The sequence below is a fragment of the Chionomys nivalis genome, chromosome 25 (genome assembly GCF_950005125.1).
Source record: "Chionomys nivalis chromosome 25, mChiNiv1.1, whole genome shotgun sequence".
In the NCBI taxonomy this organism is placed as follows: domain Eukaryota; kingdom Metazoa; phylum Chordata; class Mammalia; order Rodentia; family Cricetidae; genus Chionomys; species Chionomys nivalis.
In genome coordinates, this window is record NC_080110.1 from 10,931,500 (window position 1) to 11,075,678 (window position 144,179).

A 144,179-nucleotide genomic window follows, 5' to 3' on the forward strand; every position below is an offset into this window, starting at 1 on the left:
TATTTTTAAATTGCATTGTGTGTGTGTGTGTGTGCATAATATCATGTGTGGGAGTTTGAGCACAGCCTGTAAGAGCTGATTCTTTCCTTTAGCTATGCATTCCAGGGAATGGGACTTAGGTCATAAGGCTTGGCAGCAAGCACTTTTATCCACTGTCCCATCTGCCCAACCCTCTATATCTAATGTAACACTTAAAATGATACATAATTCATTTAATTTTGCAAGTCCATGCTGTTTAGGACATTAAAATAATAGCAGAGAGGTTAGGAAAATGGCTAAGGTCTTTTTTTTTTTTTTTGAGTATTAATGTTATTCAAAGACAGTAAAGTGTGCTCCCAATAGACTGGGTGATGATTCTACTTGTTGGTATTTGGGGGCGGGGCAGCGGGCTTCCATGGACTCAAGCATTTCCGTTTAGTGTTTTGAATACTTTGAAAGATGGTGGTTTAAATACAAAGGGAAGACTAGCTGAACGGAAATGAAGTGAATCCTCAAGGGAAAGAGAAGCAGAGAGGTCTTGAGAAGAAAGAATCTCGAGAACGTGTTTGAAAGGTAAATCCTGGTGTATGCAAGGAGACATATGCGCACTAGACAAGAGCTTTGGTGTCTAGTTTCACTTCCTGATTCCTTTGTTACAGGGTCTCTCGCTGCAGCTAGGTTGAAAGTCTGTGAGCCCAACGGTCCTTCCTCGTGGCCCGGTGGTCCTTCTGTCTCTGCCATTCAGAATTGGGCTTACAGATGTGCACAGTCAGGCTTGGCTTTTTATGTTAGTGTTATATCATGTTTATGTTATATTATATTGGGATCTAGACTTAGGCATTTTCGCTTATACAGCAAATGGTCTTATTCACTGAGCCATCTCTCCAGCCCTGAAAGATAATTTTCTTCTGTAGGAGTAAAATTTTAGGCTACTATTTTATCTTCAAACAACCAATTTAGCCAAGGTAATGTACTGGGAAAATAGATGCTCTCCTATTCTGTAACAAAAGATGTGTTTACAGGCATTGAGGGAGGTGGCTGATAGTTTTAAGGAAAACATTCTTTGACCTTCATGGCATTTTTTACCTATCCACCTATTTATTCTGTGGGTGGGGTAGGGTCTTGGGGTGGGTGTGCAGGCCTGCGGAAGTCGGGGAACAGCCTGTGAGAGTTGCTGCCCTCCGTTTACTACCTGCATTCCAGGGATTCGACTCCGGTTGTTGCGCTTGGCAGCAAATTCGTTTACCTGTGAAGCTGCTCTATTTCCTCATCCGCAAAATTTACTGATTTTTGTTTAAAGTTTGGCCACCTGAGCTTCACAACAAAATGACTGCCACCATGCACCGGCAAGGTCAGCAAGTGACAGCTCCTGTGGTGATGAGCTGCGTCACAGCTTTAGGGATGTTTGCCTCTAACTTTCCCTTGGAAGGATGACTGTCACCCTGCACTGGGAAGGCTGGAGCGCATTTCCTGGTTAGCCACTTGCTTCATTTCCTCTCTGAGAGGCGTCCCCTCTCTTCTGTAGATCCAGACGTCACAGAACCAGTTTGTCCACCATCACAAGCTCCCTCGCCCCTTCTGTGACAAACTGTTCAACTAATCCCCTCCCTCTGCCCCAGCTGTGGATGAGGCACAAGCCCTAGCAGAAGCCAAGAGTTGACTTCAGGGATGATAGTCTGTCTGAGCTGCAGCTAGGGCACTCCCTGTTCACAGAGCCCACAGGCATCTCACACTTGGTTCTGAAGTTCCCCAGACCCCCATTTCCCAGCACAACATAAGGATGGAATGCATATCGCAGAGACATGTCAACCCCTCTCTCTCTCCAGAACCTACATCTTCTCGGGCCTCAGTCTTAATGTTCACAGAGTACTTGCCTCCTCTCGGCTGTCTTTTCTTCATCTGGCTTCTCCTTGCACTGAAAGACCAGACCCGATACCATTGCTTTTCCCCAGGAGAGGGCTTCGTGTGTCTCTAACATCTTCACGAATGGATTTATTATGTTATTTTTTCATTCACTTTGGTTTTAAAGCAAACCATGTGAAACTGTAAACCTTCCTTCAGTTGTCACAGCTCTCTGATTGCCTTGCTCTCTCTTCCCAGGCTCCGGGGACAGCTCCTTAGGCTTTCAGATTTTGTTCTTTTGAAGTGAGCTAGCACCCTCTGTAGGCCAACCTTTACAGAACACCTCCAAAAAAGTTGGGGTGGCGTTTCTCACGCCAAGAGTCTACAACCTACGGATCCCATTTGTCAGACAACTCCAGGCGAATCCATTCAATGACTGAGGGACATCAAAGCCGAGAATTAGCCCTTTTGGTTCAGTTGTTGCATCCTTCTTGGGACAGTGGACCATTAGTGGGAAAGAAGATTGAACAAAGGCGCAGCCCCCGCCCCCACTCTATCTCTGTCCACACCCACGTGTTCTTCATTCCACATTCAAATTCATTCATTCGGCAGCACCAGCCTCCACCATGAACTCCACCGTGGAGAAACAGGTCCTGTTTCATTCTAAGAGGAACATTAGATTTTAGATTTTAAAAAGCAATCCTTGGTTGGAGACAGTGTCGCCATAAAACTCTTCCTTAGCATGCATGCGCGGGGGCCTAGATTTGATCTGTAGTTACACACACACACACACACACAAATTAAAAATAAAATTAATAAGTTCTCTGGAAATATGAAACAGGTGATGTGGAGATTACAAGTCGTCAGGGTTGTCACGGTGGGACTCTAGAGGGCGATGCTGAACAGAGATCTGACAAAGCTATCAGCAGCCTGCAGTCTTGTGACCCTGAGTTCAACCACTGCCAACTCCTAACCTCTGTGCTTACTCAGCTGCATCCCACAAGTTGTGTGTTGAGCTAGCCCGCAAGGACTCTAAAGGAGGAGTAAGCTGTTGCAGCTGCCCAACCCTAGCCTTTTTAGGACTTTGGAGATGGCAGACTGGAAATCCCATCAACCGGAGGCCATGTGGTATCGCACGGAGGCACGGTGGTGGGGTGTTGTGTTGTTTCCTTATTGTGTGGAACTGTTCCTGCTGTTCACCAATGACTAAAGAAGCAAGGAAATGGATTTGCTGTGTGAACAGTTCTGGGGGATTGAACCCAGGGCTTTGCATATGCTCAGAGACTGTAGCCCTTACCTATCACAGCAGAACGACTGATGCTGGATTTAGTCCCTGTATTGTGGTTATATATTTATATATAGACACCTTTAAACTTATTTGTTTTTTCCATTGTTTATTTTATCTTTTGTTTAGTTCTGAAACAGTATTTTTTTTTTTTTTTTTTTTTTTGGAGCTCAGTCTGGCCTGAAACTCTCTATGCAGGTTGATCTTGAATTAAAAATGTAACCCTCCTACTTCAGCCTCTCAAGGGTTGGGATGATAGACATCAACCATTATGTATATCTATCATCTGTCTACCTTTCTGTTCATCTGTTCATGCATCTACCCATTGATCTGTCTACCCATCACCTTTCTACTCATTATCTATCTATCTATCTATCTATCTATCTATCTATCTATCTATCTATCCATCCATCCATCTATCCTCTATCTATCTATCTATCCTCCCTAATAGCTCAGGCTGACCTCAATCATGATCTTCTATCCTTAGCCTCCCAAATGCTGGGAGTAGGTATATGTACTGCCATGCCTGGCTTGGTTAAATTTGGAATAAACGGAACTGCTTTGATTATTAGGGGAGAGACTCAGAATACCATTCCCTACAGTCTCATTCTGCTTGAACCGCTGTTTGAAAGGTGATAGGAAACCCCTGAACAACGAAAGGGGCTGCGTGGTGTGGAGAACACGCCAAACCTTGTTCCTCCAAGATATTGCTAGTCCCAGGGCAGTAGATGGGGGCAGTGTTCCAAAGAGACATTGCTATCGGTTGGATGTGGAATGTCCGCCAGTATCTACATGTTAAAGATTTGATCCCCACAGTGGCATTAGTAGGAGGTGGGATGTGGTAGGAAATTCTTAGGTCAAGGTGAGCTTGAAGGGGATTGTGGAACCCCAGGTCCTTCCTGACTTTCTAGCTTCCAGTGAGAAAATTTGCTGTTCCAAGTCTTCTCTACACATACCATCCATCAAGCCCAGTGGATCTACCAGATTTTGTACCAGAACCTTAACGTGAACTTTATCAGTTAATTATTTCCTTCTTCTCAAGTTATTTATTACAGCAATGGAAAGCTGGGTAACACTGGGGTCATCATTTGGGCATAAGGGGTACAGAGATAGAAAAGAGAGAAAACACTTGGTAGATCAAACGGGGTCTTTGAGAGCTTATTTCCATGCTCAGACTTGCTCATTGCTATTATACGATAAAATTCATGCAGTCCCAAAAGACAGAGTGATAGAGCAATGCTAGATACATCATAGCTGACTAACAAATGACGAACGAAGATGACGGAAGCAAAGGGAGCTGGAAATAGTCTCTGAGTCATTTTAGGCCATGCGTCCCAATTTCCATGCTTTAATGTTCATCAAAGTAAGAGCATAGTAGTGGTTTGAAACTGTGTTACTAGGGGGCAGAGAGCTACTTCTGAGGCCCAGAGAGCATCTTCAAAGCAGCATCTATTCCTGGAAGGTGTTTTGGTATTTTTCCATACTTCGCAACACATTTTTGAGATTATTTTTATCTGAGGATTTCTTCAACTTCTGGTGATGAAATTCTAAATTCACCCCTGACCTCATGTGAATCAGTATAATAACTGATTAATTCTAATGACTAATAAATTCTATGCTTTAGAATAAACTATATCATAATACTTAACTACAGTACCAAAATTATCTATCTATCTATCTATCTATCTATCTATCTATCTATCTATCTATCTATCATCTATCATCTATCTATGCATCTATCTTTTATCTATCTACCCTTCTTTCTAGTCCTTGACTTCACTGATCAGCTATGCTTCCCTGATTTGATTATTCTGCTTTTGTACAATCTTTTCCTGAGCATATTTGATCTGTATTTGGATTTTTCCAGCAGCTGAACTGAACCCTGGTTGTTCAGAGTATTAATATTCATTTGGAGACCATATTATTGCTGACTGTATGAAAAATATAGGTAGGATTGTCACCATGGCAAATTGGCATATCTTAAAATTGGTTATCCCTTATGGACTAAACAGAGGCTTTGATCGTATTTATTTATTTTGTTTGTTATTGTTTATTGCTTCTGGAGATTGAATTTAGGGCCTTCCCTGTGTTTAGGCAAGCTGTCTATCAGAGTTACAACCCTAACTATTCAGTGGTAATTTAATAGTAAAGAGAACAAACCATGCCATTGAGTCATCTAAAAATGTTCTTACTTGTCATTTTTTAATTTACAATTTGCTCAAAACTGAATTTCTAGATACAATAAAATACTAGATACCCAGTTGAATTTGAATTTCCAAAGAAAAATATATGATATATATTCATGCAAAACATTTACTTATTGTTCACTAAATTAAATGTTATCCAGTTGAGCGTAGGCTGTCCATGATTTCTAACCTAGCAATTCTACCTTAAAAACAATCGGTTATTGAAGTCAGTGAGGTGTCAGTGGGTAAAGACCCTTGCCACCATGTCCAATGACCTGAGTTGGCCAACAAGTTGTCTTCTTACTTCTGCATACACCATGGCACACCTGTGCCCTTCTCTCCACATACACAAAATAAGCAAATTAATTCATAATGCCAGCATTAAAGACAAAACCCAGACATGGCCCTCTGCAACAGTCCCAGAATGGATAACACTATGGCCCCAGGTGACAGTGGAGGCATTCAGATCTGCTTGGTCTTGGTGGAGGCATGGCTCTCAGGCACCAACATAGCTATTGGTTGTGGCCGACATCCCTGGCATCCATGTGGCCTTTGGTAGCAACATAGGCCACAGACATCATTACAAACCCCCACTGCGGTAGGACTACGGACCCAACATGGTCCTAGGAAGCAACCTGGGCTCGGGTGTCACCGTGGCTCCAGGTGACAGTGCTGGCTATTCAAATCGACATGGTACCAGCAGCACAGCCCCCTGACACCACCACGTCACAGGTTGAGGCCTGGATCCTGGGCTTCCATGGGGCCTTCGGTGGCAACATGGGCCACTGGACATCAACACAGAACCCCGCTGTGACAGGACCATGACCCCAGATATGGTCCTCGGTAGCTGTTCAGGCCCGGATGTCATCATGGCCCAGGTGGGAGTGCATGCCATGTCCCCATGGCAGTGTGGCCCTTGGACACCAACATGGCTCCAGGTGGTAACCCAGATTACAGGTCTTTGCTTGGTCCTTAGTGGTAACAGAGGCCATAGACTTCATCTCAGGCCCCCTTGGTTGCTTCATGACCTAGGGCCAAGATTTGACTCTTGACTATAATCACCTTGAACTTGGGCAGCAAGCAGGCGGTTCATGTTGGCCCATACCCGAGCCCATGAAATACTCTCTCTTCCACCTCCCAGATCTGTACTCACTCACCATAACGGGGCTTAACCGTTTGGCGACAAGTACCAGACAACCTCCTGGTTAGCATGGAGCTGTAGCTGCAGTCTGCTCATAGGCCTGGGGCAGCAAGTGTTCTTAGCCACTGAGCCAAGTCTCCAATCCTCCATGCCTTCTTCCATTCTCTCCTTGGGTTCAGTTTGCTATAATAAACTCTACTCCTCATCCAGGTCTCTGGTCATTTATCCAAGCATATTGTTACATCACCTGTAGCTATTGCCTTCTGAGGCCCAAATAATATTTTTTTTTTCTGACAGCTCTTCAGTAAGCCCGTAGAGCCTCTTTTCATTTCCTTACTCTGGTTCTCCTTAAGGCCCCCAGCAAGCAGATCTTTACTCAATAATTTTAGTTAAAGCCATTAATTAGAGAACACACACCGAGATCTTAACACATCAATTACAGTTCTGAGGTTGTATCCAATAAGACACGGAAGTAAACAAGTTTGCAGTCTTACACACAAATCTGGAGTGTAAAGAACACAGTGGTCTTCTCGTTTCACCCACGTTTGGAAGACATCAGTTGCTATGTCACGGTGGCCTGCTTCTTTATCTTGTTTTGGGTAGTGTTTTCTATGCCTTGCTTCTGTTGGTGGTAGAATTTGCTGGGCTAGGTAGGCCGTCTTGAGGAAGAACAGAAGACGAGAATCTGTTAGCTAAAATCCCGCTGACTACCTGGCAAAGCCTCCCAGGGAGTCTTGTGCCAGTTGGACTTAATCTAAGCGCTTCACTTGAAAACCAGCCAGGAAATTTTGTATAATTTTCCAAACTGAGGGGTGATGTCACTGTTGTTTGGGGTGCTGAGGATTGAAGGCAGGGCCTTGTCCATGCTAGGCAATCATTCTATTTCAATCATTCTCCCTCAGCTACTAGAGGCCCCAGGTCTTTCTTACTAGACTTATGTAGATACAGATGAGGGTTTTCCCATTTTCCAAGAGTTTAGACTCCACTCTGGTCATGACAACAATGTGCAAGAATTAACCCATGTTTCAAAGAGGGGTGCCTCCTGGGCTGGATTTGGATTACTAGAGGAGGCAAGAGAGTCTGGGGAAGAAGTGGGAAAGGATTCCCTGGACTTTAAAGGCTCTAGAGAAACTTGAAGAGCAGGTTGGAGCTTCTGCTGCTGGGTTGGGACAAGGGGTTGACCTGCCTGCAGGTCATGCCACCGCCAGGCAGAACAGACGCAGTGGGCTCTGTGGCTCAAGAAGATGTCATAGGGACTGCTGGAAGAAATGCAGGCAGTTCCTTTCCTCCATTCTGACCCCCTGCCTACGAGCTGCAGTAGGAGAACAGGGAGGGAGGGCAATGTGAGTTGGGTGAGAAATTAAAGCTTAATTTGGACAGAACGGAAGCATCCCTCAGCTGAAAGCGAGAGTCTTCTTACAGTGGAGAGCCACACCGCAGTGGAAGGATGGTTCTGAAACACCATCCAGGAGTTCTAAACGGAGCCCTGCTTGTTAGAAGGCAGATGGGGAGAAGAGACGCGGTAGGCTTTGACATTTCAAAAGACTGCCAGTCCCAGTTTACTCTCTTAACATCTTGCTTGTGGTTCAAGATGTGACTAGCTGCCTCAAGCTATTGCCACCCCTTTGGGGAGGGCAAGTCAGGAGTAAGGTTGGTATAACAGTGAGGTTTTTTGGTTTTTGTTTGGTTAGTTTTTTGTTTGTTTGATTGGTTTTGGTTTTTTGAGACAGGGTTTCTCTGTAGCTTTAAAGCCTGTCCTGGAACTAGCTCTTGTAGACCAGGCTGGTCTCAAACTCACAGAGACCTGAGTACTGGGATTAAAGGCATGCACCACCACCGCCCAGTTTAACAGCTTAGTTGTGCTGGTTTGCTAGACATGCCGAACCTGTGCAGACCATCCAGGATAGAAAGGGCTACACAGAGAAACCTTGTCTCTGAGAAACAAAAGAGGGAGGGTCTAGAATGCAGGTTTGTCCCACGCAGGAGGAAATACAAGGCTCTAATTCTATTATTTTACATGGGGATAAACACTTGCCTGCACTATTTGTCTTCTTCCCCAATGTGTGTTTTAATGCTTTTGTAAAAAAAAAAAAAATTTTTGTAGCTTCACCTATGTGGATATATTTCTGGGTCCTCTATTTCACTCTCTTGGTCCTTGCTCTGTTTTTGTGCCTGCGTTGAATGGCTTTGTTAATGCAGCTATGCAGTATAATTTAAAATCAGGTATTGTGGGGCTGGAGAGATGGCTCAGTGGTTAAGAGCGCTGCTTGTTCTTCCAAAGGTCCTGAGTTCAATTCCCAGCAACCACATGGTGGCTGACAACCATCTGTAATGGGGTCTGGTGCCCTCTTCTGGCCTGCAGGTGTACACACAGACAGAATATTGTATACATAATAAATAAAAATAAATATTTAAAAAAAAAAATCAGGTATTGTGGGCCGGGCAGTGGTGGCGCACGCCTTTAATCCTAGCATCTGGGAGGCAGAGGCAGGTGGATCTCTGTGAGTTCGAGACCAGCCTGGTCTACAAATGCTAGTTCCAGGACAGGCTCCAAAGCCACAGAGAAACCCTGTCTCGGAAAAAAAAAAAAAAAAATAGAAAAAAAGGTCACTGGGTCACTAACCATATCCATTCCTAGCCTTCTGGGCAGGAAACAGATATCTCATCCTCTGAGGAGACACCCTGTGTGACTATCATTCCTGTTTTCTCTAGTGACCTGTGTGACCCTAACAAAGCATTCATTTTCTGGGAGGTCACGCTATGCCTCATAACCTGTGAAAAAGGCTCCAAGGAAGAAGGGAAGAGGCAGGCCACATATCCCAAAGTTTTTCTTTAATTGCCTCCCAAATTAACGTTTTATTTTATGTCAAACAAATATCCACCTTACATATTAACCTCAAACCTGTCAATTTTTTTTTTTTTTTTTTTTTTTTTGGTTTTTCGAGACAGGATTTCTCTGGTTTTGGAGCCTGTCCTAGAACTAGCTCTTGTAGACCAGGCTGGTCTCGAACTCACAGAGATCTGCCTGCCTCTAAACCTGTCAATTAACTGCATTTTTTTTTTGGATCCCATTTTTAGCCAACAAGTCTTTAATAGAATTTATCCGAAAGGTTTTAAAAAGGTGTCTAGTGCTATTTTTGACACCTTCCAAATGAAATTAATTTTTCTTTTTTGTGTGCAGTACTAGAGATTCAACCCGGGACCTGTACTGTTCTACTTGATATTCATCCCTAGCCCCTAAAACCTTTCTTTTCCTTTTGGGGTAGCGTCTTGCTAGTTTCTCATGCAAGTCTTTACTTTGTTCTGTCATCCCGGCAGCCCCCAAACCTGCAGTCGTCTTGCCCGAAATTCCTGAGAAAGTTAAATTTATTTCAGTATCACTTATAACTGATGATGTAAGGAAGGATGACTGCCCGATTTATCCAGTAGGGTTTTCTCCTTTAGAAGTCAAGCAGGCTTCTTAGTTTGAATGGAAAAAAGATGGGGAGGGGGAACCCATCTGCCACAATATTTTTCTTATCAAATAGCTTCCCTGTTAATGGACAATGCTAGCCAAACTCTTCACTCAATGCCACCATCTTCCTGCTTGACATGGGTACCCCATTTCAGACTTAGTTTACACCAAGGTCTGTTCATTTGAGTCATAATGTAAACAGAAGATTTCAGACTATCCTAAGCAACCCCTGGGTATAGCCAATGCTTTATGTGAATTGGACGGAGTGATGGCTAATCTCCACTGCCAATGTGACCGGCTTAAGAATCCCCATGAAAGCCCATTTTGTGGTGCACCTGTAGAGATGTTTCTGGAAAGGTTTAACTGCTGATGGATCATCCTGAACGTGAGTGGTGCCATCCCATGGGCTGGTGTTCTGGGCTGAGCAAACATGAGGAAGAGAGATGAGCACCAGCATCTTCTCTCTCTGAGGATGCCCGGTACCAGCTGCCTCGTGCTCCCGTCACGATGCCTTCCATGCCACGATAGTGAGAAAGTAAGAAAAGTCAAGGTTTGGAGGTCTTGATGGATATCAAAAACATGGTTTTGGGAATAGTAATATAAGAAAGGTGAATGGATAGGAATTAGTGGTCGCATAGGATAAACAAAACTGTTAGGTGTAGGATTAGTGAAGGATTAGTGACGGTTATTCCTACCTGATTATGTCTCAGCCACTACTAATTTTCATCTGGAGCAACTGAGCGCTGTACTTACTGTTTCAGTGATGGGATTATAAAAGACACAAGAATACAAAGATTTTTGAACAACCTATCTATCCAAACAGTAGAAAAAAGTCTATTAATAAAAGATTCTACCCAAGAATTCTAGGAAAGGACATGACATATACAGTAATTAGCAGATTTAAATTAATTTTTGAAATCCACTTAAATTCACTTTTATCACTCTATGTCATTGGGAATGTTTCTTGTATCATTTGAAATACAATGTGGATAAGGAGATGGAAGTGTCTTTAGCACATGAATCATCAATAATCATCAATAATGTGTTAGTTATAAGTGTGATTTCTTTCATGCTCTATAAAGACTAATACACAGTTGAAAAAGAGAGGGGCGGACATAGTATCTTTTTCCATCTTACTAAATACTTTGTCACTAATATATAAATAGTCAATTTTCTGCATTTTTAAAAGTCCTGCACTTAATTTCCAATAATCACTCTAGGTATTGCTTGTTATAATTCAAGGTTTGTATATCCCCTTGACTCTCCACCAAGGACAAAGTTAATTTTGTGATTTCCCAATCCTTCCCGACTTAGGCACTCTTAAACAGTTTCACCCAGGGGGAACACTGATTCTCTTGACGGGTGAATATTGGCAGAATAGTAGGACATAGGATTGCTGACTTTCAAATTTAAATAATGACATTATGCCTGGAGGCCACTACCAAGTTCACATTTCATGTAGAGACACAAGCATTAAGGGTGAGTTACTATTCCATTTATGTATTAATCAGAATCAGACTGAAAACTTTTTTGCCGTCTTTGTTGTACTCTTTGTTCTTACTCTTTTGGGGGCCCGCCACCCAGCTCCCACATAAATCACACATGGAGTCTTACTCCTTCTTATAAATGTCCAGCCTTCATTTATCCTGTTTCTTGCCAGCTTTTCTTAACTTAATTATCCTATGTCCCCTTTACCTCTGGGCTTTTTCCTTTTCTTACTTCTGCAATCTTACTTTCGCTCTTCCTCCGTGGTTGGTTGGGTGGCTGGCCCCTTCTTTTCTGGCTCCTTGAACTTTCTGGTTCTTACTCTTTCTCCTCCTTGTTCCTCCTTCTATTTATACCTTTGCTCACCAGCCCCGCCTACCCTTTCTCTTGCCTCACTATTGGGCATTCAGCTCTTTATTAGACCATCAGGTGTTTTAGACAAGCAAAGAATCACAGATTCAGAGTTAAACAAATACAACATAAACAAAAGCAAGACATGTTTACATCATTAAACAAATGCTCCACAGCATAAACAAATGTAACACATCTTAAAATAATATTTCACAACATTTCCCCTATTTGATTTAAGTAAAAAGAAAGGTTTTGACTTTAACATAGTAAAACTATATACAACAAAACAGTTATCAAAATAATATTCCACAACACTTTCTAGCACAAGGTAAGGCTTTACAAAGTGCAGCGTGTCAATGACATCAATTCACAAAATATGGTTAGGGCTCCAAAGTGTTGAGCGTAGAGACCCAAAGACCACCCAGCATGACCAAAGTCTGAATTGAGAATCTGTGTTAAGACAGCCTGTGTCTTCCTGGAGAGAAACACTGCTCAAAGAGCCACCTTAAATGCATATTACAAGGAGTTTTTAGAGACAAAGAACACAGAAAAATTACATCATGGTTGGCAGTTATGGGGGGAAGCAAGAAAGCAGTTTAACAGAAGCCAGGAACACACACTTAGGTTGAGCATTTCAATCCCTAGTTTCCAGGTGGAACAAGATGGAGAAACCTTTGCCCCGCCACATCCCCAGTGTGTCGGGGGCAATAGATCTCTGGCCCCTTGACTTTCTTTACCTGCAGCTGCTCTGAGCACAAGACCTTGATGGTTCTGATGAGACCTGCAACTGAAAGATCCCAAGAGCTGGGCGTGGCTAAAGATCCCTATATAAGCTTCCCCTGAGCACTATAAAGGGGCATTGGCATTCTTGTATCAAGGATGACCTGTGTCCTCGTGTCTCTGTCTCTGTGTGTCTGTCTCTGTGTTTTAAGTCTCCAGTTTAGTACCCGGCTTGCCTATGGTCTTGTAGCGGCACAGGTACTACAGGACTATTCAGCTTTTTACACCACTGATCTTATGAATGACTCAAATTACGAACTTATCCTACTCCAAAGAGGTATAGTTGGTCCTAAGGATCATTGATTGACTATATTAACATTTATTTTACATAATTGACCATGAAATTTAAAATGCAGGGCCCCACTCAATCCAATCAAAATGAGATTTAGAGGCACAAACAGTGCTGGTAACAGAATAGTTAGCCAGCGGGACCAAGAGAATAGAGACTAATACCAATTACCTGATTCATATCTTTCTGTCTCTAAGTTTTCCTCAACCATGGCAAGATCTTTTCTCTAAGTACTCCTGATTGGTTAGCACAGAAACAAGAGGTTTCTCTCAAAGCCATACATAGTCCTGACTGTCTCCTGAGAAGGCCAAACCTCTTGAACCTTGTAGGACTTCTTCTGCAGTGAGTCTGTTGTTCCGCTTCAGAAACGGAAACTTTTAATACCTCTAGGTCCTGACCAATTTGTTTACTTAGTTCCTTAAAGTGTTGATTTCCCATGATCAAGGCTGATGTGCCTATGGCTGTTGAGCCAGCTTTGCTTGCTCTGACCAAGGGTGGGATGAGCACTGGTGAAGTTCTCTCTTTTCTCTTTATAGTTCAGAGACCGTATTAAAATACATTCTCCCTTCTTCCCCATCTTATAGGAGTACCCAGGGCAGAATGTGTACAGAGGTGCATTCAAGGGATTTTTCAGTTTGGAAAGCATTCGAAGGGCCACATCCAGTCAAACTATTAGTACATGCCCACCAACTAGTCTCAGGGGCTCAGTAACATTGCTGTTTTCCAGATGAATGAACCCGAAAAAGCAGAATACCAGGCATCATAAGTGCCTAGGTTAAAGGTTTTGGATATTAGACAAGTTCAATTCCCTCCTAAGCCCTCTAATGTTAATTCTGGCTGTTCCCAGTCACAATGGGTTTTATAAATCAGTGGACTGATAGTCTGGTTAGTTCTTATCCCTTTGTAGTATGGGGGCTCGGGATCTAAGCATAATCAGAAATCATCGCCAATTTCTAGCTGAAAATGATTGAATAAATGGCCAATATTGTTGAAAGTGGGAAATAGGGTGGGGATCCCCACCTTCCTGGAAGCAGGAGGTGGGACTCTGGTCCTGGGTTCGAGCTGTCCATTCCGTCTTTTTGTACGCTCTATTTCCTTTTGGTTGTACACTGGAATCTCAGGCAGCACCAGGTAGGGATATGTTACCAGAATATCAGTAGTCCCCATTGGTCTTAGGGCCTCTCGTTGGGCAGCCAGGGCAGCAGCTAGTTACCTCTTGCTTCAGGGGAGTAATCTTTTTGATGTCCTCAGCAGGTGATGACAGCAACTTCTAGAGGGAAGCCAAATAGCCTCTAGGAGGACCAAGGTTTCCTGTTTTGAATGTTTTAATGTCTTTTTCCCTAGCAGTGAGGAGCCCTTGCTTCCTAGGGATCATACTGGTCATACCATACATATGTGTGGTAGCGAATGCATAGTAACTGTTTATGTAGATAGCCACAGACTTTCCTTTCCCTCATCTGAAAGCCTGGGTTAGAATGATCAATTCTGCTTTCTAGGCTGAGGTACCTGACCCTAAGGCTTGGGCCGAAATCATTTCAGTTGAAGTAACTACTGCAGCTCCTGAGTACCTGGTTCCATCTTTAATGAAATTGCTCCCACCCGTGCAGAGTTCTCATCAGGATCTTTTAGGAGGGGGTCCTTTGGATATGGGTGGATCCCTGAGAGCCCCCCCCCCCGGTTACCTCAAGACAGTCATGGATGAGCACCTGCAGGCTGCCATCAGGCAACAGGGTAGCGGGAGGTTGGGGTGGGGGGATTTTCAAACTTGAGGGTCCAGGAGCAGGGCTTGTTAGTTTCACAGGCAAGACAGCTAGTAGCCTGGTGTTTCTTGGAGAAGGGTCTCACCTTTGGGAGGTGCTGTGAACTTAATTCTCATCGGATTGAAATGTCTTGCTTCTTTCATTAGAATAGCAGCGGGCACAGCCGCTCTTAGACAAGTGGGCCATTCCGAGGCCACAGGGTCCAATCATTTGGGCAGGAATGCCACGAGGAGTTTCCATGCCCCGAGTTTGGGTTAAAGTCCCTTTTGCAATACCTTCTGTTTCGTGGACAAGCAGACAAAAAGGTTTTGAGACATCTGAAAGTGCTAAGGCTGGAGCCAAACTCAGTGTTCTTTTCAAATCCTGAAAGGCTTTTCGTTCAGTCTCAGTCCAGGTTAGGGGCATAGTGCCTCCCTCTGTGCTGGTGTGTGGAGGCTTTGCTCTTTCTGCAAACTCTGGTATTCAGAGGTGGCAATACCTCACCACACCTAAGAACTCTTGAACCTGTCTCTTTGTCTTTTGGAGCTAGGATCGAAAGAATGGCCGCAATCCTACTCTCAAACCGGCTCCTTTGGCCTCCCCTCGGCTGGTAGCCAAGCTAGATGGCTTCTGAAGCACAAAGTCGGGCTTTTTTTAGTGGACTCTCTGTAGCTGAAGGTCTGTCACCCTTGCAGCGGTCCCTCAGTGGACCCTTTACAATCTATTTCCGTTTCAGAGGCTAAGAGGAGGTCATGCACATACTGTAAAATTATGGTCCCGGGAAACTTCTGACGGGAAGACACGAGCTCAGCACTTCGTGCCTCATCAAACAGGTTGGAGAGTTTGTAAACCTGTGTGGCAAGTTGTTCCAGATGAGTTCCCCCCTGTAACCCCTCACTAGGTCTGTCCATTCCAAAGCCAAGGTGGATAGACTTATTTTCCAGGTCCAGGATAGCGTACACCTGTTTCTCTGAAGGACTCAGACTCCTGAGAGAGTGTGGGTCTGGGACTGGGACCTATTCACTTCCTCCAGATCTTGGACTGGAGGTCCCAGGTTAAGCCACAGGCAGGAGAAGTGTATTCTAGGGTGGCTGATGACACCAGCATGCCTGTCTCTCTAAGTTGGGCAAAATAGCCCCCAATTCCCCTTTGTGTTTCTAGGGTCAGTGGGTATGACTTGATCTGAATGTGGGTAGCCGAACTAGTGAACAATTATGGGACTTGGTGTTGGGTCAGTCCCAGGAGTGGGTTCCCCCCCGCCCCCCACCAAGCCCCAGGAATCTTTGCTGCAAATTTGAGAGACAGTGCAACTGTTTGATTGCGGGTAAGAACTTCAGCTGGAGGCTACTTTTCTGACAAATGACAAGACCCCCCAAATTTTCCTGGTTATTTATAAGTCTGTGTCTCATCATCAGAAACAACAGTGGCTTTCCGTTTAGGCTTGAGGAGCTTGAGGCAACCAAGCATGACCAAGAATGAGTGTGTTTCTGCCTCCTTTCCTTGTGGTACGGGGCTGGGGTTGTTCAGAGAATCACCAGTCTGACCACAAAGCAAATTTTAACAAGGGAGAGTCTTTATTCAGATATTGGTGCCAGGACTACAACCTGAGATTTGGGGTTTTCAAGATGTAATTCCAAGTCACATTAGGCAAGAGTTTATAAATACGAAGACCACAAGGTTCCATTCTGACTGCCTGTGAGCCACACCTTGCCTGGAGGCAAGCATCCTGTGTGTGTAAGCAGGAGCTCAATTTAGCAAACTTGGTTCTTCCGAACAAGAAAAGCTGGTTTACAGAAGTAGCAAGCATTGTGGTTTACAGAATGTGGTAAGCATTGTGATTTGATACCTTGCAAGAACAATAGTTTCTGTTAAAATGTACAAGATCAAGCAACTACAGGAATAGCCCTTAACATTCCGGGTTGTTACTTGTTTTTGAGCAAGCTGGCTGAGTACAGGTTCTACGGGCTAGAGGCCGACAGGTTGCAGGTATTTGTCAAATCTCTTAAGCACAGTAACAAAACATAAACCATCACAAACTCTTGACCCTGTGGTGGGGACCTGTTCATACTGGGATCTAATATACATAGTTAAGACATTACTGATGCAAAGGCCAACACACAGTTTCCACGCAGTCTGCTACAGGGCAGAAGGCACAGCTAGAGTCTTGTCGTTTCCTACAGTATTTAGATGAAACGTCCATGCTGTTGTGGGCAGTTTTGTTGGTGTAGGGACTGGGGATGGTTATTCGGATCCCAGGAAAAAATAGGAGGGCATATAGTCAGATAAAATAACATCAATAGCTTACAGCTCATGTCAGTCTTGTCTTTAGTGGGTCCTCACAGGTCTTGGTGATGGCCAACTTCTCTGGAACTGTGTTGTCATTTCCTGTGACATACTTGACTTGTGGCAGTGATATATCCAGGTATGGATGCCATCTACCTTGACAGCAATGAGGATGCTCAGGGTGACCAGATATGGTCCGTACCATCTGGGTTCCAGTGTCTCAGCTCAATGTCTCTTGATCCACACCTTATTTCCGGGCTGAAAAGGGGTATGGATGAGGCAGTGGAGTCTGGAAAACAGCCTTCAGTGGAGGAGGCCGTGGCCTCCCGCATCTTCTGTAGACTCTGTATGAACTAAAGTAGTTGACAGCTGATTTCAGTGGCTAGTTCCAACCCTACTAGAAGGGAGAATGGGAGGAGGTCTCCCCAAAAGAATTCCAAATGAAGTTAAACTTTTACATAAGGAGTACATTGAGTTCTAAAAAGGGCAAAGGGAAGGAGAACCCCCCATACCTATCCACAAAGATAATACCTATATCCATGTTGCTTTGGTCTTGATCTCTGTGAAATCTACTTCCCAGCATCTACCTGGACCTGAGTCTCATTTCCTGACCCCTGGGGTGTTTGACTATTGACAGGCTTGACACCTGGAGACATTGTCTGGTCCATTCCTGTAAAAAGGAATCTTTTCCTCATGATTTCAGTTAACTGCGTTTTCCTAGCTGGAGTCCCTTGGAGTATTTGACATGCCAAAGTGTCTTCTTAGTGCTTGTGGGGGCACTATCCTCTCACCAGTTAGCTTGAGTCATGCTTTGGTGCCCAGCTTTCTTCTCTGTGCCCAGTTTTTCAGCTGCTCTTACGTCATCTTCTGAGCATTGGGGTCTGGCAGGTACGATGGGTTCTGGGACGCAAGGCGGGCATTTTATTGCTTATAGGGCAGCCTTCTTGGATGCCTCATTGGCCACCCTGTTTCCAGTTACCTCATCTCCTGTTTGGTGTCTGGGACAGTGGGCGACAGCTGCAGATTGCAGCTCGTAAGTCCAGGAGTTCAGTCTTTGTTTTTCGTATCTTTTCCCTCTCCAGGTAAGTTGGCTCCATGCATATGTGTGGTGGCAAAGCTGTATCTAATGTCAGTATACACACCATCTTTTCTTTCTCCAATTTTAGAGCTTCATTGAGTGCAATTAGTTTAGTTCTTTGAGCCAAGGTCCTTGGGGGAAGGGCTTCCATTCAGAGGACATGTTCTGCAGTTGGTACAGCTGTCTGGATACCTGGTGCCTTCCTGGATAAAACTGCTCCCGTCTGAGAACATTACCAAGTCTGGCTGTACCCATGGGCTATCTGTCAGGTCTGGCCTTAATTCTTAGAATATAGTGGCTATATCAAGGCAATCATGTTGGGTGGTAGAATCACTGGTCTCTGGTAGCACACTTGCTGGACCTAGGGCAGTTATTTGAGAAATCTTGACTCTCAGTTGGTCTAAGAGCAAGGTTTGATACTGGGTTATACTGGAGTTTTAGTCATCCATATACCTGGTGTGGTCCTCAGTTTGGACTAGGTGTATGGTGTGGTCCTCAGTTTGGACTAGGTGTGGGGCCATGATCAACAGATCTTGCTCCAGAGTCAATTTATCAGTTTCCGTTGTCAAGAGAGCTCTGGCTGCGATAGCCCTTAAAGCATGCTGGCCACTCAGCTACCACAGGGGCCAATTTTTAAAGAGAGTCAGGTGACAGGCCGCTACCAGGGCTGAAGTCTTTGTGTTAGGAACCCCTGAGAAGTGTGCTTTACCTTAATCACAAACAAGTGGAATGCCTTTTTAATGTCAGTTAAGGCTAATGCTAGAACTGAGGCCAGGGCCTGCTTTGACTCCTGGAAAGTGTGTCTTTTTGTTGGGGACCAGTTGAACTCCTGTTCAGTGTGCTGGGTAGCCAGGTAGAGGGACTTTGCCAGCTCAGCAAGCCTGAGTATTCAAAGCCTACAAAATCCTGCAGCCCAAAGAATTTTCGGAGTTATCTTTTGGTCTTGGTTGGGGTTGGGATCTGGCAATTGTCTGGATTTTGGGAGAGGCAAAGCGATCTCTGACCTTCCTACGGTTTACAGCCCAGATATGTTTGTTGCCTTACGGGTGCAGAATTGGGCTTTCTCTGCAGAAACTCAATATCCCTGATGTTGCGGTGTCTCTAATAGTTGCTTGGTGGCAACGGTGACAGTCTTTCTGTTTCAGCTACCAACAGGTCACCCACATATTGCAGGAGAGTTACAGTCTCAGCGGTGAATGCCTGCACATCTCTTTGCAGCCCATCAAATAAGGCTGGGTTTCTTTTTTACAACCCTGAGGCAGCCCAGTTCAGGTTAACCTGCCACTGGTCTCTTTGTCCATGCCCACCCATCCAAACCTGAGCACCAGCTGACTTGATCTGGCCAGCATGCTGAAGAAAGCACCTTTTAGATCTAGCACACTATAAACCTGCTTCTTGGGATAGACTGAACTCAGGAGGGTATGTGTGTACTGGCTGGTTTTGTGTGTCAACTTGACACAAACTAGAGTCATTGGAAAGGAAGGAGTTTTAGTTGAGAAACGGCCTCCATGAGACCCAGCTGTAAGGCATTTTCTCAACTAGTGACCAATGGGGGAGGGTCTAGTCCATTGTGGCTGGTGCGATTCCTGGGCTGGTGGTCCTGGAGAGAGCAGGCAGAGCAAGCCATGAGGAGCAAGCTAGTAAATAGCATCCTCCATGGCTTCTACATCAGCTCCTGCCTCCAGGTTCCTACCCTGTCCCAACTCTCTTCAGTGATGAACAGCAATGAAAATGTAAGTCAAATAAACTCATTTCTTCCCAGCCTGCTCTGTGATCATGGTGTTTTGTGGCAGCAATGGAAAGCCTAAGACACTATGGGTTTGGAACTGTTGGGAGGATGTCCTGTACTCTCCTGTCCACTCCCTGGAGATCCTGGACTGGCCTACAATTACCTGTTGCCAGTTTTTTAAGAGGCAATAATGGAGTGGCCGGGGACCAATATGCCAGCTTCAAGCCTATCAATTTGCACTTTAATTCCCTGTTTGGCCTCCAATGTCACAGTGTATTTCTTTACCTTGACAGGAATAGTGTTGGTTTTTTTAGTTCCACTATTACTGGGGTGACCAAGAACCTCCAGATCAGGATGATGGGAGGCTGGATGGGGTGCCTGGCTAATTAAAGTCTCCATGTTGCACTTGGTGCGGAAGAGAAAGATTTAAGGATGCTTAGGTTGGCCAGCCCATCTGAAATGAAGACCAATTAAGGGAACAAAAAGTAGTTAATTTTTTCCTATATGGGCCCATTCTCTGGACTCGTGGGGCTTTTCTTCGGAAAGCCTTAAATTGAGACTTCATCAGGTTCAGGGGAGTTGTTTGGGTAGAAGAATTCTGACCCATAGTTTCACTTTTCTCAAGAATGATAAACAATTTGCATAATACAAAAAAGACCAAGTTCTACAATCTGGTAGCCACCCAGAATCCTGAGCAAACAGAGAGGGGCTATTTGTATACCTGAAGTGCTACTAACTCTGAAGTTGGCACTGTGTTCAGTTTTTTTCCACAAGTCCCCAGTATTGTGAGCTACAGAGAAACCTTACCTCCCGAGATAAGATACCTCTTTTTTGCACAGTCTAGGCATTGGGAACCTGCCGCAGGCATCACGCAAATCTCAGCTCCCAGGTCACCAGGCAGCGTCAGAATCCCAAGGCTCTGTCGAGCAGTCTAGGCATGAGAGCCTCTCTCAGAGGCCTCCCAAGCACTGGGACTGGCTGGACTTATAATAGAACAACCTTGAATGTATATTACAGGGAGTTAAAAGACAAATACAGAAAAACCACATCCCCCGTTAACAGTTGCAGGGGGAAGCAAGCAAGCAGTTTAACAGAAGCCAAGAAACACACAGCTGGGGCATTTAGGTCACAAGTTTCTACAACACGGTTGGGCGCTTTCCCACCGGAGAGAGTAGAAAAGGGGGTTGGGTCAGTTTCAGTTTAAACTAGATAGCTCCAGCTTTAATAAGATGAAGAAACCTTTGTCCCATCACAAAAAGATAAACCCAAACCCTCTAGCTAATTCAAAACCCAGCCTCCTTCCGTGCTTTATTATGGCTCTAGGTGCCATTAGAAGCAGGAAGGATGCGGATAACCCTGGGACTGGCAAAGCAGAGGGAAGCCTAACACAGTGAAGGAAGCCTCGCTTTCTCTGGCCCACGCTGGCGCTTAGCGGTCGAAATCAGCCTTTCCAGCCAAGATCAGGATCCGGCTCCGGGTCAGCACAGTGTCTATCTAGAGCGCAAGCAAACTTCCATCTCAGGCTGGCGCTCGTCCGAAGGTGGCTCTGCAGCCCGTTTCTGCAGCCCCGGGTAGGGACGCCTCCAGGCGGGACACAGGGATCGCCGCCCAGCTCCTCCGTCCGAACTCAGCCCTCTAACGTCCCGAACACGGTCCAGCGCCCGGACGCCCAGGCGCTCGCCGGAAGAAGCCGAGGTCCCAGCTTCCTGCCACCCTATCTGTCACGCTATCCCCGCTTGCAATTGGTCGGAGCTTCGGGCCGGCCCTCCTCCGGCCCCGCCCTCCCCGCCGCTGGCCAGGCTGAGGAGGCGGGGCGGCGGCGACTCCGCCCCCCGGCCACGGGCGGGCCCGCCCAGCTGTCAGTTACGGGGGCGGCCCGGCAGGCGGGCGGGCGCTCGCTGGCTGGGTCCTCGCTGGCTCGTGCTCGTCCGCCGCCTCTCGCCGCCCGTGGGGAAGTCGGGGCCGCCAAAGGAGCGTCCACCGCCGCCTCGCCCCCGCCCTCCTCCCGGCTCGGCTGGTGGCCCTCGCGCCCTCCGATCCCGAGTAACCCGCACAGGGAGCGGAGCGTCCCCGCGGCGGCGGCGGTGGCGGCGGCGCCGGCCAAACCATGTTTAGGAGGATCTTGCAGAGGGTAAGAGTGAAAGCGTCTTTCCGGCAGCACGTGAGCGCGAGCGTCCGAGCCCGACCCCGGGCAGCCGAGGCGGGCATGGTGGACTCCGGGCTCCTCTAGGCCCGGGAGTGGCGGCTGCCGAGGCCTGCTTGTCCTCTCGGAGCCGGGCCGCGGGTGGGGCGGGGCGCAGGCTGGAGCCCGGAGGCCCCGGGGCCGGCTCCCGCTCCGGGCTGTCACCGCGGGTTGGAGGGTGTGGTGTCCGTGCGTCCCACCTGGCTCCCCGGCTGTGGCTGCGTGACTGCGTGGCTGCGGGGCTCTGCGGGAGGATGTGGGGGACTGTGGGGCCCTTCCCTGTCCCTTCGTGCCTCCACCTCCCCACGATACGCACCTGCCTCGCCTTCCTCATCTGCACCGCACAGGGGGGTAGTGGAAGACCCGGCCTAGCGCGGGCCCTAGTCCTGAGACTAAAGATGCTTAACTGACAAAGTCAGCGGAGAAGGAAGGAAGATCTTACTCACTGTTGGAAACTTTGAAAGAATTACAAGTGCCTTTTCCTCTCCAAGCCCCAGAAAAAAAAAAAAAACACCCAAAAAACCTTATTTAGTTTTCCAAGAATAAATGGATCGAACGGCAAATGCGCTCCAGTTTAGTTCCTACCAGCGACATCTCAGTTTAAAATCTGGGAAATGTTGAGGGTAAAAAAAGGTTAAGAGCATTGGAAAGCTGTAGGTGTTTTGTTTAGGTACCAGTTCCTAGAATAACATAATTAATATCTCTTCTAATAAGAGTTGCCTACTCAAGTTTTTTTTTTTTTTTTTTTTTTTTGGATAGCTTCCATTTGCTGCCTTCTGAGACTAGTACATGTGAAGAGATGTTACTCAGAAGGTAGGAGAAGTAGTTCAAAGGACAAGAACTTAGTGCATTTGTAGAATTTGGTTAAGGAATGTGCCAAGGAGTGTTGAGTCACCCAGTGTACAGGAAGGGAAGGTTCCTGCTTAGACAGCTGCCATCAGAAAGTTGAAGTCGTCTGAAACTGGGTCCTGTTTCAGGAGAAATGGTTAACTCACGTCTCTGACCCTCTGTATTGACATTTGATCCCCCCTCTTGCAATTGTTTAGTCAGTTTTTTGTTTTGATTATCAGTGATTTGGCAGCAAGGAAAGTCGTGCCCTTTGACTCTCCTCAGCGGTTGATTGATTCCTTGATTTACTTAAGGGCCTTTTATCAATCTCGGAGTCGCTGGTTCCCTCGTGCCTCAGGCTGTATTTTTGTCATAGTTACCCCAGAAACAGGAGTCCACTTGTGGTTTGCTTTAAAGTTTTATAAACAGCGGTTTCTGATTGGGGAGTTGTTCCTGGCAGCTTCAGTGTGGCTTTGCAAAACTATGGGATGCTTTGCAGTACTCTTAATGCTCTGAAGCACTGGGTTTATGTGAAGGTCGTTTTTACCGCTGTTGTGGTGTCTATCTGTCCAAGAAGTTTCTGCCAAAACTTAAAACAATGGTATTGACTGTGGCTGTTGTTGAGATGTGTTATTGAATCATCGTATTTGAGTAAGTCGGATGACAACTGGGCTTCCCAGCCTTGGACCGAGAGATTCTTATGAGCAACCCTACTCTTTGTTGTAGGGGTGCATTTGTCGATGGCTAACATTGTCCCTGGCTTCTAGTGTGTAAATGATAGTCACATTCCTTCCAATATTGTACCTGCCTTGAGGCAACCAAATGTATCTCCAGACTTTACTAAATGTCCTCTAGGAGCTAAATTGCTTCTGAATGAGATCCACTGTGTGAAATGTTTATATTCTTCAATAGAACATTTTGAAATATTTCTCATACTTATCTTTGTCTCCTGCAGTTTAAATGTTGAGCTTTAGTAGAATTCAGGCATTATACTAGGAGCTGGGAAATGGTTTAATAAGATGTGGCCCTCCCTGTAGAACTCAGAACCTGGTTGGGGAGGCGAACATCAAAAAGTAATTGCAGTGCTGTGAAGAAGAAGAAGAAGTAGGAGGAGCGCTCCGGAGGGTGTCAGGCAGTTGTGATAAGCTTCAGGAAGGAGGGCGTATTTATAGCGTGAGAGGGAAGGATGTGTCAGGTAGAGGGAATAGCCTTTCTGAAAGTATGAAGTGGTAAAAGGGGGGAGTGGGGATGAAGAGTGAAGTTTAAGAAGGGAGATGTGTTCAGGGGTGGGTGGAAGGTCACTGCTACTCCAGTGGGCAGTGACCAGATTGTGAGAGGTCCTGCATCTCTTTGAAGGCGTTCAGGTTTGTCTTGTGTCTATTTTAATGCTTACCATTTCATTGGGGTACTTTGATGAATCTTAAAGTTTGTGATTTATATTACTAATATAGATTATAGAACGTATGTTTTTATTAACTCTACAGGTGGCTTTTGCTAACAGATATAACATGAAACTTTAAATTATATAAATATCAATTCTTTTATTTATCTTACCCTGACAACCTTTTTTTTTCAGCACTGATATTAAGATATAATATTAAAACTGCTGATTTTTATGTCTTAAAATCTCTAAAAGTGACTGATTTAGAGGTTTGGAATGGTCTCCATGCTTTGAGTTATAGTTTACGTCTCTAACATTCTGTTTGTAGAAGATCTTTCATTTTGGCAATTATAATTTTCTTCTGATTCGGTTTGGATAGCATCGTAAGAAAGAAGAAAAGGGCATTGCATGTATAGTTGGGTGTAACTCCATCTTTGAACGTTACCAGTAAGGCCTCAGGGCACTTCACATAATTTTACTCCTCCTCTTCTGTTTCTCTCTTCTTTTCCTTCTTACCTTTCTTTAGCTTACTAAAAGAAAGGTGTCATTGAGACTTAGAAAGGTCTAGGAAAACAATAACTGTAATGAAGGTACCCTGATATGTATGTATTGAATGTTTTGTTTTATGGTATTAGCTAGGATCTCATTTACATACAGGTGGTTGTGAGCCGCTGTGTGCTTGCAGTCAGGGCTCTTAGCTGCTGAGCCGTCTCTCCAGCCCCCAGCTTGGTTACATTTCTGTTGCTGTGATAAAATACCATGAGCAAGGAAACTTAGAAAAGAAGGCATTTAATTTGGGTCTTACGATTCAGAAGTTAGAGTTCATGATGGTGGAGCAAAGGCATGGTGGCAGGAACAGCTGAGAACTCAATCTTGATGTATAGTTTGCAGGTGTAGAGGGAGACACTGGGAATGGCTTGAGTCTTTTGAAACCTCAGAGCCTAACCCCAGGGACCCACCTCCTCCAACAAGGCCACAACCCAAACAGTTTCATCAGCCAGGGACCAAGTATTCAAACCTATGAGTCTGTGGGGCATATTCTTATTCAAACCATCATAGATACTTTGAGAAATACTTGAACTTAAGGCTCTCAGTGACCAGAAAGATGATCAGCATTTACGACATTAAGCAGTTTGCAAACTCGGTGCCATTTCTTTCTTAAAGAATATAGAATCATTTAGTAACAGAGCATTTGATTTTCTTTTGCTGATAAATATGAAAACATTTCTAAGGAAACAATGGATTTAATTCAGAATTGTGTAAAAGGATGGGCTGCTTTGCTGGTCATTGGGTTTATCTCTTTGGTTTTACAAACCAGAAAGTAGAAAGCGAATGAGATGCCGTGATTTGTCTACATCAGTGAAGTTGATAGATTCCAAAGACTACTAGAGACTAGAGCCAAATTAAAAAAAAATATTTATTTATATGTATTCTACCTGCATATATGTCTGATTACCACATTCACAGCTGGTGCCAGTGGAGGCCAAAACTAGGCAGTGAATCCCCTGGAACTAGAGTTAACAGCCAGTTGTAAGCTGTCTCGTAGGTATAGCAAGAGAACCCTAATCCTGTTAATAAGTAGTGCTCTTAACTACTGAGCCAGCTCCTACAGCCAAATTTTATGAGTTTCCAGTTTGTTCCCTTTTCCTGGAACTTTGCATCCTTCCTCTCCTTAGTGCTCATTCAATGTGAGACCCTATCTCTCCTTCAGGGTTGTCTGTGTGAAGTGCTAAAGTAAATGACAGAGTCATTCGAGGCTTTAAAGTAGTACAGAGGAAGGTCACCTTGGAAAAGACTGTCCTTAGAGGGGGCCTTGAAGAATGCTCATAGCAAACTTTTCCTCCTATGGCAGGAAAGGAGTTAGGACATAAGCAAAGATTTAGAAAGGGTGAAGATTCGCTGCCCTCTTGTTGGCATTTCTCCCTTCAACTAGTATCTTTTAACACAATAAGTAGCTGTACTTAGAATACTAGCTATGTAGTAGATACTCAAGACAGGAGGGACCAGGCATAGTCTTCATCCGTAAGTTGCTTGAAACCAGTGGTTTAGAGATAGAGGTGTTTTTAAAGCAGAAAGGTACTGAGAGAGAAAGTTGTAATGTAAAACCCAACACTTTGGGTTGACTGCCGAGCTTTGTCCAGTGCAAATTTGAGTCATTTGTAACCCAAGATTGGTAGTTGTCATATAAGTTGAAAGTATTCTTTTAAGCTCGTATATTTAAACTATTTTTCTATGTGTGATCCATATAAAATTATTGCGATTTTTCATTTTTTTCTTTGCATTTTTCATTCTTAAGTCTTTGAAATGTTGGGTGTACTTAACTCCAATGGCATATTTTAACTTGCGCTAACCGCATGTCAGCCATTCAGGGGTCTCATGTAGCTAGGGGCACTATTTTGAACAGAACAGGTAGTTGGATGTCCGCATACTACTATTGGAACTAATTTTGAGCTTAGATAAAGTTGGGAGAATAAAGTAATACAAAGAACACTCTTACATTCTTTGCCCCTGTGGTGGTTTGAATGAGAATGGTCCCCACAGGCTATTATTTTTGAATGTTTGGTTTCTGGTTGGTAGAGTGTTTGGGAAGGACTAGGAGGTGTGGCCTTTGGAGGAGATGTGTTACTGGGGGTGGACTTTGAGGTTTCAAAAGCCAACACCAGGGCCAGGCTCTCTGCTCTCTGCCTGTAGCTTGCTGATCAAATGTAATCTCAGCTATTGCTTCAGTGACTTGCCTACCTGCCTGCTGCTGTATCCCCACCATGATGGTCAGGGACTAGCCCTCTGAAATTGTAAGCAGGCCCCCAATTAAATGTTTTTTTCTAATTAAATAAATTGCATTGGCTGTGGTGTCTCTTCACAGCAATAGAACAGTAACTAAGACAACCTGTATCTGACTGTTGCTGATATTTTACTCGATTTGCTTGAACATTTGCTTGTTTCTCTTACTTTTTCTTTTCCCTCTATTTTTTTCTTTTTTCTTTTTTTTGAGTCATTTGAGGATCATTCTTGTCTCATTGACTCTTAAAACTTCAATGAAGAAAATGAATATTTTCTAATATTGATTCTCCTACTCTTGTTACTGAAACTGGAGTTAGAGTTTATGCTTTAATGATTTAAAAATTTTGTCACATTACTTTGATCTCTTTTATTTAATTGTTATACTTATTTATTTAGTGCGTCTTCTGTGGAGGCCAGAAGGACAACTTGTGGGAATTGGTCTCCCCTTCTACTGGTGTGGGTCTCAGTGTGGGAACTCAGGTCAGTAGGGTTGGTGGCAGGTGTCTTTACCTACTGAACCATCTTTGCTGACTCTACTTTGATCTCTTTTAATCTGGGATATTTCCACAGTGTTTATTTGTATTTATAAAGTGCTTTAAAAACACATTTCCCCATTTTAGTTGTTTTGTGTCGCTGTAATGAAGCAGTTTATAAAGAGAAATTTACTGGAAGAAATCCTTGAAGTTCTGTAGACTGGGAACCCAGGATGGAGGGACTCAACATCTGGTAAGGGCTTGAGTTCTGTGCTGTCCCATGTGGATGTGGAAAAGAAAGAGAATGAAAGAGTGAAGGAGTGTGTGTGTGTGTGTGTGTGTATCATACATTCCCTCGCAGTAATGATATCAGTTCCATTCATGGAAACGGAGCCTTCATGATGTATGGCCTCACCTTCAAGTATTGTTGTACTGGGGATGAAGTTTCTTTGTGGCCTTTGGGGAACACATTCAAGCCATAGTACCTTCCTGCATGTTTCTCTCTTTTTTTTTTTCCCTCTTTTTAAACTGGAATGCTTCCATGTTGCATTTAATGTTTGCTTGTGCTTCTATTAAAATTTTGCATTCTTGGCAAGGATGTTGTTGTGCTAAGGAATGTTATGTCCTCAGGTTGCCACATGGAGGTTCATAATGTCACTTTGACATTCACAGATGACGCTAATTTTTTTCTTTTCTTTTTTTTAAACAAAAGTATTTATCTATTTGGTGTTAAGGATCTAACCTAGGGGCAAGTATTTTACTGAGCTGCATCTCAGACCTGATTTTTAATTTGGATTACTTGTCCAAAGAGTTGCGTAGTTTCTCCACTATACAACACTTATTATTTTTTCTTCTTTTGCAACCAATAAATAGTGTAGGGAGATACTTTAAGACTTTAAGACAATAAATAGTGTAGGGAGATACTTTAAGACTTTAAGACAATAAATAGTGTAGGGAGATACTTTAAGACTTTGAAAGTATTCTCCTCCTAATCAAAAAATTTCCTCTAGACTTACATTGTTGATTCTTGTATAATCTAGTCAAGTACGGTGACTACAAACTAAGGATTTTCTCCTCCCCAGCTCTCCCCACATTTGTCAGCTCCCCTTTCTGCCTCCTTTCTTTCCTTCATCTCCTTCCTCTCTCTTTCCTTCGGGTATGAACCACTATACTTAGCATTGTAGCACTTGCTATGCCCTCAGTGTTCTGACTGTTTGGGTGATTGCCCTGCTTTTGATGTGAACACACAAGGTTTCCTTACAGTGGTTCCTGTGCACCCATAACACATGTTCTGAGTACTCTGACTTTGTGGCATAGAAAGTATCACATTTTTCCTGTACCTTCTGAAATCAGTGCTGTCTCTGAGTATACTTTTTTTTTTTTTAATGGGCACTTTTCTTTGAGTTCAAGGTCTTGAGTTTCTTTGCTTGTTTCTTCCAGCATACAATTCTTACTGAAACCTTCAGCTTCATTCTGCAAGAAGAGGAAGTCAATATCCTAGTAAATGAAGAAGTATACCTGGGGTACAGGAGGAGATTAGTAATTGCTGAATAAGCAGTGAGAGGGTTCTTTTTGGAACATGAACTTGCCAGTGTTGCATACAGTTAAAGCTACAGGAAAACAAAGCACAAGACAGGAGTGATCTCTAGCATTTCAGGCAATAAGTAGTTACCATTGCCTTAGGGTGACCCCTGATGAGAAGAGGAGAGGTGACAGAGAAGAGGGGTGATGAATGGGGAAGCCTTCATTCAAATGACACAGTTTCTGTTCATCTACTGTAGGCCTGCCATGTGTGCCAGACAGTGACGATTAAAGCAGACACAAACCTTATGGGATTTGTGTGCACTGGAAGAGAGGCTTGCTTGAAGAATCCCTAGCTATGATAGGACTTACTTGGATAAGTCCAAGGAGGGAACACATGGGGAGCCCCAGGAGTACCCATTTGGGGAACCATATTTAAAGTGATATACTGGGAGGAGTTTCTCAGGTCAGCTGAGGGCTCAAGTCTGATGAAGTTATTACTAATTTATTGAAGTGAATTTTAAAAAAGCAATAACTATGGGATTGTTTTCTTGTGTAGATTTTGGTATCTGTATGTGTACCGTGTGGTTGTTCTTTGGCTTTGAGAGAGGGTCTTGGTCTGTGTCTCAGACTGGTCATGAGCTCTTGCTCCTTCCTTACATGTTCCTCCTCCTGCCCCTGCAACTTAACTGCATGGTTTTGGGCAAGCAATTTTTCACGATTTTTCTGGCTCTCTTTGTAAATATTAACTATTGATAATAAAATAGCTGTTTTGTTGTTGTAATTATACATTCCGGATTTCTTGGGGAACTCTTAAAAAATTCTCTGTCCATACCCAAACTCAGTTTGAAATTTGATTCTTGTTGTGTTGGTGTTAGGAGATGTGGTTTTAGGAGGTGTTTCTTGCTGTGTTGATGTTGGAAGGTGTGGCTTTGGGAGGTGATTCTTGCTGTGTTGGTGTTAGGAGGTATGGCTTTGGGAGGTAATTCTTGCTGTGTTGGTGTTGGAAGGTGTGGTTTTGGGAGGTGATTCTTAGTAAGTTGGTGTTAGGAGGTGGGGCTTTAGGGGAGTGATTAGGTCACAGGAGTACTGCCATCATGAGTAGGTAAATGGCTTTCTCAAGAGACTGGGTTAGGCTGTGTTTGCAGGCCCAGGCAGGAGGATTGAGTTTCAGGTCAGCCTGGGCTAAATACTGAGTTAGAGGATAGCCCTGTGTTACCTATCAGAGCACACCCCCAGCAACGTATTTCTGTCAGGTAGGCTTCACCTCCCGATAGATCATTCAGCTGTCAGTTAATCCATTTATGATGTTAGTGAGTGACTTTATAGTTACCTCTGAATACTACCACTAACTGGGGAGAAAAAGATGTCAAATGCATCTTTTTGCAATATACTTCATATCCAGATCCATAGCATTCTGTAGGAGCTGTCTACTTTTAGTCTTGGACACAGGACCCTAATGCTGTGGTCCCATCATATCGCTTTGGACCTCTTTCGACTGTACACACACAGACCTGATTGTCTCTCACTAATCATGCTTCTCACAACTTACGTGTTTTCTCAGATATTCTTTTTTCCAGTCAAGTCATGCAGGGGTTATTTGCTTTTTGTTTTATTCTCCCAAAGCATCTCATAGTACTTAACTATTATCATGGTAATAATTTAATTTTGGGGTTGCTTCTCATGCGGGTAAGCGTGGTCTAAAAGTCCAGACACTCTGACAGCTAGTTCATGTATCTGTAAGCTTGAACATAATATCTGCTCGCACTTTATGTTGCACTCGATGAAACAGTGTTCTTGAAGTGCTCACTACACTGTCTGACAGTTTGACAAATGTTAAAGAATCTTAATTATCTCATGTATCTTCAGCAAATACATTTCTCCTTTCGCTTTCCTTCCCTCTTTTTCTCCTCCCCCACTCCCTTCATTTTTTCCTTCTTTCCTGTGCAGTTCTATAGCGGAGTCTGGCTTTCTTCTTGAGGTCTTTCCGCCCCACCTGCCTAAGTGCCGGGTCACAGCCCATCCCGGTGTTACTGCTCCTCCTTTGAGGTCTGTTTGTTTCATCTCTCCCCTCCTAGAGTTTGAAGTGCCTCAGTCTGGAGATGTTTCTTTCTTTGTTCACACAGGGTCTAATAGTGCTTGATGCATAGTGCTCCAGTAATGTGCCGTGAAGATTTGTTGACTGTGTAGAAAGGATGATTTCATTAAGGGAAGGCCAGCGAGAATGTTAAAATATTTCCTAAAATGGGAATCACTTGTATTTTTAAGAAATTCTTTCCCTTTCCTTTTTCCTTTCATTTTCTTCCCTACTCTCTCCCAACCCCCTTCCTGATTTTGTAATTCTAGGATCAAATTTCAGATTTTGTTCATGGTAAGCAAATACTTGCCTACCACTGAGCTATACACTTGCCAAAAGATTCCAGAGTCTGTCCATGAATAAGAACTTACGGACTTCTGATTGTTAACTCTAGTAAATGATGAGAGCTTTGGGCATAAAGATTGACTTTTCAAGAAAATTAAGCAATAGAATTGATAGCGCTTTAATATTGTATTTTGTTATCATTACTTTAATTATATGTATATGTCTGTGTGGGTTTGTTGCTTGTGAGTGCAGTAGTCACACCCAGACCAGGGGAGCATGGAATTGCCCCCTGTAGCTGCTGTTGTGAGCACCCTACATAGTGCTGAACTCAGGGCCTCTGCAAGAGGAGAACTTGTGCTCGTTATGTTCTTGGGAGAGTTGATGGATGCCTTGCTTCCCTCTGTGAGTTTCAGTCACCATGTGATTGAACTCAGATCAGCAAGCTTGGCAGCATGCATCTGTATCAACTGGGTCACCTCTGGCCCTGTACTTGTGGTCTTAACAGTTGAGTTAGCTTCTCCGACCTTTTGTCTTTATTTAGCATTGTGAAAATTCATTGCTACCAAAGTATTTGGAATTGTGATTGCTATAAACTTGGTGTGTTAGCTGTTATTATTAGTTTAATACAAAATATTCCCTCCAGTCAACTACCTCTGACACTTTAGTGTAAAATTCAGGTTTTTATGTAAATAAGTTCTGAAAATGCAGATGATATAGAGGAAGTTGATATGCTGTGCATTGTAATAAGAATATTGCTTTAAAGTTACTTTGATTTTGTTAAGCTTTGATTTCAGATCTCAGAGAAAGCAGAGTAATCACCAAGTTCTGGTTTCTACCTTACCACTAATATGATATTGGAAAAATTTCATCCTTTTTCTTCTTTGAAGGTCCTGCCTGGCAGAGCTCTAAAGTAGTTTTCAGGCTAAAGGTTTTATTTGAAAACCAAGGAAGAATAAGGCTTTTCACAGGTCATTTGCAAACCTCCCAACATAGAATCTTTTGTATGTTATATATAAAAATCTTGACATGTTTTGTTCTTTTCTGCCTCCTTTACTGAGAAAAGACAAACTGTCTTCAGAAAGCAAGGCTTTACTGGAAAAAAAAAATCTGATAACTGATGTAAGCTGACTGTCACAGCATTTGTCCCATAGTAAACTCCAGAAGGTATGGGCTCCCCCTGCCCTAGTCTAGCTCTCTATGGTATCCCACACATTAGTGTGACACCCATCTCTCCATTTAGGGTGAAGACACACCCCTAGTTGCCCAGAGTTATAGCTGCTAGTGACTCATAACTGTCTCACCCCTTACCCCCCAGGGTCTGTCATAGCAAACTGAAAGCTGCCCTTCTACCCCACCGCTACCAAGATCTTATCCTCTTTCTTGAAGCAACCTCCATCTTGTTATTGTCTGATGTTGAGGACATAGAGGACTATCCCTTTGCTTAGTGAGGGACTGGATCGTGCCTCTCCCTTCCCCAGTCACACTTCTGCCTCTGTACACACAGGTGTTGCCCTCAAGATCATGTCCCCATGAGCTTCCTGCATGTAGAGTTCACTCCAAGTCTGTTTCCTTGGGAACTGGAGTTGTGACAGCCACCTACAATTTGGGTAGATGTTGATTTTATTGAGTTTTTTGAGTTTCGTCTTTTTTTTTTTTTTTTTCAAATCCAGGCTTCATGGATTTGCAGGTGTTCCGCCACTGAGCACCTCACTCCTTTGTTGAAACTGATGGTCTGTGTGCCTTTATACAGGGCCTATAGCCAGTGGATTGCAATTCGTTAGTTATAAAGTGTTGTGTAATAGTTTTTCAGTTCTGCTCACAGGGACTTTAAACAGACACACACATGTCATGTTCTGAAATTTTTATTGTCAGGATCTTCCTCTGTTTAGTCCCTTATATTTCTGAAAAGCATTTAGACAGGATCTTACTGCAGAATCCAGGTTAACCTGGGACTTAGGATCTTCTTCCCTCGGTCCTACAAGTGCTGGTGGTATGTACCACTTGCCTGAGCCTTAGTACACTGAAGGCTTTTTAAAAACGAGGTCTCTCAGAACTGGACTCTGAGTCCTTATTTTGGCTGCTGTGTATCAGTCTCTACATACTTGTCTGCTTCGTTGACTGCACTACACCGAGATGGTAATTGCTCTCCTATAACTCTTAATAACCACTAACTTGTTTTAAAGATCTGAAAATGACTCTAAGAAACTAAGCATGAATAGAGACGGGGCATATATTTGTATTTAGTTTCTGTGAACAATGTGTAAATTAACTAAGGGCTCAAAGAGTCATGAAGTGAGGCTGTTGAAGCTGGGAGGTCTTAAGATCTTGCCCTGTCCTTAGTTTATTAATGAAGGAGCTAAGGTCACAGAAATTAAATGTTCCAGTTGCTGTGTTAGGTGAGCCATGAGAAATGGAAGCCATAGGAGTGAGAAGCCCAAGTTTCAGCTGAAACCCCACCATTAGGCAGCAGGGGGCACTCTTTCTAGGAGACTTAGTTATTCTTTCTAGGGCATAGATTCTCATCTAGCTAGTGATAATCAGCAGATGATTTTTGCTCCAGCCCCCAAGTTTGAGACTTTATTTTACTATTGAGACGTGCCATGTACCCTAGACTGGCGTCAAACTCACAGTGATCCTCCTGCTTCAGCCTTCTCCAAACCAGATTATTTCTGAGTACCTTCCTAACTTTATAATTTAACGGTAGATATTTTGGGAAGGAGAGGTGTACTTTATAGTAAGTGTTTACTATGTGCAATTTATCTATCACAGTTAACCAACCAGGTGCTAACTTAAACATCTTATATTTTATTATATACTTACTTGCGTATTTGTTTATTTTTGAGACAAGATCTCATGTAGCCTAGGCTCACCTAGAACTCATTCTGTAGTTAAGATTGGCCATGAATTCTTGACCTTCCTGCTTCTAACTCCCAAGTGCTGGGATTGCAACTGTGTACCCCCATACTCAGTTAACATTTTATATTCACTTTTTTATGTGTGTGTGCACCTGAGTACGTGTATGAGCTCCATTCACATGCAGGTGGCCTTGGAGGCCAGAGGAAGGTGTCAGATGCCCTGGGGCTAAAGTTACAGGTAGTTGTGGGCCTCCTGACATGGTCACAGGGAGGCCAGAGGAAGGTGTCAGATGCCCTGGAACATTAATAATTTTACAGTATTGGTGGCACTGATAGATTATTGTTAAAGTTGTAGATGACTCTTAGGTTAAGCACAGTTAAGTAGAGTAAAACAATAGAGATTAAATGAGAGTGGATAGAGATGAGTTGGAGTTAAACGCAGTGAATTTGTGCAAACGCTTACTATCCATGCTTTATAGTGAGCTGTGGATGCAGCTGTGCAGTTACGGTGCTGTTAAGGTTTCCACACCAGGCCGTATTATAACAGAAGTCTGAATAAGCTTACGTGAGGATTCAGTGTTGATCAGGATATAGTTAGCTGTAAGAAGAGAGAGATGAAGGCGCTTTCTATAAAAAGTAATTATTAAACAAGTTCAAGAGTGCTATGAATTAATGATGATTAGCTTGAAGAAGGTTAGTTTCTAAAGGGAAAATTAGAATAGAAACTAAAGCACTTAAGCTTATAGACATGCAACGCTTGATGCTGAAATCCAGGGAAGAGTGGGTCATTGCTGAGTCATTGCTAATGTCTTGCATATTTTCCATAATTGCTATTGCTAGTTATCCAGTAACATTATATAAACACAATCATGTTGTTGTATAAGAGATTTTCATTTTCCCCACTTGTATGAAGCTCTTTCAGTGTCGATGCTTTCACTAGTAGCTGTACTGTTTTATTTTAATAATGATATTATATTGTAGCCATCATTGGTTCTCATCCTTCCCAGTGTGGTGACACTTTAATACAATTCTTTATGTTATGGTGATCCCCAGGCATTCTGTTCCTATCATGAATCAGTGCAAATATCTGTGTCTTCTCATGGTCTTAGGCGACCGCTGTGAAAGGGTCATGGAGCCCCAAAGGGGTTGTGACCCACAGATTGGGAACCACTGCTATAGATTATCAAAGAACACTTAATTCATTCCCAGTTTTCTGGTTATAAATAACTTTGCAAATAACACGCTTGTTCATATGTGAGTTTATTATTATGGAACTGAATAGCAGACAGGACTCAAAGTACTTTTGTGTGTGTGTGTTTGGTTACACTCTCACTAGAGAATTGATTTCTGCAGCCCAGTGAGTACAGATACTTGGAGGCTGAAGTAGTAATGGGGCCTCTGCCCCTCCCACTGGAGGAAGCTCCCTAACTTAGTCGCTGGCATCCTCCAACAAGTCTGCCCCAGGCCAGACTTTAAGGCAGTTGTCATTCTCTCTGAGCAGGCCTGGTGGGAAGTGGACTCTACTTCTTCCAAAGAGAGGAGGACTGCATACGGTGGAGCTCGTGGCTGCAGCCAAGAGAGCTTGGTTTCCCTTCCTTCTTTTCCTCTATTGGCCCCTGTAGCAGTTCTGGCTCTAGCTCTGGAAGGTCCAAATTTATGGCATTACCAGGGTGCTAGCCAGGCCTTGTTTGCTTGAATGTAGGTATGCAAATGTGAAAAAGTAGGACCCAGCAGGGAAGAGTTGTCAAACCTGATGGGGGAGGGAAAGAACCCTGAGTTGGCCCAGAGTTGCTAAGCATTCATAATCAGTCACTGTGAGTTTTGTCTCTGCAGAGGTAGAGAAACTCATAACCTGTTAGAAAGTTTTAGACAGTTCTTGTCTAGTGACTTGCAGGCTGCCAGCCAGTTGCTTCCCTGCTTTCTTCATCTAGAGGAGAGAGAGAAAGAGAGACAGAGAGAGAGAGAGAGAGAGAGAGAGAGAGAGAGAGAGAGAATTTGCACATGTGCCTGTGTGCTTCTTGTGGCTGCTGCTACTGCAGTGACATTTATCAGCACTCTGCTTTCTCTAGCTGCTTTGCCCTCAGAACTTGAATCTGCTAGTTATCAGAAAGAAAGCTCTGACAGACAGACACACGCACGCACGCACGCACACATACCCCAGCCTATGAAGGTACATATGAAGTCTTCTGTGTCTCATTGGCTATTCTGTTGTAAGCTGAAGAAAATTGCACGGACAGCTTTGAATTGATAAGAGAGCACTGCATACGAGAGTTACAAGGACATTAAGACACAAATGAGATCTGAATCTAACCCCACTTCGGCTTTGTATTTTAAGTATGTCTGCCGAGAAATATAAATAAACTACATAGTGGAATTTAAAGAATTAATGAAAGTGCTTCTTTTTAAACTTATTTTATACACATAAGTATTTTGCCTGCATGTGTATGTGGCATTTGTGAAGGTGTCGGATGCCCTGCAAATGGAGTTAAAAGATGGTTGTGAGCTGCCATGTAAGCCTCTTGAAGAGAAGCCGGTGCTCTTAACCACTGAGCCATCTCTCCAGCCTCTGGAATTATTTCTTATTGAAAGGAGAGATTCAGAGATATTTTTTTTATGTCATTTGAGTCAGAAAGACTGATTTCACCATAGCGAAATAACAGTGAGTTTTCTAAGTTTTCATTCCTTCTATACATATCAGTTGAAAACTTTCTGTAAAGAAATCTTTAGCACTTAGGACACTAAGGCAGGAGTGTCATACGTTTAAGGACAATCTGAACTATACCATGAGACTTGCCTCCAAACAAACAAACAAGCAAACAAATAATGATACGACTTTTATCAAACAACAGAGCTGCTTGTTTATCTTGAATTTCACTGTATCCCAGGAAGACAGAACAAATGAGTAATTTCTTTTAATTATTAAATTTTGGATAAGAATAGTATACTAACCTTTTAGTGCTGACCACTTACTTTTCTGTTCTAAAGAGAACTCCTATAGTTTTAGAATAGAATACTGAGTCCTGAGGGGAGGGATTTGGTGTACATCCTATTTCGGGCTGACCGTTCCAAAGTCTCCCACTTTCTGTATAAGATCTGACTGTGGGTCTCCACAGGGCAGAGCTTCTCTGAAGATGGTTGAGCAAGGTGCTGCTCTGCTTCCCTGGCCAGAGGCCCCTTCCTTTGTTCTTAGCTCTTAGCAAACACTAATCTTCAACTGGCTCCATCGCTTTGCCTTGTCCAAAGCATTATGTAGTCAGAATCATACAGTATGGAGTCTTTTCATACTGACCTCTTTTAAAAAATTATTTATTTACTTTTGTTTTTCGAGACTGAGTTTGTCTGTATAGCCTTGGCTGTTCTTTTTTTTTTTTTTAAATATTTATTTATTTATTATGTATACAATATTCTGTCTGTATGCCTGAAGGCCAGAAGAGGGCGCCAGACCTCTTTACAGATGGTTGTGAGCCACCATGTGGTTGCTGGGAATTGAACTCAGGACCATTGGAAGAGCAGGCAATGCTCTTAACCACTGAGCCATCTCTCCAGCCCCCTTGGCTGTTCTTGAGATTCGCCTCACAGAGATCAGCCTGCCTCTGCCTCCGAGTGCTGGTTAAAGGTGTGCGCATCACCACCTTAGTAACATCCCTTTGCTTCCTCCATCTTCTCTCGTTTAGAAACAGTCAATATGAAGGGCGTTGTAGTTGATCCCACGTTTGGGCAACTGTGACTAAACCGCTATAGATGTCTGTGTTCTGATGCGGCTAGCAGTTTTCAGATCATTTAGATTCTAGGAGGTTTCCACTGCACCAGGCTTCCACAATGCCCCTCCCCCATACACCATGCCCTTCAGTTCCACATTTTCTTTATTCATTTTTCTGCTGGGGTTCATTTAGCTTGTTTTCAGGCTCTGGCTATTATGAATAAAGCTGCAATGAACATAGTTGAGCAAGTGTCCTTATAGAGTCTTTTGGGTATATATACCCAAGAGTGGTATAGCTGGATCTTGAGGTAGATCAATTCCCAGTTTGCTGAGGAGCCACCATATTGATTCCCAGTGACTGTGAAAGTTTGCACTCCTACCAGCAATGGAGGAGAATTTCCCTTGCTCTGCATCCTCTCCAGGAGGAACTTTCACTTGTGTTACTGATTTTAGCCATTTTGATAGATGTAAGATGGAATCAGAGTTGTTTTGATTTCCTTTTCCCTGTTGGCTAAAGATGTTGAACATTTCTTTACATGTTTCTTGGCCATTTGAGAGTCCTCTGTTGAGAATTCCTTGTTTAGATCTGTACTCCATTTTAATTGGATTACTTGTTTTTTGATATCTGGTTTCTTGAATTCTTTGTATATTTTGGATATTAGTCTCCTATCTGATATGGAGTTGAAAGTCTTTCCCATTCTTTAGGCTGCCTCTTTGTCTGATTGATGGTATCCTTTGCCTTACAGAAGCATCTCAGTTTCATGAGGTCCCATTTATTGGTTGTTAATCTTACTATCTGCGCTGTGTTCTGTTCAGAAAGTCTTCTTCTGTGTCAATGAGTTCAAAACAATTCTCTACTTTCTCTTCTTCCAGTTCAGTGTATGTGATTTCATGTTGAGATCATTGATCCAGTTGGTCTTGAGTTTTGTGCAGGGTGATAGATCTATCTGCAGTCTTCTATATGCCAGCATCCAGTTTTATTAGCACATTTGTTGTAGATACTTTCTTTTTTTTCCCGGTGTTTATTTCTGGTTTCTTTATAAAAAAAAAATCAGGAGTCCATATGTGTATGGATTTACATCTGGGTCTTCAATTAGATTCCATTGATAATTTGTTTGTTCTTATACCAGTATCATGCGGGTTTCTTACTATAGCCTTGTGGTAGTTTGAAATCAGGGATGGTGATACCTCCAGCAGTTCTTTCATTGTTCAGGATTGTTTTTAGCTAGCCTACTTTTGTTTGTTTGTTTTTCCATATGAAGTTGAGAATTGTCCTTTAGGTCTGTAAAGATTTGTATCGGAATTTTGATGGAGATTGCATTGAATCTGTAGATTGCTTTTGGTAGGATGGCCATTTTTACTGTGTTCAAATTCTACCAATCCATGAACATGGGTGACCTTTCCATCTTCTGATATCTTCATTTCTTTCTAAAAGACTTGAAGGTTTTATCATGTAGGTCTTTAACTTGCTTGGTTAGAGTTTCCCCAAGATGTTTTATATTATTTGAGGCCAGTTTCCTTGTTCTTTCAGATGATATGGGCTGTGAGTTACTAACTCATCTTTTCTGCATGTTAAACGCTGTTCTAGTTACCATCTCAGTCAGTTTCATTGCTTTCAAAGAAGGGGAGATTTCCCTAGGCAGTTCTGTATCCAGGCAGCTGTCTCCTTTCTACCAATTAGACTGTGAAAGCCACTCGAGAAGAATTTCCCACCGAAGAGCTTGCTCTTCTCTGCTTGGTCTTCTCCAGAGTCACATGCAGAGTTAGGGTACCGTGGGAGACCTGGGAAAATGTGACTCAACGAGAGTCACCATCTACTCGGAAAGCTTCCGTTATCGTATATAGAATATTTGTGTGTCATATAAGTAGATGTCTGCTTTGTTTCTGCTAACTCCCCGTTATTAGATGAACATTTTCAGTTATGTTTGGAAGCTGACATTGTTGATTTCTTCTTATTTTTTATGATAACCGTCAGCCTACACAGCAGGCAGAGAAAAAGTCTCCACAGAATCCTCATCTTTTCTGTGGGAGTAGATTCCCATTGCGGTGGGAATACATGTGCTGTAGTAAGCTATAATATACTCGAAGAGGTTGAGACAAAGGGAGCATTTTAAAGGCAAAGGCATTGTGACTATTGAAATTATCTGGCGCGAGTGAGAAGGAAACGCAGAACACGCAATAAACCCACTTAGCAGTTTATGGGGGCGGTGTACAGGCCTGGTGAGGTTGGTGTGTGGGGGTGGGGGGAGCGAGCTGAAGATGGCGCCTCCAGCTTTTAAAGGCCGCCTAGTGCATGTGCACAGGGGCATGACGTGGCTATGTCATACGCAGATGATGGAACTCACACATGCGCATAAGGGCTCATGCAGCTACGTCATACATAGGTGATTCATGCCTGAGGGCTTTTCCACACATGCGTGGCCTGGAAGCTGGAAATGTCGGCTATGTTGTGGCCGAAATCATAACAAATATTACATAAGATATTTTTAAATAAGAATTCATGGCTACAAAGATTAATCCCAAGGGTGATTTCAGTCTAAGTTGCCGGGCAGATGTTCTTGCAGGAGTATTTTGTGTTTTTTGTTTGTGTAAAGTTGTGCTGATCTTTGTGCAAGGTTGTGGTTCTTGTCACAACCTATCGTGATAATTATTATCAGGTGTGGGAGAATTCTTTAATAATCTCACAGCTTTATTTTTCTTAGGGTTGATATAAGTGACTTCATTTTGATTCCGACAACTTTCTCATAGTGGTGCTAGTATGATTCTGACATGGAGATTATGTGTGTATGTATTTTGCAGTGTTGGGATCTGGAACATGCTTAAGCAAGCACTGACTGTTGAGTGATGTCCCTAGCCCAGATTATAAACAGTTGTAAACATGCAGTAAACAGCTAAGCTGAAGCTGATCAACAGTTTCTTTCAAAGAAAACCTCTGCTTTAACTTTTCAGGGCAGTGGTCACCTTTTAGGTGTTTCTACAGCAGGCAATGATAACAGCCGTGTTTCTTTTTGGCTAAAAAGTGTTGTGTTATGTTTGCTTGCTTGCTTTTGTTTTTCAAGCTTGTGTTTCACTGATAGCAGTCTTGTAGAGATTAATGCTACATTATCTTAGTTTTTAGTAATACCAACCAATTGTATATTTCTAACAGTCTAGGGTATTCTGCATATTGTAATCACTTGTTATTTATTTGAATAACGTAAATGTTTTTGTTTCCTAATTGCAGTTACTAATGTGATGTTATTTGTAAGAAATGTAGGGTTGAGTTCGTCCTAGTGTATGGCACAGACTATTAAAATCTTTGGGATTCCCTATAATAGGAGGAAAAGTAGCTTCTTCCCTGGGTTATAGGAGCCCTTTTCAGTTTCACCTTCAGTTCGCCTTAATGAGGTGAAAACACTCTCTCTCTCCCTCTCCCTCTCTCTCTCTCTCTCCCCCCCCTCTCTCCCCTCCTTCCCTCCCTCCTTCCCTCCCTCTCTCCCTCCCCCTCCCTCCCTCCCTCTCTCTCCCTCTCCTTCTCCCTCTTTCTCCCCCCCCCCCATGTGTGTGTGTACTGGGGACTGAACCTAAGCCTGCCTGTGCCAGGCAAGTGCTCTATCACTAAAATACTTCTTCAAACTCTGCCCTTCTGTTTTGAATTTTTATTTTAAAACAAGGTTTTGCCTAATAGCTCAAGCTGGCTTTGAACTTGGGACAGTCCTGCCTTTTGATCAGGTCTAGCAAGGGTGATAATTGATGCTTCCCTTTATGCGTCAGAGATTATCTGTTACTGGAATGAGTCTGGCTGCTGGACACAGGCAGGCTGGGTGGGAAAGTGAAAACACGGTGTGGAAAGGAAGGCAAGTCGAGTGGAGAACTGCTCAAGGAGAAGACAGGCTCTTGTGAGACCCTTGTCACTAAAACCTTGCTACAAGTTTAGCTGAGACGCTGATTTAGGGATGGTTTGCATGGGATAGTTAATTACTTCTCTTGGCAGCTGGACCAGGGGAGGCAAGTCTGATCCCTTATCACCTAGTCAAGATAAGTTTCAGTTTTGCAGATTTCAAGAACAAAGATCATTATCTCCCCCCCCCATTCCTATCACCTGTTAGTGTGCCCACTGTGCAGTTACACATTACACAAGGGGTAGACTAGAGTGGGTAGTTTGTCCTGAGGATCTCTTGCTGCAACTAAGGAAAACACCCATAATTCTTTGCTTCAGTTGCCAGAGGAGCTAACCAAAGCTTCTAATTTGGAACTGTGAACTTAACCTCAAGATGAAGAGGGGTTAGAGGCTGAGTTAATCAACAATGGCACTGACTTAACCAATCACGCTTAAATATAGGAACTTCCATAAAAATCTTAAATTTGGAAGTCTGGAGTTACTCAACGCTTCCATTACTTGGTAAGGAGGATTGTTCCAAATGCCACTGGGACAGGAACCTTTGCTCAGGACCCTTCCAGATCCGGCCTTACACCCCTCTTCATCTGGCTTTTCATTTGTAATCTTTATAGGGAAATGTTTCTCTGGACTCTTTGAGCCTTTACAACAAGTTACTGAACCAGACGGTTGTGGGAACCCTTGACTTAGGGTCAGTGACAGAAGTTTGGATAACTTCCCAATTTATATAAGAGCAAAAACTATAAATGTGTACAGTATATAAATGAATAAAAGGAAATGTGGACTACTTGGTCAGTCTAAATATTTTTACTTGATCAGCATAAATATTTTAAATATAAAAATAATGAAAGTATGATTAAGATTGTGAGAAACAGAATAGCAATAGCAAAAACTGAAGAAAACTAAAACCCACCCCCCCAGTAATTGTGTCTTGCTATAGTAATCATCATCTGCATTTTGAAATATTTCTTTTTAATGTTTTTATTATATATTATAAAGCATATATGTATTGATTTATAAGGGAAATATATATATATGCATACACACACACATACACGGTGATATCTTGTTTGTACAGATACAGTTTGCCTGAAGATCAGAGGGCAGAGCTAGCCACTAGTTAACCATAGAGGTCTAGAGATCCGAAAGACAGACAGGAAGAGATGTGGCCAGATGGAGAGAGGAAGAGATTTGAAGTGGAAGGAGACAGGGACTCAGTCTCTTTGGTGTCTGTGGTTTTGCTCCTTCATCTCTCAGATCTCCCAGCATTTTCCCCTATATATGACTCTATTAGAACTCGTGCTACACACACACACACATGCATGCACACACACGCATGCACACACACACACGCTTGTGCACTTGAAGTAGATCTCAATATATAACTGAGGCTGATCTGTAACTTGCAGTAACCCTCCCTGCCTCAGCCTCTTGTGTGCTGTGATTTCAGCTATTTTATGTTTTCTAATATAATTTTAGTGTTTTAACTGGTGAATTCAGATAAGCAGGACTTCATTTTTGATTTAGTATTTAGATAAAATATATACTGATTGTGTTCAGTACATAAATAAGGTAAGAAAAAGAAACGTGGACTGTCTGATTTGTCTTATTTTAAGTATATTTTAAAGTATAAATGTATTTTTGTGTCTTGAAGCAAAGTTGTATGAGTTGTTCTCAGTCTTGGGTACTTGTACATTCTGCACTGATTTCTAACAGAGAAGCAATATTGAACAGCGACTCAGAGCCACGTAATTCCAGTGAAATCCTTTCCCTCTATTTATTAGTCATATGTCCTCGGCAGGGCTTTTAGCCTCTGTGCCTCACACACATGTATTTGAGGACAATTATTGAGTTAGTTCTTGTCTTTTGAATCTCTTTTTAGTGTTTTACTAGATTTCACATTAATTTACTCTAACACGTAGGTATTAATAAACAGTGTTAGGGGACAAGTACTGCTGGAGCTGAAAGACATTGAACTTGTGCGCTTGTGCTTGCTGCTGCAGCAAGGGTCGCAGGTGGACTGACAGTGGGCCTGGTGGTGGATGATGGGGTGGGTGAGCAGACGGTTTGGGTGGTGTTTCCCTCCACGCCTGTTCTGACAGGTTACGCAGTAAAGAGCAGTGCAAGAGGAATCGTCGCGACCCCTCGGCCAGCCAGAAGGACACAACACCAGAGCTCTTCCTGCTGCAGTTTATTCAGGCTTTATTCACAACTTCTCTCTTCCTCTCTCTCTCTCCCTCTCCTCTCTCTCTCTCTCTCCCTCTCCTCTCTCTCCTCTCTCTCCCCCCCTGGGCCGCCAACCCCAGATTGCCAGGTGGGCACTGCCCATAGGTCCACGCATATGCAAGCAGCTGACAATCATTGCGTGATAATAGCATAGGTCAGGCCTACTTGATATTAGGAGTTGATTATCACAGAGAGCACTCGCTTTCGGGATCGCGGAGGGCGGGAGCCAGCACCATCAGGTGCGACTCCACGCAGCTCTCTACACATAGCCATCAGGTGTGACTCCACTCGGCTCTCTACAAGGAATCAGAAGACGAGCATTTCGGTTGTGCTTCTGTTTTCTTCTGTCTGTCGCTGTAGTCTTGGTAGTGGTTATTAACCATCAACAGCAAGTGTCACAGGCAAGTCATTTAGTCACTCGAGATAGGTTCTCTCCAGAGACAAGATGTCTACCTGTCTCAGAGATATCATTGTGATTAAATATGTTTTATGAAAGTGGATTGAAGGTTATGAAACATTGTATTTAGAAGCTTTATTTAAGAGAATGAGAATTGAACCTGCATAGAGAACCTGCTAGGCACAGAATGAAGGTCAGTCCCCAGAAGGGATGCTGTTGCCACTGCAGCCTGTTATGAAGACACTTAATTTCCTTGTTTGACATTCTTTATTTTGTTGTACAGCTTATGAATGTATTCACACATACTTTGATTTTTTTTTTCCTGTTTCAGACTCCTGGGAGAATTGGCTCTCAAGGCTCCGATTTAGATTCATCAGCAACTCCTATAGATGTCAACAATGAAAGTTCCTCAGAGGTATGGAAATATAATAGAGAATAAGATTCACTGTTATTTAAGGAAAAATTAGCAAATACTTATAGTAATGATTGAAAACTTAAATTATGTTCATAGGGAAAATTCTCATAAGTTGTATTATTAGAATGTGACTTTTGGGTTATGTTTATACAAATATATTAATGTTTGGTTGTAATAATGAAAAACTGTCTATTAAGATTGAAAATTGAAATATTACTAGTTTGTCTTTTTATGTTGTCATCTCAATTTAATGAACCATATTTTAGTCTTTTAATAAAGAGCTTAACACTTAATGTGTATGTATGTACCATCATAAACTGGGTTAGATTATGTATCACATTTTTACAGTATTTTCTGTTTTAATTTATGACCTGTTAAATTTTATTTTATTTTTCTTAGCTTAGTAAAAACAAGTGAAAATGTAAATGATCTTAATTTCAATTATGAAGCCTTCTAAGTTGTATTACTATTTTTAATTTTAAGAAGAAAGCAATACTTGTTCATTATAGAAAAAAGAGATAAAATCCATGTTTATTATCACTTAAATGTTAAGGTAAAAGCTCTAAATGTTAGGTTAATCTTCCAAGTCCAGGAACAAAGCAAGGTACCTGCTGGCCACAATTCTGCTAGATATCACAATAGTGTGTATGCTGCCTGCTGTCTGCCCCTCCCTCCTCCCTTCCTTTTTCCCTTTGAATGGATCTCACCTGTGCAGGATGCTTTTTCCACATGTACTGACATGTTGGTGCGATTCTTTCCTTTTGTTCTGTAATGAAGTACATACATACATTTAAAATAGTATTGGCGTACCCTTGTATCCTAGGGTATTTGTAATCTCACTTGACAATGTTGTGTTATCACTATTTTAATACATTGTTTGTAAAAGCCGAGTGGCCCATGCCAGTACAAGACAGTGTGCAAGCCAAAAACTAAGCTGGAGACTTAAAAACACATAGAGACACACAGAGAGAGACAGGGACATGGGTCATCCTTGATACAAGAACGCCAAGTTTATTGTGCTCAGGGGAAGCTTAGATAGAGATTCTTAGCCATGCCCAGCTCTTAGGATCTTTCAGCTGCCAGAACCTTCTCCCCTGCTATCAAGGTCTCGTGCTCAGAGCAGCTGCAGGCACAGGTGTTTTGCCCCATTCACTCCAGCAGGCAAAGGGTCTAAAGCAAGCAAAGAAAGTCAAGGGGTCAGGGGTCTGCAGCTCCCAACAGTTGTTGGATTATATTTTTTAATTTTTCAAGATGTTTACATATGTTCATGATAATGATTTACTATTTATTTATTTTTTGGATACAGCCCTCACTCTGCTCCTGGTTGGCCTGGTACTTGCTTTGTAATCTTCTAAAAATGTACCAGGATAGATAAATTGGTGTTTATTTATCTACAGAGATATAGTGGGCAGGAAGGTGTAGAACATCTTTTGTGTAGCTGTCGTTTTATATAGTTTTCACTGTGGAGTTCTCCAGTGGAAAAAGGGGGTGGTGGCTTGCCTTAGAACTGAAGAAGGTGAAGAAATGAACCAAGGACAGGGGATAAGGCAAGTGATGTCTTAGACATGAAGGACACACGGTGATTCTTAGAGCTAAGAGCATGTCTGGCATGGTGTGGACCAGCTAGGACGGTAGTGTAGCTCTAGAATACTGAGCGAGCACAGATTGGCTCAGGGAGGCCCACATCTTGCAGGCCTTGTAGACTCACTTAGTGGTTGAGTCTTGGGGAGGGAGAGGCTCCTGGAGAATCTTAAGCATGGAAATGGTGAGATTGGCTCATATATGCCTGTCATAAAACACTCCGTGTAGCTGCTGTCTTGAAAATGAACTTGGTGGTGTAAAGGGTGGGAGCACAGGGGCCACCTGTGTGCAGTGTGATCCTTGTGGCATCAGGGTGTGACAGTGGAGGGGCTGAGCCTGTGGCTTTGTTCTGAATGCAGGTGAGGAGAGTTTTCTGCTTTTGTGAAGTCTAACATAGTTTGCTTGGTAACTTTCTGCAGAAGTCTGTAAGTGTCTTGATGTTGGAGAGTGTGCCTCTTTCCCTGTGTTTTCAGCAGTCACGCACTAATGTGTTTTAATGAAGATTAGATGACTGGGTGAGACATTTGCATTGACAGCTGGGAGCAGAGTAAAACACACTCTAACCTTTAGTGGCTGAAGAAAGCGAAGCAGGCAGGAGTCACCCTTTATAGAAGTGCTGTTCCCCAGTTCTAGCACTTGGGCTGTGGGTGTCTGGAAGGTAACTCCTTGACCAAAGGTAAATTCATGTTTCTTGTTTTTACCCTCTGGGTAATTAGCTTTTAAGGGATGTAAACAAAGGAATAATGAAATATGTAGAGATAGCTAAGCTGGTGAAGTACTGGAACTGAGTTCCGTCATCAGAATGTTAATTTAAATGGTAGTGATGCGTGCTTGTAATCCTAGCAGTAGGGAGGTAAGACAGGCAGTCTGGAGTATGCTGGAGCGCCAGTGGAGTCTGCGTCTGCATGTGAGTGCTAGGCTTGTGAGAGAACTGTTTTAAAATTTAAAAAGAAAAATTCTCTTCTAACTTCCACATGTACTTGCATATACATGTATGTATACCCCCATAATATACCACACATGCCCCCTTAAACATACACGTGTGCTCATAACACACACATGTACACATGCATGCACACACACACACAGAATGATGGTGGAACTAGGTAATGTTTACCAAAGGGTTCCTTTGTACTGGATAATATGTGTGCTTTACATGTTGTGTTAGCTTTTCATTACCTGAAATTAAACAACAAAAGAGAAATGTCTTCATCGGTGTTCTATTGCTGTGAACAGACACCATGGCAAGGCAACCCTACAAAAGAAAGCATTTAATTAGAACTTGCTTATAGTTTCGGAGGTTTTAGTCCATTATCATGTAGGGAGCAAGGTGGCGTGTAGGTAGTCATGGTAGCTGAGAACTCTACATCCAGATCTACAGGAAGCAGAGACAGCCTGACGACAGACCAACCTGTCTTAGGCCATTGAAACTTCAAAGCCCACTCCAACACTTCCTTCAACAAGGCCACACCTACTTTAATAAGACCACACCTCCTAATTCCTCTCAAGTAGTGCCATTCCCTGGTGTTCAAATATGAGCCAATGGGGAGCCATTCTTATTCAAACAGTCACAAGGAAGATTTTTTTTTTCCTTTTTTTTTTTTTTTTGGCTTATAGTTTTAGTGATCTCAGACCATGATTGTTTAGCTCCTTATTGAGCTTGTGTTGGGTAGAACATTGATCAGAGAGAGCATTACTGAGCAAAGGTCATTATCTCATGGTGTCGAGAAGTGGAGAGAAAGACAAAGACAGAGAAACAGGACGGTGCCAAAGACAAGTCATACCCCTCCAGCTCATGTCCCACTGACCTAATACTCTAGTTACGTCCCAGGGCTCCAGGTCTGCATTTGTTCTTACACAAAAAGTTACATACCTTTGTTCCTACTGCTGTATTTTCTTTACTTTGTTCATCATATTCTCAACTCCTTTATGTTCTTATCCTTTCATTATTGTATGACATAACCTCAAACTTTAAATCAGTGAGATAGCCCACATTTTAAAATGTGGTGTTGTTAGGGATAGTTTTTGTCTTAGTTACTGTTCTGTTGCTGTGAAGAGACACCATGACCAAGGCAACTCTCATCAAGGAAAGCGTTTAATCGGGGGTTTGCTTACAGTTTCAGAGTGTCAGTCCATCGTTATGGCAGGCAGAATGGTGGCACACAGGGAGACACTGGAGCAGTAGCCAAGAGCTGCATCCTGGTCTGTGGACAGAGAGAAAGAGACTGTGACTGGCATGGGCTTTTGAAACCTTAGAGCCCACCACAGTGGCACACTTCCTTCAACAAGGCCACACCTCTAATTCTAATCCTTCCCAAATAGTGCCACTCTCTGGTGACTGAGCATTCAAGTGTATGAGCCTGTGGCCCATTCTCAAACCACCACAGACTTACTTAACCCAAGAATCAGAAAGAAGCATCCTACACTGGGGATTAGTGATGGGGAAGATGTGATCTTTGCTGAGTGGAACATAAAGACTAAAATCATTTTGATTAAGATAATTTCTTTGTTGAGGATATCACAAAGATATTTTTATACTGGCTGAAACTTCTTGATCTAAAAGAAAACCTAACTTGCTAATACTGGGGTTCAGGTAACTATGGACAAAGTGCTTCAACAAAAACAATTTAAAATGCGAAAACCAGAGTGTTTGAGTCAAACCATCTGGGTACCACACTGAGAAAATGACCAGGGGAAATTTGTGATGTGAAGATGGGCACGAACTTTTAAAGTTCTATTTCAGAGATATCTTTCGTCTTTTGTGGCTACACCGTGAACTCTCCCTGATCCATACCCAAGAACGATTGTTTAATCTCTTCTTATACATGTTTGCAGTTTGCATGCTTGTGTTTTGTTTTACTGAAGACAAACTAAAGTTGTTATTTCACAGGGTTTCATCTGCCCTTTGTGTATGAAAAGATGTGTAACTGCTATTGACTTGTCGGAACATTACCAGGAAGTTCACACTGGACACGAGGCGAGAGGACAGGAGCTTCTTAGTGACTCCACTGTGACTGTGGGTCCTTACCTTTTGCTTTGACACCTTGGTTCTGGGTTGCTCAATATCACTTTGTTCCCCTGCCTTGGTGTTGGTTCCCTTCTATGCTATAAGGGAATGCGGATGGTTTTAGTTATGCATGCTTGAGAAGAATCAGTAAGGAAGAGGCTCTTGGGTCCTCTGCTTGGTTTCTTCTATTGTTTCCAGCCATCTTCTTGTGAACTTGGAAATAAATGTAAATGCTTAATATGTATACATACATTTTGTCATGAAATTTGAAATATAAAGTGGTATTTCAATATTTGTAGGATTATCTATTCATGCTTTATTAATGAATTATTAAAGCACTTACGTTAAAATGATTCTTGCATAGAAACATTTTGTGTCTGAATAGCATTAGAACCTGAATCTAAGACTGGTTTCATCTTTGTTTCGCTTCACTGGAGGTGATGCAATGCGCATCCTCACCATGGTGACGTGTCAAACCTTCCTCTGCAGCAGTGGTCCTCATCCTCCTAGTGCTAAGACCCTTTACACAGTTTCTCATGTTGTGACCCCCCCATAACATTATGTCATCGCTACTTCATGACTGTAGTTGTTACTGTCATGAATTGTAATATGAATATTTGCATTTTCCAGTGTTCTTCGGCGACCCCTGTGAAAGGGTTGTGTGACCCCCAAAGGGTCACGGCCTACAGGTTGAGAATCACTGCTCTCTAGGGTAGGCCTGCTGCATATCTAAGGCTGGGTGGGCGCAGTATCAGGGGAAATTTTTAGATTGGAAAGAATTTCTCTGATGATCTTGCTAATATGTTTCTTTTTAAAATTTGGTATTAAAAAGCAAAAAAGCATAACTTTTTAGTTCTTTCACAAATCTCAAAAGAATGAAACTTGGTACTATGTAAACCTATGAAGTATGACGAAGTATGACTTTTTCTATGAAGCATTTGTACATAAGAAGTGAGTCAGGCCTTAGATTTACTAGTGAAATGCAGTAAGTAGGGATATGCGTTTCTAGATGTACAGCTCCAGAACTGCCCTATATAGTACTGGCTGGGTTAGCGTTTAGCCGATAGTTAAGATCACCTGCACTGTTATAATAGGGAAAACTGAGTGCTGGTGGGAGAGCCAAGGGGAGCATGGTGCGACAGCTTCCTTTATTTGATCTTTATTGTTTATAGTGTGGCAAGAACACTTTCTCCAGAAGTGAAGTGGTAGTTCTGATTAGCTGTTGTACAGAGAGCAGTGCACTGCTTGGGGGAGCATACTCACAGACAGCGGTGGTCTCTTCAGGATAAAAGATGATATTCCTGTATCCCCATAAACAGACTCTAGTCACATAGACTCCTCAGAGTCAGAATGTACTTACCAGTTCCTACCATGCAGCTGTGCACCCAGGTGCCATCCTCGCATGCTTTCTGTGTGACGTTTGTCCTGAAATTGAGGAGCGTTTAGACTCGCCATGCACTTACTGAATACAGTGATTTATTTCTTCCAGTCAAATTAGTATAGTCGTATATAACTTCATGAGGTTTTCACTGATAATCATCTTTTATTCAATGAATTTAAATATTTTTGGTATATGACATACTCCTGCAAAATGGATTGCATGAGCAGTCTTCTAATTTACAGTGAAGGGTGGATTGGGCTGGTTGAGACTGGGAGTGGTTTTTGAATTGACATCCTTTGGTAGTTTTTACGAGTAAGTCAGCCTCAGAACTCTTGTGGGGTGTACGTGGGAGTGCAGAGGGTGGGGACCTATTTCTTCATTATTCATAGAAACTTTTGAGTGCAAAAATTTCAGATTAAAAGTTGAATGAGACTTGTTTGGTATATTGGTTAATGCTAAAATAAAATTTAGTACTTTGAATGCTACTAATAATTTATATACCTCTTAGACAAATAATTCTCAGAGAACCATGAGACCATTTCTGAGAGTTTTTGTAGCCTTTAACTTGCTAATATAGTTTGCAGTTAGATAGCCATGCAGTAGTAAATTTAATGCCATTTGGTTAATCATTGATTCAGTTCTATGAAAAGATACTTTTCCATATGTCCTTGATTCTTTTTTTGGAGGGGGATTGGAACAGTATCTTACAGTTTGTATCTTCCATAGAACTATTATTATTACACTCAAATAATAATGAGTACTTGTTGAATTAGGTCATTGTGAAGTTAGAGATAAAGGGCTTATTTAAAGGGTTAGGTCATCAAGTTCAGGAGATTACAGGTGTGCGCATCGCAGTAACTACACTTTCTGATTAGAACACTTCTCTAGCAGAGCTTTGTGTAAGACACTGACAGTCTTGATTTTTTTCCTTTTAGTGACAAGAATATTCCATTTTACTTTTTTTCTATTTCTGTGAACTAGATTAGAACAAATGTTGCTTTACTAATGGAAATCTACAGAGAATGATTGATGAAAAATGTTCTCAACTAATCTAGACTAGACAACATTTTAGCTGTCTGTGGTAGTAGGTATCTTCAGTCTTTAATCCCAACACTCTGAAGGCAGAGGCAGACTGATCTCTGTGAGTTCAAAACCAATCTGATTTACATAATGAATTTCAGGCCAGGCAAGGCTACCTAGTAAGACCCTGTCTAAAAAAAAAAAAATAAAAATAAAAAAAAGGAAGAAGAAAAGAAAGAACTAGTGTCTCGTACTAGAATTCATTTCTTTAAGAGCTATTAGGTGCAGCCTAAAAAGATGGCTGTGGTTTGTGAAATACCTTTGATTGATATAAAAACTGGGGCTTAACATTATAAATTACACTTTATTTAATGACATTTGACCATATTTCATAAATACAAAGTGTTATTCTTCAAAATGAAATATTTTAAAATTTTTTTGTGCTTATTTTTATAGGGTTTTATATGTCCCCAGTGTATGAAATCTCTTGGCTCTGCCGATGAACTTTTCAAACACTATCAGGCAGTTCACGATGCCGGTAATGACTCGGGCCTTGGTGGAGAGGCCAATCTTGCTTTGACACGGTACAGTATACTAGTTTTGAAATGTAATATTGTCACAGAATGTGCATGTGTTATAAGATTTATTACTTTCTGAAAATTGTAATGTTTTCATATTACTTAATTTAACTGTAGCACAAACTCTGCTCTGCATACTATGTGCTACGGTTTTCGTGTCGGATAAGGGCCTGGAGATTGAAACACACACAGAGACAGAGACACGGGTCACTCTTGAAACAAGAACGCCAAGAATGCCCCCTGGAATTAAGAATGCCAACTTTATTGTATTCAAGGGCAGCTTATATAGGGTCTCCTTGACCAGTGGTCCATGCCCTAACTCGCAGCTGCGAGCCCACCAGAAACCACTTCCCTGTCTTGTGCTCAAAGCAGCTGCAAGCACAGGAAAACAAGTTGTTTACAGGAAATTCAGGGTCTGGGGGTCCACAGTCCCCAACAGCCATCCTCAATTAGCATGGCCTTCCTCTCATTTCTAGCCCATCTTGCTTGCCTTGTTGTCAGTGTGAGTCTTAGGTGAGAGTAGCAGAATGGGAGGAGCAGAAGCAAGTCAGTGTTGCTGCAGCCACGTGAATGAGGGGAGAGCCAGGCCAGGCTAGACTGCACATCCAGAGTGCTGACAACTGCGTTAGGAAGCCACTCGTGCTATTGTTGGTAAACAAGCAGAAGACAGTTTGTTTCTGATCCAGGCACTTGACAATTATCTGATTATTTTCGTGAGAATTGTTTTATTTATGTGCTTTAAGAATAAAATTATTTTTATGAAGGCTTTCATACATAAAGCTTTCAGTGTTTTTTAGCCTCAAGAAAGCTATGACATAGGTAGGTGCTGGTTCTCACCTGTGGGGCTTGTAAAAGAGGCTGTTTCCTCTCTCCCATGCACCTGCAGAGATGACATAACACTACTCAGACAAGAGGTCCAAGACCTACAGGCCTCCCTGAAGGTAAGAAACATGGGAACGCTTGTTTATTTTCAAAGTTTCAGATTAAAAACTTGTTTTCACATTTACTAATTAAAATCTTTTTTATTAGGAAGAAAAATGGTACTCAGAAGAATTAAAGAAAGAATTAGAAAAATATCAAGGGCTACAGCAGCAAGTAATTGCATTTTAAATTCTTGAAGCATGTTTATTAATTGTTTATTTTCATTCTTGAAAATTAAGTATTACATTCTTTTGTAAGGGTCTTGATATAAATGACTTCCTGTTTCCTCGTTTACAGTCTATTGGATAGTCTGTATAATTCTAACGAATGAAGCAAGTATGGGAGGTAAAGATAAAGCATCTTGACATTTTCCTTAAGAATTTGTCATGTGTGATAGTGCATGTCTGTAATCCCAGCACTTGGAAGGCTGAGGCCAGACAGAGAATGAGTTCAAGGACAGCCTAAGATATATAGCAACACCCTGACTCAAAAAGGTGTCAAGAAGTGTGTGTGTGTGTGTGTGTGTGTGTGTGTGTGTGTGTGTGTCAATTAGATGTGCCTGGTGCATTTGTAGAGGATCTAGGTTCAGTTCCTAGCATCCACATTAGGCAGCTCACAAGTGCCTGTGACTCCTGGTCCAGGGGATCCAATGCCCTATTCTGCACACATGTGCTCGTTCATTATATAATTTAAAAACATATCTGTCTATATCTACCCATCTACCCATGCATCTACCTAAAGCCATATAAATTGCTTTAAAAAAGAAGCAGTTAGCAGTCTTTAAAATATCAAGCTATGTTATTCTATTTTTCCGACAATATACTTAAATGACTAAAAAATTAGCTCAAATCAAAATACAGGCCTCTACTTTCACGTCTCGTCTCACTGGAAGTGCAGTGGAGTTCCTGTTTCTTATGATAACAAGGCTGTCTTCTGGGAATGTCCATCAGAACCTGCCTGGTGATTTTTCACTCTAAACTTTGTTTTGATTAGACAATATATTCTGAAATACCAATAAAATATAATAAACCCATATACTTGCCACAGTGGCTTATAAAATTATCAAATCTTAAGTACTACACATAATCGTATGGCAGTGATAGCGCAGTGGGTTTGCTTTACCAGGATCACAAGCAAGCTTGGGCAGTCACGTCACCAGGATGTTGCTTTGTCACTGGGCCCTGGAAAAGGTTCAGCTCCGTTTTCTTTCACACAGTCAGCTGTCGGCTGAAATGATACGTGGTGTGGGACTGTTGTATTCTGTACAGGTTTATCTGCATAGAAATTCTTAATGAAAAAATGTTGATAGAGGGGATTATCTGTGGGTTCTAGGTACATTATCAAAATGTGATTTTATGAAAAATTTCTATCAGTAATATTTTGGAAAAATAATGAATTTTTATAAATCCAGAGATGGCCTGTTTTTTTAAAATAAAGTAGATGCCCCTCAACAGCCTTTATAAAGTAATTAGTAATGTGCTTACATATTATCTCAGCACACTGTAACTTTCAGTTAGGACTTTTCTTCTTCAGTCTTTGTACCAAGAATTACTGTCTGGATTGAAAAACGTAGATGCAACTCCGTGAATAAAAAGATAGCAGTCTTATTTCTGTTCAAAGACTTCAGTGTTAGTCAATTGTTTATAGTTCACTGGCCTATCTAACATGGAAACTACTGTTAAACAAGGTCTCAGTTATTTAGCCCAGCTGAGACTAGCCTTAAACTCCTCCATCTCCAGAGTGCTGGGATTATAGGCATGTGCCAGTGAGTCATATTTCATAAACATCTATAAATCCTCACTACTTGCCTTTCAGTGACTTTCATTTGGAAGCAGATACATTTTAAATATTATTATTAGCAGCCAATAGGTCTAAATCTAGTGTGTAGTAAAACTTATGATCTAGTTTATTGGGAAATCCTTTATTCTTTGAGATAGGTTTAACCCTTTAAAATAGGAAAACAATGTAAGAGATATTAATTTTTTGTTTCCAGTTCCAGGATAACTTTAACCTTAAGGGTTACAATCTTCTTTGCTGTTTGTTTTCTAGTTTTTGTTTGTTTTTGAGACAAGCTCTGGTTTTCCTGGAACTCACTATGCAGACCAAGCTAGCCTCAAACTGAGTGTCTGCCTCTGCTGGGATGAAAGGCATGTACCACCATGCCAGGTTTTCTAAGGGCTAAAGTCTTTATTTCTATGTTTTACGTTTATTTAGTGTGTGTGCACACATATATACACGTGGGTACCTTCTTACATGTGGAGGTCAGTTAGCAGCTTGTGAGAGTAGATTTCTTTTCTTGGGCCCTGGAAATTGATTTCCGGTCTTAGTGACAGGTGTCTTCACCCAATGAGCGATCATGTCAGCCCTTTATTTCTCTTTTACAGCTGATTGATGATCCTGAAAAAAAAATCTTTAATTAAAAATTTAAAGTGCTGGGGATGGAGCTCAGGGGCCTTTTATGCTCTGCAAGTCTGTAGCACTGACCTGTGCTCCCGTGTCAAACTGCCGCCCCCAAACCTGACACACACACCCTCTTTGGTTGTGATAGTTGATGGCACCTACAAAGTTATTAACTTTGAATTATTCTAGGTGTTTTGTGTGCTGATAGGGTATGATTGGGGCAATAATCTCTTAAATCACAGTGTATTTTTCCCTTTAAGTTCACAGTGCTTAAAAGAGAGAATACTTTGAACAAATCTCACAGGGAATACATTCAATAGATGAACATTAGCCATGTAGTGAATTTCACAATTATTAAAGTCTTTAATAATTTCTCAATGGTCGTAGAATCAGGTCCATGGTAAGGAAAATCTCATTAAAATTTGAGGTATACTTTGAGTGGTTTCCAAAGAATGATGCTTTCCAAAGAGAGCAGTAATGACGGGGACCCCTTCCTGATTGACAGGGGCTCTTCCTGATAGTGCTTCAGGCCTTGGCGGGCAAGACTAAAAGGCTAGCGAGTGTGACCCGGTCACACGGTTAGGCTTGTGTATTTGCAGGCTAGCAACAGATGCTAGTAGCTTATATATGGAAGGTGAGAGAGCGAACACTGCGTTCTGGAGGTGGGGGGGAGGTCTGTTATTCATTTCCTACTGATTGATGAAATTCTGCATGTCACCTAACACACAACACTAGATAGCTTTATACAAACATGAAAAGTTCTTGGGACTGGCCAACCGCAGTGAAGTCATGCTCGCCCTCTAATGGCACCGTATAGATCCGAAAGTAGAAGAACGACCAGATCTGAGTTTTACCCCAATCCTGCTGCTTACCTTGACAGACATGGCAGTTGTGTGGTGTTGATTTGTGTGTTCTGTTTTAATTAAGGAGGCCAAACCTGATGGATTGGGGACTGATTCATCAGCAGGTAATCAAGACTTTTTTTTCAGTTGTCTTTTTCTTCCTTCTCATCCTTTTTATTTAATACCTGATAAAGGAATTTTATTTATGTTTATACTTGATGTTTGTAAAACAGTAAAAATATTGTTTATGCTTTGGGTTTAGATAACTGTGTCATAATTTAGTCAGTTAACTAGTTCATTATATTCTGAAGTTATGGATAAACTAGTATATGACTACAGTATGATTGCTTAAAAAATTCAAGTTTATACTGGGAATATGTCTGTACCTCTTGAAGTAACTGATGAGATTAGTGTCTTGATAGCTGCTGTTAAGTGGATGGATGCTCAGAGTATATTCCAGGTTAGATGCACAGATTATCTGTTATAGTTAAGGGTTTATGTAAGAATGAAGTGTCAGTAGTGGATGGATGCTCAGAGTATATTCCAGGTTAGACACAGATTATCTGTTATAGTTAAGGGTTTATGTAAGAAGGAAGTGTCGGTAGTGGATGGATGCTCAGAGTATATTCCAGGTTAGACATAGATTACCTGTTACAGTTAAGGGTTTATGTGAGAATGAAGTGTTGGTAGTGGATGGATGCTCAGAGTATATTCCAGGTTAGACACAGATTACCTGTTACAGTTAAGGGTTTATGTGAGAATGAAGTGGTAGTAATAGGCATTGACTGAACATTGTGATTAATAAGTTTTAAGGCCATCATTGTTCTTAGTTACTTGAAGATTCACTTTCTGCCTTTGTCTGAAGAATGTAATATATTTTAAAGTGGGTTTGATGGTACATGTCTGTAATCCTAGCACTTGGGAGGCTGAGGTTCTACTTTATCCTTTAGCTGGAAAGTAAGATCTTAATTTTAAAAAAGCAAAAACAAACTTGACAAATATTTATAGATATTAGAGGCTATCCTATTTTTTCATTTATAAATGGTTTTTTTACTTGTACTCTAAATGAATTGCATATGCTCCATATTTTGAAATCTGAAAATATTCTTATAAAATTAGAATTGGATTTATATTGATTGTCTTTACCACTACGTGATTATGATATAAGTACTGAAAATTTAGCATATGTAACTGACATTAAACACATTGCTATGGTCTTTTTTAGAGCTACAGTCTTTAGAACAACAATTAGAAGAAGCCCAAACAGAAAATTTTAATATTAAGCAGATGAAAGATTTATTTGAACAGAAAGCAGCCCAACTTGCTACTGAAATTGCAGGTATATTAAATCTGATTTTTTTTTTAGGTAATAAATAATCCTTACTGCCGTTTCCTCATCATATGCCCTAGAAAAACCATTGAATATTTTAAGTGTAGTGAAACATTTGTTGTGGACTATGGAAGTGATATAGACTTTGATAATGAGTTTGTGTAAATTATTTTGTTTGTCCTTCAATTTTTTGATAGATTCTTCTTGAAATTTAAAGAAGATAAATTTTTTTTGATATGCTTGATTAAAAAGTAACATTTTAAATAAATTGATCATATATTCTTTAAATTTAATGCTTGGTTATGCTATCAATTATTTGCTCTGTATTTTTAAAAATTATGTGCTGTTTGTAAAATACTTCATGTATGTACATAAAATGCATAGTAGTATAGTATTCGGTAGAATTTAACGTCATATTTTTGGGTATATTTGTTGGTACTTAAGGAATGTAAATTGGACTTAAGTGTGTTAAAGCTTACAGATTAATATATGGAAATTTAAAAGATCGTCTTCAGAGTTAATATTATGAAACTAATATTTGTGTTGCGATCTTTAATTAGATATAAAGTCAAAATATGACGAGGAGAAGAGTCTCCGAGACGCTGCTGAGCAGAAGCTGACACGTGCGACAGAAGAGTTAAGCAAGCAGACAGCTGTCATTCAAGATCTGAAAACCGAGCTGGTAATTTAGGGACATTTACTACCATGTTAGTTATAGCTTCCTAATTAAAATGCCATCTATATGATGCTGGGCTTACAGTTAGGTGATAGAGTGCATGCCTAGATATATAAAGCTTTGAGTTGAATAGCCAAGGGAAGAAATGTCTAATAGTTTAATGAACTGGAGACAATAAAAATTTCCTTATACCCTTCCACCTACATATATACTGTATATGTTTTAAAAAGAAAACAGTTGTTATGAAGCTGTGTCTTTGAACTCCTTTACCCATTATTGTTTCTGTCCAAATGTAGCTGTTCTCTTCCTTAAGCATCTCCTGATCCGCATCCCTGCTGCTGTCCTTTCCTCACGCTGTCTTTGTTGTATTTGAGACAGGATCTCACCGTGCAGCCGAGGCTGGCCTCCGACTCATGGAGATCCTCTTGTCTCTGCTCCCCGAGTGCCGGGACTAAAGGCTTATTTATGTCGCCATACCAGACATTTCCTCACACTTCAGTTTTATAAATCTAGCTGGTTTTAGGATTGCCTCCAGTTGGATTTCTTGCTTTCATTTCAAATTCTACAAGTATAAAATTCAAGTTGCCATATTCCTTCCATGATCGTATTTGTCATTGGTACCACGACAGCGTCCATGGCTCAGTGCTCTCCTAGGGCTTTGCAACCTTGGACCTGTCTTTGGCATCTTTATATAGCACTCCGTAAACGCATGGATGAATTATTGCACCACAAGCAATCAGCTGGAAGCCCTAAACAGGCTTACGTCTGTCTCTTCTTCGTGTAAACGGTGTTGTGATAGCAGTGCAGAGGGTTGTCCTGTCCCCGTGGCTCCGTGCTGGCAGGAGCTCCACCAGCAGTAGCTCTCTGTTTTCATTGCCACCTTTAGTGGAGAGAAGGAATGTTCCATTTATCCAGTCATTGATGAATATGCACAGTCTGTGGAGGAAAGCAAATGTGGAATGGTAAGGATACTTGTTCATTTGCAGAGTGCAGCTTGATGATTCTGTTAAGTAGAATGGAAAGCGGGGGCTGACTTATTGGCGGAAGATATCATTGTTTAAAAGTTGTTCATAATGATTGTTTTTATTTTGATTTCTTTTTAGTGAGTTATTCTAAAATGTATATTATATGGTTTCACAGCTTCAGAGACCTGGCATAGAAGATGTTGCTGTGCTAAAGAAAGAACTGGTCCAAGTCCAAACACTAATGGATAATATGACTTTGGAACGCGAGAGAGAATCGGAAAAACTGAAAGATGAATGCAAAAAGTTACAATCAGACTATGCTAATTCAGAGGTAATGAAAACACTCAGAGAGGAATACATTATAGATCACTATTTTGCCTAATAAGTGATATATATGTATATATATATATATTTAAATATTGAAGGCTAGATGGTAACTGATGATTGACTTTTTTTAATTTGGTCAAAATTAAGATAAAACAAAGGAGATGTCATTTTCTACAAGTACAGTAACAATTTTGTTTTGGAAAACTAGAAATAATTTTTTTCTTTTTTTTTTTTTTTTAAACTGTTTTGACATGTGATCTCTCCAGGCTCAAGTCAGACTCGGTCACCTAAGTAGCTGAGTTGACAGGAGTGTACCATGGTCCCTGGGAAAAGATTTCTTTTTAAATAGTCTTATTTCTAGTTGATAGGCATTGAATGGTATGGATGAAATAATCTCTACAGTGTTCTCACTGGGACTGGAGAGATGCCTCAGCATCTAAAGCACACACCTCTCTTGCAGAGGACCAGGATTTGGTTCCCAGCACCCACAAGGTGACTCACGAGTCTCTGTAACTTCACTTCTAGGGGATCTGATGTTCTCTTCCTAACCTCTTAGGGCATCTGGCACACGTAGTGCCCAGACATACATGTAGGCAAAACACTTATACACGAAAAATAAGAGTAAATCTTTAAAAAAAATATTCCAATCTAGCTGGACAATGGTGGCACACACCTTTAATCCCAACACTCAGGAATCAGAGACAGGTGGATCTCTGAATTCAGGCCAACCTGGTCTATAGAGAGAGTTCCAGAACAACCAGGTCCACACAAAGAAACTGTCTCAAAAAACCAAAACAACAACAGAAAGAATATTAGAAAGAAAAGAAAATTTTATTTATATTTGAGAGATATACACAGGAACATGCTACAGCCTGATAATGGGAAATATTTCTGACTAATATTTATGAATTACTGTAAATTTAAGGGTTTTTTGTAAATTTGTACTTTTATTCATTTAGATTAAAATAATTTGGAAAGCAATAAAGAGATACCTCAAGGCGAAAATGTTATAACTGCAGTTAAAAGATCTGGAGCGAAGGACTCTAGTCTTTTTCCTCAAGTAAACAGGAATAATTGTAGGAACCAATGAAATTATTTTCTAGGAAAAATGTGCCTGGGTGAGAGGAGACTGGAACTGGGGAGGGGACGCACGTGGTTGCCGCATATGCCTGAGCGCAGAACGCAGGCACAGCGGAGCCCTGACTGAGGACAGCCCAGTCTACATAGTGAGCTCAGGTCAGTCAGGGCTCTAGAGTGAGACCCTGTCTGCATGAAGACAGACTTAAAAAAATGAGGAGGAGGAGAAAAATGACATAATTTAGTTCTTTGCACTCAACTTTGCAGGTTTTTACAAAAACTATGTCAGGTATTTTGAAACAAATTTAGAAAAGCATTTATTTTTGATTAATTGAAGAAGTTATTTCCTACTTAGACTGTATGTTTAGAGAATCAAGTTCACATTTAATTTACTTAGTTCACAGATACATAGTGGTGAGTAGAATGCCCAGGCACGCCAGATTTCTTAATAACTTGAAGAGTTAGACTGAAACTGCCATCAGACACGGGGGTTCTCGACACCACTAGATTCTGTATACCCCACTAGGTCATTTCGGATACTGTGTTAGCTTTAAACTATCTAATTTGATCCTATAAAGTTACTCGATCTGTTTTACCTGTTAGGAACGTGATTTTCAATGAGGTGTAACTTGCTTTCAGGACACATACTTAAAATAGAGAACCTCAGAGTTCCTCAAGCCCAGCCTTCCTCCTGGAGCATCCTGTCTTGCATTTCATCTCATAATTGCCTCATAAGGGACTTTGTGCTGCTAATCTTTTGTTTGCTTGGTGTTTGTTTTTATTTTGAGATAGGATCTTAATCTAGCCCAGGCTAACCTGGAACTTACTGTGTAGCCCTGGCTGGCCTCAATCTCATGTGTGTCTTACTCTGTGGGTGGCTGTGTAGCTGGGTGGCTGACTGGCTGGGTGGCTGACTGGCTGGGTGGCTGACTGGCTGGGTGGCTGACTGGCTGGGTGGCTGACTGGCTGGCCTGTAGCGTTCTCCTCTCTGTTCTCTCACTCGTTCCTCTTCTTGCTCCACATTTCTCCTCCTCTTTATTCTCTCTGCTGCCAGCCCCGCCTATCCTTTCTCCTGCCTCACTATTGGCCGTTCAGCTCTTTATTAGACCATCAGGTGTTCTAGACAGCATGTAACACAGCTTTGCAGAGTTAAACAAATGCAGCGCAAACAAAAGCAACACATCTTTATATCATTAAACAAATGTTCCACAGCATAAACAAATGTAACACACCTTAAATAATATTCTGCAACACCTGGGCGCATCCCTCCTTCTATTCTCACCTTTTTCCTCCAGTTTAGATTCCCCCTTTATTCTCTCTCCCTGCCAGCCCCATCTGTCCTTTCTCTGCCCAGCTATTGGCATTCAGCTCTTTATCAGCTTTTTATAATTATACAAATCCATAATAAAACACACCTTTACTTAAAGTAATATTCTGCAGCAAAAAGTATAACACATCTTTGCCTAGTTAAAATAATATTCTATAACAAAGTATATTAATGAAAAACTTACTAGAAAAATATAGATGTGGTTACTTTGATTAAGTCAGAATAAAGGCACATTAAAAAGCCATTAAGGAAATTAGAGAGATCAAATATTTTCTACCTGGGATTGACTCTCTGTAATCCGAAATACATTATTATTGATTATTATATATGCCTTTGGTTTATTTCTTTTGAAACTTACATACCTTATGAACTCAATAAATTTTTGTCTAAATGTTTATGAAAGTATATTTTCATTCTAAAGCATTTGAAGTACTTATAAATGGTTGGCTGTTTTATAGATTGGAGATAAATGTTTAAGGATTTAAAATTATTCCTAAAAGCCTTCATTGAGGTAAATACCAAAGAAAGCTGCAATGATCTTAGATGTGGTGTGATATTTAATGGAAGTGATGTTTAAAGAATCTTATTTTATTCCAAATTATCCTACTTGAATCCTAATTTTATGAACAAAAATGTTTCTGCAGGTATGGAATAAGTGTGATTATAATCATACATAACTATTTAAGAGTACATTTTAATATTAAGTGTGTTAGTCTGAGGCATTTGTAAGTGTGTTTGGACATTTTATTGTGTTCTCAGTGTGCATGTTGTCAGTACTGCCTTCCATCTTTCATCCGTCATTTTATTATTTTTTTCTGCTTTCTAATGGAGATGCTTAAATGTGAGGTAATGTGCTTTCAGAGACTTGTGAATTTTGGTGATATTCTCATCTGTCACTTCCTGTTGTCAGTTGCGATCTTAGAACTTCACAGACATGTTCATTTTGTTAAACAAGTTTTTATTCTTTTTAAATGATTATTTCTTGATAGTAGAATATTTAAGCAATAATTATAATTCTTTAGCACTAGCAGAATGTCTGGTCAAAATAACAGAATTGTTATTTTCCTTCATGCTATGTTACTGAACTTAACACAGTATTTTTAGTAGAACCTTTACATTACAAACAATTAAGAAACAATTGTTGAGGAAGATCTTGAGGCTTGAGTAAAGAGAGTATAGTGGTGGGAATCCACATGAAGTCCCGTGCAGAGGAAGCCTGGACCGATTGCAGCGGGTGCTAAACTGCACCCCAGATGCGCTTGAGCTCTCAAATGGCAAGGAAGGTCAGCACAGGCAGAGAAAGACCCTGGCGTGACAACTGTGGTGCTCTCTGCAGAGAAAACATATTTATGTCCTTTGAATTTCTCTTTAATCATTATTTCCCCCAAATCAGAACATTATCATTTTAAAAGGTAGAAGTGCCTGATATTGTGGACTAGGGAAGGGGAAAGTCTCATAGCATCCTCCTTCCCTCCGTTTCCTTACAGCTAATGTCTTTCTTTTGGTATATACTCTTCCCACATGATTTTTCTTAGTGATCACATTTAAACAGTATTCTAAACCAAATGTGTTTTATTAATTTATGGTTATTATAATAAATCCAAGTGCTTAATCATGCAATATAGTCATTAGTGTGCTTAATTAACTTCTGAAATTTGAAACATTGTTTTCTAAATGAAGATCAGCACCATTGAAAATACTTCAGGAAATAAGTCTGGACTCTGGATCTGTAAGAAATTAGTGGAAGGGTCTGAGCAGAGTTATTACTGCCTCAGCAAACCATATCCCTCCAAAGTTATGTCTAGGAGCAAAAATTATGATTACACATATCAAAGTCTTTTCATCATAAAGAACATATGCAATGGAAATTACTAATTTTAAGTATGTATAAAGTAGAGTCAACAAGAAATATTAGAAATACAAACTAGATTTGTTAATATCACCTGCAATAGCATACTGATGTTTGAGCTTTTGTGTATTACAGGTGTGGCTTTCCAAGATATTTGCCCATCTGACTTTTTTTTTTTAACTGTTTTTAAGTGATCAAGCTATCTGAACGATCAACATTAATTGATTTGTTATGAAAATGTTTAAATTCACTAAGACAGTTTTCTTTTCATCTGTTACACTTGACTATAAGGTCATGGTGCTTGTTTGGATAAATACTATCAATATAATCGTAGAGGTGATTCACCCAAATCAAGCCATATTGTATGTTTGAATATAAGTGTCTTAAAATGAAAGGAAAAGTTTTTGCTGCGGAAGCTTGGAGAAATTCTAGACATAATTGTTTTTCCTTTTTAAATTTGGGAAGTGCAAAGTATAGATTTAAAACCATGAAATTAAAAATGTAGTTTGATGTTAGTTCAGGCAGATAAAAATGCCAGCATTTCTCTTGATATATTAAATAAATGAACTTATGCATCTTGGCTGTATTTGTAAAATTAATTTTAAGCAAAACGTTTTAGGTGGGAGTATTAATGGTATTAGAATCAAGTTTTATTAGAATAATGGTATTAGAAAAGTTTCAAGTATTACTTCAATTTAATTGTACCAGCGAAAGAAAACAGACTGTCTTCAAATCTTCATGCACCTCCATTTTGTTTGCATTAATTTTTATTTTACTTTTCAGGCTACAATAAACCAGCTAAGAACTGAACTTGCCAAAGGCCCCCAAGAAGTTGCAGTATATGTTCAGGAAATACAAAAACTTAAAGGTTCACTTAATGAATTAACACAAAAAAACCAGGTAAGAGTTTTAAAGCTGCATATAGTGGTGAATAGATTTTATCTTCACTGTTTTATTTATACCACAGGACAAGATCTCTCTCTCTCTCTCTGTTAGTAATAAACGTTCAGAACTCTTCATATTGCAAAAGTGCATCTTATAGCAAAAGGAGGACACTCCCCACTGTCGCTTTTCTGAGCTCCAGGCAACCACCATTCTCTTGTATTTTCTGTTTTTTTTTTTTTTTTTTTTTTTTTTTTAAGACAGGGTTTCTCTGTGGCTTTGGAGCCTGTCCTGGAACTAGCTCTGTAGACCAGGCTGGTCTCAAACTCACAGAGATCCGCCTGCCTCTGCCTCCCGAGTGCTGGGATTAAAGGCGCGTGCCACCATCGCCCGGCTCTCTTGTATTTTCTGTGACGTTTACAATCCTAGGCCCCTGAGTCAGTTCATAAGTATTTGTGTTTTTGTAACTGACACTGTGTAACATAATACTCTGCAGGGTTCATCTGTGTACCTGATGTCTCTCTATGACTGAATGATACTGCAGATTAAATTCGATGATATATTATACATTCATTCGTCTGCCAATAGATACTTGGGTTGCTTTCATCTTTCTGGTTATCATAAATAATATGGCTTAGAACATGGATGTACAAATGTATTTGTAACCCTGTCTTCAAGGTACTGGGTCATATGGTAATTTTATCACATATCTGTACTTACATATACACATTTATAAGGTTTATTAAAAAACAGACCTTACAAATGAATAAAAATATCACATCAAAATCAGCTAGTCCCAAAGTTTATACAACTGAACAAACTATACAGTTAGAATAAGCATTCAGAATGTAAGCTGTGGAGCCTCATATTAAATTTTATATGTTCAATATCAAATATATTTTATCCATGACAGAATTAGAACTAGAAACACAATTATCTTTATATCCCGCTTTATAACTTGCATTCCCTTTTATATGTTGAATTTAGCCAATAATACGTGTGTGTGTGTGCGCGCGCATGGGATGCAGTATAACATGAAGACAAGGAGAAAGGCTAAAGGTTAGAGGATGAGGATAACTGAATGCAGATACATATGTATTTGTGATGATGGGAATCAAATTCAGGTCCTTATGAGTGTAGTATCAGATAAATATTTGACCACAGAGCTGTATCCTAGCCTTATTTTCTGCCCTTCCTTTCTTCCTTCCTTCCTCTTAAGAACTACTATATTGATTTCAGTTGGCATTGCGTGTGTCCTTTTACATTCCCATCTGCAGGTCACACGGTCTCATCACAGCCTCACCAACACGTGTTTAGGTTTTGCCTTTTACTTTTTTTTTGCCTATGCTTTAGGTAACAAATGATTTACTGACAAATTCAATTTCATGATTTTTTGCCTCTTTATTTCCTTTAAGAATTTTATCATCTTAGGTGTTATGTTTATGTCTTAGCTCTGGGATAATCCTGTGTACACATATGACAAAAGTCTAGTTTCATCCTGTTGCATGTGGGTACTCACTTTTCCTGATGCCATTTCTTGAAGACTCCTTTCCCTGTTGTGTGGTCATGGACCTCTTAAGTCATTTGATTACTGCCTTAGTCTGTTTTAGCTCCTATAACAACACCATAAACCGAAGAACTTAGAATTAGCAGACATGGATTTCTCATTATTTATTTTAGGACATCAAATTTTGGACAAGATCTTACATCTTGGCAGACTGTGCTGTCTGGTCCATAGATGGTGCCTTCTTGCTCTGTCCTTGCATGAGAAGGATTGAGGGATCTTTTTGAGTCCTTTTTTTTCTTTTTAATAAGGACACTAATCTCATTCATGAGGCTTTGTGTTTGAGAGGTTATTAGAGTTTAGACCAAAGTCTCCTAATACCTTTGCCTTGGGGGCTTAGGATTTGAAAATGTGATTTTGGAATCGCAGGGAATACAAAGCTTGTGACCATAGCAGCCATGTATGTGAATGTCTATTTCTGGGCACTCAGCTCCACTCATCTTTCTCTTTATGCCAGCATCGCTGTGTGATTATTAGCTTTGTAGTAAGTTTTGGAATCGGGAAGCATAAAACTGTCAGGTTTTTTCTGTTTTTGAGGCAGGTTCTTGTTATGTGGCTGATGCTGTCCTAGAACATGCTACGTAGCCCAGGCTGGCCTCAAACTCACTCTGTAGAGCAGGCTGTGCTCAAACTCAGAGATTGGCCTGTGGTAGGATTAAAGATGCATACCACCCACACTCAACTTTGTTGTACACATTTTAAAAATACTTTGTGTTTTGTAGTTAGGTACTTATTACAGGTAGTTCATTTTAAATATTAACTTTTGGTTTTTGGAAGTTTTATGCATTCATGCCCTATATATTGATAATACCCATTATTATAAGTAGACACTGTGAAGGCAATTTTTTCTCTATCCTTTTCTTGTAAAGGTATAATGAAGAAACAATCTTTTAAATAAATAAGAGGCCATCCTTTTGGCAATAGGGAGGGCAGAGGAATTACAGATTGTACAGATCCCATAGGTTGACTTACCCTGTTGACAGCTCTTAGATCTGTCACCATTCTCCATTTACCAGATTTATTTTTAACAACAAATACAGGAGAATTCTAAGAACTGGTTGATTCTTCAATATGATGATTATCTAGTTGCTCCTGTACCAGGTTCCTTTGTGGTATAGGGACAAGATTTGTTCATCGTAAAGAACTCGAGCCTATGGGTCAGCATAAGTGCCCTCACCAAGAATTTGATCTTGGGAAGTCTCAAGTCCTTTTGCTTTTCCCTGTTCTAAAATTTTAGCCTCTTCTCTGAAATAACATTTATACATCAGTTGAGACCCATCATCTAGGACTGCTGAAACTAACTGAAGCCAGTCATGTGGTGTCACTTTAATGCTAGAATCCCATGTCTTTACCATCTCCCTAACAAGTGTGGAATGCAAGCCATAAGTTATGATAGCTTGCTTAATTTTTTTTTTTTAGATCATTCATTCCTATAGGTATCCATCTACCTTCTTTGGATCTTTTTGGGTATTTAGAACTTGATGCTTTGTCAGTGTATATTACAGGATAGGAAGCTAAAACCCTGGGTAAGTCATCTCTGGCAGCTACTGGTATATTAAATCCTGTCCTTGTACCTTCTTTCCCTGCTCATCAGCTCCAATAATTTCATCAATTGTTTTAAATCTTTTTACTACTATCTTTTGTAAAGCTTGAATCTCCTGGACTGTATATATTTCTAGTGATATAATTGAGGCACCTAGCCTTTGGTTCTCATTCTGCACATGTCTGAAGTTTTTCTTTTAAAGATAACACCTCATCCTTGAACATTATTTGGATAGCATGCAAATTGCCATCCTGGAGAGATACTCTGCTATCCTACCATAACTTTTAAACAAATTTTGGTTGTCAAATTCAACAGTCTGATGTCTTTCAGATAATTTCTCAGTATCAATTGACATGGATTCAATTTGTCAAATTAATGTTACGCTTTTCAATAGTATTAATTTTTTTCAGGTAACTTGATTTTCGATGGTATTAATCGTGTCAGCTAGCTGTTCATTATTTGTAAAGACTGTATCATTTCTAAAAGTGCCTCATTCTTGGCTCTGTTATGAAACCATTTTCTTAAGGATATAATATGAAGAAAAAAACTGAGTTCCAATATCCAATAAATGGATGTATCACCATAACCATATAAGCCTTGCAGAATACAATCCATAGTTTTAGCAAAAAAGTTACTAAGTTTCAATGGTAATGTTGTCTGCCATTATGTAACTTTCAAGTTTATTGATTTATTAACTAACTTATGAAATCCGGTAAATTGTTTTAGGTGTATAATCTTTATTGTCCAGCAGGTGTCGTGGTTGCAGAGTCGTGCCTAGAGGCACAACCTGGTGCCAGGAATAGTCCTGAGCTGCTTAGGTTTACCTGCCTTGGTGTTGGTTAAATACTGAGAAATAAGCTTTGCTTGACAGATTAAAAGCAATTAAATCAGTTCTGTACACAGAGCAAGAATCCCAGAACTCAGGAGCCAGGAGTACAAACCGGAAGTTGCAGCAGGGAACGTGCCACAGAGGGGGTGATGCTTGGGAAATTTCCAAGTTGCTGCGGGCAGTTAGTTCCACTGTGGTGAGGGTTTTACAAAAAAAGCTTAGTAGGTAAAAAGTCAAGCCAGTGGGGGTGGGAGACTTTCTGTGCTGTGACCGTTTAGGCCTTTAAGCTGATCCACTAGGTAAGTGTAGAGTTTGGATCCACCTGGGCGCTAGATGAAGAAGGACATTTAAAAGAAATCCCACACTAGCTCAGAATTGAGAAAAATAGAGGGTAATTTATTTAGGGGTAGACTTACAGATCACAATCCTCTGCTGGAATCGGGAACAGCAGCCGAATCCAGCAGCTAGAAAAGAGGCCGAACATGCACTTTACATCTGCATAAATAGTATAAGAGGCCACACCCAAGAGGGCGGGTAACTTAAAGGCTATGGGCCGTAGGAATTCCTACAGCAAAGAAGAGACTGAACTTTAAAGGGAGTGGGGAAGACTTTGAAGGAGCTGGGTAGGAAATAAATGATGGAAACACAGTTCCATGCAGTGAGTTCTCAAAAGTTGTAAAACCAAAAATTCTCTTTCTCTTCTCTCCCGGTGTTGATCTGCTTTCAAACTCAGCTTTCTGCCTGTAAAAAGGTGTTTGACTGCTACTGATGACATGCCCAGTTCTTTTAGATCTCTCTGCAAATTAGTTTACCTAGTTTAAAAAGGTTTTTTTTTAAACACACTGTCTTATTTGTACAATAGTCTCTTTAAGCTGTGGAGGGTCAGGTTGTCCGTATTCCTGCGCCGTCCCTTCTTGCACGGTGCATAGCGAATGTCCAGTGTCCAGTGACAGATGAGGCAGAGCCTGTGAGTTAAAACGGTTCTTAACTTGTTTAAAAATAGTTCATGTCAGTTGTAACAGCAGTACTGAGAACAGTGTTTGGATTCAAGTTGGTTGATTCACATCTGTGATTGACGGTGGTATTTTATGTTTATTTTGCTAGTTCAAGTAAAATAAAGTGTGAGGCAGAGAAATATCTTTAGAGCATTACTTTATAAACCCAGAAAGAAATTTGAATTCATTTTACCTTATAACTCAAAAAGAAAAAAAAAAGGTCTTTTATCAGAAGGGACAAAACGGGCAGCAGTGGGTCAGACACTGGCAGGGCACGCGGCCCTCCCTGCTGTGCTGAAACTGCCCCTGCCCAGGAAGCGGCAGAGCCCATGTCAGAGCATTGCATTTCCCTAGTATTCGGAATAATTTTTACTGAAGGAAAAGTAGTTTCAACTTTTAAACTTAAGTAGGAACATTAACATGTTGCATCTCTCCCAAAGAATACAATATATATGCTTTCAGGTTATGACAGTATTTTCTGGGTAATTTTTTTTGTCTTATATCAGTATATTTTAATCATTATGATTAGTAATAAAGTTATGTCATAATTCTTATCTAAAGTATTTTCAGTTTTACACTGTAATACTGACTGCTGCTAATATATATAAAATCCAGATAGAGAAACTGGAACAGTGAAAAAGTATTAAAAGGTAAATTTTTAAATTGCTCTTTCAGAACTTGACTGAGAAGCTGGTGAAGAAAGAGGCGGACTACACGCACTTAGAGGAGAAGCACAGTGAAGAATCAGCGAGTAGGAAGACTGTCCAGGCAGCCCTGCATCAGAAGGACCTGGACTGTCAGCAGCTGCAGGCAAGGCTGGCTGCCTCTGAGGGCTCGCTGCAGAGGGTCCAGGCAGAGCTCAGTGAGAGGGCAGAGGCTGCTCAGAAGCTCAAAGAGGAGCTGCGGGAAGTGGAGAGCAAGCAGCAGCATCTCAAGGCGGAGTGTAAGCAGCTGCAGCAGCAGCGTGAAGAGAAGGAGCAGCATGGGCTGCAGCTGCAAGGGGAAGTCAGTCAGGTAGGCGCCACGGCAGCCGCAGCTCCTCGTGCCGTTTCTCACCAGCTCTGATGGCCATGTGATAGTAATTTGTTCATGCCACAACCTGTCATGTTAGATCTTTTTCATTTTAATTTCCCTTAAGGAAAAAAAAAGGTACCATTCACATAACACCATTGTGAAGCATTTATTAATTAACAAAAATTGCTTAGATGGTCCCCAGTATGGGGGACGTATGGGTCTTAGCTGTTACAGTCAGTTCAAATTGTTCACTATTCTTTACTTAATACTTAAGAATTCTTGGAATGCTTGAGATGAAGCTTTACTGTGTGTGGGTGTTTTGCTGACACATGCATGCCTGATACCTACAGAGTCCAGAAGAGGGAGTCACATCCCACAGACCTGGAGTTAGAGACGGCTGTGAACTGCTGCTGGGAATCAAACCAGGTCCTCTGGATGAGCAGCCAGTGCTCTTAAACTGCAGAGCCATCTCTCCAGCTCGAGACTCCCTGTGCTTTTTAAGGGAAAATAAAATAGGCACAAAATATGCAGTGCTTACAGTTTTATGTTTTATTATAGTTTGTGATTAAAATTCAGTTGTAGTTGAAGTTATTCTGTAGTATAAGGTGTGAAGGACTGTAAAATGAAAAGGTGCCTGCGGTTAACTGGTGGAGAACAGTGTAATAACATAGGTGGCACTGTGTGTGTTTACACGTGCATACACACACGCGCGCTTCTCTTTTAAAGTTACATAGCCGACTTCTGGAGACGGAGCGCCAACTAGGGGAAGCGCATGGCAGGCTGAAGGAACAGAGGCAGCTCTCAAGTGAAAAGCTGATGGATAAAGAACAGCAAGTGGCTGACTTACAGCTCAAGCTCTCTCGGTTAGAAGAGCAGGTAAGCTAGCACAGTAAATGCGTTGATACTAGGGCATTTCTAGACTTGATGCCGCTTACACATAGTAATGATTAGTTTTGTGTCAAGAACTTTAACTATAATTGTTATTTGCCATTGAAACATTTCTTTCTCCCCAGTTAGAATATCCTACTTATTCACTACATTTTAAATTTACTATGTCTTATTACTGTGTTCCTCAAAGTTCCCGATGGAAATGCACAACGTCCATTTTAGCTTTCGTCAGGAAGCCTTCTTGGCCTGATCCTCCCAAGGCTGCTGTGCTCCTCATACCCAGGAAGAACAACTTCCTAACGTGTAAACAATTAAGACTTCAGTTTTTGTAATTACCCCATAGGGCACGTAGTGTAGCTCAGTGGGACAGCTTGCCTAGCTGCATCACACCCTAAGCTCAAGTTCTAGTACCACAAACAAATGCCTCCACAGCATCTCATTGGCTGTACCCCGAGGACGTCGTGGTCGCTCAAGTGTCACCTTGTGGTTAAAGTGAATGCTGTGACTGAATCACGACTTATTTGTATTGAACAAATACTCTGGTTAAAATGTTAGTTCAGCTGTAGGCTTTTGTTTTAGAGGTAATGTTTTAAATGTGGTAGCAGATTAGATTCCTTCCTAGAATGCCATAAATATAACTATTAAAAGTAAAGGAAATGCAGACACTGTGGCTTAGATTATCATTACACATAAATTGTATATTAATTGCTTTAACATATAGGGATGCAGAACTACCATGCTGAACTAATGCCAGTCTGGAGAAAGATTCTTTTTAGGATGAGATTGGATGGGTAGAGGATGGCTTCTTAAGTCATGAAATTAAGATTCTATAAGTAATAAGAAACTGTTAAAGCTATTTCCCATATTTTTTGAATTTATTTTTTTCCAATTTGAGAATTGGCGTAATGCCAGCCATTTAAGGATGATTACATTATGTCTCCAATTCTCAACTAACCGTCCGCATTTTCTAGTTGAAGGAAAAGGTAACAAATTCCACCGAACTGCAGCATCAGTTAGAAAAATCAAAGCAGCAGCATCAAGAGCAGCAAGCTCTTCAGCAAAGCACCACAGCCAAACTCCGAGAAGCTCAGGTGAGTGTGCTGTAAGCCTGAACTTTGTCAGCCAAAGTGGATGAGATCCGCATTCTTTGTTGTGGTAGAACTGCGATGCAAATGGTCGGTGGTGAGTGCTTGTGATGGTCAGGAAAGTCTGTCTTCTGATTTCTGTGAGAGCAGTTCAAAACGTTGAAATTTATTGCAAGCACATTTGTTTTATATGATTCATAAACTATTCAAACATATTTATTAGATTTATCTATTAAATGGCCTAGTTAGACATAAAGATGGGGAAATGGCTCAGCTGGTAAAGTGCTCGCTGTGCAAGCTTGGAGCAACTCATAAAACTTGAGTTCATATCTCTGCCGTCCACGTGACAAGCTATGCACGTTGGCATGCAGTCACCTGTACTCTGCCGTCCACCTGACAAGCTATGCATGGTAGCATGCAGTCACCTGTACTCTGCCGTCCACGTGACAAGCTATGCATGGTAGCATGCAGTCACCTGTACTCTGCCGTCCACGTGACAAGCTATGCATGGTAGCATGCAGTCACCTGTACTCTGCCGTCCACGTGACAAGCTATGCACGTTGGCATGCAGTCACCTGTACTCTGCCGTCCACCTGACAAGCTATGCATGGTAGCATGCAGTCACCTGTACTCTGCCGTCCATGTGACAAGCTATGCATGGTAGCATGCAGTCACCTGCACTGTGCTGTCCACGTGACAAGCTATGCACGGTAACATGCAGTCACCCGTCCTCCCAGCGCTGAAGAGGAGGAACATGCTGGCCTGCCACTCATTAGTCAAGAGAAACCCTGCCTCACAAGCTGAAGTGGAGAAGTAATAGAGGAAGACTCCCAGTGTTGCTTTCTAGCCTCCACATGTGTGTGTAAACACATGAACATGCACACTCATGCACATAGTATTTAGTACTTGTATAATTAACATTGCCTGAACACTGAAAATATAATTGATTGGGTTAAATTAATATAGATTCTATTATTACATGGCCTAGAAGGTAAGAGAAATTAATTTTGTTATATAAAAGCAGGATACATGTTTGAAGTGAATTTGCCTTTCGTATTCATTCCCCCTTTTGTCATTTATTGGCTATTACTGGGTGTGGTATGGCAGTGGCTGTCAGGCCCTGCTCCGCACTGAACATGAAGCGTCAGTGTCCACCTTCTGGAAAGCACAGCCTCATGGTGTGTACATAGAAATTTTGTGGTGTCTGTGGGGGACAGTAAGTCATTTCTGCAGTATGTAGTCTTTCCTTCTGACACAGGAGTCAGACACATAGAGATTAAAAATACTCGATTTATCACTTCTTTTGTTCAATAAGTGATCATTATGTCTAGTCTCAGCCAAGGAACTAATTCTGTATCTATTTATGGCAGTAAGTGAAACACCCAAAAATGTCTGCTGTTATGGAGAGCTTACTGAGGGAGGCAAGCAATAGGCGTGATAAATAAGCAAAGCTCACAGTTACCTAAGTGCTGTCGTCCTGTACAAAAGGAAGGCCAAGCCAGGAAGCATGCATAGTGTTGGAAGTGTTGGGGTTGCTAGGGGAGGCTTCTGTGAGACAAGAGACCTGGAAAGGGAGGTTGTGAGCTATGGCACGTCAGGAAGAAGAGCATCAGGTGTGCTAACAACTCCTGAGGTGGCGGTAAATCTCAGAAACCAGAGGAACTGGTTGGAGTGGTGTGGTATTAGTTAAAGGGACAAGATTACAGAGATTACATGGCTCAGAACATGTAGAACTTCATAGGTAATTTTAAGGTGTTAATTTTATTTTTGTCTTTGAGAAAATGGAAGGCCCTAAGGAAAGGAATGCTATGATCCGGCTGACTTCCCAGGACTTCTGTAGCTGCTGTGTCGTGAGGAGACTGAGGAGAGCGTTAGCAGAAGCAGAAATTAGCTGGGAGATTACTGCCGTTCAGACAAGAAATGTGATTTGAACTGGAGCAGAAGCAGTACAGGTAGTGAAGAGATGACTGTAGGCAAAGCTGACTGCTTTGCTGATAGACTGATGGAGAACCTCGAGAGAGAAGAGAAGTGTGACTAAGGATTTTTGCCCGAGTACCAAACTAAATGAAAACTGGGGATCGTGTTGTGTTTGTCAACAGGAAGGTCTTTGGCCTTGGTTAGAGAAATTTGGATAGAAAGATGGATGAGCACCAGATGGGAGATTCATGAGAGAGAAGAGTCACTAGATTATGTGACTGTGGGTTATGCTGGGACTTTACTGTTAGGAGTGGGAGAGAAAGAGCATGAAAACTTTCGGAGAGGTCAACAGCTAAGAGCGCTTTCTATAATTCCTCCAAATTAGCTGATTCATCTAGTGCATAGACCCCCGCTGGAAATGGCAGCCGACTCTCTGAGGGAAAACAAGGGGCTTGAGTGAACATGCTCAGTTCCTCATTCCCTACTCAGAATATGGGCCAAGAAAAGTCTGAAGAACTAAAAACAGTAAATATAGTTCTAGTATTTCATACATTTACAAAGTAATTATGGGAACATAGAAGACAGTTTACCTGGCCCAAACAGAGTCTGGAAAAGTTAAGTTGCAGGAGACTTCTTAGAAATGGCAGCCCGAGTCACTGAGTCTGTTATTCCTGGGGTAGATGTAGAGATGATGATAGAAGTAGATCCCAGGTAAAGTTGCATGGACATGGGGCTGGAGAGGTGGTTCAGTGGTTAAGAGCACTGGCTGCTCTGTCAGAGGACCGGGGTTCAATTCCCGTACCCAGATGGCAGCTCACAACTGCCTATAAATCCAGTTGCAGGGGATCCAACACCCTCATACAGACATGTATGTGAGCAAAACACTAATGCACATAAAATTACTTTAAAATTGCATGATCAAGAATACGGAAGCTAGTATAAATTAAACTGTTAGACTTTGCTGGAGCTTAAAATCTAAAAACTGTAATGTAGATGAGCAGAGATATCTAGTAAACTTTTAAAATAAACTGAGAATCTTGCTTAGTATAATTTTAATAAAGTGATAGAAATGAAATATATATAACTGATAAGTGAGAGATGTGTGGGAGCTAGGAAAATATAAATTATGTTTGAAACTTAAATGTGAATTATATGAAGAGTGGGTAGAAACTAGAGGGAAATTTGGTTCAGGGAGAATTTTGAGAAATGAAGAGATCTGACTAGGTTTCTCGTTCATGATGGAGCCTGAGAGATTTCAGGGGAAAAGAAGTGGCTAGGGAATTAGATGACAGGAAGCTGTGGTCCCGCACACCATGGGGAATATACTCGGCTTACCCACTGAAGCTTAGAGGAAGGGAGGAAATATGGGCACATTCATGGAAAGGAGGTAAATATCAGCCATCTACAGACACAGTGCACAGGGAAGCGGATGTAAAATCAAGGTAGATCATCTCCGGAAAGTCGTCCGTGTCAGGATATATTTGTAGATAGAATAGTTGTGTCAGGCAAGTAGGGGCTGAGCGTTTGGGGGAGTGCTGAAGCTCAAGGAGTTACAGAGAATGTTGAGGTGAGGGTCTTATTCCAGTAAAAACATGGCTGGAAAGATGATCCTAACTGTTTAATGGAGATTGGTGCTTTAGTGATACAAATCTGTGGAGATTTGTGTTTTTATTCTAGAAATGTTCAGAAGTTCAAGGGTGAAGAAACAGGTCAGTACTGATCTAGTTGGTATTTAGTGGGGTGGTTGCCTGGGATACTCCAAGGCGACAGGAGATGAAAGGTGTGACTGCAAGAGTGGCCTGCTTTCGTGTGTGAGGTTTAGACAGGAAAGTGAGGCTACAGGGAATCATCTAGAAGGAAACTGAAGTGATTGGCGTCAGAGATGGAATGGGAAGATATGAAGTTGTGGTCAGAGTAAGACAGCCATACATTTTAGCTTTCATAATTTCAGACTATTACAAAATTTTGTATGTGGGTGATTGCAATATAGAGAGAGTTCAGCCCAGGAATGAAGGCGATGTGGGTGTTGAGGCTGTGCTCTTAATTCTGTGTGCATTTTATATTTTGTAGAAAATTGGCAGAAATTGAGATTAAGACAATGACTAAATCTGGTCTGAGTTCTTCATTGAATCAGGTAGGGATTTGCAGATACCAGGAGAGGGTAGAATAAGGAAGAATAGCATGCTTCCACACCAGCAGGGGGCTTTTAGAAGCAGGGACCGCAGTAAAAAGGCAGGGGAAGGCCAGCCTCCTGTTCTGCTGGCAGAATAGCCTGACCACATAGAGGGGAGATGGGAGATGGGGTGATGGAGTCTGCGCATTGAAAACCAGATCTCAGTGCTGAATGGAAGCAGCGGTTTCTGCGGAGAGCTCTGCCCTGGCACTCGGATTCCAGAAGAGTAGTAAAATGTGAGACAGTTCCGGGGGGGGGGGGGGGCGGGGAGGACCAGGAGCAGAGAACAAGTAGGCAGCATGGCTTTTCATGACCGAAGCTTAGCGGAATGAGAAGCGCACTTGAAAGTGACTGAATTTTCAATGTCTCAACACTAACAGAAATCATTAGACATGCTGGGCATCTACTCATCACTAGCACGCACGGACTACTGTAAAGCTAGGCCTTTATTCTGGGCAACGACTGCTTGACTGTTACAGAGAGGAAGGCAGAGCCAAAGGCATCGGGGCCACGTAACTTGAGAAGGTGGATATTGTAGGAAGAAGAGGGCTTTGCTGATTTGAGGTCCTGTTGGGTATAGAGCGAGCTTACATACTTGACCATGGTGAGAGTGCAATGATCTTTGAGAAGTGTGGTGGCTCAAGATAGGGTTCCTCATCCTATGGACCAGGCTGGCCTCGAGCTCAGAGACCCATCTGCCTCTGCTTCTTGAGTGCTGGGATTTAAGGTGTGTACCACCGTACCCAGTGTGCAGTGGTCATTTCCATTTAGAGTTAATTTTATAGCATCTATGTCATATCTCAGATATATAATAAGTAATAAAGTCAAGATACTCACTTGTGTCGCGTGTGTTCTACTGGGATGTGGAAGGAGGTAAATAAATAAACACGAGATATATAAGCTAGATGAGTTAGAGGCTAAGTGCAAAGCAGTGGAAAACCAGTATATAGAGTATTGGAAATGTAATGACCAGGGCAGCTTGAGCTAGACATTTGAGCAGACGTTGAAGAGGAGGGAGAGAATCATTTGGCTGTTAGGGAAGCATTGCAGGCAGTAAGGTCGTTAGTTTAATGGCTCTGAGGTAGGAGTGTGCTTGGTGCAGGCACTGAGTAAGTTCTACGTCTGGAGAGGATCTGATGCCTAGGAAGTAAGGTCAGAGGACTAGGGAAAGTGAGATGTAAGCTTTTCTGTTAAATTCATATGTGTAAATAATGTAGAGTTATGTTATTAAATATGTGATTTTGATTAATTTTACCACAATAAAGTAATAGTTTTTAAGATGTAAGACCAATACTTTGGATGATTAAAATTAATATCAATCTTTCCATGTTTCAGAAATAACTTTAAACTTTTCATCCTTAAAATAGTAGTTTAATTCTTTACAGAATGATTTGGAACAAGTGTTACGTCAGATTGGTGATAAGGACCAAAAGATCCAGAACCTTGAAGCTTTACTGCAGAAGAGTAAAGAAAATATTTCCCTGCTGGAAAAGGAAAGAGAGGATCTTTATGCAAAAATCCAAGCTGGCGAAGGAGAGACTGCCGTTCTTAATCAGTTGCAAGAGAAAAACCACACTCTCCAACAGCAGGTGCGTGTGCAAACTGCCAGTGTGGTTCTGAGCTTTGCTCTAATCCCTGTGAATTATATTGAATGTTTTATAAAAAACAGTTCATGATCCTGGCTTTTCTTGTTTTAAAATGTTATTTTTTGTACCATCATATTTGACATCAAGGTAGGTCACTGTGTACTGAAGGCTGCCACCATGCTCTGACAACAGATGTCCCAGGAGGTGATCTATTACCTGTGTGACAGCAGGTAAATCACTAGGTCTCTGGAAGAGTGGAGATGTGACTGATGGGACATATGTGTCCTCGGCCTTTGTGACGTTTCAAAAAGAAATGAGCAACAAATCATTAAGTTAAATGTAGTAATCAAGAGTTAGCTACTACTGAGTATTGCACAATATTTCAAACTCAACAGTTGTTTATATTTTGATAATGTATTTGTCTTTAGATAATATATAGCTTCATAGTAGCTTTAATAAATTATTCCAAAATTCATATGCAGTTTAAGAGAAATGTACAAACATTTTAACTGAGGCTGGGTGCAGTAGTGCACGCCATTAATCCTAGCACTCCGGAGGCAGTGGGAGAACTGGGGAACGAGAATAACAAGGTGCTTGTGAAAGTAGTTGTGCATAATGAAGATATTCTGTTGCTGCTTCAGTGGGAGCCTTCCTTTCGCTGTGGTGTGCACACTTTGTAATTAGAGTCTCGCATGTGCAATAGTTGGCTCAGCTCGTGGAGAAGCTGAAGAATCAGTCGGAAAGCCACAAACAGGCCGAGGAGAACTTGCATGACCAGGTCCAGGAGCAGAAGGCACATCTCCGGGCTGCACAAGACCGCGTTCTTTCCCTGGAAGCCAGCATCAATGAACTAAGCAGTCAGCTAAATGAAAGCAAGGAGAAGGTCTCTCAGCTTGACATACAGGTACGTGTGCTGTCCAGTGAGTGTGCATGCATTAAGCATCAGTTTTAGATTTTACACGTTGCACTTTCTTTCCACTTTACCCGTTAGTGGAGAATGAGACTACAGATTAAATTATTTAGTCCCTTGAGGTTTCCTATGTCCACAGATATTGTTCTTTCTCCCTGTGCAAAGGTGATTTCTGTAACGTAACTTTTGATTCCTACTTCCAAGGTACTTCCTAGTAGGATAGTCTGCACAGTGCAAAGGTAAATTAGCACATTCAGTGAGCCTGCTCTTAGTGCCTTACGCACTGAAGCCCTTACTTAGTAAGCTGCAGTAGTGTAAGTTGCAGCAATCTCTGATCTGCATGCATATGATACTTTATCAAACATTATTTCTGTGAAGATCAAGTATTGCGTTATTGAGAAATCATTATTTGGAGTTTTTCTGCTAAAATTAGTTATTATGTACATTTTAGATTTTTGTGTTTGCTGATCTTTTGATTTATCATTTTATTTAATTTCAAATGTATTTATATTTTTTCTATTCTTTGCTTTTCTTACTAGTGGTGGATTGTGCTAAAGTTATTTCAGTACTTATACAGGTCACTTGATAAAGAAGGCACAACTTTTAGCTCATTTGATCATTTGATTCTTTCAGAACTTATTGTGGAAAACCTGAGGTTTTAAATGTGTGATTTCTGGGCTTTTTATGAGCATCAAAAATATAACTTTTTATATGAGAAATTACCTGGAAAGAGTGAATTTTAAACATGCCTCTAGTTTGTTTTATTGATGTCCAGATCTGTGGTGCCATCATTTTCTGTGGCATAGTTCAGATTGTTGTGATCCCGGGGAACTGACATTTCTTCCTGAATACAGTGGCCTAATCCCTGAAAAAGAGTGTGCAATTTATGTCTAAGACAGGGTCTAAGCATGTAGCATGAACTAGAACTCACAGTTCTTTCACCTTTGCCTCTTACATGTCAGGTCACAGACCTGTGTCCCCCAGTCCTAGAACCATTTTTCCACAAAGGGGCCCCCACGATGGTATGCTGGTGTCGCAGAGGGACAGCTTCTCGTTGTCATCTGACCAGCACCAGGAGTCTCCTCCTGTACCTGCTTCTCTTGGGGAGACTTTCACATAAGTTTTTCAGTGTTGCAGTTACGTAATTTTTGAATAGTTTTGTGACAAAACTAATGTGTCTTAAGAGAGAAGGACAACAGTCAAATATGGGGTTCAGTAATCTGTAAATTTTGTTTCAGATTAAAGCCAAAACTGAATTATTGCTGTCGGCAGAAGCCGCAAAAACCGCGCAGAGAGCTGATCTGCAGAATCATCTGGATACAGCTCAAAATGCATTGCAAGACAAACAGCAGGTGAGGGTCTGGTAATGGCACAGTGTAGCCTTGTGTTTCCTGGTTAGATTAATTGCTGATTTGTTAAAATGATGACCCACTTAATATTCTTGTAACAGTCTTTCATACCCCCCCCTTTTTTTTTTGTTTTTAGAACCAGTTGGGCAGGTACTACAGGGGCCAGAGGAATGGATATAAAAATATTATGTTTTTTATAAGACTACTGTGCAGGTGTGGTTGGGCTTCCTAAGATTGTTTTGTGTATCCTAGCTAACCTAGGCCATAGTAAGAGATGAAATATTACTTCCAAGTGTGGGATTGTTGCCTTTTCACCTCAAGAACCAGTGGTTGGGGATGTGAGGTAGGCCACCATACTTAACTTTTAGCAGACAGACTGCCTGGGGCCCAGATGTGCTTGCCCCCGAAACAGAGGAAAATGGTAACTGTTTCCATTCGTTCCAAGAGCCCTCATTCTCTTGGCAGTAGGAGGGAGGACGGTTAGATGACAGCTTCTCGCGTCAGTGTCAAAGTGCCAGCGACCTTCCTCAGCTTCTGCGAGGGAGGAGTTTAGACTCTGTCCTAAGAGATGCTGCTGCAGTTTTAAGCCCATTTTAAAGAGAAATTCAGAAGTGCATCAAATTCTAAAAGCAGATCAGTTTTCTATATTGACCCTCTACTCTAATTCAATCTTTCCCCGTAGGTAGAAATGTTTTCGTTAGAATTGGTATATATCATTCCAGACCTCTGTAAGCACTGAAAACATAATTACGGGTTTTGGTCGTTGCACACACTATTTTCCTCATACACATGAAATCACTCACAAGTGGCTATGGTGCTTGAATGTACTTACATCTGGAAAAGTGTTTAGTCAGGTGTGTGACCAGAGTTGGAAATGGTAATGTGGAAATATTTATAAGAGTGACCATGTAACAGTGTAGTCTTTATCTGAATATTACCAAAGCCATTCGTGAGCAAGAAAAAGATAACAATAGCAGTTTCTGGCACATGCTTGATGAGGTGTTAATATCCTTGTTATTTAAAAACATTGTAAGAAGGAAATGAGTCTCTAGGGAAATTTAGGCTGACCATTGCTTATCTAAAAATACCCTCAAAACAAAAATTTTGGAGCAACAATGATGGATTTGGAACAAGTAGAATTTTAAGTTTCTTACTAAGGATTATTAATCTGTAAAATCTATATTCCAAGACCTGAAGTCTCAAAAATTCTGGTTCTGAGCATTTTATCTGTAAGGAATACTCTACTTATGTACAAATATAAATCTGTATTATAAAATATTCAGGTTTCTTAAGAATGAGTTACAAGTTGAGGCAATAATGATATAGATACATTTGTCACTATAGAGAGAAACTCTGTATGTGTGTCTGCACAGAGATATACAGACGGACAGGCAATACAGTATGTGTATCTTTGCATGAAAGTGTGTGTGTATGTATATTGTGTGTGTGGTATGTATGTATGTCTCTGTGTGTGTGTTTCGAGAACTTGAGAATTGGGTGGAGAATGGGGAGCAAGTCTGGAAGGATGATCAAAGCAAAGAATTTAAGAAAATGCCATAATGAAACTATTACTTTGCTAATTAAAAGTAAAATAAACTAAAAAAAAACCTTCAGAATTTCCATATTTTGTAGCCTTTCATCCTAAGGGAGTAATAGTTATAAAGATTGTATTTGCATCTCTGGTAGTAAATGCAGAAAGTGTAGTAGTAACCTAAGAATTTAAACTAGATTAGTAAGAAGTAGATTGGCTAAAAAATGAGTCATACCAATAAGATGGAAATTTATGCACTTATAATGTAGAAAACAGTATCAAAAAAGTTATATGGTAAATTATTGTGATAAAAATAAGGACTTTTAAAAGCATTCAAAGAAGATTCTATTTTTACTTAATGTATATAGTTATTTGTTGAGGGCCTCACACTTGCTAGGAAAGCTACTACTGAACTACCTCCTCAGCCTGTTCTTAATAAGCTCATAAAATAAGTAGAAACCAAATTAATAGCAGACAAGACAAGAAGGAAGAGTTAGAGTATTAACAATGATTACCCATGGTAGACTTACTACAATTTCTATTGTATTTTTTCTGTGAAACTGTATATTCTAGTGATTTTGGTAAGTGTTACAGATGTAACAACTACAATATTTTTAGAATATAATTTCTAAATAGTGTTTTAGAAATTGAAAATATTCAACTACAGTATAGTAGTCACTGTTATTAACTCATTCAACGATCTGTCATATGTTTTAGCTTTTAGATAATAATTCTAGAAAATTATTAAAACATTGTTAACTGACTAGAGAAGCAGCCCAGTGGCATCGCACCTACATAGCACGTATGAGACCCTGGGTTTGGTCTAGTTGAGCCTTTGTTGCTCTTCCAGAGGACCCGGGTTCAATTCTCAGCACCCACATGGCAGCTCACAGCTGTCTGCAACTCCAGTTCCAGTAAATTCAATACCCTCCCTCTGGCACCAGGTATGCATGTAATGCTTTCAGGCAAAAAAATCTCAGACATAATAAATCTAAAAAATGTTTAAGTTATTTAACTATTACACAAATAAGCTTGGGACCTTACATTATGTACAACTTAATGTTTTTTGTTAGTGGGCATGGATAACCTCTGATAAGTCATTGGATGTATCTGAAGTCTTACTCCAGATATTTGCCTATATAAAATTACATTTTTCAGTTTCACTTTGAATATCGGAGTGCTCCTGCTTTTCTTCCATGTGTTTTTCTGCAGGAGTTGAATAAGGCTGCTGTGCAGCTGGATCAAGTCACGGCGAAGTTAGAGGAGAAGCAGGAGCACTGCAGTCAGCTGGAGAGCCGTCTAAAGGAGTACAAAGAGAAGAACCTCTCTTTAGAACAGAAGGCGGAAGACTTAGAAGGCCAAATTAGGGTTTGTATACAAACAGTTGAATTTGTCGTGGTTCCTACTTGGCCGCTGTGGAGTCTGATGAGCTCCACAGAATCAGAGACTTACGTAACAAAGAAGGGTGAAGTGGTGTCAGACTTCCAAATTACTGTATCAGTGATCTTGAATTCCATTTTCCATTCCTTCATTAATGGGCGACTTGTCCAAACAACCATTGACAGAGTGCTCTTTTCATTGTAAAGGGTGAGATATTTCCAGGAGACACCAGATAGTATAATTCTATTGGCCCAGACTCTCCTTTTTGATATTTTCCATTTCCCTACATCTTATTCCAAAATAATACTGTGTATAGTGACTTTTTTCCCTTTCAAAACTTACTTTTTGGATTTTGCTTCTAATTTAGTAATGTATTTAAACTCTTACAGGCTGAACCTTACCTTCAGATAATTCTAAATGAGGTGTTGATTTACTAAAAAGATGAGATAATTAGGCATATCAGAGAAATCTGAGTTTAGAATTACCAACAGTTAAAATATTCTTATGTTTCCTATTAACCTGCCCTTCCATAATCAGCTGAAGTATGATGTATGATTATTACAGAATTATAAGGATTACAGGATTATTATTACATGAATAGCTATACCAGTATAATGAGAATTCTGTTTGTGGGCTTTAATGCCAACAGTAATCATAATGACAAATTAGACATGGTTGAAAAGAATAGGTAATGATATATTATATAAAAGTGAGCAGAGAGAACTCCTATCTGGGAACCTTTCTCAAATAGCTGTAATTGGTGCCAGAATCTCTGGGGTACTGTCACATGATTAGTGGTTATAGATAACATCTTATACTGCACCTTTCAAAAACCTAGAAAAATGAATTTTGAAAGTTTTAGCAGAGAGAAAAGGCAAACAAAGATATGTCTAACTCGATTTAAGTGTAACATTAGTAGGTGCCCAGTTGGCATATATAATGTCTATGTTTTGTGTTTCATTTGGGAAAATAATTAAATGAGGGCTAGGGAGATTGCTCTGTTAAGGCCTGCCATGCAAGCATAAGGACCTGAGTTTGGAGATTTGACATCCATGTAACATGCCAGGCATGATGGTAAGGGCAGACAGAAAAGGAAGGGTCCCTGGACTTATTGCTTGGCCAGGCTAGCAGTGTCTGCAAGCTTCAGGTTTAATGAGAGATCCTGTCTCAGAAATAAGGTGCAGAGTTATTGAGAAAGACACCCAGTTTTGACATTTGTCTTCCATCCCCCGAAGGCACGCAAACACACACACACGATAGAAAGCACATTGCTTTTATTTAAACCTGATTTCATAAATTTGAAAAATTAGACACATGGTAATATGTATGAACTGCCTAGCAGTACACTGTAAAGATGACATCTAAACTAAGACACTAACTAAGCAAAGTCAGGAATTTTGAATGCCGTCTAATTAGGGTCAGTGGATGTCAGTTCGAGGACTACATGGCAAATCTGTTTATTTTTATGTTAAGCATCTTGCTATTCCATGGTTGATAGTTGCAAATGCATAGATAATATATTTTAAGTGGGTATAGGAATGACCTGTTTTGTTCAAACTTGAATTAACAGACTTTTGCTTTTTTAATAAATATTTATGTTTAAGTTGATTCTTTATCATTAATTTTAAAAGTAACCACTGACTTATGTAAAAAGCCTAATCTAGATTCTGACAGATTCTAAGCAGAATAATTTCCTCATTCAGTAGTGGTTTCAGAAAGTGTTTCTGTAAATAGTTTATCAATAACAATTCGAATAAAGACTAAATGTTATAATATTTGATAATAGATTAGTTATTGTCAGATTCAAGTAGATGCTGTACTTCACCCACAGACGCTAGAAGCTGATGCTCTTGAACTTAAAGCAAGCAAGGAGCAAGCTTTGCAGAGTCTACAGCAGCAGAGGCAGCTGAACACCGACCTGGAGCTCAGAACTGCAGAGCTGGGTAAACAGCTTGAAGAGGAGAAGGAAATGTAAGCTGACTGTCCACTTTAACATGGGGGCCTGTTTGTTGGGGTTTCTGTCCTGCACAGTTCCCACAGCCAGTAAGCCCCCAAAGAAAATCACACCAAAGTCTACATTAGATATAAACTGATTGGCCCTTAGCTCAGGCTTCTTGTTAACTCTTTTTTTTTTAAAGATTTATTTATTTATTATGTATACAACATTCCTTTGATATATACTTGCATGCCAGAAGAGGGCACCAGATCTCACTATAGATGGCTGTGAGCCACCATGTGGTTGCTGGGAATTGAACTCAGGACCTCTGGAAGAGCAGTCAGTGCTCTTAATCTCTGAGCCATCTCTCCAGCCCTCTTGTTAACTCTTGAAACTTATATTAATCCATTGTTCTTATCTGTTAGCCACATGGCTCAGTACCTTTTTCAGCAGGGCAAGTCACATCCTGCTTCTTTGGTGGTCTGGGCAGGACTGAGAAGGGAGCTTCCTTTTTCCCAGAATACTCCTGGTTCTCATTACCCCGCCTCTACTTCCTGTCTGGCCAATCAGCGTTTAAAACATGATTGACAGAATACAGACAATTCTCCTGCACCACTTTATCTCTTACGATTCTGTGTGTTTTCACTGTTCTGAGAGACAGTGCTACTTTGGGGTGTGTGTGTGTGTGTGTGTGCGTGTGCGTGCGTGCGTGCACACGCATGTGCATCCACTGGTTTTATATACTACTGATGTTAATGTAATTGAAACAAAGTCATTGTTGCTTAATTTCATTTTTCGTTATTCACTTTGTTCTGTAAAAATTGGTTTAGTCATTTTTCAGCAGTAATATGGTACCTGTTTTTCACGAGCATTCATTTCAAGTTGTTGGCCAGTTTGAAATGGCTGATATAAAATTTTGAAATACTGGAATGTGTATATGTTTCACTTAAGAACAGTCAAGTTTCTGCTCTGAGATACTAAGTATAGAATGGGTTCTCATTAGGAATGATTTGTTTTTCAACTCTGTATAAATTTTTACAGCTTTGATGTTAATTGAGTACTTAATTTGCTTTCTCCTGCTGTGCTGAAACACTGAAGAATTTGGAGAGGAAAAGGTTTATTACCTCTTACAGGTTAGAGTCATCATTAGTGGAAGCCAGAATTGGAGGTCAAGGTAGGAACCAGGAGGCAGGAGCTGAAGTAGAGGCCATGGAAGAGTGCTGCTTCCTGGCTTGCCCCTGATAACTTGGCTCAGCCTACCTTCTAATACCACTAAACTACCTGCCCAGGGATAGCACTGCTCATCGTGGGCTAGGCCTTCATACATCAAAGGCTTGAACATAGACTTACCCACCAGTCAGCTTGTGTCACGTTGACAATAAGTAATAGCCAGTACTTTGCGTGTAAGGAGAATTCCAGAAGCAGTGTTCATTCTTAAAGTTGGATTTTCACTTCTCGTTCGTTCGTGGAGCTCATTCATTCTTGCATTAACAACTGTATTTACGGATCAGGGCTAGCAGATCACTCTATAATCTCATATATTTGAGTTAAACAATTTGTCTTTTTTTTTTTTAAGTAAAATGATTCCTTTAAAAATATCTTGCTATATTATGGTAAATGCTTTGATATTCAGATTCATCAACATGAATGTTTTATATTTCTAAGGGAACAGGCAGAGTTCTGTGTCTGCTTAGGTAATAGCACACTGAATAGGTTCTTTAGGGGGCTAGAAAGCCTTTGCTGGTTGTTGTCGACTTTGTAGGATTTGTTAGCTGAATTTCTCTGATGACTTACTATTAATAACAGGACTGGATTAAGTTAGAAAGTATAAATAACTTTTCCCTTTCTAAGGAAATCGTGTATGTGATGTTTCAAGGCAATTTTCAGTGGTTTAAATTTTGTTAGTGGTACACAAATAATTTTAAAGTAGACATATGAGCCATTAACATTTTAGAGAAATAAACATTTCATTGATTTCCTGGTTTTTTAAATTATTTCTTCTGGTACATATTTGATTAGTAAATTTTACATTAATTTAAAAAATTCTTTAATATCCAGAGTGTCCAGTACAAAATTGGATCTGCAGAATAAATCTGAAGCCCTTGAAAATATTACACAAACTCTTACCAAGAAAGAGGAAGAAAAAGTGATCTTGAAACAAGAATTTGAAAAGTTAAGTCAAGATGCTAAGAAACAGCACAAGGAGCTGAGTGACAAACTCCAGGCGGCAGGCTCAGAACTGAAAGCGGTGGAGGCCCAGAAAGCAGCTCTGATGGCGGAGCTTTCCACGGCGAAAGAAAAACTCGCACAGGCTTCTGACTCCTTAAAGAACTCCAAAAGTGAATTTGAGAAAGAGAATCAGAAAGGAAAAGCTGCTATCTTGGATTTGGTTAGTGGTTTGCGATTACTTTCTTATGCAGAAGTCATTATCTTATTAAAATGCCCAGCTGGCGTGTGTGCTGCGGTGGGGGGCTTATTTCTTTCTATTTTTCTTTCTAAGCCGATAAACCACTTTTAAGTTCTTACTGACATTTTCTGTGTAATGTTCCTTTATTAGGAAAAGGTTTGTAAAGAATTAAAGCATCAACTTCAAGTCCAGACAGAAAGTACACTCAAGGAACAGAATGAGCTGAAAAAGTCACTTGAAAAAGAGAAAGAGGTAGTTTTCTTTTCTTTACTATGAATATGTAAAGTGTAATAGGTCTTTGTACTTTCCAATTGCTTTCATCCTGATATGGACATCAAGGGAATGTTTTTCTCTAAAATGTAATGGCTCACATATTTTTCGAGACAGGGTTTCTCCGTAGTTTTTGGTTCCTGTCCTGGAACTAGCTCTTGTAGACCAGGCTGGTCTCGAACTCACAGAGATCCGCCTGCCTCTGCCTCCCGAGTGCTGGGATTAAAGGTGTCACATGTTTGTTTTAAAATTGTTACTTGTGATCTATTTACCACTAACAAAATTTAAACCTGTTTAAAATGTAAGCCAAATTAAGAAATAAGAAAAAGAGGAAATTGAATCAACCATGAGAATTTTAATTAGATAGGGTTAAAGAACATTATAGTTGAAAAAATTAATAGCTTCTTAAACATGTCTTATTTTATAGCTTTCCATAGTTTTCATTTTTAATGCTGTGATAAACATGGACCAAAAACAGCGTGGGAAGGAAAAGATTGTGGCCTACACATCCTGATCACAGCCCATCCTTGAGAAAGCCAAGGCGGGGACTCAAGCAGAAACTATGGAGAAATGCTGGTTACTAGTTCATTCCACAAAGTTTGCTCAGTTTCTTATATACCAAGGACCACTTGTCCAGGGGTGGCGGCACCCACAGTGGGCTGGGCCCACACACACATCAATCCTGTATCAAAATGCCCACAGATTTGCCCACAGCCCAGATTGGACGTAGGTCCTCAGATGAAGCTCTTTACAGATTACTCCAGTTTAGGTCAAATTGACAAAAGCCATGTAGACAATGGTAATATTTGATGATGACTAGATAGCAACAAAAAGATATTTCTGTACACTTAATGAAGTTTCTAGCTATTTCCTATTGTTAGTTGTTTGTAAAATAAGTCATGTTTGGAAGGTGACCAACAGGTTCAGCAATACCTGCCCAGAGCAGCGTGTTCCTTTAGCAGATGCTCAGAAGATGCGCTTGAGTGAGTGCATGAGTCAGACAGGTTTCATTTCTTTTAGATTTCTCAGCAGTCAAAGGTGGAGCTCAATTCACTCAAGGAAGAAGTCACACGGGCTCAAAATACATTAAAACAAAAGGAAGAAGAAGAACAGCGGCTTCAGGGCAACATCAATCAGCTCAAGCAGTTGGCCGAACAGAAGAAAAAGCAAATTGAAGCACTTCAAGGAGAAGTTAAAAATGCTGTTTCACAAAAGGTATTGATGAAAATTTGTTTATCATTTTAGTTGGAAGAAAAAATTGGAAGTGAAGGTAAAAATTGAGAGATTTATTATTAGTATATATTTAAATTGTTGTTAAATATATGGCTTATGTTTGATATATGATTTAAGTCTGCCTGTTCCATTCATTGAAAATGTCAGCTAATTATTTAAAATTTTGATGTTAATCATTTGTCTAATAGTTGATGTCTTTGTATAAAAATACATAGATATAATATTTGACATGGGTCAATTATGCATCACTTCTACTGTCTTAGGAAAAAAATCAGGAATTCACAATAAATCATCTTTACCTATGGGAAAATGACAGAAATTATGATGTGAAATGTATTTTAGAATTTCAGCAATGTCAGATTTTGTATAGTATAGCTGACATTTTAAATTATACCAGAATGCTTTTATTTCCTAGAATAAGGGGACAGTTTATTGCTAATCATCTGGTTTACATTCTTAAACACATTCTCATCTTGTTCAGAATGAGTTGTAAAACAGACTGTGTTTAGTGTAAAATACTGGAGCCACACAAGCTCTTTCCTCAGTGGTAGGTTTTGCATATTAATTGAGAGAGGGTACAATCCTTAGTCTGTAGAATAATGTAAATATGTCCTAGAGGAAAAAGAATACAAATTATAAACAGAACGTCTTTAGCTTTATGTTTACTAGTTTTTCTGTTTTGCTATATTACATAAAATTAATTTTCTAAAAATAGTCAAGTATAGAAACATTTCTTTTGTGCTTTCACATGTAATCAGAAATTAGGATATAGTTGTATTTTTGAACTGTTTCCTTTAATTTTTTTTTTAAAAAATCTTTCCTTATTTTATATACCAATCCTAGTTCCTACTCCTTCCCCTCCCTCCTGCTCCCTCCTCCTTCCTCCCACCTCACTCACATTCATTCAGTCTTCCCATGGGGAGTCAAAGTCTAGCATATCACTTTGAGGCAGGACCAAGGCCCTCCCCCTATATCTAGGCTGAGCAAGGTATCCCTCCAAAGAGAATGGGCTCCAAAAAGCCAGTTCAAGCAGTAGGGATAAATCCTGGTCCCACTGCCAGTGGCCCAAAGACGGCCCTACCCACACAACTGTCACCCACATTCAGAGGGCCTGGTTTTGGTTTCCTCTCTGTCTGGAATTAGTGAGCTCCCCTTAGTTAGCTCAGGTAAGCTGTTTAGGTGGGTTTCCCTACCATGGTCTTGACCCCTTTGCTCATATTATCGCTCCTCCCTCTCTTGGACTGGACTCTGGGAGCCCAGCTCAGTGCTTTGCTGTGGATCTCTGCATCAGTTGCTAGTTGAAGGTTCTATGATGACAAGATAGTCATCAGTCTGATTACAGGGGAAGGCCAGTTCAGGCACCCTCTCCACTATTGCTTAGGGTCTTAGCTGGGATCATCCTTGTAGATTGCTGGGAATTTCCCTAGTGCCAGGTTTCTTGCTAGTCCCAGAATAGCTCCCTCAATCAAGGTATCTCTTTCCTTGCTCTCCCCCTCTCTCCTTCCCCCATCTTGACCATCCCATTCCCTCATGTTCTCCTCCCCTCTCTCCCTTTTCCCCTCCCCTTCTCCTCTTCCCCTCTTCTTACCAAACACCTATACTCCCAATTTTCTCAGGAGATCTTGTCTATTTCCCCTTCCCAGGGGGATCCATGTTTGTCTCTCTGTACCTAGCCTCTCTGGGGTCGTGGACTACAAGCTGGTTATCCTTTGCTTTACGTCTAATACCCACTTCTAAGTGAGTACTTTTTGTCTTTCTGGGTCCAGATTACCTCAATCAGGATGTTTTTTCCCCTGGTTTCATCCATTTGCATGCAGACTAAGATTTTTTTTTAAGCTAAGTAGTGCTCCATGTGTAACTGCCACATCTTCTTTATCCGTCCTTCAGTTGAGGAGCATCTAGGTTGTTTCCAGGTTCTGGCTGTTACAAATAATGCTGCTATGAACAGAGTAAATGTCCTTTATGTATAATTGAGCATCCTTTGGGTATATGCCCAAGAGTAGCATTGCTGGGTCTTGAGGTAGGTTGATTCCCAATTTTCTGAGAAACTGCCATACTGATTTTCCAAAGCAGCTGTACAGGCTTTCATACCCATTCTGTTAGCCTGTGTCTTTTTTAGGTGAATTGAGTCCATTGATATTAAGAGATATTAATGACCAGTGATTGTTAATTCCTGTTATTTTTCAGTGGTAGTGTTTGTATGTTACCCTTCTTTGGGATTTGCTGGTGTGAGGTTATCTGTTTCCTGTATTTTCATGGGTGCAGCTAACTTCCTTGGGTTGGAATTTTCCTTCTAGTACATCTGTCCAGGACCTTCTTGCTTTCAGGGTTTCCATTGAGAAGTCAGGTGTAATTATGATATTCTGCATTTATATGTTACTTGGCCTTTTTCCTTTTCAGCTCTTAATATTCTTTCTTTATTCTGTATGTTTAGTGTTTTGATTATATGGTGAGGAGACTATTTGGTTCATGCTATTTGGTGTTCAGTAAGCTTCCTGTGCCTTCATAGGCATATCCTTCTTTAGGTTGGGAAAGTTTTCTTCTGTGATTTTTTTAATTTATTTTCTGTGCCTTTGAGCTGGAGTTCTATCCCTGTTTTTTTTTTTTTTTTTTTTTTTTGGTTTTTCGAGACAGGGTTTCTCTGTGGCTTTGGAGCCTGTCCTGGAACTAGCTCTGTAGACCAGGCTGGTCTCGAACTCACAGAGATCCGCCTGCCTCTGCCTCCCGAGTGCTGGGATTAAAGGCGTGCGCCACCATCGCCCGGCTTATCCCTGTTTTTCTTAGGTTTGGTATTTTCATGGTTCTGGATTTCCTGGATGTTTTGTATTAAGAATTTGTTGGATTTAATATTTTCTTTGACTGATGAATCTATTTGCGCTATCTTCAATGACTGAGATTCTCTCTTCCATCTCTTTTCTGTTGGTTATGCTTACATCTGTAGTTCCTGTTCATTTACCCAGATTTTCCATTTCCAGAATCCCCTCAATTTGTATTTTCTTTATTGTCTCTATTTCAGTTTTCAAGTCTTGAACTGATTGAAGTATTTGCTTCACTTGTTTGATTTTTTTTCTTGGTTTTCTTGGCTTTAAGAGATTTATTGATTTCTATTTTTTTTTGTCTTTTCCTCCATTTCTTTAAGGGAATTTTTCATTTCCTCTTTAAGAGTCTCTGTTATCTTCATAAAGTTATATTTAAGGTTGTTTTCTTTTGCTTCCTCTAGGTTAGGATGTTCAGGTTTTCCTGTTGTGTGACCACTGGGTTCTGGTGTTGCCATGTTGCTTTTTGGGTTGAATGCATTCTTGCATTGGCGCCTACCTATCTCTTCCTACAATTGATGCAAGCAGCGTCTTTGCCCCTTGGTCCAGTCTTTATAGTCAGTGTCTGTCTCTCTTGGACTGATCATTGCAGTTGCTGTCTGTGTCTTAGGGAGCCGCTGAGGTCTTTCGGGTTTGGGGGTAGAGTGGGACTTGTAGATTACAGGGTCTGATCAATTAGGGATGAGGTGGTGTTGGAGCAGCCTGTCTGCAGAAGGCGGCTTGCCTGCTGGCCGGCCAGTGTAGCTGAGGCTGGGGTTTTAAGCCAGGGGCCTTGTAGTAGGGAGCTGTGGGCCTCTTCCCACAGCCCGGCTCATGGCTGCCTGGCTAGCTTATGCCCCAAAATAACGACACACAAACTCTATTCTTTTAAACACTGCTTGGCCCATTTCTGTTCATGTATATAGCACCCCAAGGAGCGCTTACCGGGAGATTCTAGCCTACATCCATCCTGGGTCGGAGCTTTATCGCATCTGCCGGGGAGAGGGGAGCATGGCGTCTGCTCCAGATAGCAGAGCTGTCGAGTCTGAGCTCACTTCCTCTTCCTTCCAGCATTCTATTCTGTTTACTCCACCTATCTAAATTCTGCCCTATCAGATGGGCCAAGGCAGTTTCTTTATTAGCCAATGACCTTCCTCCATCATTTCCCCTTTTTCTGTTTAAACCAAAAAAAAAAGGAAGGCTTTAACTTTAACATAGCAAAATTACATACAACAAAACAGTTATCAAGTAAAAATTACAATATTTACATCTATTTTATCTTTATCATAACTAAGGAAAACAATAACTATCTATATATTCTTTAACTCCCTCAAAGACTCCAGAAGGATATAATATTACCTAAGCAAACAAGAAATAAGCAACTTTCAAACTCTAGAAATGACAGAGACATCTTGCTGCCTGGACAGCCACCCAAAGTTCCTCTGTACCGTTGGGGCATCCATCTTCGGCTTACAGGTCCATAGTGTCCAGCAGACATTTCCATGAAGCAGGAAATTTCAAAGGCAGTTCAGTCACTATCTGCTGTGTCCTGCAGAATGTCTCTCATGAATTCATGTCTCTTTCATGAATCAGGAACCCCAAAAGATCATTTCACCTTTAGGCAAGTTCAGCAGTCCTCTCTCTGCGGGTTCTTTGTGTCCAGTTTATACAATAGTCCAGGCAAGAGCAGTTTCTTGCCCAAATAGCTATCAAACTCCCTAAGAATCCTCTTCGATGCCCATCTTCTTTCTTCTTGAAGTAGATTGGTGCTGCCAGGAGCAGAGTGTCTCATTGTCATGAAAAACCCTAAGTTATTAAAACATTTAAAATGCCATATTCTGTAATCTTTGAAAGATATGATGAATGCCTATCTGAAATATATCCATGCACATCTAGAAAATCTAACTAACATGACTACAAACTTGACTATTATAGATAACTATTCATTAACAACTTATATACATTACATTTTTAAGTGAACTACACAATCACAATACCTTAATATCAGAAATACATATACATATAATAAAATTGACCTTAAATTAATATCAGTAAACCAAGATTCATATCAATGCAAATTATTCACATCTATATTATCTCCCTCTTTAAGTGTAAAAGAACATTTATGAACAATATATGGGAACATGGGCGCAGTTTTTTCTCTCCAAACTGCTTCCTGCTGAATGGGGGCGCTGTTATTCGGGTCTTTTATGGGATAACCTGTCTGCTAGGTTCATCTCAGTTGGCAGTTGAGCGAAGCAATTTTTTAAGGGTGTTCACAGCAACCCTTCAGGAGGGCGTGGTCTATCATACCATATTGGGATCGAAGAAGCAATCCACAGTGTCCCATCCTCTGTGAAAACAAAAGAAGAATCTCTTTTCCAAAGTATCATATCCTTAGATCCAAATTCTGAAGTCAAGGTATTTTGAAAATATCTATCTTGGATTAGTTCAGCAACATTTATAAACAAATATCTTTTAGCATCTGTTGCTCCTTTCTCAGCATTAAAACAATTCAAAGAGAGCATAATAGCATACAGTATCAAGATTCTCTGTGTATTTTCCATCTTTGTGCAGCTTTATTTTAACTCTATTTTGTTTACTTTTACTTTTGTTTTATATTCTCTGTATATATTTGTCCTGGAATAACTCTGTAGACCAGGCTGTCCTTGAACTCACAGAGATCTGTCTGTCTCTGCCTCCCAAGGAAGTGGGATTAAAGGCGTGTGCTACCACACCTTGAAGTCTCAGAGGTCAATCTCCCTCTGCCTTCCAAGTGTTGGGGATTAAAGGTGTGTACTACCACACCCAACTACTCTCTTTCTTCCTTATTTTACTTTTAAGAACTTTAACTTTCAGCCTGCATATATTTTTAAACACACTGTAAATCATTTAAAGTTTTCTTTTGTCTTTGAATCTCTCTTTACTGTATATCTCTCTCTCTTTTTCTGACCACATGAGTCTTTAATTTACCAAGCAATATCAGTAGGACGAAAGTCGTGCCATTCCTTAGCTTTCCAGCCTCATGGCGGAGATACCAGCTGTAGCCATGTTTATCACAACTCTGTGGCGTTTCAAGGTCTTTGCCAACAAGCAAACTGCAGCATTACATCCACAGACAACAATCAAGTCCTCTCTCTGTAGTCGGCCCTCCTGCCTCAAACAGTCAAGAGTTTTCCCTGGCAGGATGGCCCAGAAAGCCGGCATTTTAAAACAGCACAACTTTTTTCCTGCTACGGCTGAAAACCGAAAAGCATGCCTTCAGCTTTTCACCAACACCGTTTTAGGTATTTCGTGGCAGGACCTCTTAAATGAGCTGCAAGGTTTCACAGCTGAAGCTGAGTCAGGAAGCCTCTCTTAGATGAGAGCACTTGCTTGCCTCTAGCAAGCAGAGCAGACCCGAGAAATTGCTGCTACCAAGAAAACACACTTTACTCTATTCTTTCCCAAGCTTTCTCAGGCTTTCTGTGGATGCAGTTATCCACGTGGGCGCCATCTGTAGTAGGGAGCTGTGGGCCTCTTCCCACAGCCCGGCTCATGGCTGCCTGGCTAGCTTATGCCCCAAAATAACGACACACAAACTCTATTCTTTTAAACACTGCTTGGCCCATTTCTGTTCATGTATATAGCACCCCAAGGAGCGCTTACCGGGAGATTCTAGCCTACATCCATCCTGGGTCGGAGCTTTATCGCATCTGCCGGGGAGAGGGGAGCATGGCGTCTGCTCCAGATAGCAGAGCTGTCGAGTCTGAGCTCACTTCCTCTTCCTCCCAGCATTCTATTCTGTTTACTCCACCTATCTAAATTCTGCCCTATCAGATGGGCCAAGGCAGTTTCTTTATTAGCCAATGACCTTCCTCCATCAGGGCCTAGAGACTGGGGCAGTCCAGCAGGGGAGTTGGTCACTCACCACCTCTTGATCCACTCTGTAGTTGCAGCCCGTCTTTTTTGAACATTTTTTCCTGAATCTTTTTAGTCTTAAACAATTTCACACACGTATCTAATCTATTTGGTCATCCTTGTATACCTTATTCTCATCTTTCTCCATCTTACCTTTGCCACGTCTTCCTAATTGGTTCCTATACTGCTTTTTTTTTCCTTTTTAAAATTATTTCCTTTTTTTAGCTTATAGTAACATGATCTTTCCCCTCTATCTCCTTCCCCCAAATCCTCTCATATAACTATGTTCTTTTTCAAATTTATTCCCTCTTTTTTCATTGTTGTTACATATACAGATGTGTAATAACAGTTAATGAACAAAAGACATCATGTCCTTTTTAAAAATGCCAACTGAGTTTAATTAGGTTCCTGGTATAAACATGTGTGAGGTATTTACTGAAGCATGGGCCACTCACCAGTGGCTATTCCCCTAAGAAAATGATTTCCAAGCAGCCATTACCTGCCAGTGGCTCTTCAGCTAGGGCCAGGGCCTTGAGCCTGTCCCTGTCTATGATGGAATGTTGAAGGAGTCTATCTTGTACACATGTTGTTAGCTACACCTGTTAATGTCTTTGTTTTGATCATACACATTGATGTTTGAAGTCTTTTCTCAGAATTTGTCATAGTCAAGTATTTCTGAATCTTTGTATCAGAATTTAATGGATTAAAAATACAACTATTTTGCATGTTTTCTTTTTATTAAATGATTACAAGATTTCTTTCAGATTTAGGGTTAATATATATTGTATATGCTCCGTCAGCTTCACTAGATGATGCCAGAATCAGGTATAAGACTAACAGGAAATGAAGGAACGAGGAGAGAAGGCGCTGGGAATGCGCTGCAGTGATCAGACAGTGCTATGCTGGCCTACGTGTGGAGGAGAATGAGCCACAGCGTGGAGCCTTCCTGGTAGATAGAAGAGTCAAGGGTGGCTCTAGGTTTGAATTGGTGCACGTGGATAGTTTCAGTGCCATTTATTGGAATGAAATAGTGGGGTTTTTGGTGGCTGCTGTTTTGTTTTTCTTGGTCAGGGCTGCTCTCGAGAACCAAGAGTTCAGGTTGAGATAGGTACCTGCGTATTGTTCAAGGAGATGTCATGGAAGTTCCTGGATAAGAGTTTGAAGTTCGGGGAGAGAGGTTAAAATTACTTGTTAAATAAAAGGTGTTTAAAGTTATAGTTCTAGAAGAGATCTTTTTAATACATACTAGAATAAGCCAATGCCAGAAGTTTGGAGTTCTACAATATTGAGAGAGACAGTTAACTAAAAGCAACCAGTAAAATAATTTGAGGAGAAATGACCAGCAAAATAGGAAGAGAACCTGTAACATATGTCCTGGAAACTAGGCAGAAGAAAATCCTTTAGGAAGGGACACAGGTAACTATCAAACACCACTGGGTGACCAGTAAGATGTGGATAATGGCAGGGTTTTGAAACGTGGAGGATATTGACGACATCAGCTTCATTTTACTAAACTAACGCATTTTATTTTTGTAGAAGTTTAATGGATGCAGGGATAATTCTATTCTTGTGTATATTTCTTTCATTGAAAATAGCTTTTTTCTCACATAATATATCCTGATTGCAATTTCCCTTCTTTCACTCATCCCACTTCCTTCTCACCTCCCCTCCCATCTGGATCCACCCCTTTCTGTGTCTCATTAGAAAACGAACAGGCTTCTATAGGAGAATAATAAAATATAATAAGAAAAGCTTATGTACAAATTAATAATTATGTACAAAATAATGTTCAAATGAGATAAGTTAGCATTTCTGTTTCCTTTAAACATCATTTATTCATGTTGAGAACCCCCAAACTCTTACCTTCTAACTCTTTGTAAAATACAGTAAATTACTATAAATCACAGTCTTGGTGTTTGTTTCTCCTAGGAATCCTACTTGGTACCCACCCGTGGATCTCTTTATTCTCCCAATGCCCCATCTTTGTAAGCTTCTGTCAGAACTGCCTCATTCTATGAAAGATATGTATTTACTTTAAAAGCCAGGCATATTTTTCTAATAGAAACGCAGACATATTTTAAATGCATCATATTTTTATATATCTCCTAAATATTCTTAAAGATAAGTTGGTGTCTTAGAGTTTGTATTGCTGTGAAGAAACACCATGGCTACAGCAACTCTCACAAAGGAAAGCATTGAATAGGCTGCCTTACAGTTCTGAGGTTTTGTCCGTTATCATCGTGACAGGAAACATGGCAGCAAGCAGGCAGACACGACGTGGAGGAGGAGCCGAGAGTCCTGCATCTTGAACCACAGGGAACAAGATGTGAACTGTCTCACTGGATGTAGCTTGAGCAAAGGAGATCTCAAAACCCATCCCCATAGTGACACTTTCTCCAGCGAGGACACACCTCCTAATGGGGCCATTTTCTTTCAAGACACCACAATTGGTTTTAGAGTAGTTTGAACTTATGTGAAATTTTCATTCTCTGTCTTGTTAATAATGCCTTATAGAAGTTCCCAGAATTACTCCTGAGTTTGAGTAAAAACTACATACTCATTACAGCACAGTAATGACTTAATTTCTTTCATGCAGAAATTTCTTAGTTCAGCCTTAAAATGTCATCCATGAAATCTAGCACTGTATCCTCTGTCACAGCATTGTTTCTGGCCCCTCAGACCAGCTCCCACTCTTTACTGGTGGAATCTCTCACTTACTGTGACTGCTTTTACATTTTAAATTGAAAGTTGTTGGTTTTGTAATTCTTTGACTTTATAAATTTAAAGTGCTCTACTCTTTATTAAAATCTAATTTTAGGACATGGATGCAGTTTAACTGATATTCGGACATTTTAACTGTACAGATTGTTTTATATGTGGCTGGCTTTGCACTTGCATTCTCCTTTAAGCAATGGCTGCATGTTTTAGACAGAGCTGGAGAACAAGCTGCAGCAGCAGTCCTCGCAGGCAGCCCAGGAGCGTGCAGCAGAGAGAGAAAAGCTGTTGGCATTACAAAGCACCTATGACAAATGCCAGGCAAACCTGAAACAGCTTCAGTCTGATTTCTACGGCAAGGAGTCTGAACTTCTAGCCACAAGGCAAGACCTTAAGGTATGGAAAACTGGTGTGTTAGAACAAATCCCAGCAAGCTGTTTGTAGATGTCCATTGCACAAGTTCCTGAGGAAGCTCAGGTGTTTGTAGACCAGGAAGAGAGATGCTATTGACCATTACTGTCCCTTGCTTCCCTGAGCTGGTCTCCTGTGTGAGAAGGGTGAGAACATGCTATAACGTGACACTTAGCCACGGGAGGGAGTCCTGTTGTGGCTGCTGTCAGTGTATACCTCAGGGTGACAGTGTGGACTTGGACACCAGTAGGGTTGAAGAAGTCTGGCCTGATCTGCATCGTGAGCCCCATGTGCTGGATCGTTTATGAAATCTTTTGCTCATTGGGTATTTCTGTTGGCTACACTGTGTTATTTGTCCAGAAAGAACAGAAATGGAATTCACTTATAAATTTATGCCCAGGTAAAGTGAAAATTGTAGGACTATCCAGAATTAAACCTAAATCTTCTCATCCCTGTACTTTTTTATGTCACTTTATCAGACATCAGAAAAAGAACTAACTCTGTAAAGGTTAAAAAATATGGGAAAGCTTACTTAATGAACAATAGGAACGACAAGGGACCACAATTTGTTCCCAGTGGGATGCTATGTTTTGTGCAATCACTCTGAAGTTGGTAGTTGATGCACTCAGTGATTTACCTATTGCCGTGGGTGTGGCTAGGTTACAGACAGTAAAACAAAGATGTGAACCAGGAGGAGCGTTCCAAGGGAAGCAATGCTGAGCAAGTGGGAGTATTTTAGTAGATGTTCAGACAGAGGGTAGACCAGTAGCCCGTGGCATCTCCAAAAAAGATTTCATGACACTCTTTCAACCTTGACTTCAAAGAATTGATTAATGGGTTCCCTAAAATTTTTAGAGGCCATGCATTTGAAATCTTATAAACTAATGACACTTGGAGTGTTTTGTGGGCATTTTGACATTGTTACAGGATTTCTTAGGGGTACTACTGCTTTTTAGGATTTAGCAAGCCTGTTAGGCCAGAATCTCTATTACCCAATTCTAGTTGTAGTAGATTTATACAGTAGGCTTTGAAATGCACTTGTTTATTTCAGTGCTGAGATCAAACCCCCCAACCCAGTAAATTTTATTCTTTTAAAAACCGTTCTTTCCTTGACAACATCTAAGCCTGATGTGGGATTCCTCTCTGTATGCTGTGAATACCATTGGTCAATAAAGAAACTAGCTTGGCCTGATAGGGTAGAACAGAGCTAGGCAGGGAAAACTAAACTGAAGGCTGGCAGAAGGTAGAGTCAGAGGAAAAACCATGGATCCGCTGCCAGAGACAGACATGCTGAAACCTTGCCGGCTGTAGGTCATGAGCCTGGTGGTAAAATATAAAATGGAAATGGGTTAATACTAGATGTAAGAGCTAGCTAGCAATACACTTAAGTGATTGGCCAAGCAGTGATTTAAATAATATAGTTTCTGTATGATTATATTGGGTGTCTGGGTAGCTGGAAAAACAAGCGGCCTCCTCCCGCACAGGCTGGTTGTCACACGCCTCACTTTGCACAGAGTCTTACACCGTTTTTCTGTGTATCTGGTGGTGAGCATTTGCTCAGCTTCTCTGTTCAGTTTCTGCTTTAACATGCCCTTCTTCTAAGGACCATGTTATGCAGGGTATTCAGTTAATAATTATTTTGAAAAAAACCCACGGTGACTCTGGGTATTACCTGACTAAACCTGAAAGGGTTTAGACTTCTGCTGCCTATTATTAAAGATTGAGCTTTATACTGGAAGAATTCTGAATTGATTTACTGGTAAGAAGTAATCTTCCTTTTTCAGAAGCATAATCTTCAAATTAGATTTTACTTATTTACTCATTTGTTTAGTTATTTATGTTTGAGTCAGTGTTTCTAGGCTGCACTCAAACTCATGTGCAATCCTCTTGCCTCAACCTCCCAGTACTGAGATATAGACATCCATGCCCAGCTTCACTTAGTTTATTAACTGTGCGTTAGGTGCAATCCTAGCTGGCAGAGATCCTTTCTTGAGTTGCATCATCTGCCTTGTTTTCAAGGGAAGTGTTTCTCTAGTGAGAACTGGGTGCTTCCATCAGTCAGGTCTGGTGAAATATGTTACCTAGGCCTCACCTCCTGCAAATTCTTAGCAGAAGCAGCTGGAATAGGATTTCACTTTTCCTAGGACACATCTCCTCCCGAATGTTTAACTAGCAAGCACTTTGGCTTTCTTCCATCTCTGCTTCTCAAAGACGAGCTTTAGTAACTGTGATAGAAATGGACCTCACTCCTTATTGGTTATTGTCCTCATTGTTCTCATAAAAGCAGCTCAAGAACGGAGGGTTTATTTTGACCCACAGTAGAACACAGTGTCCATGATGGGAAGTCCTGGACCCAGGAGCTCAGGATCAAGTCTCATGTTCTGTAGAGACAGATGTGTGCTGCTGCCTGGCCCCCTTGCTTTTGTCCTTGCCATTCAGTCCAGGAGCCCCACCCATGGAATGGTACTGCCCCCATTTAGGTGGGTCTCCCTGCCTGAATTAACCTAACCTAGAAACTCCTTCACAACATACTCAAAGGTTGGTTTCCATAGTGACTCAGAATCTATTAACATGACAATATTAACCACCACATGAGGGACTTAGAGCAGTCAGTGGCTATGACATTAACTACATCCTTGTTGCAGCCCCGAGAAAGGCAACTCAGAGGATGGGCCGTTGGCTGGCCAGAAAACAGCTTTAAATATAAGACTAAGTTCATTTCTTTAAGTTTGTTATCAGATTGACAGTTTTGAAATATTCCCTATGACAAAACTGTCTTGTTTATCAAGGTGTTTATCAAGGACATAATAGATCCTAGAAAATGTGTGTAATATATAGCATTCAACTGTATTTCCTTTTAAATTGTTTTCTTTCATGTCTCACTGACATGTGATTATGTACTGTTTGCTATTGTACTTTTATTAACTATTATGCTTATTTAAATTTACTAATCATTAATTTGAGGATATAACTTTTTATAAGTCTGTAGAAGAGAAGCTCTCTCTGGCACAAGAAGACTTGATTTCAAACAGAAATCAAATTGGAAACCAAAATAAATCAATTCAGGAACTGCAGGCTGCCAAAGCTGCTTTGGAGCAGGACTCAGCAAAGAAAGAGCAGCTATTGAAGGAGCAGAGTAAAGCGCTGCAGGACGCCCAGAGGGAAAAGGTAAGCTCCTTCGCGCTGGACTTGCACAAGTCTTGAAGACCAGGTGGTCAACCCCGGCTCCAGCGTGGTGGCTCCCAGCGGGGTCTGAGACTGTGTGAGAGCATGTGTATCGGAGCTTCTGTGCTTCGTCGCCTCTTTTTGCGGTGTCTTCCCAGTTTTCTTACTGCCTTTTGAGGGTCTATAAACATTTTTCACACGATAGAATTTGTTATATTCCCCAAATTGAAATTTTCCCTTTAATTATAGAAATGAGTGTTTTTAGGAGTGGGGATTGTGAAGCAGGGACAGCATTCAGGATTTATGTCTCAGGTTCTGACAGGCAATATTTAATTGGTGCTTAACTGCAACGATTTTAGCTCAAACATCTTGTTTTAGGGTTAACTATCCCTAGTAGATTTTTTATAAAAATTTATTTAAAACCCGAAGATTGAACGTCTCCCCAAATTAGAGAACAGTATATAAAAACAGCGATAGCAATAGCAGTTGGGGACGTGAGTGGTATCGCTGTGTGTCACAGCCTTACTCTGCCTCGGCTCCGTTCACGTCACAGGATTTACTGTGAGTCTTTAACCTCAGGGGTGACATTGCCAGGTTAGGTGGGAGGGGAAGATGCATATTCTGCCCTAGTTAACCTCGGTAGAGAGGCACAAGCTGGGCTCATAAATAACATTTTAGCATACTAATTTTTAAGAAAGTAGATGCTTTAAAATGTATAATTTCTCTACAGTCGGTAAAGGAAAAAGAACTAGTAAGTGAAAAGTCTAAGTTGGCAGAGATGGAGGAAATTAAATGTAGACAAGAAAAAGAAATCACTAAACTCAGTGAAGAACTCAAGTCCCACAAACAAGAAAGCATGAAGGTAAGTCACAGTATCTTTTCCTTGTCTCTGTGTTTTCCTTTACATTCATCTGTAAGAGTATTAGAGATTAAGACTCACCATGTGATAGACACGTTATTTACATTCATCTGTATGTGTATTAGAGATTGAGAAAGAACTCACGTGATAGACACGTTATTTTATTTACATTCATCTGTAAGTGTATTAGAGATTGAGAAAGAACTCACTATGGGATAGACACGTTATTGTTTTTGGCAAATACTATGGCCAGAGTTTTCTTTATTGCATGATATGCATATCCATATTGAAACTCCTTTTGTTCTCTGGTTACTGAATAGAGCAAAGCAGATACAGAATAAGTTTAGACCTGAAATGATGAAGTAGAACACTGTTCTAGAAAATTATGTTTACTAGTAATTTATAGACTTGTAAGAGTTTAGATTTAAGAGAGTCTGGTTTTTAAATTATTTTTCTTCTTTAAATTCCTCAATAATCTTACGGTTTTAACATTTTATCCCTTAGAAGCTTAGCTAGGATTCCAGTTGGAGAAACTGTCTACCATTTGCTTTGTGAAGTGTGACACAGTTTCGTGGGAAAGCTCGATGCTCTCTCGGGCTCCCCTCAGCTTCTCCTCAGCGAGTGTGATTTTGTAACTCACAGAGTGGATCTTATTCAGTGTATACTCGGAGTGTAATGCTATGTTTGCTGACTAAATGATCTGACAAACACATTAAGTGAGCAAACTGAGAGAAAGGTGGAGAGATCTGTTTCAGATAACGTAATTAACACATGCATGAAAAGTATCAGCCGCGAGGAAGACTAGCGAGTAGGAAGTAAATAGTCTTGCCCTTCGCATCAGTGGTTGGAAATACTGAGCTTCAGGACTTGTGTGTGGTGCTGTGAAAAGTTGCGTAGACTTCAGCTGCCATTTGACATGGTGGGTTAAAAGTTGTCTTAGTGTGCTTGCTGCCGCTGTGGTGGGCACCATGACCAAAAGCAGCCTGGGAGGAAGGGCCTGTGTCATTCTATGACTCTTGGTTCACACTCCATCACCGAGGGAAGTTAGGGCAGGAACCTGGTGACAGGAACTGAAGCAGAGCCATGGAGGAACGCTGGTCGGTGACTTGCTCAGCCTGCTTTCTTATAGCACCCAAGGGTGAAACCAGTCAGCTGGGCCCGCCCACACCAGTCAGAAAATACCTCCCAGGTTTCCCACAGGCCACATGGGGGTGGGATTTTCTCAATTGAAATTTCTTCTTCCTGAGTGATTTTGGCTTGTGTAGACTTAGCAGAAAATGAGCCTGGGCACAGGGATGAATTGTTTCTGGCTCTTTTCAACAGGAAGTATCAAACCTCAAGGATGCCAAACAGCTTTTGATTCAGCAGAAGCTAGAACTTCAAGGCAAAGTGGACTCGCTGAAGGCGGCCCTGGAGCAGGAGAAGGAAAGTCAGCGGCGGCTGCGAGAGCAGGTGAAGAAGGAGGGAGAGAGGCAGAAGGAGGAGTTTTCCGAGAAGGAAGCGAAGCTGGTAGGTGAACCAACTTAATGGTGGGATACATGCTTTAAAGTGGAGCTTTGAATCAGTCCAGGAAGATTTTCTACCTAGAGACTGATTGAAATCATTTTTATACTAGAATTAGAAAAGACATCAGTTTCATTCAAATAGCTGCTGTTTTAGGAAAGATTTTATTCTGTATTCACATTTTAGTTTAGATAGGTGAAAATCCAATTAGATATAAATAGCAAAGCATCTTTAATATAGAAACAAGCAAGCAACCACACAGCCGTAGACATGGAGGTGTCTGGACACACTGATTCAAAGTGATGTTGCAGACTGGGAGTAGACAGTTCAGGTTGGAATTACGATGCCTGGAGTCTGCTTTTCCTTCCCTGCATTGCATTTTTACCTCATAGGAAGCATCTGGCTTTCCTTGACTGAACCGACTCCACATCTCACCAGATAACTTTGCCAAATTTTTTAGTCGATCTGAAGGGTTTGTGTTACGGCTTTGGTGGGTTGATGAGACAGAGGATGCATTGAGGCAGGAGATTGTAGCCTTGTCAACAGGGCCTCTGCTTTCTCTTAGCATGTGCCTATTGCTTTGTTCTGCCTGACTCCAAGGTCTCCAGTTGTAGCCTGGCTGATCATCATTACTGCATTATGACATCTGAGCAAACCTACTTAAGTCACACATATGTGCAGAATCAGGATTTTAGTGTATGATGTAATACATTCTCCTGCCTCCTTTCCAAGCAGTATGATTTGCATCTTTGGTATTTTAATTTCAATACGTAGAAATTTTATTTCTCACTATAGCTCTCCCTCTTTTCCCTCAGCATTCTGAAATAAAAGAAAAGGAAGCAGGAATGAAGAAACACGAGGAGAACGAGGCCAAGCTTACCATGCAGGTCACAACATTAAATGAGAACTTGGGCACCGTGAAGAAGGAGTGGCATTCCAGTCAACGGAGAGTCAGTGAGCTTGAGAAGCAAACGGACGACTTGCGGGGTGAAATTGCTGTCTTAGAAGCGACGGTTCAGAATAATCAGGACGAAAGAAGAGCGCTGCTAGAAAGGTGATTGGTGCCTGATAAGATTAGTTTGCCCTGCTGGCGGTGGCGGCTGCTGTGGGCTTTTAATCCCAGCTGTCAGGAGGCAGAGGCAAGTGGATCTCCGAGTTGAAGGCCAAACTGGTCTACAAAGTGAATTCCAGAACAGCCAGGGCTACACAGAGAAACCCTGTCTTGAAAACAAGAATTTAAAAATTAGTTTGGCCCTCTTATAAGTAATAGATTGTCTTATGCCACATTTCCCCACTAAACATGGAATGGATGAAAGTGTATAACCTCTTCAGGTATATAAGCAGCCATTAAAAAAAAAATCAGACTTTAAAAAAAGAAATTAAATAGCTGAAATTAATGTATTATATTTAAAATTACCAAAGTCGTCCATTAGCTCTATTCCAGAAAGGTCCTTAATGGTTTCTTAAATGTTGATGATCTCTTTTGTAATTTGTCCCGTAAGATGCCTTAAAGGAGAAGGTGACATAGAAAAGCTGCAGAGCAGAGTTCTGGAGCTGCAGAGGAAGCTGGATAACACGACCGCAGCCGTGCAGGAGCTGGGCCGGGAGAACCAGTCCCTCCAGGTAAGGTGCCGCTGCTGGGTGCTGCACCCATCCTCCCGTTTCTCTCAGGGAAAAATATTCCTGCCTTTAGAAAACAGCCTTCAGGGGGCTGGAGAGATGGCTCAGAGGTTAAGAGCATTGCCTGCTCTTCCAAAGGTCCCGAGTTCAATTCCCAGCAACCACATGGTGGCTCACAACCATCTGTAATGGGGTCTGGTGCCCTCTTCTGGCCTTCAGTCATACACACAGAATATTGTATACATAATAAATATTTTAAAAAAAAGAAAACAGCCTTCATGGCTGAGAATGTAGCTCAGGGGTGGAGAATTTGCCTGTCATATGCAAGGACCCAAGTTCAGTCTCCAGTACTGAATACCACCATGATGACAGTAAAACCCATGTTGAAGAAATATTTTCAGATAAATGCTATCCATGTAGAGATAGCCTATGGATTTTTTGGGTGATTATATGAAATATAAGACATTCCAGATGTCTCCCACCTGACAGTGACATCATTCATGGATTGTCACAGAGAAGGGAATTGAAACATTCAGGAATGCAAAACAACAAGTCGGTTGGTAAGTATCTAAAGAGATGATCTCAAGCAGACTTGCTGGCGCAGACTTTAATCCCAGCGCTAAGAAGGAAGAGGTAGGGAGATTACTTCGAGGTGGAAGTCAGCCTGGACTGGGTCAAGATCTCATGTCAAGGAAAAGAACAGAAAACGAAGTGGTTTAGGTTTCTCTCACAATCATGAGACATTGATTACTGTAACACAATGAATGAAATTGCCAGAGCTTTGTAATTGTCAGCGTCTCTGAGGAATAAAACTATTAATTTGATTTTGTCATTCAGATTTAGAAATTAGCTATTTTGACAACTGGAAGTTAAAGCATCTGACTTTTAAATTTTTGTTTCAACAAATTAGAAATAAGCAATTCATCATTCTGCGAAATATTAGTATTTTAATGTATCAAAACTTTTTAAAAACAGATCAAACACACGCAAGCATTGAACAGAAAGTGGGCAGAAGACAACGAAGTACAAAACTGCATGGCCTGTGGGAAGTGCTTTTCCGTCACAGTGAGACGGGTGAGTGACCCTACAGAGCAGATCCCTGCTCACTGTCTCCCGAAACTGTCATTAACTCAATCTTGGTTCAGAGGACCGAGTCTCCTTGCTCCGCTGACCCCAGTAAACCAAAGAGGTTTCTTTATTGTTGGACTCAGGTGGTGAGAGGGACACGGAGAAAGGAGGAGGGGCTTAGGAGTTTTGCTGGCCCATTTGGATCTTGGAAAAACAGAAAGGAGGGTCAGCTGGGATTTTCTCCGTTGCCTTTTGGATCTAGCAGGTTCATGCCCTACTGTCTGACTCCCACGATTTTATTACTAATTGAATAATTTAGATAACTTTACAATTCCTTTTCTTAGCGACAGATTTTCTAAACATTAGTCAGTGCTTGCTAGTTTGACTTTAGTTTTCGTTTCCATCACATGTTTTTCTGTTATCCTCTGAACAGTTGTTTTCTGAGGGAGAGGGCAGAGAGCACACTCATGTGTTTCAGTGATATTTGAGATTTTTGTTTTTTGTTTGAGTCAGGGTTTCTCTGCATAGGCCTGACTCCTAGAACTCATTATGTAGACCAGGCTGGCCTCAAACTCAGATCCACCTGCCTCTGCCTCCTGGGAGCTGGGATTAAAGGTGTGTGCCACCACCCAGCATACGAGTTCTTTTAAAAGAAGCAAAAGCAGAGACTTAATGAAATGTGTATAAACAATTCTCTTATGTTTAATTCCGAGTGAAGCTAGAGTCCCGAGACGGTGGGCGACTAGGACTAGTGTTCCATTTGATAGGGTGCTCTAGTGCTTTAAAGACGGGTCTCCTAGAGTTCTTCGGGGAATTCTAGGATACAAGCATTCGAAGGCTACCTAGAATGTTACCAGTGTTTGATCAATTTAAGGTTTAAATTACATAGGAAATAAATTCATGTACTGAAATCTGTTAGCACATTTTGATGGTGTGGTTTGTAAGAGACGTGTATTTTATAATGCTCTTGCTATAACTTTTGTGCTTGAAATGGTTTAATTTTTGTCTTAACAGCATCACTGCCGACAGTGTGGAAATATCTTCTGCGCCGAGTGCTCAGCCAAAAATGCCTTAACCCCTTCTTCGAAGAAGCCTGTCCGCGTGTGTGATGCATGTTTCAATGACCTGCAAGGCTGACGAGCGACCCGGCTGCAGGAGTGCACACTAACGCTGGACTTGCAGTACAGTTGATTTGGACTCTGGGTGCACAGCAGGCCAAATGGGAATGCGTATATTTTGGAATGTTACCAGTATCAAGTAAAACTCTATTTTTGTGAGACTTTGGTTTTGATTACTTTTCTCCATTTAATCCCCCAGACAGCTTTCATGCCAAGGTCAGAATTAGCCAATGAAATGTAAATAATCTTTGGATGGAAAATAGAAATGTATTTTTTTAAATATAATTTAATTATTCACAAATGAACACAAAATCCTTAGTTTCTTCCTCTCAAATTATATGTACAAAGTGTATGGATGGTTGGATCATTTGTTGTGCTTTCTGTTGCACAATGACACAGTGACTTTATTATGTGTCCTCTTGGTGTTCACTCTGACAGGAGTGTAAGACCGTTTTCTCCTTCGTAGGTCTGTGGCTCAGTGATGGTGTTACTTTATACACTGATTACTTGAGTGTCCTAAATGCAGTTTATGCTAAAATGACGTGCTAACCATGAAGTCAAGCATCGTTTTTGTTTTGGCAGTATTGATTAAATTCTCAAGTGGATTTGATGAACACCTTATGTAAAATTAAATGGTTTAACTTTATGGTACTTCTAGGGTTGTATTTCTAAAACTAGAATTATTTTCAATTTCTTTATCTTATTTTAGACACCCACACACTGTCCCCTAAAATATTGTATAAAACTCTCCACCCTGAGCTGGAGGGTAACAGCACTGTGTGGTGGCCTGGTCTTGTTTCTGCTGGCGGAAAGTCTTCTGGAATTAGCACACACTACAGCCTTACTTTGTTCTTCTAGCCTCTTCATGAAGTTTGCTTTTCAAATGAATCTTCTGCCCCTTACCTGACTCAGTCTTGGTTAGTGTAGCTCAGCTTCATTGTGACTGTGTATGCAGTTTAGCCTTTTTAAAGATGGGGCCGATACTGCTATTGTCCTGTCTGTGAAGACCCTGTAAAGTCCTGAGAACAGATTAGAATTCTTTACACTTTCTCTGACCAATAGGAAGGAAAGACCACTTGAAGAGGTGGAAGGCCGACTTCATGTTTCTGATGAGGGCGCCGTGTTAACTGGGAAATCTTTTAACTTTGCACAACCAGTGCTAATGGAATTAATGACATTACAGCTAAACAAGAGTGTGTATAGCCCCGAAATCCTAAACAATGATTAAAATAGAAACAAGGTTGTTAGACCCCGTCAGGGTCATCTGTCTGTCACTGTTGGACTGAGCTTTAGCTTCACCGTCCTGTAACCTGGAGATGGGGAGCATCCGAAGACTGAACCTACCACATATGGTTTTCAACTTATCCTTCTGAAGAAATATGAAGTTCCACGTTCAGTCAGTACAGTCATTTCATAACAATAGCAGAGAAAGAAGAGCTAATATTTCATCTACAAGAAAGAATTTACAATACACACTTGCTGTCAGGATTATGCATACTTACAACATATACAAACAAGAAGAGACTAACATGTATCTTTATTAAGCAAAGTTAAACCCTGCCGTCAGTAATTGATAAGGAGACTAAGTCCCAGGACTTGGATAAATATACATCCTTGAGCTTATATAATAGTGATGCAATGGCTCCTCATTAAAAATAGATAATATAAACTGAGCTATTCGTGCATTTTATATCATTGTAAATCCTTTCAAGTAGTGCCATGCTTTTGGTTTTTTGCTTATAAGTACTTTGATGTATGTTTTTAAAATGCAGACATTCACAGCACTGCTTCACGAAAATTCTGGGTTAAAATTCATCCTTTAGTTGAAGCCACTGAAGCCTTCCCTTTGTTTCCCTCCACTTCACAAAAGATGGGGCAGGTGGCAGCAAATAAAACCATGTGTTTTAGGTAGTCTTGTTTTGCCCTATCTCATGTCATAGGTCCCAAATAGCTTCCCTCCCACATGCTACTATACCAGACCATTGTTTCTTAACTATTACCAATTTAGTATGTATTAGAAACAAACATTTAACATTTTTCTCGTTTAAATAAAAAGTCCTCTTCTGAGTTCCTTTTGGCTGCATACTTTAGATGTTTGCTAGTAGCGTTCTGTTGTCTGTGGGTCAGAGCTGGCACATACAGAGTCCCAGTTCTTGGCTACAACGCAAAATGTATTGGCATCAGGTTTGCAAGCTGCAAACCCCGGCACGGAAATCAAGATGCGCTGGTTTGTGTCCAGTCAACTGTATGTACAGAGCTGTTCTAACAGAAAGCAGGCAAGGCTGCTGATACAGGACGTAGTCCTTCTGAAGAAAGAAAAGGAGGAAACACAAAAACCTCAGTGCAGTGTGCAAATCAACATTTTGTTCAACTACCTCTGAAAGTGGAATTAGCTGGTTTAATAGTTTCCTTACGGTGACCTGAGATAGCAACTGCCAAACTTACGTTCCCACCCCACTTCAAAGTCTCCACGATTATTTTATATTTTATATAGTTTTGAGGTCTTTCCGCTACGTTTTTACTCTTGCATTTGCATAAGATGTCTAGCCTCAGTGGAAGGCAAATGACAGCTGTATATTTTGATATTCGTGACCTGCTTAACTCTAGCAGTTTTTAATGCACTTTGGCTATGAAAAATCACAGGTAACTTATCTGATTTAAATGTGCCATCAATTTAGTATTCCTATACATAAGCTTGATGAATGATCTATCATTACAGTGTGCCACATGCTGCCGCGTCTTAATTGCCCTTTGCCTGAATTTTAATGATCAAATTGTTCTCGTTGCACATGTGAATACTGTGTATAAACTTTCTGAATTTATGTAAGATTGTATAAAATAGAATTGAAAAACCACTGTGTCTGTGAGAAGTAATGAACTTACTGTAACATGGTCCAGCCACAAGTCTGACATTCTGTGCTTCTCTGAACTGGGTGGGTCATATATCCATAGCCTTTGTACAGACTTTTGCATGAGTATTTTCTCCTTTAAGTTTTGGGGTTCATTTTATTGTTTATACTTGTGATCATGTAGTTGTGCCTTATTTTCTGAAAGAGTTTGGCTCAGTCAATACTGTAATTTCTAATCCCAGTGATTAGAAAGTTCCTGCTTACAACTGGCATATTACGAGACAGTGTTTAGGTCTATGTAAAGTGGAAGGACCCTTGCCACGTGGTTTAATATGTCAAAGATGATATTAAAGACCATTTCTTTCCAGTAATGCTATCCTATGACTGTGATTGTTTGGCTTGCTTTAAAAGAGAACATGCTGTTAGCTGTTTTTGTTGTTTTGTTTTTTAACAAATTCACCAAATATTAGGAGTTTGCACTTCAATACAGAGTGGCCATGTCTTAATGTTGCCTAACTTAAGATACTGATTAAGTTTCCGATCAAGAATTCATTAGTGTCATATTGGTTGAGAAGTTCTCTATCATTCAGACTAAGTTTGTGAAGAATTAACAAAGCCAAAAAGAAATTAAATATATTTGATCCTTTCTTTCACTGTGTATATAACAATTAATAACCACCTAGACATCTAGAGATACTTTCGTCAAGATCCAGTACCCAACTGTTTTTGTTACCATTTTTCCTGTATCCGACTGTCCCCAAATGATTTATTTATTTCCCTATTTAATTCAAATGTTGGTTAAACTCAGGAATTTAATATGCACATTTAAAGCATGTGATCATATATTAAACATTTTCTGTGCTGTATAGAATTTGTATTTCCATGTGACCAGTCCTTGAGCTATTATCTTTTCTCTATACTTTTATGCTAACTTTCTCAATGATATTCACAGAGAAAACCTATTTGTGTAAATGTGTGGTTTCTGGGCTAAAGTAATCCCGAAAGTTACCTCATCTAGTTTATTGCCAAAGCTCCATGAGTAAGCAAACTTCCTTCCTAAAGCCAATTTATATAGCCATAAATTCCCTCATAAATCTTGCCTTGCAAAAATTGGTTTAGCCTCTTTTTGGATGTAATTACTTTAGCTCCATCCAGACGCCGTCTCACTGGATGTGTCTTTTCCTCTTCGCTTCTACTCCCCTCAGTTTTCTGTTAAATTTTTAAAGCTCTCATGGAAACGATGTTTCCGTCCAGATATGTCCTTATACTTTCTCACCCCTCCTTTTCCCTCCGCTCCCTTGCTTCCCCTCACAAGTCACTGTCCCCTTAGTGTTGGTTTTCCCAGGACTGACTGGCACTCCCGTAGCGACTGGGTCTCCACCGTTACAGTGCCTGGCCCTTGCGCAATGGCCTTTCTGTGCTCCTGGTCCAGGTGGTTAACCACGCATGTGTTTACCTCAGACACCGTCACTATCCTTATTTCAGTTTAATTATAAATAAACCCACTAAGACTTTGGCTGTCCTGCAACCAAATTTGACAAGTTTGTCATTTCCGCGCTGTAAATTACAAAAGGTAGCCTGTCTACAATCGACACGTGTAGACTTTCATTGGTATAGTCTGACCCCTAAGACCTACTCTCTTGAATGAAATTAGCATATTCCTTCCTGATAAAGATGCGGTCTAGGAGGCATGAGTCAAGAGGGCCGAATGAAAACGAAGTATTGGGAGGAAACACATGATAAATTAGTTCAAGTTGCTTCTCTGGATAATTCTAGTGACGTTGTGAATCCTGCCAGACGCTGGGAAGCTACTGCGGTGTTAACAAGCATGCGCAACTCCAGTCCGGACCGTCATTTTCTGACGAACACCATTCTTCAGAACATGAAGTCAAGACAACTTGACTTGTTCCAACTCTCATGAGGAAGTGCTAACTGGTAAATGGAAAACAAATCCTTTTCTTTAGACAGTTTATTTTCCTCTTGGAGTTCTCTACTTCCAAGTTAGAACATTTACTTGGAGAATATACTTGAATATAGAATATACTTGAATAGGAATTTTAAAACTGATACTAAAGCATATACATTTCTTGTATTAAAAGAAATGAAACCTTGTATCCAGCATGCCCATTGTGTTGGAGGAAGAAATATACAATACGCGATTTACAGGTCATGTACAAACCTGGTATCACTGGGGACATCTGCAGAGGAGGAGGGACACAGCAGTGGGCGTGGCTTTCCCACTGGTGCTTCCTATCATGCCTCGTAGACTGAATCAGACTGGAGCTTTAAAGACAGACTGGATAGCAGTTTACATTCGCTAAGCGGCGTCGTTATTTCTCTAGACTCTCCTGGCTCAAACTCTCAAGTTGTGGCATGCATTTAGAGCGCATGGGTTTTTTTTTTTCTTGTCATCATAGATGAGTGTTAAGAAAAGAAAGTTTGAACAAACACCTGAATGCCTAACCTGTAAGAATGTTTACCACCTATTTTAGGTCCCTCAGTTTGACTCTTGGTAAAGCCAGCAGTGCTGCTGTTATTTGGGCCACGTTCCCTGTGGAAAAGGGGAAACAAGTATAAACGCCGATTGCAATTGTAACTGAAGATGTCTCACATGTTTGTATTGTTGGTATTTTGTTGGTTTTCTTTTTGGCATCTACTCTAAACACTCCGATCAGACAGGAAATTGCAGGTGGGGTAAGCTAGTTTGGTGTGCGAGTCGGACAGACAGACTTGGGCAGTTAAGAGCTGCGGTATTCAGAGACGGTCTCATAGAACAAGCTAAGCATGATCAGGTGACTTTCCTGCTTGCGTGTGTAAATTTACACAGTAGAAGGATGGTTATGTTCCCCAAAAATAGGAAAACTATACATTCTGGAAGTGAAAAACAGGTTTATTTGGTTACATTATTACTTTAAGATGGGAAGAAACTTGGAATCCCAATCTTAAGTCTCAGGTTTGAGCCAGGAGTCTGCTGCCAGGTGACTTCATGATTCGGAGGGGCCCTGAAGCTAATGCTCTTCACCTGCAGGTGATTTTAAGCGTACTGTCTCTGTATTCCTCCCAGGAAGGAGACAGGGATGGAAACTTCTTGGGTAAGAAACACTGAGCATCTCTGCCCCCTCTGTATTTGACAGCAGTCAGTGCTGTTAGTGCTAGTTATCCCCCAAACACAACGGCCTTCAGAGCCTGTGCGGAAGAAGGAATTACTCCCAGAACCTATGAGAACGTAGACTCTCATAAATAGGCACCATTGTATCCCCAAATATTTCACTAGTAGGTGCCAAGTCAAGATTTTGTGTAATAGAAAATATCTATTTCTGACAGGCAGTCCTCTCGCCATTATACTGCTTATGGAACACAGACTTTGTATCCAACTTTATGAAATGTTTACATTTTTATGCAATTACTCATTCCTCACTACCAAGAGGGAGGCTGAAGCAGGGTAGGCCTGTGATTGGTACAAGGTTAGACTAAGAAGACTGGAGTGTGAGTGGGAAGGGCAGGTAGCTGAGCATTCCTGGTCTATGTGCTCTGTTAAGAGTCAGGTTCTTGGGCCAGGTGGTGATGATGCACGTCTTTAATCCCAGCACTCGGATCTTTGTGAGTTCAAGGCCAGCCTGGTCTACAAGGGATAATTCTAGGACAGGCTCCAATGCTATAGGAGAAACCTTGTCTCAAAAAACCAGTCAGTTCTTGGTTGGCATCTGCCTAGCATCACCCGCTGTGTTCCTCATCTTCCTGTCTTCTTGTCTTTTGACCAACCCCATCTTTCTGATCCTCAGAGCTCACCTCTCCCCCATGTTTAGGCCTCTGCCAGGCTTTTAAAGACTCTTAAGCTGCCCTGCAGACTGATTAGGATAGACTTCCCAACTAGAGGGCAAGGATCACATGGAGTCATTTTATTTTCCAGCGGTTTCTGCTCAGTCCAGTGTGTGGTATTTAAAGCGTCATCAGCAAACACTTGGTAGCTTGATTGCCTCTGCCACCGGAGGAGGTGCTTGCTGACACAGAACACCATTTACTGTATGTCAGACTTGAGGTGAGTTCCTCACGGATGTCCTTCTCTTTCAGCAATGATTTAACAAACCAAATATAATGATCTTGCTTGACAAGGACAAAGTTGAGTGCACATAGCTACATTGTGATGCCTGTTCAAGCTGGGCAGCATCTAGTTCATGCCTTTGATCACCTTGGAGCAAGGTCTAGATATGGTTTCTTCTGCACACCAACCTACAGCCATCGAATAAGCTATTAAGGTGGCAAAGATGTTGGCTTTTAAAAGAAACCCTTTATCCTTGAGAGTTTGTTTTCCTTTCTAGAGAAGGTGCCTATTGATTGACGCCAAGAGGTTTTCTGTTGGGCGGTCTTTGAAAACGTGCTTCAAAACCCCTCAAAACAAGGGAGAAAATAAGAACTTGACAGTAAATGAAAATGAACGTGTTCAACAAACTGGGACAGTACCCATCTAGAAAGTCCAAGATACTCGGACATTCTCCAGGTGGACATGGGAATGAGATTGGATGGGAGTCGCTCAGTCCCGAGAACGGCATAATGACATCACTGTCCCCACATCTAATACCATGTGGTCGAAGATGAGTTAAATTAGACTGTTCAAGTGGACATCTGATGACTTTCAAAAGACTGTTCTCACCCGAGTGTCAAACATCAGAAGAAGGACAGGAGTTCTAAGTGATCCTTTTTGTACCTCTGGAATGACAAAACCTTTTATCTCTATCCCGAAGTAGAGGGCATACTATAATCTCAGAGATGTTCAAATTTTGGAAAATTTAAGCCACTTCTCTTTTCCTTCAAGATCCTCTGAAAGCCAAGACGTTCCGAGTGTATTTTTAAATGTGTGTAACACCTTGGAGCATAAATTCTAACACATATACACACTGCTTGCCCCTAGAGACACCATAATTTAGGTTCCTTAGCATACTCTGTTATTTATTAGGAAACTTGCTGAAGTAAATCCAGCTGCTTCTGGAGAAAAGCATTACCAAAAAAAATTTATTGATATCTTTATATACCACATCACAAAAAACCCTGAAGGGTTAAAAGACCAGTGGACTGAGACAGACAAGTGTATTAGTCTTGAAGATTCATTCCCTTTATGACAGGTGCTCATTCTGGTAATAACACAAACTTTGCATTTATTTTCCAGAACTTCCTAGCAGAATGCTTTGAGATTTGATTCTGGAAACAGGAGTAGGGTATCAAGCTGTTGAATCCCGTGGGCAGTGGAAGCCTTCAGAATTAGTCTCCTTTAAGACCAGATGCTCAAACTAGGCCACCTGCCGCTTACCCTTCAACAATGAGAATCTGTCATTGAGAAATATTCAGAGAACTTGCTTTTGTCTGCTTCTCAAACCTAAATGCACAATACTAACATTATATTTCTAAAAGTATAACTGAATTTGTTTTTATTAAAATGATAAAGTCAATTCCAAATCACTGGATCATTTTGAAATTTGAATTAGAGATAGGGAAGGGATTATTTTCCCTTTTCCAAAGGAAGCGGTCATTTTAAGTTTGCAAAACATAAATATTATGTTCTTCTGTCCTAATATTTGTCAAGTTCCCTTTTGATGCATGCTAAGAACTGTTGCTTTCTGGGTCCAAATCAATGGCTTGTTTTGAGTTTAAATTATGCAGTGATACATAAATAAGTTCTTCCTAGGGCTTGCTCAGTTCCTGTGCCCAGTTTCAGTTCTAAAGCTCGTAGTCGGCATTGTTTTTACAATGACCCTTGGTTCTAGAAATTGTTTTAAAAAATGAGTGGCAGTTTGTCATCTGAATGGACTTCTTGTGTTTACTCTCATTTGCTTTCTGGGGTGAATGAGCACTGATGTTAAAGACAGAATGCCTTCAGTCATATTAGAGGTTCGTTTTCTTCTGTGAACTCACTTGCGAAAGCCTTGGAGATGGAGCTGGGTCCTATATGAACTTGGTAATAGTGTTTCCTCCAATTGCCAGTTGTGATTGGAGCCCATTGTTGTGATGTTTGGTTTATTGTTGTGGGATAATCCTTTAGCACATTGTGAAGATGTCTTTGCTAAGGCACCTTTGATTTAGTAAAGAGCTGAATGGCAAATAACTGGACAGGAGCAGATTAAGTGGGACTTCAGGCAGACATAGGAGCTCTGGGAAGAGTCTGAGGTGCATGAGATGCGCCAGCGAGTGGTGGAAGGAGTCGGACATAAAGTATGGAGAGGCATGTGGCAGAATGTAGATTAATATAAATGGGTTCATTTAACTTATAAGGGCTAGTTGGGAGCAAGCCTAAGCTAAGGTCAAACTCTCATAATTAATAAAAAAACTTTCATTATTCGGGAGCTGATGATCCAAAGTCTGATTACGATTTACAATGCACTTAACCCTGAATCGTGACCTCACATCAATGGAATTACCTTCTAGGATGGAAAGCCACATGGGTTCTGGGAACCACGGAGCAACCTGACATTTCTCTCAAGTTCACACACGACAGGGACTTGATTGACTTCTGCACCTTTTCCTTAATGGAGTAGATCATGATCTCAGTGAATCTGGACTTTTTCAGACATTGCTCACCACAAGGGGTGCCAGGTAACCCTGCGCAGTGGAGCCACTAGCAGCTCAGGCAGATAAAGGCCGTGCGCATTGCTCCTGTTCACACCACTGGGAAAGGAAAAAGCAGGCACCTGAAAACATCACCTCTGCTGTGGAGGCTTTGTGAAGTCTGTTCAAGCCTATACTCTAATTCAGGATCATGTAGAATTTATGTAGACCAACTGGCCTTGAATTTAGGAAAGTCTTCTCAGTTCTACTTTCTGAGGTTACTAGAGTTCACCACCACACCAGGCCAGGAAAAGATCTCCAGATTTAACAGGATATATCTATGAGCTTGCTGAGAAAAAAAGTAAGTCCATGGCTTAGGAATTATCTGTCTGTCTACCTGCCTACCTACCCACCTATCTACCTCTCTACCTCTCTGTCTATTGAGATTTGGATGAAGATTCGGACAGGGTTACCAGAAGCTTTTGGTATTTCGAAAAGCCCACGAACAGAGCAGATAAAGCTAGGTGACAACTGAGAATGAAGCTGTGTGACTTTTATCTCACTATTGTCTTTATTTCTCAGTTACAAGAGAGAAATCAAAGACCATTTCTATCAAGAGATTAGATACAAAAGACCTTGCACTGGTGAAATTAGCTCAATGGAGTCTATTCTTATTTCATAATAAACATCCAGTGTTAGGGAAACAGCAAAAGAAGTTTAAAAGACATGAAACAGAAGTATTTCTATAATAAATTTGTCTTATTGGGACACAACATTGGAGTGGGAAAGTCAGTCTGTGGGAAACCTTGGGAAATTTGGTTAACCCTCTTCTGCCATGACTGCTAAATGTAGACAATAATGGTCTTGTTAGATTGGTGATAGGTTTTAATGAGTCAGTCCATACCACATTTATATACCTGTAGTGAGCAGATAAAATCACAAGTGAATGGGTATTGACATGAGCACAGGCAGCCATGCCAAGGACCCCAATGCCTCAGACCCATGAATGGCAAAGCCTTCCCATGGTCTGAATACCAGAGTAAATAGGAAGGGTTGACTGTTAGCTAGAACTGGCATTTGTAGGAACTATCAAGCACAGCTTTCTCCTGAATAACTGCATTCTAAGACTGCTCCCCTACAGAGACCTCCTACTGAGATGAGCTAGCCTCCCTCCTCCACTTGAATTTCTGGAGGCTGCTGCTGCTGCTGCGACAGCTTTCCTGTAGGTGTATCGGTCCTTCATCCCTGTCACCACAGCTGAGTCAATCCCTAAACCATGCCTGCACCAGTGCCTGTGATGTCTCAACTGCTTAGCACCTCAGATTCCTAAACTCTGGGGTTCCCGGCTACTGTCAGTTGAGCTGCATTAAAGGACGTGGTACAGAGGTCCCAGCCCCATCCTCTGCACTGTTTTAGATGGTGGGAAGACATACTGCCATCACTGAGTCAGACTGAAATCATAAAGCCCAACTCCACATTCATGGTAGGAAGTGCATTCACTCCATCTCAGATTTCAGGCAGGCAGCAATATGACTGGCTGAATATCCTCTAAGTGTCAGCTTCGGGAATTCTTAGAATTCTCCCTGTGCTTCATATTTCTTAATGTTATCTAACTTCATCTAAGCTTCTGATAACCGAGGAAACGTCAAATTCCACAGAGCTCCCATGTAGACTGAAATAACATATTGAGGATTCATAAAAATGCCCTGCCTATAATGAGAGTTCAATACCTGTGGAGCCTTACAAAAATGTAAGCCTATTTCCACCTCCACCAAAAGTCAGAATTCAAAAGCATACTTCTGCTCCTTCTTTTGAACTAGGAGATTTGCTGTAGGGAGAGCGGCTGCTGTCAGGATACTTGGTCTAGGGTGGGTTCACTGCCTTAACAAGACAATGCTTTTCTCATGAATTAATGGCTTGATGTCTCGAAGTATTGAAGCAAGTAACTGTCCTGGTTGTCTTTGTATCATGTTAAAGCAGTCGTTTTCTCTTCTTCCCCTTTTTGTATTGGGGTATAAAAGTATGGAATATTAAACACAGGCAATTTCAGTGTTTCCTGGAACTCCCTCCTGGTACTGTCCTGTTTGGTTTTATCATTTTCACTTGTGTCTTTGTTCTTAGTTGTAATCCCCATGCCCCCTACCCTGGTAAGTGATATACTTGTCGAAGCTGGTTTCCAACAAACACCCAGTCACATTAAGTATGTGTGAGGGTGATTTTGTTCCGTGCTATGGGGTGGAAAAGCCAATTTACTTTCAGGCCCTCCAAAGCTGCTGCTTCTTTTGTTTCCTGAGGCTAACAGTTCCCTAGTGATAGGAAATAGTCCTGGGGAGTCAAAAGCAGTGTTAGTTAAACTGCAGTAGGGGCCTTGGTGAGATGACTCAGCAGGCGATGGTGCTTGGGGCCAAGCCTGAGGATCGGAGTTTCATCCAAGGACTGATGTGTGGAAGAAAAAGCTGTCTTCCACACGTTGTCCTCTAACCTCTCCATGCACATGCAGTAGACGACCACCAACACGTACATTTCCATACATGTATAAATTGTTTTGTGAAGTGAAATGGGTTTTTTAAAAATGTAGACAGAATTTGACTTTCCAATCCATAAATTAGAAACAAAAATTGAAGTCATCAACAAAACCTTTCACATTCTTCTCCTTTAAAGGAACCTATTTCTACCACAAATGACTGAGCAAGTAAAATGTTTTGAAATCTTAGCCAAAATCTCTCATCCTCATGATATTGGGATTCCAGATATGCACCATGTAAAATTAGCAGGCAGACAATGGAGGTTGCTTTTATGAGGAAAACAGAATTACAGTTTAAAATATACTTCAAATTATTTTTCTACCTGACCTTGAGTATAATGATTTCCAACATTTGTTAGCCCTCAGAGTTTCAGGAAGATAGAAAAGCCAATCAACTGGTTCTGGACTTTTAGGGGAATGCAGAAGTCTTATCTTTGCCTCAGGATCTCCAGGTAAAACGCAACAGCAGAGTAATTCAGGCAGTTGATCTGGTAGCTCTGTCAGAGGGTTCTCCAGATAAAGTGCAGAAGGAGGAATGGAATCTAAAGAGAGCACTTCCTCTCTGTCTCCCCCTTTGTCATTAATACGACTGGGAGGGAAACACAGGAGCTGTCCTGATCATGCAGAGGTCTTCGTGGTCATAAGGATGCTGTGACGGTTTGGACTTAAGTAATCTCTACAAGAGACATGCTTCTGAAGAACATAGTATTGGGGGATTGAAAGATGGCTCAGTGGTTAAGACTAGGGACTGCTATCAATGAGGACTGGGCTCCCAGCAGTCATGCAGTTGCTCACCATCATCTTTATCTCCAGTTCCAGGGGATCCAGTGCCATTACTAGCTTGTGACATTAGCACAGGCTACAGATAACGTTAGGACAGTGAGGAGAAGCTGAGGAGTGAGATATGCACACGGCTGATGAGATTTGGGGACCGTTTGTCACTGTGCTACAAATGAACCTACTCTGACTGCTGCAGGACCATTTGAACCCAGGACAAGTTCTTCTAAACTCCGCACGTCTGTTCAGCATGGAGCAGTCACACTCAGGTTATACACGGACCCTTAGGAAAGAATACATTTATAGCCTACTCTTTAGAAGGCAATATGCTTTGACAAAGCTTGTGTCTGTCCCCAGTATTTATACTTTCAAAACAATTTGACACCAAGAATTGAGAGATGCATAGATTTTTTAATTCCCCAAACTACTGTTTCTCTATGTTTCCCCAAAACCTTTTCGATTTCTGTTTTGCAAAGTTGGTAGAGGAAGCTTGACACTTCCTAGTTTCATGCATATGTGGGCCTTATTAGCACCTCCTCTTCCTCATACTATCCCTTCCGAATCCTTTTACCTGAAAGCAAATGCAGGAAGTCAGTGTGCCTCCACCCACCCCACAGAGAAAGGTTCTGGTTTGGACTTCACGGTATCAATCATTCCTGTTTTCCCTGCAGATCTATCTCAATCTGATGATATAATCATTAGCCTTAGTCTGCAGTATCCGAGGGAGACTGTGTTCCTCAAGGGCGGAGTCTTGCCTCATTTTCTACTGTGTACAGAGTAGCATCCTCCCGTGTAACACTTAGTAAGTGCTCAATAAATATCCAAATGTGTATTTAATGCAGCATAAAATGGGAACAGTAGCAACTGGGTTACAAAGCTCGCAGTAAAAGCCCCGAGGGAGGAAGTGCCAGTTGCAGGAACAAATAGCATCCATAAACCGGGGCTGCATGTTTTCCCGTTTTCTCCTCATTCAGTTCCAGGCAGTATTATCAGGTGTTGGAGGATTTCAAAGTTCTGTGACTTTCCGAGGGACCAGCGCCTTTTTTTTTTTTTTTAAAGAACCACTGGGCCACGTAATTGGCACACTTGAAACTGATGGCCACAAATACAGCTTTAAATCGAAATAGCTTTAAAAAAACAGACTGGGAAATTATTTCTCTGCATATGCAGGGTTTTGTGCTAATAAAGAAACGGAAGCTGTGGTGGTTTGAAGTGTAAAGGCACCCGTGGCCAAGCCTGGTGGCACAAATCCAACCCCAGGTCTGTATGACCAAAGGAGAGAACTGACCGCAGCAAATTGTCCCCTGACCTCCATACACGGGGTTGTGAAATGTGCGCCATCTTGCCCCAAATAATGAAGTAAAAACTTTTTTTAAGCCCACAGGAGATGGGACAATGTGATAACAGAATTTGCAGGTTATTTTTGAAAGCACTGATTGGCAGCAGACAGAGGTGATTCCTCTACGTGGAGGGTGTTATGTCATAGCCCAAGGGAGATTTTGGTGGCTCCCATTGTGGGTAAGGACTGGCGGGTGACAGAATGTGCCATGTAGACAGAGCCTGAGTGTGGAGTTTGAGAAAAAGGAAGTGGGAAGGGAAGAGAGAACGAGAGAGAGGGAGAGAGAAGGAGGGGGAGGGAGAGGCAGAGACCTGTTTGCCTGGAGGAAGAAAGATAGGAACCTTAAAGGGTCTCTTAAAGGGACCTTTGACCTGGGTAGTCAGGGAACTGCTTGCCATGCCCAGATGGGCGATTGTGCCAGCTTCCCAAGGGGCGCCTGGATACTAACAGAGGTGATGGCAGAAACTTCCTGGAGATCACGGTAACAAAGGGAATCAAGCATCCATCCAGCTCTAGGGAGTAGAAGATTTCACTTGTGTAAAACTGAGGTCTCCTAGGAGGATTTACCTTCCTGAGCACGCTGCAGTGCCGGAAGCGCTTACGTAATCCTTGATGATGCTGGGAAGGTTGTTCACAAAACCAAGGCTTGCCCAAGGTCGGAGAAGAGAAAACAAGAGGGTGTTCACGTGGGACCAAGAGCTGAGAGTGATGAGGTGCAAAGAGGCCTCTGGCAGATGTTTCTTATTTATCTCCAAGTAAATTGTTTCAGATTTATCTCCGAGTAAAATGCAAAGATTTTTTTTTTTAAACTTCCTCTCTAATACTGATTTTCTTCTAACCTTTTAAAGAAGTTTTTTTTTTTTTATTTTTCCTTCTCTTCCTCCCCCCCACCCCCCCCCACCCATAATGGTGTCTGAGATCAGACTCAGGGCCTCAGGCATATTAGAAAAGCACACCACCAGAATGCCCAACCCAGAAAAAGAAAGCTCTTTGGTTCTTTTAGCTTCTGTCAAGATGGGTGATGTTATGTAGACTAGGTTGGTCTCAAACTCCAGATAAATAAATCTGACTGCTATCTCACCTTCATTTGAGAAGATATTTATTGGTAGTGAATATAAGAAAAGGTCATTCGGTTGAGATAAACATTTATGAAATTAATACTGTAGGAATCTATTTTCCTCTCTGCCTTTTATACAGTCTCATTATGTAACCAAGGCTGTCCTGGAACTCACTACTTAGCTGCCTACAGATACAGGCTTCCTGCATCATCCCCCACGTCCTGGGGGATACAGTCATAAGTCCCCATTCATCCCCCTGAGTACTGAGGATACAGTCATAAGTCCCCATTCATCCCCCTGAGTACTGGGGATACAGACATAAGTCCTCATTCATCCGGGGATGCAGGCATAAGTCATCATGTTCATCTCCCTGAGTACTGGGAATATTAGTATAAGTCGCCACACTAGGCAAACATGGACTTTGAATGAAGTAACGCGTATGTCTTCACTCTGCTGGATAGATGGCATGGATGTGTGCGCATCCCCTCTTGCAAACCCGCACTGACCACTAGGCTACGTGAAGAGAAAAGACTATGAAATTAGTCATAGGTCTGAGCAAGCACGGACCTTCATGAGGAGGCTTTCTGATGGCTTAACACATTCCTGGGGCTATCAGCTGACCTTGACTCACCTGACTTCACTCCTCCAGGTTTGCAAAGAGCCTCGACAAGTCCTCGTCCAACAGATGCTCATAAATGTGCAGGCATTTGAGTGGACTCAGAAAGATCTTTTAAAAGCTTGATGCAAGCACATTAGTTTTGGTCTTAAATTATTGAAGCATGCCCTTTGTGAGAATATTAAGCATAAACCGCTGGGTATAATTTTAAACATAGGAATCAGTATTCCCAAGGCTTAACCATTTCACTTAATACTTGTGGCATTTAAGTTTCAGCACACACGCTGGAAATGAACTCCTCAGCATGAGGCGCTGCTACCGATAGTGAGCCCGAATGGCATCTCTCGCGAACATTCCCTCCAAATGAGCCTTCTGTGCTTCCCGGAGCCAGAGAAATCCCACAGGTTGCTGTCTGCCAACAACACTAACTTGTGACCAAAACAACACCCGTGCTGTGTTCTCATTGCTGCCTTCTCCTGCAAAGATCCCAAAGCCCTCTACTTCTAGAGCATCCCAAACAAATTAGTGACTTAACAATGCCAATGTTTTGTTGTGGATAAAAGGTGTCATGAATGCTGAAGGGAGTCTCGGCTGTTAGGGCTTGGTGTCATGATTTCACACATCAGGGGAGCTAGACTAAGAAAATAAGAGAGAGAGAGAGAGAGAGAGAGAGAGAGAGAGAGAGAGAGAGAGAGAGAGAGAGAGAGCGCACACACAATCAACTGACAGTAAAGGGGACAAAGGGCTGACTCTTCCCAGAGGCTAAGGTGTGAAAAACTGGACTTCAGGGGTCAAGCCTTCTCCACTTCCCAGTCCCACAGGTACTGAGTGCAAAGATCAGGCAGTTCTTGGACAGGCCTCAGAGTTGCCTGGAGGCCTCACTCAACCAGAGTATCAGTTCCCACTGGATCGAGTGGAGCTGCTATGTCTATCTTAGAAGTCCCTAGGGAGTTGGAAGCAGCAGCTCTAAAGGTCCCATGTTGAGAACTGCTGCCTCAGAGCTTCCCAAAGCTGCCAGAGAGCCTTGATGTGCAGGAGTCTGTAACATCCAAATACTTCCAACTGACAATTGTAAAACCACAGCAATGGCCACGGAAGAGCAACAGTAAAACAAAGCAATAAACCCTGGAAGCCTTCCTTGCTACAAACTCACTTGCAAAGATTTAGAAGAAACACTCAGCCGGCCAGTGGTGGTGCATGCCTTTAATCCTAGCACCCGGGAGGCAGAGGCAGGCGGATCTCTGAGTTCGAGGCCAGCCTGCAAATACTCGTGTTGCCGTAACTGCCTTGCTTTGTAGAAATGTTTGCCATTCTTAAAGCTCAGTTCGCCAGCATATTTACTTCACTGTTTGAATGATGAGTGTTCCATTAACAAGCAACTCTGGGAAGCTCCTATCATTTGTGCAAGGAGAGGTAGGTACATTACATACTTAAATCCACTGGGGCACATAAAAAAGAACTTTTGTGAGTTCAAGGACAGACTGGTCTACCTAGGAAGTTCCGGGCAAGCCAGTGTTATATAACGAGACCCTGCCATAAACCAAAAAGCAAGACAAAGCAAAAACACAAAGTGAGAATATAAAAAGCAAGATTGAGGACTGGATGCTGACTCAGCAGTTAGGAGCACTTGCTGCTCTTGCAGAGGACCTGGGTTCAGTTCCCAGCGTCCATGCCAGTGGGCTCACAAATGACCTGTTTCCTTAATTCCAGAGTATCTGGTAGGCTTTCTGGACTTCCTAGACCCTTCATCCATCTTGCACACATACATATATGCCCCTATATAAAATTTTAAAAATAGTAAATCTAAAATAAAAGCTAAATTGGTTCTCTTTTGATTTTTCCCATGACCTCTGCATAAAATGCCACCTGTGATGTTGGACTGTTCGAGAAGACCCTTGCCAGATGCAAACCCTCTTAGACGTCTCAGCCTCCAGAATGAACCAAGTAAATGTATTTTCATTATACATAACCATGGTGATATTCCATGACAGCAGCAGAGATGGACAGACCTTGACTAAAGACATTTGTCAATACCAACTTTAAACAGGAGGCCTACGAGTTCCTAAAGTCAGAGGCAGACACAGGGTTTGAACTCGGGTTTACCCAAATGATGTTTTCTGCCTGGAAGCATCAAGGTTTAAAAGCACTGTAGGCAGAGGTCATTTAGGGTACCCTATGACCCGACTACTCTGTGGTCCTGAAGAAGTGGCTCCCTTCTCTCCCTTCTGCTTCTCCAAATCAGGGCTGCTGATGTGGGATTCCCCTCTGTATGCTGTAAATACCATTGGTTAATAAAGAAACTGTCTTGGGCCTGTGCAGGGAACAGAGGTAGGTGGGGGAAAACTAAATTGTGTGTTGGGAGAAGGAAGGCAGAGTAGAGAGAAGTCATATAGCCCCCACTAGAGACAGATGCCGGAACTTTAGTAAGCCACAGCCACGTGGCAATACACAGATTAATAGAAATGGGTTAAATTAATATCTAAGTTAGCTAATAAGAATCTAGAGCTAATGGGCCAAGCAATGAATTAATGCAGTTTCCTTGTGATTATTTTGGGGGTCTGGGCGGCTGGGAAATAAGCAGCCAAGCGGTCTCCTTCAACCGGCTGCAGCACTGGCCAAACTCCTGAGCCTTGTTTCCAAAGAGAGCAGTATGTCTGTTCCGAACACGCCACACTGTACATATGGTCCCAGAAATCTGCCTGTGGCCTTGTGGCTGGTAAGAAGCCTAGAGGAACCAGAGGGAAGGTGATGTGTTTCCATGATGGTGACTGTGAGCTCCTTGGCCCAGGAGTGTATCACCTTAGAGACACGAGAGAGAAGAGAGCCGCATTGTACGTGGGAAACTAGAGATTCCATCCAATCCTCGGAGTCTGTTTAAAGAACTAAGAACTGCGTGTGAGCCTATAATCTTAGCACTGAGGAGCCTGGGACCAGAGACTCCAGAGTTCAAGCCCACCCGTCCTAATTAGCAAGGCTCTGCCGTAGACAGACAAAAACAAAGAGTTTAGTGTTTAAATGAAAATGACATTTCCTTCATGAGCTCCGAATGAGGGTACAGTTTAATTTCCTTTTGTCTGTATGGAAAAGTCAAGTTCCCAAGGAAGGCTATTAATATTCCCCATGAACTACAAAATTTAACTACCACATTACTATTTTAAGAACCAATAAATAAATTCATTCACTGGTGAGAAGATCCCACCCAGCCCCTCGCTGCCTTCTCAAGTCCGTCTGATCAGGAGACAGTTTCTGCAACCTCACTCCAGGTCTTGTCCTGCAGAGAGAAAAGGGAGAGCAACACATTTTGCCTGGGTTGGTTGTCCTGTCTGCTTCGACTCGGAGTCTTTCTGCAGGCCCCATGGTTCCTGTGGGCAGTGGCTCCTCCTGTCGCTCAAACCACAGCTCCTCCCTCCTGATGCAATGCATTTGAGTGGATCAGGGGAAGAAACCAGGGTTGATGTTTGAATGTTGTGTTTGAGGATTTTTGAGGCTTCTCTACTGTGTTTCAAGTCTTAAAGAACTTAAACCTACTAAGAGGTCAGAATCCAGGTCCCACTGGCAAAGGCTTGTTGAAATTAACTATTCAAAAATTGTGATTGACTTTTAGAACTTGAAGAGAACTCTCAAAGTCATCTTGCTCCAAATAGTTTACTTCAAGTTAAGGAGGGAGGCTCAGTGAGGCAAGTAGCAGTAACAGCCAGTCATTCATTGGTTAATGGTGGGGTAAGTTCGGAGGGATGGACTTACAGAAACTCAATGACTATGATCTCATCTTCTGAGCCATCATAGATGTTCTCTGTGATTAACCAAACGCCATCCTGTGGTACTGGCTGTCTCAGCACTTCTGTATGTCTTCAGAGTCTACAAAATGCTGTCCTAATCCAATACCTTAGATAGAAAAACTTTTCCTGTGTCCTGCCCAGGCCTGGAGTCCTTCCCCTGGCTATCGTAATGAATAAGGCAAGAATCAGACAACTTAAAATAATGATCATATTAAAAAAAAAAACTAAGACAAATAGTGGTAGAAAAAGAAAGTCTAAGTAGCAAACAATTCACGTGATACCTGAAGGCTGTAGAATTCATAGCCCAAGAATTCTGTAATCATCAGGGAAGACAGCTTTCCAGAAGAGACATGTGTTTGTGTCTGTCTTTGCTCTGCTTAAGAGACAGAGCTTTCAAACATGAACTCCTGGATATCACGGGGGCCTTGACCTCTGCCTCTTCTGTTGATCTCTTGCTTTTACCAGAATAAACCGAACCTCGAACATACCAGGCACTTGAAGCCACAGACACTCCCAGGCCACTTCCGAAGGTGTCGTCTGACACCTCGAACCAGAGTGTGATAGTTGGAAGGCAGAAGCTGGTGAGAATGTGTACTTGGGACCTGTTTGATTAACAACAGAAAACCGAGTCACAGAATGGTCATTATGCAGATGTGTGGAGGTGACCCCGCATCCTTCACGGTATTAGTCATCCACTAAGGGAGGAACTGGGCTAAGTGAAGCCAACAGTGTGAGAGAGACTTGCTCAACATAATTATCTCTGCCAACAAAGACTATGCAGCAAGCTCGACTTTCCTTAGCATAGAACCACACACTTATTGTCATAATATTAATACTCGTTTAAGTTTTTTCATGAAGGGCTTGAGAGATGGCTCAGCAGTTGAGTATGTTTTGTTCTTGAGTTTAGTGCAGCGTCCATGCCACGAGTTCACAACCACCTGCAAGTCAATTCCAAGGTGACCCGATGCCTCTGGCCCTTGGGTATCCGCACAAATATACATCCACACACAGATACATACATGCATACACATAATTTAAAAGAGATCTTTAAAAATGATTACCAGATAACATACAATGATTGCTGAAAATCAGAAATAGAACAGAACTTAAATATCCCAGTCATACAACCATTGGCACATTCTGATATTCATAATTTTTAAATATGTTTACATAGCCTTCTGCAGTTTGCTTTTTGAACAGCATATTGTGAGTCACATAAAGCTGTATTTAGTCTTCTATTGCAACAGCATGATCTATCCGCTTAAGAGTTCATATTGCCAACCATACCAGGAAGGAGCCATCACGTAACAGCATGTAAGACTTTAAGACAACTTGTTAGCATTTCCATCGAATGTTTATCACATTTCCAACACGTTCTGTTGTGTTCAGGGCACATGATACTGACATGGTTCTGAATGGTTTGGACCAAGTTAATCATTGTGGAGATAAAACAGAGTCCCAGACCATCTTCTGTCATAAGGGGTCCCAGGAGAAGATTCTGGAATCGTCTCTGGATGTGCAGAGGGGCTGTCCTGGTTTTCCTGGTAGGATTGATGGACCGAAAGAGGAAGCCTATTGTTGGCAGAACCTTCACAACAGCAAAGGAATCTTGGAGCCAGTTGGGAACCTCCTACAGAAATTGGGGCATATGCCTTTTGTTGATGACTGAAACCATAGCAACTGCCAGGAAAATAGTCAGCAGCCAGCGGGGAGAGAACAAGAGAAGGGAGGCAGTGTTGGAGTGTTGGGGAAAAGGGCGTGCCAAATTTGCAACCCGAAGTGTTCACACATGAGTTGATCAACCTCCTTTTCAGAGCCCGGTGGATGTTCTGGGAAGAAACATCCTGGAACATAGGTCCCCGGGGATCTTGTTAACCCTTTGAATTAACAGACTGGGGTACAGTACCTTCCCCCATACGCGGTGGTGTGTATATTACAAGTGGTATCACACAGGTGAACATAGCACCTGTAAGTGGAGACTACACGTTCATTTCCTGGCCACCCTGATCCGAATAATCACATGGAAACTATAAATTACAACATTGTTTGGTCTATTAGCTCAGGCTTCTTATTGGCTAGTTCTTACATCTTAAATTAACCCATTTCGATTGATCTATGTACCGCCACAAGGCTGTGGTTTACAGGTAAGGTTTTCCGGCATCTTTCTCCTTCGGCAGTTGCATGGCATCTCCGACTCCACCTACTCTATCTCTTCCAGCCTGGCTCTGTCTTGTCATAGGCTGAAGCAGCTTTATTCATTAACCAATAAGAGGACTTCCCACATCAAGCACAAGCCCTTCTCGTCTTCAGAAGAGTATGGAATCCAGCTGCGAATCTGCACTCTCCCCCCCCCCCCTTCTGCCCACAATGTACAAAAGGAGATGTTTGATTTGTTCCAGGATCCTCGGGTCTTACACCATATAAAGATCACTGATTTGGACTGATTAATCTTCCCTAAGTGACAGCATCATGAAAAAAATTATAAAATCCACTAGGACTAATCTGACTGCCTCAGAAATGCACGTGTGGAATCTGCTTTGGTAATACCTCCTTAATTTTTAATGTTCACCACATGCACGGGACTGATTGCAACCTGGGGTGTGTACACTTAAAAGCTTACTTTAGGCAAGTGTTTTCTGAGCTACGTTATATCAAGTTATAAATTTCATTTTGCAAACCATCACTGTGTGAAAATTGCTTCCATTTTTTGCAGAACTCATTACCCATCGGCAATTAGCCCTGTTTGGCTGCGTGAAACAGCATTATTCAGCGTGTTCTAGAACTGGTGCTGTGGATAGGACAATACCATTTATATTTCCCCTGCCTTCATACTAAGATAAAGCCGAGGGAAGAGGCGCCTTGCCAGCTCTTACTGTCTTAGTAACAAGACGCATAATTAAAACCAGAATGACAATGTGTGAAACTTACCACGTTGGAGAAAAACCATCTTATTTTTTGTATATTGGTGGGCCACAGGGAAGAAAATATATCATTAGTGACTGGAGAAGGACCACTGCAGGTCTTACCGAAGCTCCCTTTGGAAAAGAGCTGGGTGGAATTTACCCTCCCGCTTCTCCCCTTTTTCCTGAGAATTCCAGAATGAACGTTTACACCGATCAGTGATGCAGTGCCACAGGCTAACATCTTGTGGTCCTCCACCTTCAGGGAGCATGATATCGTGTCTTTATTGGGCTTCTGCTTAGCTGGCTTCTCCATCAGTGGGCGAGAAGTCTAGGAACTGCCAGAGGTATCTGAATCCTTCATTTCAGACAAAGAATTGCAGTAGGGTGGGCCTGAATGGACCGACCTACATCATCACACCATCCTACCGTGAGCAATCAATCCCTGGCCATAGCAACAGCTTGACCACACTTAGTCAACCCCCAGATGCGGTTACACAATATTCCTGGAACAGGAGACATCGACACACCAACGGCCACTACTGGCCATCTTGCCAACGTCCTGAGGTATTTCTGTACGTTGAGGAGAAATCCAGTCTTCAATCATTCTCTCAATGACCAGGAAATAGAGATCCCATGCTGGCCTTTTAGTTTTTGTGTCAAATATGCTTCTGATAAAAAGCTCGGCAGAGCCTCTTAGCATCATTTTCAGATCGCTCTACATACAAAACCTATGTCTTCTCTCTCATCTGATGGTTGGTTTCAGCAGGAATCACTGCACAAGACTTCATTAGGAGAAGTAATTAACTGGGAAGTGTTCCTTGCAAAGGATGTGCTAGTCAGAGCCACATCCTGCCCTCGGAGGACCAGTGGTCAATCATCTCCTCCGATTTGAACTGTAGTGATGGGGTACCCTGACCCTTGGTGAGATTCTCCCCGTGCTTCCAAACTTTAAGGGTAATTCCAGCCTTGAGAAATTTCTTAAGTATTGAGAAGATTTAAATGAGTCCCCTTTTATTGTTTGTACACCCTGTCGTTGACGGTCTTAGTGTGGTTTTCTGAGTGAGCATTGTCTGCATAGTCATACTACATAGGCACATCCACGCTTAAGAGGTTTTGCCTCAGACCATGACTCTGGGGTCTGAGACCTCAGTCTACATGTTTTTAAAGAGGACATGGCGGGCTGTGGTGTGTGGTGGAGGAGGTTGCACATCTTCTAGTATCTTCTACTACAACACTAGGCAGCTAGTATCGCATAAGGAGGCCCCAACACAGGATCTGCGTGACCTTGTCCCTTAGTATGGTGGGTCTGAGACATTTTTCTAGCATCGGAATCACCTACAGAATATGTTAGGTCATCCCTTGTCCAGAAACACAAGCCAGTTGCTAGACACCAATCCTGCCTGGAGTTTGATTCTGAAAGAATGTGATCGGGCTGTAGAAGCTACCTTCCTGAAAAGTTCTCTGGTGTTGTGGAAGCTGACGGTCTGAGACCAGTTCTTCGGAACTACTGCTCTGGTTGTGAATAAGACCATTGTGTGTAGGTTTTTTTCTTACTCTTTACTCATTTGGATCTTTGGAGCAGGGTGGGGGGTTGCCTCCCAGCTCCAAATAAATCAGAGTCTTATTACATGCCCAGCCTTAGCTTGCCTTATTTCTAGCCAGATTTTCTTAATTATCCCATCTATCTTTGCCTCTGGGCTTTTATCTTTCCATATTTCTTTATACCTTTCTTCTTTCTTCGTGGCTTCTGTGTAGCTGGGAGGCTGGCCCCTGACATCCTCCTCGCCTTTTCTCACTCTTCCATTTTTCCAGATTTCTCCTATTTATACCCTCTGCCCACCAGCCCCACCTATCCTGTCTGCCTAGCTAGTGGCTGTTCAGCTCTTTATTAGACCATCAGGTGCTTTAGACAGGCACAGCAACACAGCTTCAGAGTTAGACAAATGCGACATGCAAAGATGTGCTGCATTCTTTCATCATTAAACACATGGTGCACAGCATAAAAGAATGCAGCACATCTTCAACTAATATTCCACACGATAGCCAAAGCAGCAAAAGAAATGTTTGAACCTTGGGATTCAATGCAGATTTAATCAGTTCACCTAAGTCTACTATGTACATTGGGTTTCCATGTAAGAATTCTTTTATGAAATTTAGATCCACCAAGAGAAAAACTGGCTTAAAACCCGCCGACATGGATACATTCTCAGTCTCCTAGTTCTTACAGGCTTTGATGTGCCTGCCACTAGAGCCTTGAAGAAAGTTTTCCAAATACTGCTTTATGTCCTTCCACAACCAACAACCCAACCACCATGGCTGCATCTAGGATACATCTGACTGTGAGCATCGCTTCTGCCTCCACATGATGCCACCCCGGTTGGAAGACACTGTTGTGAAGCCGAATATCAGGAATGGGCAATTTAAAGTTTTCTAGCAACTACAGATAAGCTACCAACCAGCCCAACAAGGTCCTTCTGACCCCAAACAGTCTCCTTTCCTGGTGTACCTGTTAGAGGCACTGCTGGGCTTGGGATGAATAATTTGACAAGAGAACATTCTGAGGGGAGACCTGGGCCTTATCTCTGCAAATGAATCTCTTATGAAAGACTACTAGTCAGCTGGCCCTAGTATCTCCTGTCTTATGACTATGCTAGGTGAGGTAATTCAAATGGGTCTATATCCGATTCCTACCAGACCTTAACATTTGGAAGTGATTTATAATTCATTGCCCCACATGCAACGAATGTAGACAGAATGAATAGGACCTGGATTTAGTAGCAGCAGTGGGTGATAATCAGAGGCTTCATTGGACCCTAGAAGATCCCCAGGGGACACTTCAGGTCTAGGCAGATTCAATACCACAGTACCATCTTGGTGTAGGAGATCTTTCTGACTTTGTGTTGCTTTCATTGGTTAATAAAACTGCTTTGGGCCTGTTGATATGGCAGAACTTAGGTAGGTGGGGAAAAATACATGGCAGAGTCAGAGATGCCATGGATCCGCTGGAGACAGACGCTGGGAATTTTACCCGGTAAGTCACTGCCACATGGTGACATACAGATTAATAGAAATGGGTTAAATTAAGATGTAAGAATTAACCAATAAGAAACTAGAGCTAATAGGCCACAAGCAGTGATTTAATTAATAGTTTCTGTGTAGTTATTTTGGAGCTAAGCTGGGCAAGCCCTCCTTGCAACACTATCTGCACTCACAAACCTTGTGCTCCAGAGAGGAAGGATGAGAAGTGAGAGCCAGGATGCAGGGAAGTCATTTTTCAGACCCCTCTGGTCACATAGGGGTGGCTCTGTACCTGTTCTCTCAGGAAAGGTCGGGCGACTTTTCTCAAGGCCAAGGAGGGCCATGAGAACACAAGCCTAGGCTCTTTCCATTCTTATTCATGTATAATTTCAACTCATCCAGAGCAAAAGGGGAATTGTGGAAATGTCCACACAAACACAATTTGTTCTGCCTCAGACACTAGAAGAAAGTCTTCAAACCTAGACGTCTTTTGCAAAGGGTGTATGCTACCTCAGAAGTGGGCAGAAAGCACGGAGGGTGGTAGTGGTGGGGTGGTTTTACCCCATTGCAGCTAATAATCCAAAGCTGTTTGAAATCAGAAGTTTTGATTTATAGAAAAATGAGAAGTGCTAGAAAAGCTGAGGCTCTTCAGGGGCTTTCTTTTATAGAAATAAGCAAAAATCTAAGCCATATATTCAAGTCTTGCATATATGGTTTAGAGACCAGTGACTGATCTATAATTTATGGTGTTTTATACCTCCATGCCTGGGCTGAGGGGCACTGACCTTATTTTCCTCAACCTCAACCACTGCTTATCCTGGAGATTCATGTGTTGCCAATGCTAAGTAGCTTAAGAGGAGACTAAGCAAATACAATTAGGCTCAGATTTGTTCAATCAGCTCCACTCCCTGGAGTCTTAGAATCTGTTTTTACCTGCCCTTTTCTCTGTCTCTCAAGCCGATGAATAGGAATAAATGAAATAATCCTCTCATTTCTCTCCCTTGTGGGAAGTGAATTGCTTTGGAAGGCTATTTTGTAGATTTCTGCCTCAATTCTGCATTATCCTAACCGTCCGGCTTCCTAAATCCTTCCCCGTTCAGTAAGGGATTAATAAATATTTGTTAAGTAAATGAAACAATAACCAAGCCTGCACTTCGGACCCGGATGCTAGTTAGCTGCTCTCTGGTCTCCAAACTCACTTATTTTCCGTGTCCGCTCCGGTTCTTCTCCTCTACACCTGGTAGCAATTCTGCTCTAAACTCCAGCCTGGGCTTTTAAGAAGTCTCCCTATTCATTCCAGAAACCCCACACCCCTATATCTCCTACGCCGTCCGTTTCTCTTATAAACACTTCTCAGAGGCTGTACTTGGATTGACACAGTACTGAGAGTTTAATCACTTAATACAGACTGTAGCAGTCCTCAAGTGAGCTCCTCGGGTAAATAGAAGTGCCAGTCTGCGCAATAAAAGGCCGGCAGTCTTCCAATGAATTTGGTTTTCCATTCTGGCTCCTAATTGAATAATTATAGGTATATTCAAAACCAGAATTCATTTTGATGTTACTTCCACCCACTTCTCCCCTCTGTGGAGTTATTTCTAATGTAAGATATCCCTTTAGAGTGACATGGGTCATGATTGAATTGATTTGTCCAGATGGAGCAGAAAGGGGACATCTGGCTTACACAGGCTTGGAGCGGTGACCTTGGCTTTTCCTCCTACGGTCAAGGCACAGTGATACTCATTCTGGGACGGGGAGGGGGGTGATGCTGGGCAGAAGACATTGCGTGGGGATGTGAAATTGTTTTGAACATCGAAAAAAAATGAAGATGGACAAATAAAAACATCACCATTGTTGTAACCAAGTAATGATGTCGGGAAACAATTAGAAAGAAAACTGTCCAGGAACACGAAGACAGACTGGTACAGAAAATACTGCCTTTCTTTTCTCAAGCTTGGCAGTTAATTAGATTTCTGGGCACTCTGGAAAGGATTGTATGTGTGTGGGGGGGGGGGGGTCAGCTGCTGTAGTGAGATCAATGAACTTATAAGGTTAAGTGTGCGACACTGTTGGTTCAAGATTGGTTACTTTTGCTGACCTGAACTAGAATTTCTTCTTTCAGAAGGCAGCAAGATGCTAACACAGGGGCCATGTTGATGAGAGCGGCCTGCCCCGCCACCTGAGGCCATGTTGATGTTTGGGTCTATGCTGCTGCAGAGGGCCATGATGAGGGCCCTGGGGGCAGAGCACAGAATCCGTGGTTCTGCCACAGCCAGCGGTCTGTGTTGAGGTCTGTGGCCCATGCTACCAACAAAGGCCAGGCAGATGTCTGTGGCCTGTAACCATGTTAATGCCTTTGGCCTTTGCTGCTGACAAGGGCTAGGATGGTGTTCATGGCCAGAAGTCACGTGGAAGCCCATGCTCCATGCTTCCACTGACTAAAGGGCAAGGAAGTTGCTCTTGAAGTCATGACTGCAGACTCAAAGTTGAGAAAGAAGGACATAGATGGCTTCTGTGATGACCTGTACCCCCAATTCCATCCCCCCATAAAAGTAACTGCCAAAGACAGAAAGCCAAAGTTTTTTTTTTTGGTTTTATGAGACAGGGTTTCTCTGTAGCTTTGGTGCCTGTCCCGGAACTAGCTCTTGTAGACCAGGCTGGCCTCGAACTCCCAGAGATCCACCTGCCTCTGCCTCCCGAGTGCTGGGATTAAAGGTGGGCGCCACCACCGCCCGGCATCAAAGAACTTTTAAACGCTGTGGTAAGGGTCCTGAAGTGTGTATTTTCAGACATCTGATTTTTCATGGCAAGATTAAACTTGGAAATAAGCTAAATAATAAACACAAAATATGAGTATCAGCAAACAAAATTGTATTACAGTATAGTTTTGTTGTTTGGAAAAATACAACCAGTTATTTTTGAGAAACCCATTCTGTTGTTCTATCAGACACTTGGCTATTCTGATTCTTTGCTTGAGAACAAACTTTTGGATCCAGAGAGTTGCATAACTAGGTGCCTCACCCAAACTTAACACAATGGGCCTTAACATCTCTTCAGGGTTCTGCTTCCTTCCCCACCTAGGAACCCCGATTTATCCACACGTATACCAACCCTGAGTTCCCATGCCCCAAGGTGGTCAGATCTGAAAGTTCTAGTTTCATGGCTGCTGGGGTAATCTTGCCTCCTTTCTGGTACCAGGACATCTCCTTTGTCCTCCACTGCAGATGGGGGATTCACAGTGTGGATGGAGAAGCAGCAATTCAGAGAACCCCAGGAATTTCCCACACTGCCCGCCAGGCCCTGCACCATGAGTCAGCAGTCAGAATTGCTCTTGTATTTCAGTACTAGAAAAGTTTCTGGCCACTAGAATTTGTGGTCCCCATGTGTATACCAATCACATGCACGTTTTGTAAACAGATCATTTCTGGGGAATAGTTTTCTAGTTTAACTATCTGGTCTTAGGAACCCTGGCTCTCCACAAAAATGCAGCTAAACATCTTGAATGTGTGATTATATTGATTTCCATAAGCGCCCTCACATTTTAGGTTAGTAGAAACCCTCAAATTACCACTCACAGTTTAGGCTTGTGGAAACTGAAGCTTAGGAAGACGGATAAAGAATTTCTCACTAGTGATTGACAGCCAGAACTCAGAATTCAAGTATATAGGTTGGATTTCCATACACATAGTTAAGAGAAAAGATTGCCAGTCGTTATAATTGAGAAAATGTTTTTGGGTTTTTGTTTGTTTTTTGTTTTTTTAATGGATGCAGCTCCTTATGCCTACAGATATGTGTAAGTCTTTACCCCTCATCAAGGAAAGTTCTCTTTGTAACAGATGGATACCATTACAGGAAACTACAAACTGACCAAAACGCAGAGTTGCAGGGTTCAGTGCAAATATCACATCTGCAGAACTCCTGTCCCCGAGGCTCAGGGAACAGACCAGAAGAGGGGCCAGGAAATAATTGGGAGAGCCAGACATCAGGGAGTTTGCTGTGAGACTGTCTCCTGGGAATGTCAGGAGCTACAGGCATGAAGTCTCACCCAGATGACAGCCTAAACGTGGGCTGGACAAGGACAATGGCAATAGACTTGCTAAAGCGGACAGGGAAAGCCCACAAGGCCTCAAGACACAAAAAACTCCAGGCACCTAAGAAATGCCAGGAGCAGGGGAAGCAGTGAATGTCAAGAGTGAGAGGAGTCTGCCCTGTGGTAGAGCACACCACCAATTGGCTACCCAATGCCAAGATGCCAGCCCTGAAAACATACATTTGAGTAACGTGATGCAGACCGAGTAGGCTGTGTTTAGGAATGTACATGTGTACATATATGTATAGATCTGTGCATGTCACAGTTAATGAAAAAAGCCACGAGGGCAAACAAAAAGCAAGGAGAGGTATATGGGAAGGTTTGGAGGGAGGGGAGGTAAGAATGAAAATGTCAGTATATTACAATCTCAAAACTAAAAGAACTATGAAATGGATATAGTGATGGTTACATCTTTAGTAAAGGAAGGACGATGGGTGGAATGGGCGTCTGCTCTCAAAGACAGGTCCGCACCCTTGGACTGTGATCTTACTTGTAAAGGAAGGTTGCAGATGCAATTAAATTAAGGCTCCTGAGATGAGATTTGTTTTGGGGATTGTCTTTGAGGGCTCCAAATCCAAAGCCATGTTCCTCTATAAGACAACAGGAAAGAGAGAAGGCCTCAGGAAGGAAGACTTGAAGATTAAGGAGTAGTGGCCTTCAATCAAGGAAAGCCACGACGATGAAGGAACTGATGGAGAGACGTCCTTCCCAGAGCCTGCACGGGAACAAAGTCTCGCTACTGGAGTTTGACTTTCTAGCCCCTGGAACTGAGAGATGACAAATGGCTATTGGTTTTACTTGGCCGGTTTGGGGAAATTACAGCAGTCCCAGCAGGTTAACAGTGGGACAATACAGTTGAGTGGCTCAAACCCCAAGTCCCCAACTGTGACTGTTGGTACACCATCGTGATGACCTTGCCTGTTCCCTTGGGCCTCTATGTGGAAAGATGATGCCAGGTACCTAGCAAGTTTTCAATGAAGACTGGGTTTATGCAATTTTGTCATGCGCTTGATGTTCCAGTACACCAGATGAGCGTCCCATGCATGACCAGTCGTTTAGCTTTTGTATCATAATATTTTAAAAAGACTCAGTCACCTGCATAAGAACTGAATAAATGGGGTGTGTGAGTGAGAAGGAAACGTGGGACACACAACAAACCCGCTTAGGAGTTTATTAAGAGGAGTTTATACAGGCCTGGGGAAGTCAGTGTGCAGAGAGGGGAGGGGGGAGATGGCGTGTTCAGCTTTGAAAAGCTGCCTGGCACATGCACACAGGGGGTTGACATGCCTACGTCATAAGTAGATGGGGATCACGTATGCGCGCAAGGGCTTAGCTGAGTAATATGTGGATGATGTAATCCTTGCCATACGTGGGTCACACGGGGCCCTTTAATATCCCCGGGGGGGGCTATTGGGCATTTCTGCCCGAGGGCTTGTCTGCACATTCATGGCCCCTAGAACTCTGAAGTATCAGCCTATTGTGGCTGAAATCATAGTATCTAAGAATAAATGAATGGGAAAGCTAAAAAAACAAAAGAGCTGTAGTGACTAACTAAGCAGTAATGTTCTATCATTGCGAAAAGCTTGCGAGGTTATGATAATGACCACTGCCAATTTAAAGTGACAGGATATAGAAACACCTAGAGACAGTCCACCTGGCATGGCTGGGAGGGATTACCTGGACCGAGTTAGCTTCTGGGGATGCCTAAGGATTATTTAGGTTAGGTTAACTGAGGAGTGAAGATCTACATTGTGGTTTGTGGTGATGTCATCACTTTGTGGGTGAGGATCCTGGACACAGGTTGAGCCCCAGAATGCCTTTCCCTGCCATGTTGGACTGTGCCCTGGAACCGCGAGTCAACGTAAGTGCCTTTCCCCTTAAGTCTCTTTGGTCAGGGCACTTGAGCACAGCATCAGAAAAAGAAACAGGCACACAGACACTACCTGTACCTCTATCCTTCATGCTGGATATAACCCAGCGCGCCGAAGAACAAGACCCAAGATCTTTGCCAGAAAGATCTGGAGCCAGAATCTAAACTTAAGCTCTGCATTCCAGGAATTGAACTCTGGGTATGCTGCCCTCTGATGGTGACCCCACATGGATCTGATTTCCGGGAAATATGAGCTACAATTTTGTCTGATTTCTTCAAAATAGGTTCGTAAATGCCTAGCCATTTGGTTATCATGCTAACATTGACGTAGTTAATTTGAGTACACTTAGCTTTCTTCTACCCATTTTGACACTGATAATCGGTATTCATTTCTCATGAAAATGCAGTGCGCGCGTGCATGCGTGTGTGTTTCATTTTTGGGCGGCAGAGCTGGACCGAGGTGAGATGAAACAGGCAGATCTCTGTGACTATGGACCTTAGCTGTGCCGGGAGGCTCCTTGTCCTTGGAATCTCCCCACTTGCCTCCTCCTGCTTAAAATGCCCAACACAGTGACACACGTGTCTAGCTGCGTCCTTTGTCACAATTACTCCAAGGATAAACGACTCTAGTCTGGTAGCCTGCTTGTCTTCTTTCATCTGATTTTTCCTGAAATGGATTGTTTTGTAAATAGATTGTAGCTGGGCATTAAACACCGGAGTCCTGGGAAAGCTTTACGAAATAAGCGGACTGATAGGAATATATTGACTGTGCTTGAGGAAAAGCGGGACCACGTGTTGCTTAAGCATAAAGTCCTTCACTCGTTAGGAAGCAAGGACTGAAAAATTCTATCCTGGGGGCATATCTGGGGATAGCGGCCTGGGAGTGAGTCTGAGCTTATGCCCGTATTATCATTGAGAGAGAACAGGGAGTCTAGTGAGGAAAAGAGTTCTTCCCTTTGTTGGACCCTAGCGTCCAATCACCAAGGAGTCGCCGCCGCCCCAAGAGACCATCTCTCATATCACAGCTGTTGTAAAAACATGAGAATTTTATTAATTCTGTCATGACAGGGTCTTCCAGCAGTCGAGAGGCTAGAAGACCCTGAATGTCTGGTACAGGCTATTTTTAAAGGGAAAAACCACAGAAGGGAGGGGTGTCTGGGGGGTTGTTCTTTATTATGATTGGCTTATTCAAAAAGGCTATTACCAATTGGCCGGAGAGTGGTTGCCAGATCAGATGAGGTCAAGGAAAACTTCTGAGGGTCATTTTGCCCCTTCCCAGGGACCAAGTCAAAACATTAGTAACTGAGTCAACACCTAAGGGTTATCTTGCCCCTATTCAGGGAGATGGAAAGTTCCCAACATCTCAGTACGTGCATGCGTAGCTGTTATGTCCTTGGTTCTCAGGGGAGGTGGGGAAGTACTGAGAGTTGTCAGAAATGGCTTCAGAATTGTCTTAAAGTTCTACACTTTGCCATCTTTGACTCGCTCAGTGAATGGGACCATTCACACCCAGCTATGCAAGCAGAAGCTTGGAGATCATTCGTGTCAACTTTCCCTGCAATTTTTCTGAAGTCTGGGTGGTTTGTCCTAGATGTCACACCATGGGATATTTCTATGAACTCCCATGTTCATATCAGCCGAAACACAACTTCTCATATTCGGTAATTCTTCTCTTCGCATCCTCTCTTCTAAAGTGGATGTCCACCCTCTACCCTACCCGATCCCATCATCCTGCTCACTTAATGCCATCCAGACAGATTTCTGAGCATTCTACTCAGTCCTGAATGATCAGACTCTAACCAGCCTCAACATACCATCCATATCTCAGTGGGTCCTTCTCTTGTCTGTCCCTGCCACTTCTGTGCTCTTTATCCTGTGTGACATCTATAGGGGCTTAGCATGTGGTCCCTTCTCTCCTCTCTGTTCTGTTTCCACACTACTGCTGCAGACTACTTTTTTATATTATTTATTGTTTTTTAATTAAAATTTCCACCTGTCCCTGTTTCCCATTTCCCTCCCCCTCCTCCCAAATATTGCCCCCTCCCCCCACTCCCCTTTCCCTATCCCCACTCCTCTTCTCCTCCCCCCAACTCCATTCCCCCTCCCTCTCGATACTGAAGAGCAGTACAAATTCCCTGCCCTGCGGGAAGACCAAGGTCCTCCCACTTCTATCTAGGTCCAGGAAGGTGATCGTCCAAACAGGCTAAGCTCCCACAAAGCCAGTTCATGTATTAGGATCGAAACCTAGTGCCATTGTCCTTGCTCCTGCTGTTAACATTTGGTCTCTGACCTTGATTCAGACAAGTGGCCTTGGTCAACAAAATTAAATGAGACTCGTAGTCTAGGTGAAAGAAGCTTAGCATGTCTCCACCATGACCTTAAACCTCTCCCATCACTGGAAGAAAAATATACCTTTTGGTCCAGGAAAAAGGACAAGGGACACAAGGAGCTGAGTTGGCCGGCTGAGTCCAGCATAGACCATGTAAGCCCCAGTGACCCACAGGCTTACAAAATCGCTGGTTATTATTTCAACATTTGGGGGTGACTTGTTACATTGCGATAGCAAACAAACACTAGACACATTGGTTTGCATTTTCCTCTGCTTCTGTTTATACACGTGGGTGATGTCATCTTGTCTGTGACAGCTAAATGACAAAGTCCTCTTGATTCCTCTGGGATTTTCCAATCTGATTAATCAGGCACAGTTGTCCTTTCCCGTCACAGGAACCCTTTCTCCTCAGGTGGGAAGACAGAGCAATGGGGAACCATGCAAGTTCAGAGCTGGCTGCTCCACCTGCACTGTAATTGTAGGTGAGGGCACAGTGTGCCGTAGGAGGCATTTTAAAGGTCATGCTCATTTAAATGGCGCATCTTGTTCCTTTTATCCAGAGTCCTTTGAATTTCCTTTTGGAAGGCTAGTGAATGTTTTTGGCCTTTTTATTTCCTCTTCCAGATAAAACCACTACCTAAAAGGATGTTATAAATTAAGTCACAGGGCCAACACATTGACTATTCAAAATGACAACCAGGAGCTCTCCTGACTTTGAAACCTTGTCCCCTGCAAGCTTGGAGAAAGGCTGTGCTCTTAAAGGGAACTCCAAAGGTAAAGATTGGTGCAGCCATAAAGGTAGAGTGGTTGTGTTGACAGGAGTTTCTGTCCCACCCAGTCCTGCAGCTGTTTAGTCCCAAAGTAACACAGAGGTCTACATTAACTAAAACTGGTTGGCCTAGTAGTTTAGGCTTTCTTAATTACATTAACTCAATTATACCAAGCCCCAATGTGACTTGGTACCCTTTATCAGTGAGGTATTCTCATCTTGCTTCCTCTGTCTGGGTGATGACTGCAGACTGAGCTTTCCTCTTCCCAGAATTCTCCTGGTTCTGGTTGCCCTGCCTACACTTCCTGCCTGGCTACTGGTCAATCAGCATTTTATTACACCAATACAAGTAACTAATCTTTACAGAGTACAAGACCATTGTCCCACAGCAATGGTTGCCCTTGTTTGCTTTGGGTTTTGAAACAGTGGCAACAGCCTTGTATGTGGGAACATAAACAGAGACAGAAGCCTAAACAGAAATTACGGTCACAGTGCTAATAAAATGGTGGGCACACACCTCAACTGATGGAGTTCTTCTCCGTGAAAGAAATTTTAAAAATAACTGCTTTTGTCTTGCTCAGACTCGACTCATCCAGAATTCCAAAGCAGACACAGTGAGAGTAGAATCATTTCACTCTAGAAGCTAAAATGCTCTGGATTAGTTTGGGGTAGAGGTGAGTTGGGGAATAAGAACTTCGAACAATAGATTCTCCTCTAAGTTAGCCACCAGATTCTCTTTTAGTGGTGTTTGCTTGCAAAATGACCATTCATTGCTATCCAGTGCCTTAGACACCAGTGACCTTACTCAGAGTGTCTTCAAGGACTGGAGATTTGGTCTGTCTTCTTTCTACCTGAAATGCTACTTTACTGGAGGGAGCAGTACTGCTAAAGGGGGGTGTGTCCTGACACCCACATCTTTCTGCACTCTCCTATGGGAGGGTTTCCCGTCTTTGGATGTTGGAGCAACCATGAGGTCAAGAGGCTTGACCCGAGAACCTGTGTATTATAATGTAAGACTGGGCTGTGTGGTTCCTACCTCCTTGGGAGAAGAAGCCCAATGGAGGGACCCATTACTCATGGGCTGAGGGGCAGGAAGGCATATTCAGTGGGTTTTGTTAGTGACCAGTTTATGTTGGCTACATTGATGGTTCCCTTCAGGGTTTGAAGGCCACCTTGGT

At 41.6% G+C, this 144,179-nt stretch overlaps 1 protein-coding gene across 2 annotated transcripts; it reads left to right on the forward strand.

Moving 5' to 3' along the window:
- Nucleotides 1-21,502: 21,502 nt before the first annotated feature.
- Nucleotides 21,503-111,766, forward strand: Eea1 (early endosome antigen 1). 2 transcript variants are annotated; one of them, XM_057757592.1, is made up of 30 exons: nucleotides 21,503-21,752; nucleotides 44,536-44,619; nucleotides 49,091-49,216; nucleotides 52,065-52,192; nucleotides 53,073-53,127; nucleotides 53,216-53,281; nucleotides 56,435-56,474; nucleotides 57,575-57,688; nucleotides 58,240-58,361; nucleotides 59,496-59,651; nucleotides 64,684-64,800; nucleotides 70,389-70,727; nucleotides 71,454-71,603; nucleotides 72,587-72,706; nucleotides 78,176-78,379; nucleotides 79,080-79,280; nucleotides 80,525-80,638; nucleotides 83,379-83,534; nucleotides 85,378-85,517; nucleotides 87,541-87,871; nucleotides 88,040-88,141; nucleotides 89,180-89,374; nucleotides 99,016-99,198; nucleotides 102,196-102,381; nucleotides 103,109-103,240; nucleotides 104,561-104,746; nucleotides 105,556-105,794; nucleotides 106,243-106,363; nucleotides 107,336-107,434; nucleotides 108,443-111,766. In XM_057757592.1, the coding sequence occupies exons 1-30, from the start codon at nucleotides 21,729-21,731 to the stop codon at nucleotides 108,563-108,565; spliced, it is 4,353 nt and encodes a 1,450-aa protein (XP_057613575.1). In that variant the 5' UTR covers nucleotides 21,503-21,728; the 3' UTR covers nucleotides 108,566-111,766. The 2 variants fall into 2 exon arrangements, with proteins under 2 accessions (XP_057613575.1, XP_057613576.1); XM_057757593.1 differs by lacking the exon at nucleotides 49,091-49,216.
- The last annotated feature ends 32,413 nt before the right edge of the window (nucleotides 111,767-144,179 follow it).

Excerpts from the sequence above, each read along its gene's own strand:
- Eea1 (XM_057757592.1), top strand. The coding sequence starts at position 21,729 with ATGTTTAGGAGGATCTTGCAGAGG. Across the intron at positions 21,753-44,535 it reads TTAGGAGGATCTTGCAGAGG|ACTCCTGGGAGAATTGGCTC; the intron begins GTAAGAGTGAAA and ends TTCCTGTTTCAG. Across the intron at positions 105,795-106,242 it reads AGAAGAGCGCTGCTAGAAAG|ATGCCTTAAAGGAGAAGGTG; the intron begins GTGATTGGTGCC and ends TTGTCCCGTAAG.